This window comes from Polyodon spathula, chromosome 14, assembly GCF_017654505.1.
Source record: "Polyodon spathula isolate WHYD16114869_AA chromosome 14, ASM1765450v1, whole genome shotgun sequence".
Lineage (NCBI taxonomy): Eukaryota > Metazoa > Chordata > Actinopteri > Acipenseriformes > Polyodontidae > Polyodon > Polyodon spathula.
This window is the reverse complement of record NC_054547.1, coordinates 19,485,226-19,629,404: the sequence shown is the minus strand read 5'-3', so window position 1 is coordinate 19,629,404 and position 144,179 is coordinate 19,485,226. Positions and strand designations below refer to the sequence as shown.

At 38.7% G+C, this 144,179-nt stretch overlaps 1 protein-coding gene and 1 pseudogene across 3 annotated transcripts; one reads left to right on the top strand and one right to left on the bottom strand.

Moving 5' to 3' along the window:
• The first annotated feature begins 2,319 nt into the window (after positions 1 to 2,319).
• Positions 2,320 to 47,325, top strand: LOC121326916 (rho GTPase-activating protein SYDE2-like). 3 transcript variants are annotated; one of them, XM_041270567.1, is made up of 7 exons: positions 2,320 to 2,612; positions 11,564 to 12,277; positions 23,434 to 24,545; positions 30,850 to 30,976; positions 39,642 to 39,823; positions 41,674 to 41,905; positions 45,061 to 47,325. In XM_041270567.1, exons 1-7 carry the CDS (start codon positions 2,495 to 2,497, stop codon positions 45,585 to 45,587), a joined length of 3,012 nt encoding a protein of 1,003 aa, XP_041126501.1. In that variant the 5' UTR covers positions 2,320 to 2,494; the 3' UTR covers positions 45,588 to 47,325. The 3 variants fall into 3 exon arrangements, with proteins under 3 accessions (XP_041126501.1, XP_041126499.1, XP_041126500.1); XM_041270565.1 differs by having other exon boundaries at positions 2,320 to 4,646; XM_041270566.1 differs by lacking the exon at positions 45,061 to 47,325 and adding an exon at positions 44,293 to 45,049 and having other exon boundaries at positions 2,320 to 4,646.
• Positions 47,326 to 69,435: 22,110 nt separating this feature from the next.
• On the bottom strand, positions 69,436 to 125,578 carry LOC121327146 (annotated as a pseudogene).
• Positions 125,579 to 144,179: the final 18,601 nt, after the last annotated feature.

Below are 144,179 nucleotides of genomic sequence, written 5' to 3'. Positions count from 1 at the left end.
CAGCTCAGTTAAGGGGATAATTAGAATCAGGTGTTTAAATAATTAGGTAGATCTTCAGGGGTGAGTTTGGGAGGCCCCACCCTATATAAAGATCAGAAACTTTGTGAGTTTGGTCTTCACCATACAGGTGTGTGGAAACACGTCATACCATGATCAAAAGTATCTGTAAGGACCTCAAAAAAACATCATCAGTCTAGAAAGGGTTACAAAACCATTTCTAAGGATTTGGGGCTCCACCAATCCACTGTCAGACAGATGGAGGAAGTTCAAAACCAGTCACTCTACCCAGTAGCGGTCGTCCTACCAAGATCTCTCCAACAACAAACCGGAAAATCATCAAGGAAGTTACAAAGAACCCCAGAGTAACATCCAAGGATCTGCAGGCCACTCTCACCACTCACACTCGGCTAATGTGAGTGTTCATGACTCAACTATCGGAAAAAGACTGAACAAGAATGGTGTTCATGGAAGGATAGCTAGGAGGAAACCACTGCTCTCTAAAAAGAACATTGCTGCCCATCTAAAGTTCAGCAAAGAGCACACAGATGATCCACAAGACTTCTAGACAGACGAGTCAATGTTTTCTGGAGAGACGAGTCAAAGGTAGAACTTTTTAGCCTCAAAGAGAAACGTTATGTTTGGCGAAAACCAAACACTGTGTTCGAACAGAAGAGTGTGATGTTTGGGGCTGCTTTGCTGCCTCAGGACCTAGACGGCTTGCCATCATTGACACAACCTTGAATTCTGCATTGTATCAGAAGATTCTAGAGGAGAATGTCAGGCCATCCGTCCCTGAGCTGAAGCTGAACCGAAAATGGGTCATGCAGCAAAACAGTGATCCTAAACATACAAGCAGATCTACAAAAGAATCACTGCAGAAGAAATTCCATGTTTTAGAATGGCATAGTCAAAGTCCGGAACTAAACCCCATCGAAATGTTGTGGCAGGACCTGAAGAGAGCTGTGCATGCAAGGAAGCCCTCAAATGTCACCGAGTTGAAGCAGTTCTATAAAGGAATGGGCCAAAATTCCTCAAAACCGATGTGAGACTGACCCAACAGTTACAGGAAACGCTTAGTTGAAGTCATTGCTGCTCATGGGGGTGACTCCAGTTACTGAATCTAAAGGTTCACATACTTTTTTACACATGGATATTGAATCATTGAATCATGTGTGGATAAATACATGTTGAAAAGGTATCGTGTTTTTATGTCATTTGTTTAATCCGGTTATCTGTATCTATTATTATCAAGATCTAATAACATTTTAGGTTTGAAATATGTGAAATATATAAAAATCCTAAGGGGTTCACAAACTTTTTCTCGGCACTATATATATATATATATATATATATATATATATATATATATATATATATATATATATATATATATAAAAGAATCACATTTACAATTGTGCATGCTGTATACAGGAAGAGACACTTGTCCAACTGGGATATAAAACAAACAAAAAAAAAACTTTGCACAGAATACGGGGACATACATTTAAATGATTTCTCCCCAATTCTTGGTTAAATAATGAAACGTCTTCCGTGTTTTACGTTATTCTACGTTACTGGGACTTTTCACAATCATTTGATTGACTGAGCAATTTAATTCTTACCTACTGTACTGTAGTAGTAGTTTTGAAGTGTGTCTTGATTTAACAAGCCATAACCTGCTAAACCCTACAAGTGCTAGCATGTGGCGATTTAAGTTATTGGATTGTATCTCACCACAAGAGTCCACACACATTAACCACTGGAAATAAATATAAAGTTTGCCTTAACATGGCAGAATTTCCTAAACGCATTATGACTGCCGTGCAGGCTTAAGTCAAACATAATTCACCTTTCACGTCCTCTGAATCATTGCTTAAGAAATCAAATAGTAAACTACAGAATAAACGCACAAAATCGCGATCATGCAGATACCTCAGTAACAGCATGTATCATTTAAATGCAGCAGTACAATCCGTGGAATCTGGCACCGACAAGGATGTATAATGACATAATGTGCAGTGCAGATGCTTCAATGAACGCTATGGAACAAACTGAACCCCCTCAGAATCCAATGGAATTATGTTACGCATTGCTTCTCACTCTACTGCTGCTGCAGTAACAACTAAACTGTGTATCCTAAAAATAACACAGCACCCACTTAGCGATATGTAAATATACACCCGCCACACCGGAAAGAAGTGTTTGGTAAGCAAAGCGAGCTTGCGCAATACTGCTATTCCCTTTGACCCTCACTGCAAATACTCGAAGTATTTGATGGGCTGCAGGGAGAGAGAGAGAGAGAGAGAGAGAGAGAGAGTGCAAGTGAGCAAGAGAGAGGGAGAGAGACGCTGAAAGAAAGCTGCAGAGACACGGCTGGAGAATGGAGAGGTGCTTGGAGCGTCAGGGAGCTTTGGTCTGGAGACAAGTCACCCAAACAGCTTTTAACTCGCCAGAGAGCACCCACTAAAACTGGAGAAACACAGGGCGAAAAGGAATGGCCGATCCTCTGCGGAGGACATTACTAGCAAAACTTCGTGGGAAGAAATCAAAGAAAGGGACGACAGCTGGGGGTTTCAGCGTTGCTGCTGCTGCAAATGGTGGTAATCGTGAAGGTAAAGAAAAAGTTTTGCAGCTGCAGCAGGGAGACGAGCAAGACGAGCAGGCTGGGGTGTTCAGCAGTGCTGGAGGTGTGAATGTGGTGCAAAACACGATGTGGGTTAAAGATAGTTACTTAAATGGGGATTTTGATGTTAAGAGGGAAGTCAATTTGCTATGTGAAAGCGTGGTTGTTGGGACTGCATCTTCACATTGCGAGACCCTGGACCCGATAAACAGGCAGGGGGTTGTACAGAGCAGCGACGAGTTTCACTTCAGAGTTAATGAACAGCTCTTTGGGGTCTCCTTAAGAGATGCCATTGCAAAAGGTAGCAAAGCAGGCAGATTGAGAAGTTTTAATGAGAAAGATTCCAGTTTCATGAGACTAGCGATACCAGGGTCATTGGGCGGACCAGATGGACATAAGCAAATTCCCCGACAGTATTCCGGAGACTCGATCGGATTTGGGATTTGTGAAAATCACGGTTTACCAGGAAGGGCTTCTTCAGATGCGGTGACAACTGCTAGTACGAGTTTGACAGGTGGCCAATATCATGTTTCTGAGATTAAAAATATGGGTAAATTAAAAGATTTTGTGACCCTTGGGGACGAGACGGATTTTTTCCAGCAATCTGATTACGATTTTGGATTAATAGGGAATTTTATTAAGAGAACAGAGCCAAACTTCCCTGCTGTTTTTAATAGAAACCACGAAACAGATGTGCAAGTGAATGAGAAACAAATGTACACCTTTGCTGCTCCAGCAGAGTGCTTGCGACGTGCCACCGGCACACTGGGAGAGAGCTCGTTGATCAAACACGCAGAACGTTATGTCAGTGGCTTGACATGTTCCAGAGAATACGGTTCCGTTAATTTGCAAGATCCAGCATTTTTCCCAACTGATTTGGAGAATTTAGTCCCCAGCCTTGCTTGCCAGAATTACACACGTTTAGAACCGAGGGAGGGAATCCAACGCCACAATTCAATAGACAGTGAAGATGATGATTATTATGATAACGAAACCCTATCGTGCTATGAGCCTGAACTTCAAATACATAATAATAATAATACCTCGAAGGGTACCCCCATTTCCAGTTTAGTCACTTGTGAAACTGGAGGCGGTTTCGGAAAAGGTGCAAATGACAGTGCAGAGGAGACAGACAGGCTCAGGACTCAACTAAAGGAAGCATATTATTTGCTTATAAACGCAATGCACGACATCAGCATCGACAGTCAGCCAGGTATCAGTGGGTTTTGTGATAACATGAGCACGCCGAGTTGTCATTCACAAGATAGTGTTTGCACACACTTTTCTGTCAGGGCTTTAGATAGTGATGCATGGTCTTCTGGAGACAATCCTCCACATGTATCCGATTCTTTGCTTGTGAATCACACAGAAATCTGCAATGGCTCTGCTAAACGGAAAGTAGTCAGCAAAAGCGTTGAAAACATACAGGTTGTTGCAAGAAGGCCACCCTTACTGCAGAGGTCAGTTAGTGCTGGAGATGTCAAATACACCACAGAGCATGCTTTAGGTAGTACACATGATTTAAAAAACCATTCCTTCCAGGTTTCCAATGATACACGATATGGTGAAACTGAAATGCACTACTTGGTTACACAAAGCAGCCACTCTAAGCGCCTGCCCTCTCATGATGGCATAAGTAGCGACGATTTGTTGCAATACCGGGACAACTTGCTGCTGAATGAGAGCAGTGGTTCTGTGACTAGTTCCACAGACTCAAGCGATGCCGTTGAAGTCATGGACAGCAAAATAGCCGATTGTAACGAAGGTCAGGTGAATTCTGCAAAGCCGGTCGTGGTGACGGTCAACAAGATGCAGCAGTGGATACACAAAGGCCGCTTGCTGTCCTCAGAAATGAAACAGCGCATCACGGGCTCTTCTCTCCGGGGCAGAGGGTCTTCGAGGTCGCTCCGAGGTCAGGCTGTCAAGAAAGAAAAAGTTTCAAAGAAGACGTCACAGGACCCTCGCTCATCTGGAGGGCAAGGAAGCAAGTCTGAGTCTAATAGCCAGACAATCCTGCAGACAGGTAGGCACGTTGCTGTGGCAACTGGATCCATTCTTCATTGGGCCGCCTTCTCACTGAACTATTTTCAGCAAAGCATCCTGCTGGCGACTGACTCCTTCTGGACCCGAAGCAAAGAGATGGAATAACTCGCCTCTTTGCTTTTCTCGTGGTCGCTAACACTGGTGGATGGTCTTGCTGTTATTAACTAGTGGGGAGGTTATTTAAGTGAACTTGGTGTAGAAGTAACAAGGTGACGGGAGCCTGTTTTAACAGTATTTGCAGGTGTTAGATACTAACGTCCTTTTCTGTTCATGTTTGCAGTTATATCAGTTCTACGTAAATTAATTGAATATACTATATACCAATGAATTATTTGCATGTCTGTATTTCCCACATGTAGTGGTAAGTATGTGGCTGAAGTATGAAACCACTAGGTTGTCTTGCTTAGATTATGTACGAGTTTCAAAGGTGTTGATTTATTTAATGGTATTTCTGCATAGGTGCAGCCACGCTGTTTACCTGGTTCACAAAACCGGGCAAATGTAAAACTGCTCTGTATTCTTTCGAACACATAAAACGTTCTGTTTGAGCCATTGCCCTAGCCCTAACCCTAAATTTAATTAAGATTAGGGATTGGGTTTATAAATCTTAAACTCAGTATTCGAATGCTCTGAGCTGGCTCGTCTTTCTGCACCTATGCCTGCATTTGATGAGTTTATGAAGACTCGGTAACCAGTGTAAATAGTTACAAAGTAGCAGCCTTTATAACAAAGTGTTTAAACACTATGAAGCAGGGAGCACACATTCCAAGAATGCCGAACCGATCATTTGAGCCAGCTAAGGGTAATCTCAAGCCTTTCGTGCAGGGACACCTTCTGTTCAGAAGTTGTTATAAAGGAAGTAAATAAATAAATACATTCAAAAAAATAATAAAATAAAACATTTTAATACTAATAATGTTTTTTTTTTTTTCCTTAGGAAATTTGATTAGTTTTTATTTTTTTTATTTTTTTAAAGATTATTATGATAAGGTTTTTGTTTTTTAAAAATATGTTAAGAAATCGACCTAGCAATGAGATTATACAGGTTAAGATGTTTAAGAGCAACACGTGGTATTTTCAGTTTCAGCAGATTCCCAGCCAGCTTTGGAATGGTTATGTGATAATTTGCTGTAGGGGTTTTTGTTGTAAAGGTTGTTTACCTTTCTTGAACAGGACCAGAGTACCCCAGTTTTAAAACCAGACTTTCCCCTTTAGGCCTGAGTTTAGCTTCTTTAAAGACTACACATTATAACTGGACCCTTTTCTTTACATATTATTTTTCAGTAATTTAAAATAGATCTTTTTTATTTTGTTATACAGTGCAAACTTACAAGTATACAACTCAAATCTAATAAGTAAATAATAAAAACACTACATTTATATTTTGATAAGCATTCTAAAATGTATTTGACCAAACAGAAAGCTTCCTGTAGATCAGTATTAAATGTGCGTGTTGATTTTGAGTGGTGTTGATGGTGATACATGTATAGTACTTTGTATGTTAAATCCTTCAGAACAACCTGTCAGAAAGTGTGCATTTGCTCCAGTGCAAAGTTTAAATGTAAAATATTAATACATATGAAGGTGTATGTATGTACATTTTGTGTTGTAAAATTTCTAGGTTTGCTTAGTAATTCTGCTAAGATTTCTCTTAATCTGTGCAATTCATTCTTTGGGAACACATTTGAATAATTTTGCTTGTGTTTCCCTAGACCCTCTAGGTTAGGAGAGGTGTGGAAATGTTTCAGATCCATTGTAACAATATTGGAGCAACTGAAATTGCTCATATTAGTGTCGGCTGACTCACAGTTTGTCATCATGTAATAATTCAAATGACAATTTTGGTTCCAGACAACCATTGTTTATTTTTTTTTTTCTGAGAGGTTCATTCAAGGCTGTTTATTAGTCCAGAGTGAACAGCTGCTGCCATCGCTGTCAGATTTGTGGCTGGGTATTGTTTTATTTGCATGTTGATCAGTGCAGCTATAACTCTGCTAGCTATAACTCTACTACTCTGCAGGTAGGCTCCCTAGTGCACTCTGCTGACCACCACTCTCAGAATAACTGTTTACTCTAGGGGCATTTGAACTCCACAGACATCAAGGGGCTAAGGGAGGATGAAACTTAAACAAAACAAGAACTAATAACTAGTATGTAATGAAGTGCCTTCCAGGGAAATGTTTTAAAATAGCACCTACTGCTTAACTTGTGTGTGCCATGGTACTACGCTCTTTATAATGAATGCAGGGTGGTGCTAATTTATATACTGAGCTAACTGCCAGATTCACATTACAGCTTGGAGCTTTTTCTAGTTAGTGTATAGTTAAATCATTCAGCTAACTCTTTGCCATATTCTTGATGTTGGTTTTCTGAACACCTGTTTTATAATCTAGTGTAGAGTCACTGTTTAGATTTCATAGTAAACACAGTATTGTCTTTCACCTGCTAATGGCAGATTACATCATGTTGCAGTTCTGTGTATGTTTTATTGAGTTGGATTTTCCTGAGCAAATGTCTGGGGGGTTGTTCTGCGGTAAACTGTTTCAATTGGGAAACAAAACAAAAAAAAAAAATTGGCTAAAGTTAATTTTTTGTGTACTGCACAGATGCCTGTAGGCTTTCTATGTAGTGTTGAAACAAATTGCCCTATACTGTACCAAATAGTGGAAAGACTTGCTAGATTAAAGCTAGAGACAATATTTCCATATTTCTGGAGTAGCTTCCATTTGCCCATAAAATGCAGCATTATTTATTTTAAAACACATACAAAATTGCACTGTTTAAGTTCATCCATCTCTTTTTCTACCATGCATTATGAATAATAACAATTCAGTCTCCTGTGACAGTGATAAATGCTTTGTGGTTTATGAAGCTCAATTGAATTACAGTCTGTGTGAATTATTTATTACTGTATATAATTGTTAATGAACACTAATAATTAGTTCCTGTTTTTTTGTTGTTTTAGAAAACTATTACTATAAAGTATGATGCTTTATTATTTAGTTTTTTTTTTTTTATAGAAACTTAAGTACTTTTCAAGTTTACAAGATTAATTTCTTTGAATGAATGAAGCAGGATTTTGAGTATTTTTTAAAAAAAATTTTGTGATTTACATATCTGATTTTCTTTTATGTTTGCAAGTTGCACATAGATGAGACTATAGCTGAAGTCTGACTGTTGGATTGTTTATTTTATTTACTTTGAGGGTTGAAGAGCCAGAAACCTGACATGAAGAGTGAGTGACAGATATCATACGTGGTGTTTTCTTGTAACTGTTGGTTTTGCTGTTAAATGGGATGAAAATGCTGCAGTGATGAGCTGTCAAATTAACTTCGTCATCAGGGTTGCATTGAGAGGAATTGATAGCTTTAGGTTCAGATTCCAGACATAAGAAAGGTCTCTTCAGTTTTTGGAACAGGGTCATTTGAGAGCCAAGCTTTTTGTGTGTTGTACCTGGGGGTCAATAAAACTTGCTGGAGATTTTGGTTTAAATTAAATTTACAGAAGTCAGCAGTGGGCCTGCATCCTGGAGGGCTTTAAACACTTTCATTTAAATACTTTTTGTAATATGAATTTTGTTCATAGCAGGTGACAGAATACAAAAAAAAGATTCATGCATGACAGACAATTTCAATTGGTTTTCTTTTAATTCTAAAGAACAATGGGGTATGGCATAAAAAAAGCATATATGCTTTTGTTCTTTGAAATGGTTGCAATAGTTGACTTGGGAGGCAAAATATTTTTTGTTTTAATTGAGTTTGGAATTCTACAGCTTTGTAGAGAAATCGTATTATTCAGTGGAAAGGCAAGCGGTTTGCTTAAGGTTAAGTATAATAATGCAAACACTGTTACTCTGTTGGAATTAACTTGGCTTTGAGTGTGAATACAGAATTAAATAATAAGCAACTGTTCTCCCCATGAACATTAACTTTGTTTCAAAGCTGACACTATTTACTGTTAACAGCATAGGTGCCACAAGTGATTTTTTTTGTTGATTTCTAGGGTACAGGAAATTCACAATTGATGCCGTGTCTTGTATAGTGAATTTGACTGGGTGATGAGTCAAGTCAAGTGACATATCTGCTAGTGTTTACTGAATTCAGCCTCTTGCTATGCAACAGTTAGTTTTTTTTTTTTTTTTTTTTTTTTTTTTTTTTAAGTAAACCTACAAGACCTAAGGAAGTCATAAAGCAGCCCCTTGTTGGGTTTTGTTTAAAACTATCTAAATACTTACGACGTTTTAAAAAAAAAAAAAAAAAAAAAAAAAAAAAAAAATAATAATATAATAATAATAATAATAATAATAATAATAATAATAATGAAATGCATTGTAGTAATATACAGTGCTGCTACATGTTTATTGTGATTAGTTTTTTGAAAGAACCAGCATGCTTAGCATGTAGCACATTACTTCTTTTAGTCGGTTATAAAACATTTGAAAGCTGCTAAACTTTTAAATAAATCCTTGTGGTTTCAGAGTTCAGATTTTATTTTGTTACTTACTCCTGACAACACTACCCAACTTCCTAGCCCTGCTTCAGACAGATGTATCACTTCACACCCTTGAGCTCAAGATGCTGCTGCTGCTGTATATCTTAGGGCTGCATATAATTTATTATGGTGTCACACTGATAAGGTTACATGCAGGATAGATTGCAGTTTTCTCGTGTTCAGATGACAAGCTGTTTACCAGGTTCAGACATGTGCTGGTGAATTTGTGACACTGAACATTGGCTAGATTACTATATGTAGCCTTATGTTTCCCAAGTCTATTTCTGTAAGCTGTTTAGACATCATATATGAATAATAGACTAAGCTGGTGTTTGAAAGCCGCTTGGGGTAACCAGGATGGCTTTGAAATGTTTTCTTTCAATAAATTAAAAACATTCCTCTCTGACACAAGCATAACATAATTAAAACTATAGTTCTGAATATGAGAAGATACAAGGGTGATCCAGACGGTCAAGCTAAAAGCTACAGTCAACAGCAATGTATGTATCCCAATATGTGGTCTTAAATCACTTTTCAAAAGACACCTCGTGACGTTTCCTCTTACCTTTTGAAAGAGTATGTTATTCGTTGCAACCTGTGTCTACTTATTGGATCATTCAAGTTTGTGTTTAAACTATCTGGGTACAATAATAAAGTCATTTACTGTGTGCTTAATTAATGGGGTAGATACTGTGAGTAAAACAAAAAAAATCATATCATTTCTGGAAAGGAAACGTGGCACGTTGTATCATAAAATGTCATCAAAAACAACTGCACGTGCTCTCCGGAACATTTTTGATTACAGGGGTGCTGGTACTGTACTACATCTTATCGGTGCATCACATTGTGAAAATGGAGAACTAGCCAGTAAATATGTGGTGCAGTCCTGGAATGCAGAGCGTGTGTCAGCATGCCGCAGTGTGTATTATGAAAGACCCTTTTAAAGACATGTGCTTCCCAGTGGAAGATACTGCGGTGTTGTGATGCGCTGTGCAATGCTCCCATGAGTCAATGTAGAAATGTATTTATTTCAATGCTGCTAGAGCAGAGTCACAATGGGGTTCATAAATGATCTTAGTCTTCAATCTTTGTTCTTTCAGAATGTCCCATAATGGTAAAATAAACTGGGCATAGAAAATATATTGAGCATAGTTAGTGGGCACAATATCAGCAGATCAGATTATAACTACGTTACAGTTACAGTCATTCTGTAATTTTTGGTAGTGACAGAATTTTATAATTGCATTAGTAATTGATTTATTTGTAAAGTGTACATTGGTGACCGAATTGAAAATGTTCCAAAAAAAACAAATTCTGTGACTGTCCTGAATTTAAATTACTAAAGGAACAAATGTCTTTTTTTTTTGTTTTAAATGTAGTCGTTGCCAATGTTTTTCCTTTACCCTGATTTTTTTCCTAATTTGGAATGCTCAATTATTATTGTTAAAAATGTTCCACTGTAATGAGAAACAGCTGGGTATTCTACTCAGAAACGCATGTCAGCATACTAAGACAGCATAGACGTCTTGGTTGTTCCAGCTTTCATGCCAACGTACTTCCATTTGTTTGGATCCCTTAATTTATTATGCTTTGTGCACTTGAGCAGAGTTCTACTGTACACAAATGTTCTGTTTTAGAAAGCTACAGACAGACATGAGTAAGTTGCATTTTTGTGTATGTTCTAATTGAATGTTACCTGGTGGTGTCTTGTCCTTTTAATTGTTGGATGGTAGTACCTGACTAAAGTGTGGCTAGTGGTGTGGAAATTCCCTAAGTAATCAAAACAGAATATATTGCTTTAGACTGTTTATTCAGACATTGTAGTGGAAAAACCACCCCAGTATGTTTTCAGACATCTGTCTTAGACATTAGTATTTTTGGTACAGAATGCCTTCAGAGTGGCTTGACTGAAATCCAGTCAGAAGATACTGCAGCTGTGTGATCACATGCTTGGGATAGCCTGTCATTGCTTTTCTATAAAAAGTGTCATTCTGACTTTAAGAATACATGTCTTGCTTCAATTTGTCACTTTTGTTGTTTTAATTTAAATTGGTTTTATAGTGTTTTTGTACAGTGTAACAGTCTTTTAATGTGTGGTCTATAATGTTATTATTTATTTTTAATATAATTTAGATATCTGTATTTATTTATTTGCCACTTACTGCATTTAGAGAGTCTTTTCTGCATCCGTAGGGATTTATACATGTTTTATGCTTTATTTAAATAATTATGAAAAAAAAGATATACTGGGTATTACATGCTACAAGAATAAAAAATAAAAAATTATCTTTTTTAAATAAGTAAAAGAGAATTAGACAGTGCATACTGTCCTGTAGCTTTTGACACTCTGCTACCATTTGAAGTGAAACTCTTTTGTTGAGACTCACCCCTGTTTCTCCTTTCCAGACCTAACTGGGAACGTACGCAGCTCGAGCGTGTGCCGCCGGGATCGAAGAGTGATCAGGTATAACGAGGTCAACGAGCCCAAGGCCCCTGTCAACAGCATCACTGTGTCAAAGAAGCGCAACTGGCTGGAGCAGAGCTCCCACAAACCCCAGTCTCACGAGGAGTGCGCCGCTGCCACGGAGGACGATTGTGGTCACATGGCCAATCCATCTAGCCCTGAAAACCCACATCAGAGTGGGACCAATACCACACTGTTAGCAGGACAGGGGGTTCAGACTGTGCACATAACTGTGAGCCCCACTCTCACCTGTGCACGCATGGTAGACCCAGCTGAGGAAAACGATGCTGACGATGAAGGAGACATTTGGTACAACCCCATCCCAGAGGATGAGGAGCCTGAGTTGGCCCAGGGGCTTTGCCCTGCTGCAAGGGGTAAGAACCCGCAAGCTGTCCATTCCCCGGTCCCAGTCAGTAGCCAGAGGAAACTGAGCAATGGGGACTTGGTTAAGTGGCTGGAGTCCACCACGGCTGGTAGCTCCCCAAATTCCTCTCAGATTCTGGAGGACTGTCAGGCTGTTCCAACCAGCGAGATGAATCTTGCAAATTCCGTACATTCCACTGAGCGTTTGCAGCTGCACAGGCAGTTATTTGCATGCAAACCAGGGAGAGGGGCGGCTATAGAAGAAAATCCAGCTCCCAAGCCCAGCACTGCAGGTAAGTACGTTGCTATATCAAAAGAGCAATAATAAATAAATATATTGTAATATTTAATCATTATAACCTTGTTAGATGGTAAAAGAAGCCTCAAAAAAGACATTCACACTTAAAAAATAAATAAATAAAATAACACTTTTGATGTTGCCAAGTACTAAACAATCATTTTGACAGATGTACAGATCAACCTATAATTAGGACTTCTGATAGCCCAACACAGTGGTATGCAGAAGTCTGTGAAGTGTTGTGTAACTTTACTAGGAAATCTATTGAATTTACGGGGGTGGGTGGGTGGCTGGCTGGTTCTTGTTTGTTGTGGACAGTGGAACAACAATGCAGGGAGGATATACAGCAGCAGCAGCAGGATCATCTGCATTGCATTTACATATCTTGTTCTAGGAAACAGCTACACCTGTATGTAGTTTCTCTTCATGCAGTGGTACTGTAGTGATGTAATATCACAGAAGCAGAAACCTTTAATCCTTGAAAAAACTTAGTGGGACTAGTCTTTATTGGTTGTATTTCTTTCCTTAATTTTAGTATAATTTAGACAGGCAGTAGTACTGTTTTCGTATATAGTAACAAGGACATGGCATAGCCCATAGTCTTTTAAAATTTTTTCATCACAGTGAAACAGTAAACTACGTGAGAGACAAATGCTGCTTAACTATGTTTAAAAAGGTGCATGTCTGCATTACATTAGTGTTGGCAGTATCTAGGCAATGTATGCTGCTGACTTTGCTTTTAAAACACGGCATTAAAGATAGTGTATTATGGTGCAATGACTCTGTCTTTCCAATGTTGCCATAGTTACCTGTTGGTTTGGTGAGTAGTTTAGTGGTAAGGGCACCACACAAGCTGGGCAGATGCAAGTAGACTGAAAGCCCATCTCTGGCACTCTCTGGCTGTCCATTCGTTCTTTTGGGCTGTGAATGGGAGATATGGTGACTGTCGTGTGTGAACTAACAAATGCTGTCAGCTTTGCTAAGCAGCCTGCAGTTCATGGGTGCTTGAAGACTTAAAGATGGATCATTAATTGTGTTGATGTTCTCCATGCTGCACACGATGCTATCTGTTTTTATTTAGTCAGGATTGCTGGGCATGCAAAACTGGATTTTGTGCATTGAGCATTTAAACGCTAAAACCAGTTCAGACATTACATTAACTAAGGACATCAACATTTATCAGAAGTATATAGCTTCAGTCTGTGTTATTTATTGTAACCCTATCCCTTTGTTCAAAAGGCTAATCTATTAGAATCCAAGATACAAATCAACCTTTGTTCAACAGTTCAAATCAACTTCTGCTGTTTGTATTGATGTGTGGCAGAGCAAAGCTCTGCCCTTTAAATTGGCAGGGATGGGGTTAACTTCCCCTGCCTGCCTGGGTTTATTATGTTCAGGTGGCTGGGGTTGATTAGGTTGATTAACGATCAATCAGCGCCCAGCCACCTGATATAAAAGGAGGCCTCTCTTCTCATTTGGGGAGAGGGAGCTGAGGAAGCAGGTTGGTTTTTTTGTTTGGGTTGTTTAAGAAAGTTTGAATCCAGTGAAGGCATCGCCCAGCCTGGAAATTGTTATTTTTGTAAGTTTTGCTTTTTGTCTTTCTTTGTGTTGAAATTGCTTTGTTTTGGCCCTTGTGCCCTTTCATTTTTGTGTTCATTTATAATAAAATAGTTATTTTTTTTTGAACTGCAGTCTGTCTCTGGGCCTCTTTCCACTCGCCAGCCTGCCACATGATGTTTAACAATTCTTTAAACATGATACAATATAAAATATTTGCATTGTTTTAAATGTGAATCTGAGGGAATTCATCCATAAGAATTACTGAGCGTTGCTCAGGTGAATTCAGTTACTCTGTTGGAAAAATATCCCAACAATTTCACGCGCAAAGGCAAACATAAACCTAGTATGGCCTGGTGTGGCCTGGAAACTATTTTCATGCTTTAGACCAGGGTTGTGGTCAGTTTCTGTTTTTCAATTCCTAATTCCTTTTAAAAATTGATTCCCAATTCCCAGTCCCTTTTAATCAGATGGAAGCAGTGATTACAACAATTATTATATCTCTAAAATAGCAATTCCAATTCCTATTCCTTTGATGGAATTGGAATTGGGAATTGATTTTAAAAAGGAATTGAAAATCTCACTACATGCTTTAAAAAAAAAAAATCTCAAACAGTAATGCATAGTATTAACTTATTGTTTACATTTTCCCTTTGTTTTGGTTGTATGAGTTGAGCGTGTATAATTTGAAACCACTGGTGGTTGCTAGTGTTTCTTCAATAAATGCAAGGTAATTGTTGTGTATTCTGTGTTTTACAATCTAATGTGTCAAAACCTGCCTCTTCTGCTTCATCAGAGTGAGTGGCCTGCTTGGGAGATACAGCAGACCCTGCTGTTAAGTAATTAGACATCTGTCACAGTGATGAAACTAGATTGACTCACTCCAGTTTATATAAACTAGTTAAAATATCGACAATTTCTCTGGCTCTAATTTGAAGTGACATCCCATCGAAATGAGACTGCAGCATTTACAGAAGAGTTGCTGGTTTCCATTTCATTTGATTCGAGGATAAGGGGAGGCTCCCTCTTTCTGTTCCTACTGAGCTAAGCTAATGAACCTCTACTAAGTCCTTTAGTAGGCCATGTGCTCTAACTCCATCATCTTTACTGCTCCCTACCGCACTGATGCCCGGTAAAGTCACCTTTTGTTTAATAACACGGCTTGTTATAAAGGCTGTCATGTTTTAGATATTTTTTGTAAATATCTACTCTAAGTAAAATGCATGTGCACTGATTGGCCAAACAGTTAGAGAATGGCCTTAATGGTGGGTAGGATTATGTTGCTCCTGCCAATGGTTGCCCACTTTGTCCCCAGAAAAATTCTGGAAATTGCGCTTTTGTTAAACAACACAAAATATTTATAGATACAGTACCAGTCAAAAGTTTGAGTACACTTGCTGGAAACTAGATTTTTTCATAATTGACAATGTTTTATGTCGTATACGTTTCTGTAAATACTTGAAAATGAAAACACATGTTACAATATACAAAACAAAACATAGGAGTATCAAAGCAATGTTCAAGAAAATTGAAAATTGTCTCTAAATCTTGGATTCCTCAAAATAGCCACCCTTTGCCTTAATAACAGCCTCACAAACACGAGGCATTCGATTAACAAGTTTCAGCAGGAAATCACCCGACATGTCTTCCCAGCTCTTCTGCAGCAATTCCCTGAGATGTAGGGCACTTGTGAGTGGCTTTGCTTTGACTCTTCTGTCCAGTTTGTCCCATACAAGTTCTATTAGATTGTGTTGTCCTTCACTTTCCTTCTTGGCCAGATAGTTCTTGCACAACTTTGAGGTGTGTTACGGGTCATTATCTTGCTGAAGAATGAAGGACTGCCCAACTAGCCGTAATCCTGATGGAATGGCATGCCTTTGAAATATGCTATGATAGCCATGCTGGTTGAGCTTGCCATGGACTTGGTAAAGATCACCAACTCTGTCACCAGCAAAGCAACCCCAGACCATGACACTGCCTCCTCCATGCTTGACAGTGGGAACCACACATGCAGAAGTCATGCGCTCACCTTCTCTGTTTCTTACAAATACAAATACCAACAATAATTTAACCCAAATATTTCAAATTTTGACTCATCAGTCCATAAGACCGACTTCCACTCCTCAAACGTCCAGTGTCTGTGATTTTTGGCCCAGGCAAGTCTCTTCCTCTTATTCTGCACTCTTAACAATGGTTTCTTTCCAGCAGTTCTTCCAGTTAGGCCAGCTTCACGCAATCTCCTCTGAATAGTTGATGGTGAAACATCTGTACTTCTAGTAGCATTTAGCTGAGCTTGTATTTCAGGGGCAGTTAATCACTGGTTTCGCACACTTGTGAATTGATTGAACTTGTTCTGTGATTCTGAGGTCACCCTTGGCCTCCCTGACCTTCTGTCCTCATGAGTGCCAGTTTCTTGAAATCGTTTGATGGTCTTGTCCACTGCAGTTACAGACACTTGCAAAGTTCTTGCGATTTGTCTTAAAGATTGACCTTCATTTCTTAAAGTAATTACAGACTTTTTTCTTTGCTTAACTGAGCGTATTTTGTCATTTTCTGCTGCCTTACATTCAGGAATGACAAACTTGTGCCTATGCTACCTATATTTATAGTAATCATGGACCCTCATCTGTTAACAATAATTGGTGACAAAAGATTATTTAGGTAACATGCTAGCTAACTCGGAGAACATCTAACAAAGACACTTTTATACTTAGGCCAGTGTTCTAACACCGTGTTATACACATTTCAGGCTTTTTAATGACTTGGGCTTCAGACTGAAATCCCCTTGCTTTGGGTGACCATTTCATTGAAATTGACAAGATTTACATTTTCATTTAAAAATTAAATTTTTGAATGCAATTCACTTATGATTATCAGCTTATATATTTCATTAGATCATATCATGAAATATTAAGTGTTTATAGACAAGTTTATACAGTTAAAAGCATAGATAATCATGAAAAAACTGGTTTCAAGCAGGTGTACTCAAACTTTTGACTGGTACTGTATATGTCTTTAACTGTTGTGGTGAGAGGTAGACCTTGTAAAACCCATAGACAATATACAGATATAGCCAACAGTTTTGCATCACCAAGAATTTTAGGATTGAGATATAATTGAAGATGTTTTATTAACGATTTAGCGATTTGTCTTTTTTGTGATTAGACATTACCTTGTTTTTTAGTTGAGGGTGGGTCCTTAATCAAAGGAAGTTTGCGACCCTTTGTACTTGGCAAAGATTCTCTAGTTTTATTCAGATTTTAAGAAAGTACTGTATTTTGATTTTAACAATGTACAGTACTTTGATGAGAGAAAACCTTTCATTCAAAGCTAACATACATTGGCCAACTACCCAAGTAGAAAGCGGATAATAGCAAAACATCTTTAAAATAAACAACAACAAATATTTTATATATATACACAGTTCTGTGCAAAAGTTTTAGGCAGGTGTGAAAAAATGCTGTAAAGTAAGAATGCTTTCAAAAATAGACATGTTAATAGATTATATTTATCAATTAACTAAATGCAGAGTGAACAGAAGAAAAATCTAAATCAAATCCATATTTGGTGTGACCACCCTTTGCCTTCAAAACAGCATCAATTCTTCTAGGTACACTTGCACAAAGTCAGGGATTTTTTAGGCTTATAATCAGGTGTATGATTAAACAATTATACCAAACAGGTGCTAATGATCATCAATTCAATATGTAGGTTGAAACACAATCATTAACTGAAATAGAAACAGCTGTGTAGGAGGAATAAAACTGGGTGAGGAACAGCCAAACTCAGCTAACAAGGTGAGGTTGCTGAAGACAGTTTACTGTCAAAAGTCATACACCATGGCAAGACTGAGCACAGCAACAAGACACAAGGTAGTTATACTGCATCAGCAAGGTCTCTCCCAGGCAGAAATTTCAAGGCAGATAGGGGTTTCCGATGTGCTTTCCAAGCTCTTATGAAGAAGCACAAAGAAATGGGCAATGTTGAGCACTGTAGATGCAGTGGTTGGCCAAGGAAACTTACTGCAGCAGACGAAAGACGCATCATACTTACTTCCCTTCGCAATCGGAAGATGTCCAGCAATGTCATCAGCTCAGAATTGGCATAAAACAGTGGGACCTTGGTACACCCATCTACTGTCCGGAGAATTCTGGTCAGAAGTGGCCTTCATGGAAGACTTGCGGCCAAAAAGCCATACCTCCCACGTGGAAACAAGGCCAAGTGACTCAACTATGCACGAAAACACAGGAACTGGGGTGCAGAAAAATGGCAGCAGGTGCTCTGGACTGATGAGTCAAAATTTGAAATTTTGGCTGTAGCAGAAGGCAGTTTGTTCGCCGAAGGGCTGGAGAGCGGTACACGAATGAGTGTCTGCAGGCAACAGTGAAGCATGGTGGAGGTTCCTTGCAAGTTTGGGGCTGCATTTCTGCAAATGGAGTTGGGGATTTGGTCAGAATTAATGGTCTCCTCAATGTTGAGAAGTACAGGCAGATACTTATCCATCATGCAATACCATCAGGAAGGCATCTGATTGCCCCCAAATTTATCCTGCAGCATGACAAAGACCCCAAACATACAGCGAAAGTCATTAAGAACTATCTTCAGCGTAAAGAAGAACAAGGAGTCCTGGAAGTGATGGTATGGCCCCCACAGAGCCCTGATCTCAACATCATCGAGTCTGTCTGGGATTACATGAAGAGAGAGAAGCAACTGAGGCTGCCTAAATCCACAGAAGAACTGTGGTTAGTTCTCCAAGATGTTTGGGCCAACCTACCTGCCGAGTTCCTTCAAAAACTGTGTGCAAGTGTACCTAGAAGAACTGATGCTGTTTTGAAGGCAAAGGGTGGTCACACCAAATATTGATTTGATGTAGATTTTTCTTCTGTTCACTCACTTTTCATTTTGTTAATTGATAAATATAATCTATTAACAACAATTGAATCAGAAAATCCTTTTAAAACAAACACTGTTTTGTTGATGCAGTGTAAGCACACGATTTTACGTTTAATTTACAGCAGTGTCATGTGATAAGCAGTTTTGAAATTGACAACAAAGGAATCAGTAAGGCCACAGGAATCTAGTACAAATGGCTGGGTTCACTAAATGGGCTCTTGCTGAACAAAACAGACTAAGAAACATGCATTGCACCGCTGTGTTAGTTGAGAAGCGAATGTAGCCAGTGCAATGCATGATTTATAATCACTACATAGTTAAACACAAAACACAGCTCTACCATGCAAGGGGCACACATGTGGAAACAAATTTTGTATTATTTATGCTGGTCAGGTAACCTACACTTTAAAAGTGCACACCTAGTACAGCTGGCAATTGGAGAAGACTGAATTATGAATGATGGATGACACAGCTGATCCATTTTCATGGCTTTTAGGCTAAACCAAAAAGTCACAGTAGACGATAACCTGATTTGGACTGAGTGCTGGAATGAAGTAACATGCAAGGCTACTTTGGCAATTCTACAAAGTTCTGGCACTGGCCTGCTACTGGCAAACCAACATCTTTTTCATACATTAATCTGTAACATTTTGTCCTTGATAGAGCACAAATGCTCTTGGATGTGTATGGCTTGCATTCAGAGATTCCTTACGGTTTTTACGTTTTTTTTTTTTTTTTTATCTGAACAAAGACATGCTGCATTTTGCTAGATTGAGCTGCATCTCTTGAACATTTCTTAGACGTACTCTCAAAAGCCCCATTCACACTGGTACTCCTGGCTAATCGGGTCACAATCCTGCATAGTGTGAAACCACATACCTGAGTCGGACCCGGGTTTAGCGAGACAAAATGCTTGACGGCCATTCGTGAGCCGCTGCAATAACAAACAGCCACGCCTGTGTTAATGTTTCACTTCCGCAAGGAATGTTTCAGTTTATTCTAATTTGGCTATATTTTTGTTGATTGAGACACTGCATGAGTCAGATTGCAGCAGGGATGTAGAAACATTTGCTGTAATTAAAAATGTGGTCTACTGTTCAATCCAGAGAAGCTTAGCTGGAAACGTCTGTAACAAGCTGCTTCCAGGGCATTGATACACGCATTGTGTACTTGTGTCTGTCATCCAGGTCAACCCTGCTTTATCAACAGCAGTGTGAAATCATGTACTTGACCCGTATGACACCAGGTCCTGCCCGGGTAGGTTCTGACCCAGGTAGATAATGCCAGTGTGAAAGGGGCTTAAGAAGGGAGTATTTTTATAATTCTGTGTTATGGGTTAAGGCTATGTAACCTTTTCAAGGAAATGCCTGCCTCTCATGTGTCCACATAAAGCCACTGAAAACAAGATTCTAATATTTTTGAATCTAGAAAAATCAGTGCATTTAAATACAGATTTATTTATTAGTATTTAAGTTTGCAGGCCCAACTCTTAAAAGCAAATGGGATGCTTCTCTGCAGAAATTCGAGGGGTTTAGGGCTGCGTGACAGCAATGAAGAGGCATCAGCAGCTGTCTGTGGGCTGCCTTAATAGGAGCAATCAGCTGTAAATGCCAGCTGGTGAAATATCAGAAGTGTCATGGTTGCTGCCTGGGGGAAGTCAGAGGCTCCACAGTGGGTGAGGGGGAGGGGGTTCAGGATTGACGCTGCTTAACTTGAAGGTGTTTGCCAGCAGTTTTAGACAAGGGAATGTTTCCCCTTGGATTACTGAGAAGTCATTCAGGAGTGCTTGTTTTAAATGTATTCTAAGTAAGGAGGATATTATTGATAACATTTAATTATCAATAACGTTTGGTCACAGCAGAGCTATACCTTGCAAAGATAAAGATCCTACACAAATTAAAAAATTGTCTCAAATAAACCGTAGAACACTCAGCATATACAAGTGTGTTATACAGACTTATAGCATAAATTTAGGAGTAAAAATAATATGCTCAGAATAAAACATATAGTTTAACAGAACTAACTTGCACTTTATATTTGGAGTCTGAGCTCCCCCCTCACCTGCTTCAGCACAGCTGGACTGAGTCACTGGAAGATAAGGCAGATAGGCCCGCTTTGTCCTGCCATGGAGACTTCAGCCATCATTCAGGGTATTGTGCACAATATTCATTAGGTGTTTTCCTCTTGCACCCCATTTTCAGATCAAACTAGTAACTGTCACCATATACCTGTAGCAACAGCTTACCTACACAGTAACCCGCTATTTGCAAAGTAGGTACTTTGAATGTAGCTGGCAAATGAAAGTGCTCAGTCGGTGCAGGTCTTGACGATTGACAGTCATTTAAACGAATGAGAGCATTCTAGCGCTGCTTCAGTCAACGAGATCTGTCAGAACAGGGTGCAATGACTGACGGTGAAACTAAAGTGCTAACGGACCACTGAGATGACTGACAGCGACCCCAAGCCATTCAAAGTGGAATGGAGACAGGCAGTAAGTATAAAAACTACACAAACTAGAGATGATTATTTTTGGTAAGAAAATAAAAAATAACGAGTGGTTTTACCAATGTTTATTCTATATAATTTTATTTCAGTCAAACTTTTGACTGATTAAAATTCGACATTTAACGAACTTTAGAAAGTAGAAAGCCTAAATATATACCATGTAAAATCCTTTCCTGTGAAAAGGGATTTTGTTTGTGGATCCATCCTCATAGCTTCCTCTAAGCCTATTTATTTGTGGCATTGGGGGACTGTCACAAGGATGGCCTTGAGCAGAAACACAGAGTGAATATGGGGTGAAGCTGAGTCGCAATGGCTGACGGTGACACAAACAGACTTTTAACAAACACAGACAATAGGGCATAAGGGCCAAAACAAATAGACAAGCAAACAAACACGGGACGAACCAAAACAAGTATCGTGCTGAACTGTTCCAGCATGAATAGCAATTGTTTTCTGTTTTTTTTCTTTCTCTCCTATCTCTCTTTCACATCCTTTTACCCTGAATACCCAGCTCTGTGTGTGCGTGAAAATTATTAGTGCGTTACTAATTAATCATTCACTTGAATCCCAGCACATGATTGTGCAATCCTGTGCTCACATACTATTGCATACTTTTTCTGCATGTGAAGTGATTGTGCCATCCCTGTGCTGAAATACAACTATATATTTTAAATCACCTGTGCTACATAGCCCTGTTAAATCCTGTGCACCAACATTAACACACCACACGCAGGTTAAAACACAAAATACGCACTAGGGCGGGGCACTCCACCGCAGGGACACACACAATTAATGAAAAGGGTGTAAACATGGCTCTGGTTATTATGGAGTGATGCAGGACAGCCCACTAACAGGACTGTGTAGTGATTTGCAGTACAAGGGGTCTTTGTCCGCTTTTATCAGATGCCGCATTTTTAACAAGTTTCATGCCAGAAAAGCACAGCAGGCATTCTGAAAATAGTGCTTCCCCTGTTATGAAACTGTGCCACTGCTTTTCTGCAAATAGTAAATAGAAGTGCTCTATGTTTTAAAAGGGCTCTGTAAGAGTGACATAAACTAAAACTGTATGCTTGCAATAAAGAATCACTTGTTTTTGTTTCTTTTCATTTGCTGCGGTAACAATATAATCGGCAGTATGCTTTCCTTAAACCAGATTTGTATTCTGCATTGAAAATTATACTACATTTTTAGTTATATGAGAGAAACTGCAACAAGAAACTGTTGAGTTTAATTTGTCACACCTGAACTTATATTAGGCAGACTACAAAGAGAAAAAGCTTGCTGCAAAACTGAGCTCCAACTGCTTTACTGTAAGCATTCGTTTTTTATTCTCAATAAACCTAGTTTGAATCTTGTCTCTGTAAAAAGTAACATGGGTATTATTTGTGTTGTAGCACCCCTATAGGATGGCAGCTGCTGTTTTTGTTTACTTAACCATAAGACAAGTGCTTGCCAGTGACACTGATACTGGCACCAAATGCATGAATACTAACCCCCTGCCCCTACAAATATCAAAACAGTTATTGGATTCATACAAAACCACAACAGAAGCCACATCAGACGCTGAACATTTCCTCTACCTGTGCACTTAACCACACACGTGTTATCATTGGTGCCTTTAATTAAAAGGAATGGTGTTTCCCTTTCAGTTCCAGCACAGGAAAGACAAGTCTAACTGTAGTGGTATAAGACTGTGGTATAAAGGTTACTTTCCTGAGTTACAGAGAAATTTCCATTCATGTTGATCAAATGTTTGCTAACTTGGTTGAATTAGGAAGTATGTCACGAGAGAGCAATATCCTGCTACAGTAGCTGGGTGATTTTCAGTACCCTGCATTCTTGTTTACCCTCGTGCCTCAGAAAATGCACTCTTTTTTTTGTTGTTCATTGGCTGTTAAGCTTTTTCTCTGAACCTAGTCCTTCTTTAAGGGTAAGTGTATGAACCCAAATCTGTTAAGTAGCAGCAGGGGCCAAATGTACAGTAATAGTTGGTGTTAGTTTACCAGTAGATTAGGTACTTTCTGCTTGACTGCACAGTGGGAGTGGTTTACGCAATTGTTGTTCCCAGCCACATGTCCCCTTTCTTTTAGCTTTTTAAATCTTTGGTTTTTACAGTTGAATAAATATCTCTCCATCCCTAGTGGAAGTCTTCTATTTTATGCTTGTGCCTAAAAACAATTGTTTGTGTTTCTCCAGTTACCGGCCCTACAGACTGTACCTACACGTCAGACCCAGGGTTTTCACCCCCTTCCAGCCCGAACTTCTTGATGAAGGGAGGCTCCATCAACTGGTCCTTTCCAGAGAAGATTAAATCTCCCAGAACTGTTAGGAAACTATCAATGAAAATGAAGAAATTGCCAGAGCTCAGCAGGAAGCTGAGTGTGAAAGGGACCTCCAATAGCAGCCACCCTGAGCCCCGACCAGCCTCTCTCAAAAGCAACGGGAGCAGCAGCGGGACAGATGCCACTCAGGGTCCATCACTGTTTCAACGGAGCAGCACGGCAGCCAGCAGGAATGTCATCTCTCGCTACCACCTGGATAGTAGTGTATCTACCCAGCACAGCTACAACAAAAAGAATGACACAGGAGGCTCCAAGTCGGCCAGTAAGGGGGGCTACCTGAGTGATGGTGACTCCCCGGAACTGGTGACCAAATCGTGCAAGCACAAATCCGAAAGCAAATCTAGTAAAAGCAAAGAGCCCCCTACTAACAGTCACAAAGTCCATGTCACAGAAATTGACATTGATGCCTTCCGGCACTATAGCTTTGCCAACAAGCCTAAATGCTTGCAGTATATATCTGGACTCGTGAGCGTGCACTTCTACGGAGCAGAGGACCTGAAGTCCCCAAGAATCGACTCCAAAGAAGTTTACTGTGCCATTCAGGTGGACTCGGTCAACAAAGCCCGGACTGCTTTGTTGACTTGCAAGACTACTTTTTTGGACATGGACCACACATTTAACATTGAACTAGAGAATGCCCAGCACTTGAAGCTGGTGGTCTTTAGCTGGGAGTCTACGCCAAGGAGGAACAGGGTCTGCTGCCATGGGACAGTAGTGCTTCCCACGCTCTTCAGGGTCACCAAGACCCACCAGCTGGCTGTGAAACTGGAGCCCAGGGGCAAGATCTACGTGAGGCTGAACCTGATGGAGCAGTGGCAGAACTCCCTGGACAGCTTCGGCAGGGAGCGGGAGCCCGCGGTGTTTGGTGTGGAGGCCTGGAAGCTGGTGGAGAAGGAGAATGCCGGGATCATGGTGCCCCTGCTGATTAAAAAGTGCATCACGGAGATCGAGAATCGAGGCTGTCAGGTAAGCTTTTTCCAGCAGCTGTGCTCAAGGAGAAAACTGGGTTTTATTCTTAGCTATCCCAGAGAAAAAACGAGATCTTGGGTGTCTCCTGTTTGTTTGTGAAGCCTTCTCACCATACCTTTTTAATGTAATGCTCAAGATTAATTCAGATGTGAAGTTGCATCATTACTTGTCATAATACAGGACATGGGCCTTGAATTGATTATATATATATATATATATATATATATATATATATATATATATATATATATATATATATATATATTAGATAGATGCTCGTACGCAGTTGTCACTTTAAATTTGAAGGTCCAGACCTTCCACTACCGGATTTGACTCGAAGATATGACTTTCAGGTGTCTGTCAATGCTAAGATGCCAAAACGTCAAGCTCTATATTTAAAATAATTCCACATTCACAGTGTTAATGGAATGCTGTTTCAACTAACAAATGTAATCTAACAGCTACCAATCCAAACAGAATGCAAACATTTGAACTTATTCCTGCTGTATTTTTTAGCTTGCTGCCCTGGCCAGGCTATACTGTATGCCGGGACCCCCTATGCCTCAGGTACATTGTTGCCTTTATGAAGTGCCCCTCTTACTGTACTTTATCCTTCTGTGCGCTGTTTGCTAAGACTTAGTTCGCCAGTCATCTCAAAGATTGACAGAACAGCTTTCCTGACAGTTTTCTTGGTCAGACTGATTTTTAGTAGCCTTTAAAATGCTTGCTTCCCTATAGTATTGTTAAACAAGTTGTACTTTAATATGATTTACACACAGCAGTGTCCAGTGTCCATAATCTGATTTATGATGATTTAAAAAATCTGTTTTTAGTCTGGCACATACATTCATGTACAGTAAGACACTGAATGGCACAGCATGTCATAAAAAACTGGATATCAAGCAAAAGAGGTGGCACTTGAATGGAACCGTGTCTCATTGTTCCAGTCCCAGTTGGTTTCTTCACCTCACTGTCTACAGTAGCTGTTTACCCTGCCTGCCTTCCCCTTGTTAATGCCTTTTAGCAATGTGACCTTGGGTAGAACGTGGACAATCCAGTCTGCAACTGTGACACCGAGGTGTAGTGTGAGCTACAGTACACTATCCACTTATCTAGGTGTTCTCTGACTCTTTTCTGTGACATTTCTCTTTTAGTACTTAGACTCTCTATGAAATAACCAGCAGTTCTTGTACAGGTGAAAGTCACGTTATCTAGTGGAAATTACACACCTAAAAAATGACTTTGGAAGCTAACTTTCTTTTTTTAAAGATCTCCTCTTTCCTGCCTTATGTATTGTTCCTACCAGGTAGAAGACTAGTATTACGAAAAATAAATGTAGTTCTAAAATGTAGTCTGGAAACTCTGTACACATTTATGATGGATATTTTTGTTAAAAGACAAAAAATAAGTGCTAGGCAGAGTATGTATCCATACCAACTATAAAACTTTATTTTTCATTCAAGAACCACATGCTGATCTACAATGAGCTATGTTGTGGTATTGACTGTGTGTCATGGTACAAACGGTGCATACAGTACTTCTATTCCGTTACGATACATCATGAATAGAACGCATGCTGTTTGTTAAACTCCTGCTAATGAGAAAGTCTGTGTTGCTGGAGTCACTTTGCCACCAGCATGAGACTCCAGCCCTCACTTATCCTAATTAGAATCAGGATGCTGGTAATTAAACTTTCTGGCCGGTTTGCATGTGCTGTCCTTAACTCTGTTGCCATGGGCTGTATTTAGTCTGTAAAGTACATTTATCAACCACAAGCTGAGGGCCAAACCTTTAATCCTGCCTGCTGTCTGTGTTAATTAGAAATATATGGAACCTGAAATTGAAAACAAATTTGAGTGCTGCAGACACAGGATATTATTAAACCAGTATGAGGTCTGTCTTGCAGTACAAAGCTTGCAGGTCCCAGATTCCTTACTCTTGTGTCAAACATTAATCCCCACAACTGCCTTAGGCAATTATGTTGGTTCATGTCTGAAAACCAGGATTTGACAGATATGTAATATAGTGTGTCCTGCGTATCCATCAGTCTTTTATTTCAAGGTTGTAACTATAATGTCCCTTCATTAAGTGCATGTTCCTGGATTTTATCCAAATATCTCTTGGCTTTCTGATTTCCAGTTTGCTCAGCATGTACATGTTTTAGGTACATCTCTCGCATTGTTAATGCTTCACAATTTTGTATTGCCATTTATAAATTACAATTGTTTTAAATGCATTGGAATATACAGTAGTAAAATACAGGTGTTTGCTTGTTAAACCTTCAACTTGCGTGACTGCTTTATGGGGGCAGTTTGTCAGCAGTCCATCATTTCCATGTTAATATTGAAAAACCCTCCGGTCAGTGATTTAGACTATCAAGGTAGTGTGCGGACAGGATTTCCTGTTTTTCACTGGAGCATTGCACATCGATATCTGTTTTTTCCAATACGAAACACCCGGCTGAAACACATCCTCCAGCCCATAGGACTTCTGACAGCTATACAGCTTCAGCAACTAGGATTTCTGTCAGCACAGGAAATCTTTCTTTTAAGTAAACGCTGGAATCGCCAATTGCTTCCTGTGGATGGTACACATTGCCATAAAACAGATGGATTGTGCAGCTGTGGATCACGTAACAGAAGAGAGATAGCTGTTAGTGAGACTGTCTATGCCTTGGCTGGCTGCTTTACTTGTCAGGGTTGTGCATAGTTCAGCAGATTTTTGACAGGTCCCATTGCATCACTTGCAGCTGAGTGTTAGATGGGTGTTATCAGTGTGAACTCAGTGATAATGCCTAGCTGAAAGTAAACAGTGCATTAAAAGTGCAGTTAGCTCAGGTCTCAGGTGCAGTTGAACTGGCCCATTTAGAAATATTTATTGGAACTCAAGGTCTGGTTAAGGTCTGCTGAAATACACACACATGGGCCCATGAATCATAGTTCCGGATCTTCAAGATAGAGATCTGTTTTAAGATCCTAAGAAAATGTGTGTTATACAGTGGTTCTCAAAAGTATTCACCCCCTTGGACTTTTCCAGATTTTATTGTGTTACAACATGGAATCAAAATGGATTTAATTAAGCGTTTTTGCCACTGATCAACACAAAAAAGTCCATAATGTCAAAGTGAAAAATAAAATCTACAAATTTTTCTAAATTAATTACAAATACAAAACAGAAAATAATTGATTGCATAAGTATTCACCCCCTTGAGTCAATATTTGGTAGAGGCACCTTTGGCAGCAATTACAGCCATGAGTCTATTTGGATAAGTCTCTACCAGCTTTGCACATCTGGACACTGCAGTTTTTGCCCATTGTTTGCAAAATTGCTCAAGCTCCGTCAAGTTGGATGGGGACCTTTGGTGAACAACAATTTTCAACTCTTTCCACATATTCTCAATTGGATTGAGGTCTGGGCTTTGACTGGGCCACTCCAGGACATTGACCTTTTTGTTTTTAAGCCACTCAAGTGTGGCTTTGGCTGTATGTTTGGGGTCATTGTCCTGCTGGAAGATAAATCTTCTCCCAAGTCCCAGGTCTCTTGCAGACTTCAGCAGGTTTTCCTCCAGGATTTCGCTGCATCCATTTTGCCCTCTATCTTCATGAGCTTTCCAGGCCCTGATGCAGATAATCATACCCATAGCATGATGCTGCCATCACCATGCTTCATGATAGGGATGGTTTTCTCAGGGTGATGTGCGGTGTTAGGCTTGCGTCAAACATAGCGCTTAGCGTTGAGGCCAAAAAGCTCTTATTATGGTCTCATCATACTATAGAATCGTCTTCCACTTGATCTCAGAGTCTCCCACATGCCTTCTGGCAAACTCTAGCCTAGATTTGAAGTGAGTTTTTTTCAACAATGGCTTTCTTTTTGCCACTCTCCCATAAAGGCCAGTTTTGTGAAGGACCCGGGCTATTGTTGCCGTATGCAGTGTCTCCCAGCTCAGCAATGGAAGACTGTAACTCCTTTAGAGTTGCCATAGGCCTCTTGATGGCCTCCCTGACTAGTGCCCTTCTTGCCTGGATACTCAGTTTTTGAGGATGGCCTGTTCTAGACAGAATCACACTTTTGCCATATTCTCTCCATTTCTTAATAATGGACTTTGCTGTGCTCCGGGGCATATTCAATGCCTTGGAAATGTTCTTACATCCTACCCCTGATTGGTGCTTTTGAAGAACCTTATTCCAGATTTGCTTTGAATGTTCCATTGTCTTCATGATGTAGTTTTTGTTAGGAAATCTATTAACCAACTGAGGGACCTCCCAGAGACAGGTGTATTTAACCTGAAATCATGTGAAACACCTTAATTGCACACAGGTGGACTCCATTCAACTAATTATGTGATTTCTAAAGACAATTGGTTGCACCAGAGCTTATTTAGGTGTGTCATAGCAAAAGGGGTGAATACTTATGCAATCAATTATTTTCTATTTTATATTTGTAATTAATTTAGGACAATTTGTAGATTTTATTTTTCACCTTGACATTATGGAATTTTTTTGTGTTGATCAGTGGCAAAACCTCCTAATTAAATCCATTTTGATTCCATGTTGTAACACAATAAAATGTGAAAAAGACCAAGGGGGGTGAATACTTTTGAGAACCACTGTATGTATTGTAAATACATGTGGCGTTCCCATCTGAAGTAGGATTTGTGTAAAAATTTAGGACTATCTTCCCTGAACATAAATCTAAATCATATACTGTTTAATAAAAGAGTATGAGTCACAGAAAATGAAACATAAAACATAAAATATACAGTATTTTGCAAAGGCAAAGCCCCCAGGGAATAAAACAGTTGTAGTCATACAAAGTTCCAGGAGCAGTTACATTGTAGGTCAGTGTATTGAATGTTTTTTTCAAAGTTATGATTCAGAATAGGGTCCATAGTTTCACAAAGAATGTCTGCTGGTTCCCTTACAATGTGACCCTAACAGTGGGTACCCTAGACTGTAGTAGTTCTTTTTAACTTGTAATCCAGGAAACATTCACTCTTTCATAATAGGTGAATTCATTTCCAATATGGTTTACTTCATTAAGCGAAGCATACCTTCCATTTAGTACATTTGCACTTCCTTTGCCCTTTGTTTTCCTTAAATGGCCAAGCTATTTCAAGTCTACTGTGATCCTATCGCAGTCCAGAAAACATTGCTTCCATGCGGTCTGCCATTTGATGGATTCTATAAACTCGTGCTCTATAAAGGTGTTACTGGCCACAGCCGTATGGTGTACAGTGTAGAAGAAGGCCTCTTGTCCTCAAGTGCACCTTTGAAAACAAGACATTGAACAGATATCATCCCAAGATAAACAAAGGCCCTTCTTGATTGCAGAGTTTCCTGTTGGTGTAATAAGTGATGTGCGCTTTGAGAACTTGGCGTGACTAGTGTAGGGCAATACAGTAAACAAATCAGCATTGTTTTATTTTAATGTTCTGGTAAATCGTATGCCCCCTTCAAGTCAGGGTTTTTTTCAAGGGGAACAGGCATGCACAGAGAAAGGTATTTCTGAAAAATAAACCGGCCTTGCTTTCACAATCTTTTCCAGAATTTGCTCAAAGTATTCTGCCAAATAATGTATTTTTTATTGTGAGTAAAAAAGTAAGTGCAAGCAGCCCAGGAATTAGAAAACAGAATCTCATCAACCCTCTAGGATGCCCTGGAGCCCAAGTGGCCTCCTCAGTCTTGGGCCAGATAAAACTACACTGGGCCTTTTTGCTACACTTAATTTTGCTTAAATGTTTAACTGTTGCCAAAATATGCATACCAAATATTTCAGTAAAGTATAATGTGAACAGCGTAAGGCTAATATTATTTTTAATATATGTCATTGACAAGAGTTTCATGGCATTGGGCCAGGGGAGTAATACAAATTAGAAGCGCAATGTACAGTATATCAACATCACAGTAGGCCTAGTGTTGTTTTCTGTGTAAAGTAACTGTGCAAAGTGTTGTTTGTATTGTGACCATATTTTTACATGCAATACTGTACCTGAGAAATTATTGTCTTTACATCTAATGGTTTACATTATTTAATTGTATACAGTATATAACCAAACTCATTCATGCCTTTGTATTAGAAAGCATATTCAGTGTATATAATAGAGCCAAGCCTGCCAGAAATGCTATAGGTCCCCCAGGCTGGGATACTGTAGCACTGATAAGTTAGGTAGAAAGCTGAGAATAAGTAGGTCAATCACTGGAGCTTTTTCATGAAGGTGAAGGGGCCGATTGCTTTCACTAGTTGTGAAGCACAGATGTGAAATGACTTGCATCTCTGTGTCTCTCTTGGGCTTTGTTGGCAGGTTGTTGGATTGTATCGCCTCTGTGGTTCAACAGCAGTGAAGAAAGAGCTCCGTGAGGCCTTCGAGAGGGACAGTAAGGCCGTGGAGCTCTCTGAAAACCAGTATCCCGACATCAATGTCATCACAGGTATGGCAAGGCTTCCTTTGGACTCCCGGGCTTTTTGTCAAACCTTTCCACAAAGACAATTGGGTGTAAACCAGACCCAAAATCAGTTACAATTATTGGTAGCATTGAAAGTTGACACACTAAGTATTATTGCTTGTTGATGATAGTCTACTAAGTCGCTTAGACCAAAGCCTTCATCAGTGTACTTATCAGATGACTGATGAAGGCTCTAGCCCAAAACATTTGTCTGCTTGTTTTACCGAATGTCTTTTGAGTGTTTTCAACACATACTTTATCAGTGTGTTAGCTCTAAATAAATAAATAAATAAATAAATAAATAATGTAATTTAGAAATTTTTTAAGAAAAAATGCCCTTTTCATTGTTTCAGCTAATCAAGAAACTGAAAAAGCTTTAATAATTTAACAAGGAATCAAGCAAAATTATGTTGCTGCAAAATCACCTGTCGTCTGTCAATGTCTGATATTCCTACATTTCCATAACTGTATTGCGTGGCAGCCTTTTGTACAAGCAGTTGTTCTGTAAGGTCCTCTCTGTGTGAGTTGACTCACTTTGCTATTTGTGTTTAATCCTCTTCGTCCCAAGTACCGAGAGCTAGTGGAACTCATTGTTTGTATCGGCTATAAATAAGTGTACCATTGTATCGTGGTAGCCTAACCCAACCTTTGTAATTTATAAATGATTGCAACGGACTGGCAAACCAACACATAGTTAAAGCTATAAATAAGTGTACCATTGTATCGTGGTAGCCTAACCCAACCTTTGTAATTTATGAATGATTGCAACGAACTGGCAAACCAACACATAGTTAAAGCTATTCTCAAATATAAAAGTAGTTCAAAAAGTAGTAGTTCAAAATAACCACAGGGACTGTCCTTCTAGCACACTATTCTGACTTTTTACAAGTGCAAGTGATTGCACAGGTCAGGTGCTCAGCTGTTCATTTTCTACCCCTGCTTTGCTGTTTGACTGCAAATGTATCACACTTTTAAATCATGTAAGGCATTCCAGTTGGGTTCTAAAATTAGAAACCAAGAGCATCCAGAGGAACACAAGACTGTTGAATAGTTGTGATTTCCCAGACAGATAGGAAGACCTGTATTTAACATGATGAATCCTGACCTGAAAAAAACGAAGACTGGCAACGATGGGCCATGTTGCCGGCCCGCTTGTTGGTTTTGGGAAGAGGCCCACTGTGATGATCTTGTGTCATGTCTGCTTTAATCTGAATGAATTCACATGTCAGAGTAAAGCATACATTTAACAATTGAGTGGGCTGGAAAAATGTGCAAGCTTGCTATTTAATATTTGTAGGGCAAGTTGCTTGTAGCAAGGGAGGGGGCGGTGACAGGGATGCAGCAGTACTCTGGCAGGCAGAATAGAACAGCTAAAAGCAGGGAAAATAACTATAGCATGTTGCATGGCTAATTTAATAGTGGAAGGAGCCAAAGGGATTAGCATGGGTCAAAGTTCAGTCCACAGCTTCCAAAGCATGTGCAGTTGTAGGAGTTTTATTTTGCGCCTTAGAAAATGTGAAGTAAAGTAATGTGATTTATTTTATAAACATGGCTGTTCCAGTGGTGTTATTCTACAAGTCAAAACAAAGCAAGTTTTACTCTGAAAGATCTGTTGTATCTATTGAAGACCTTCAGTTTAATTGGAGCAGGGAGATGTTCAACTAAGGAGGTTAACCATAACCTGAGCTGGCCTGTGTTAATCAGCTCATGACCTGTTTGTGATGGGCCTAGGTTCTTTTAATTGGCTTTTTTTCCCTTGTATGCATTCCATCAGAAGTCAGTGTAAAGGTCACAGTTTGGATTGGCTGTTTTGTTGGCACTACATTTTGGAAGTCCATGCTTAGCTGTTGAATTTGAAGGTGAACATTTTAGAATGCAACAATGTGCTACTGGTAATAGAGGAGTAAGGATAATGTCATTGATTGTAAAGTGGTTGTAATCACATCTGCAGTTTTTACAATTTCTTCAGCTTGCACTTATTTAAACTATTTGTATTTAGAATTAGGATGACATTTACATTGGAGTGTCTTTAAGGCCCATGTGACTACTGTAGGTCTAAATTGGAATATTTCATATTTTGTTAATATTGTGTCCATCGAGGATAAAGCTTGGTTGTCAATTTCTGCATAGTAGACTAATTAAATGTACAGTATCTTGATATACAGTGCTGAGAAAGTTTGTGAACGCCTTAAGATTTTCACATAATAATAATAGATAAAGATAACCTGATTAAACAAATGACACAAAACATGATCTTTTTTCAACATTTATTTAGCCACAAATAGTTCAACATTCAATATCCATGTGTGAAAAAGTATGTGAACCTTTGGATTCAGTAACTGGTGGCACCCCCTTGAGCAGCAATGACTTCAACTAAGCATGTCCTTTAATTGTTGATCAGTCTCTCACATCGGTTTTGAGGAATTTTGGCCCATTCCTCCTTATAGACCTGCTTCAACTTGGTGACATTTGAGGGCTTCCTTGCATGGACAGCTCGCTTCAGGTCCTGCCACAACATTTCGATGGGTTTAGGTCCGGACTTTGACTAGGCCATTCTAAAACGCAGAATTTCTTCTGCAGCTATTCTTTTGTAGATCTGCATGTATGTTTAGGATCATTGTCTTGCTGCAATGCCCTACTTTCGTTTCAGCTTCAGCTAGAATGTTGTAATACAATGCAGAATTCATGGTTGTGTCAATGATGGCAAGCCGTCCAGGTCCTGAGGCAGCAAAGCAGCCTCAAACCATCACACTCCCACCGCCATGCTTGACGGTTGGGATGAGGTTCTTCTGTTCGAACGCAGTGTTTGGTTTTCGCCAAATATAATATTTCTCATTGAGATCAAAAGTTCTACCTTTGACTCGTCTGTACAGAGAATATTGTTGCAGAAGTTTTGTGGATCATCTATGTGCTCTTTAACGAACTCTCTTCAGACAGGCAGCAATGTTCTTTTTAGAGAGCAGTGGTTTCCTCCTGGCTATCCTTCCATGAACACCATTCTTGTTTAGTCTTTTTCCGATAGTTGAGTTACGAACACTCACATTAGCCAAGGTGAGAGTGGCCTACAGATCCTTGGATATTACTCTGGGGTTCTTTGTGACTTCCTTGATGATTTTCTGGTTTGTTCTTGGAGAGATTTTGGTAGGACGACCGCTCTTGGGTAGAGTGACTGTGGTCTTGAACTTTCTCCATTTGTAGACAGTGGATTTGTGATGCCCCAAATCCTTAGAACTGGTTTTGTAACCCTTTCTAGACTGATAAGCATCAATAACTGTTTTTCTGAGGTCCTCAGAGATTTCTTTTGTTGGTGGTATGACGTGTTTCCACACACCTGTATGGTGAAGACCAAACTCACAAAGTCTCTGATTTTTATATAGGGTGGGGCCTCCCAAACTCACTCCTGAAGATCTACTTAATTATTTAAACACCTGATTCTAATTATCCCCTTAATTGAGCTGATAAAACTAGGGGTTCACTTACTTATTCACATACCCTGAATCTTAATTACTCATTGTTTGTCTAATTCATACATTATTTTGTTTCAAAAGACATGGAATTGGTTAATATAAACCCTATTGGATATTTAAGAAAAGATTCAAGAAGGCTACCATGGTAAAATTATGGAATTTCCATAATTATCACTGGGGTTAACAAACTTTTCCTTGGCACTGTTGCACTGGACTTTGTTTGTGGTAATGAAACTAAAAAAAATGAATGCATGCATTGTAAAATATGTATACCAGGCAACAGTGTAGTTTTTTAGTGAACATGTTTGAATTTAAATACCAAATGACTATTAGGCAACAGGTTAATTTAAACATGCATTGACAGCCATAATCAGGGTATAAATAACAGCTTGGAAGCGGTGGTAAGACTTGCTTTAAAGACTGAAGTGTGCAAAATAGGATCTCAGCAATCCACTGGCCCCGGGGTACAGCATCCTTGCATGGTAGACTTTTAAAGTTTGTAACATGTCCCACTTTGTTGCAGAGCAAACACTGATGGTATTTCACTCATGCTTTGGGGGAATAGCAGAACATTCAGTAGGCACTTGGGGGTTTTAGGAGATGTGTTTGTGTTTCTGACAGTGTCATAGCTTTGTACTTGTGCGTCTGCTAACCAGGGATCCTGCCTCCCCAGATTCCTGCCTCAGTTGTTTAACTAAGCTGTTCCATTTTTAGAAGCAGCAAGGGGAAGACTGGGGTCTGGCTTCAAGTGAGTGGTGCCAAAGCCAAGGATAGATGAAATTAGTGTAATAGAAAAATCTTATACAATCAGTGTAACATGCTTTTTAGGAAAGCAGACAGATAAAGCACAGGAAAAGGAAAAAAAAAAAAGATTTAGCTTTTTTTTTCATAAGAGGTCTTATTCAGGAAATATCAGTGGAAAGAAAGCCTCAAGAAGATAGTTTTGTTTGCTCTAGGTTGTCTTGAGTTAAGCCATCTCCATAAACATTTTTTGAACTATTTTTCCAGACGTCAAATAGATTTAAGAAGAGGAAAATACTAGCACTAGTGAGCTAAAAAAAAATGTGGTACAAGTACAGTATATTCCACAGTTTTGTTTTTTGCCCATTTAAAATTCTTACAATAATAAAATTAAGTATAAAAGGGAACTAATGAACAAACATGATTACTTAGTTTTAGTTTATTGTTTCACTTCATTGTATTTAAAACGGTGTTCTCTCAGAGGATTACACTGCGTTGGAGCTGAGGCTCTGCTTTATGATCAGGATTGAATTAATTTGTAGACGAAGAGTTTATCAGGTTTAAAGCAGGGCAAACACAAGGCTAAATCATTCCTGGTTAATGATTAACTTTTTCATAAAGCCAGTTTTATATGTGGGTGTTCTAGTGTTATCAATCTGGCAGAGGGTGATTGTTTATATTAGAAATGGCTGCAGAGTGTGGGTTTATGAACTATGGAATACTATTTAAAAAAAAAAAAAAATTACAAACATGTGAAACAAGAAAGTGTTTCATTATTGTTGAAAATAAATAATGTTTTTTTTCTTTTTTTTTTTTTTTTTTTTTACATGTAAATCATTATCTTTGCAAGCCAGTCGATGATATCAGCCACTGAATTTACTGAAGTCTGTGTCCCCCATCTCAGTAAATTATACATTTCAGAACTTGAAATTTGTAGAATTTATAGTCCAGAAGGCTATTTGCCAAAACAAAGCTAACTATCTAGATTGAACTACCTGGATTACCCACCCTCTGTTTAAAAAAAATAAAAAAAATAAGGTAGAACATTATTGCAAATGTAGACTGTATCACATTCACTGGAGATCTAGAAATATATCCTTCTAGCTTCTAGCATGTAACACTAACTGGATTGATTGATTCTTCCAAACCTGATTGCGTTTAGCATGTAGACTCTGCACATTCAGCTTTAGGATTCAAAAGAGTCAGTTACAAAAGTACTGTTTTGAGTGTGCATGTAAAGATAGTAGTGACCATAGAGTCTCGGTAGCTAGACGATGTATCAGTAACAGGAATAAGAGATATCTTGCTTCACACAGGGAGTCCTGAATGCTAGGTGGCTTGCTGCAGGCTCCCATTCGGTGCTCTGTTTGGTTCATATTCTTTATTAAACAGTAGAATATCATTTGTACTTTGTGACATGTTTGAACAGCTGCATACTCTTGAGCAGTCACGCCTGTTATTGTTCCTTGACAGGAAACAAAACTGTATGGGAGACTTTAATAAACAAAGCAATATGAGAACTAGTAAACAAAAACATATTCTTGCACCTGTAACATAACATTTATTTTTTATCAAGAACAAGCAAACAGTGCTGTAGTGTGCCTGCTTAAAGACAGATATTAACACACCAAACCATATAGATTCATACAAATGTGGTGACCCCTAACTACTGAATGGACATTTTGGAAAACATTTGACCCAAACCCAAAACGAGTTACTGGAAAAGCAAAATAAACTTTGTGTGTGCTGTTGTTTAAATCCCAGGCGAGTCCTTCCAGTGGAGGACAGTGTGTATGGAGAAGTGTTTGTTTATAGATTCACTAGCCAGTTTAATTATGACTATTTTTAAAGGTTGTTTGTTCTTCTTTTAACTAACACATGTGACACATCTCTATTTTCTGCTGATAGAGCTCCTGTCGCCACTTCGCTGTTTCATTTCTAATTGAACAACTTATGCTCTTTATATTATTTTTTGATAATTTTTTATATAAAAATTGTTTACTTACCGTTTCTGGATAGCTACTTCACGCAAGTGACCCATTGCTCCCCTATATCCACACCGGAGGGAAAGTGTATAAAGAGATCACTGGGCCCCGATGAGAGGTTAACGCACTTTCTGTGGATTGGTTCAGGCAGCAATTGACGTGGCTTTGCAGCCTGTGATTTGAAACAAACCAAAGCAGCTACTATCCTCAACGCTCTCAAACAGGAGGTGATTGATATTGCTTCCTCTTTGAAACAGCTAACTGCAGGCAATATCACCAGAGCTGATCATCAACAACAGAAAGACAAAAATCAATCAGTGCAGTGCTCATATTAATGCTATGCAAGAACAGACCTTGAGGACAGAAATCATTGCCGTAATGTCAGACTGGTGGGGCTTCCTGAAGGGGCTGAAGGCGATGATCCCATTCATTTTCTTCAGCAGAAAATTGCGCATTGGTATCTGACCCTGAAACCCTCTGATGACCACCCTTTCCTGCAGTTACATAGAGCGCATCGAGTATATGCAGGAGGCCCTCGGGATTCCAATAAACATTTCAATGCCTTCATTATACTGATCAACAACGACTCCTCCAGGTTGCTTGAAAATCTGCTCCAGTCATTGTATAGGGGCAGAAACTCTCTTTTTATGTGGATTACTCTGCTGTGACCGCTGCAAACAGTTCCTTTGGTGAAGTGATGTTGTTTATTTTTAAAATAAACATTACAAGGCAATTGTGTAAGTTTCCTGTAATATTTTGCGGTTTGTGAAGTCCAAAGAAATCCAGAATATATTAATCTCAGATCACGCCTCTGTGTCATGCACTTTCAATTTTTCATTCTTTTGCAAGGATCTACGACTCCGCTAATACGATGGCAGCATGGGATGCTGCTGCTGATAGAGGCTCAGTTGTTTGAGTAAGATCAAGTGCATATTATGGCATTTCCCCTTAGAATAACTTTCATTCAATTAATTAATGTATAGTCTTTCTTTGATATTTTAGTGTTAACAGTTGGTTGTATCTTGTTGTAATATTCTTGTTTTTGTCTTGATATTATCTTGTACATCTGTATTGCTGTGATATTTTTTTGATCTGTATTCTGTCTCCCCCATTTCTCTCTTCCCAAGGGTTGGGGAAAAGAAGGGAAATTAATGAAAAATAATTGTTAACAAAAAAAAAAGTTCCTTAATTAGTGTAAGGATTATGAAGAGATACCTGTATTTACAGCTCCCTCTTAGTTGGGCAGCTGGAAGCAAGAGGCCATGAATGTATTTAGACAACAGAAACATGTCAGTCACAATATTCAGGAGATGTTTTCAAAGTGATCCTCTCTTTTTTTTGATGGCTTGTTAATTGAGCATTATTAGGATCCTCCTATGATCCCTTTGTTTTACATGACTTCATTAGTGCTGAATAGCCACAGGCTTGCTAAATCCAAACTGCAGATCTGATTCATTAGGCATTTGAAAACTGAGATCTGTTTGTACACAAAAGGATTTTCTTTTTTTGACTGAAATACCATGGCTGCTTTTTAGAAAAATGAAAGAGAAAGAAATCGTGTGCATTTTTGCTGGGATCAGGGGAGGTGGTGTAGGTGTCAGGTGTTTCCCTCATTGTCTGTGTTGGGGAGTCTAAGCTGCAGGTGTAAAGGACAGTGTTTCCAGACACAGCCTTCAGTTTCAGCTGCAGGCACTTCACCTCCAGTATTAATCACATATCAGACCAGACACTCTAACTCTGGAATAAGGGGATTGATTTTTTTATTCTTTTTCCTAGGTCATGAAATATGAGCGCATTCAAGATTTATATAGTTTTAAAAAAGTAGCTCACCAAATTTAAGCCTTTTGACAGCTGTGAAAATGAAAACCAAAATGCAGACCATTGAGTACAGTGCTGTAAGTTTCAACTGTCTGGTTAAATGATACAATAACCCCCTCCCAAAATTTAATGTATATAGTATTGCCACTCTGCAGGTCTTCATTTAAACACTCCTCTGACTGTTTTTAAATGAAGCTGTACATGTGGGGCGTGTCCTAGAATTAATAAACAAACTAAACAGAGCACTACTTCTTTCATGTTGTTGGGTATAACGTTGCCTTCAAGCAAGTAAGAGGTTGTTTTTCAAGGAAGAAAAAATAATTTCTAAATAATAAACTAAATAGTAACCCCAGATTCCAGAAATAAATCAGTTGAACTATCAACAAACTGAAAAAATATAGTTATGGAGGTGTTTTTAGTTTTTTACCTTTGTACAGTAGGAGGAAACATGCCACTTACAGTGCTGTTCAGATTTTCTATGGAGTGTTTAAAGAGAGGGGTTTATTATAACCCCCCTAGAATCTAAAGAGGCCTAGGATCAACGGAGAGTCACAATTCTGTTATTAAGACTTTTGTTTGTGTTATATCTGAAAAAAGCATCAATTCTCTGAAATGCCATTGTCTGTTGTTTTTTTTAAGGTGTTCTCAAGGACTATTTAAGAGAACTGCCATTTCCTCTGATAACAAAACAGTTGTACGAAGCTGTGCTGGATGCCATGGTTAAGAGACCTCTCAGGATTGGCCCCAGTGGCTGTGAAAATGAATCGTGCGACTCGGAATACACAGTCAGTCTCTTGGAGCATTTGCCCGAAGTGGAGAAGGTAAACACTTGCATGACATTTTGGATTGGGAGGGAGAGAGTTCTTTGTGACAGCTGAACAAAAGTCAGGCATAAAAATGTTTGCCCTCTCTTGAGAGAGAAGTGACCTTCCTCTCTGCTCAGAATCCAGGCCTGGTAAACACCAGGCTTTTGGCTGGGAAATGGTCAATAACTAGATGCACCTGTTCTCTATTTTCTTTTGTTTTTTTTGTAAGGTCTGCATTTGAAAAGTCTCTTTCTGCTGGAATGTTAATGAGCAAACCTAGTTGCTATCCTGAGACTGTAGCTACATTTTAAAAACAATAATATGTTGACTTTTCCATGGCATTTAGCATACTTTTAAAACAAAATTCATAAAATATTTTAAACAAAATTTATTTTTGTACATATTTACCATAATAATAATTATAATATTATTATTATTATATTAATGAATTGTTTTTTTTTTTTTTTTTTTTTTTTTTTTTTTTTTTACATGTATTTTATTAATATCACATGTGTCTGTGTTTGACTCACTATAGTGCACAATAAGATTACCAGCCAGAGAGCCTAAAGGCCCAACAGTTAGGTTTCCATGGTTATAAATTCACATGCATTGGCATGGAGCTTCTGCAAATCCTGAAAAAGTTAACGTTTTACCTTGAGTGACCAATTAATATCCTTCCACCATGTTCTTTCCACTTCAGGGCATTTGTTTACTGCTTCCAATTTAGTGTTTTAGATTCTATTATAAAAAGTAAAGTAATCTGAATAATATATTTAAAGAATCACGTTTCAAGCTATGTTGTGTTGCAGTTCTTTAATGTTGATTAGCTGTTAGCTGTAGGGACGATAACATTATCATGCAAATGAGTAGGGGTAATCCTTTCAAATTGACTGGCGGCGTCCCAAGTTTGAGCAGCTAATTACTTCACTAATCCAGGTATTCCTCTCCTATTAAAAGCCGAGACATACGGGTCATCCTCATAACAGGAAAGTTCTGGACTGTCAGATATGGTTCAGGAACTGGAATGAATGATGGCAGCACTCGCTGGCATGATATTGTGCGGTGTCCACGCTCGCACACAGAAAAGTCCATTTAATTTCCATCATAATGGATTGAAGAGTTTATGAGCTGTCTGCCACAGACCTGGTCCGCCTGGTTAGCAGTGCAATTTTCATACTGCAAGCACTTGGCCTTATCATTGTTTTTTGGTTCTGTGACATTCCTTGGATGCTTGTGATTAGCACAGTTGACTTTGATTGAGGAGACACAGCTGCTGACAGATATAAACATGCATTCATTACAGCTTTCAGAGGTGCCAAAAGCAACATTCACTAGCTAATGGGTAGTATGTTGATGGGAAATACCAGGTATGCATTTATAGCTGAATGTGATTTGCTGTCTGATGAACTTCTCCAGAGATACTGTACAACACCTCTCCTCTATTCTCCTTTTTCTCTGATCCCAACCAGATATGTATGTCACCTCAAACAGTGACTATAAAAACAGTGAACTAAATTATTACAGTAAAACCTTGTTAAAGCACAAGGCTCCACTATAAGGCTATATTTTCAGTTTTCCACTTTAATTAGTGTTTGACTTTATATTACTGTAGTAACTGATAGCTGCCTCCTTTTAAAAAAGAGCAAAAACACTCTGTGGATTCGAATGAACATGAGGTCTGCTTGGCTATATAGGACCTTATTTATAAATCTTAAAAACAAATCTGTAAATTAACTCTTTTGAAAACATTTGTGGAAGGTTTCATGAATTAAAGTTTATGAATGGGGCACACAGCACTGTATGTGGTTTGCACCAGTAAACCGTTGGCTCGAGGTTTTTTTTTTTTTTTCTTAAATAAATCTCAGGTTACTTTGAGGATGCTGCTGGATCACCTGAAGCGAGTGGCATCCTACCATGAAGTAAACAAGATGACCTGCCAGAACCTGGCTGTGTGTTTTGGGCCTGTTTTGCTCAGCCAGCGACAGGAGACGTCTCACTATAGCAACCGAGTGTTCATTGACTCAGAGGAGCTGGCCAGCGCGCTTGACTTCAAGAAACACATTGAGGTGCTGCATTACCTTCTCCAGCTCTGGCCAGGTAAAGACAACATCAAATATCGACAAAACAAAAAGAAGCTTGGTTGTAAAAAATAGACAAACATTTTAACTTTTAACCTGAAGTCTTTGTTAGTGATGAAAAAAATACATGTTCTAGGTCAATACTGTCAGGAATCTTTATTTTGCGTGGGTTTATTTTTAAGTGAGGCAATGACAGATCATTCAGTTTCACCGCGGACCTGACATTGGAACCATATACAAGGCTAATTGCTTTTTTCAGCTTGATTAGTTCATTAAACTTAGCATTTTCTTTGGCAAAGGAACTGAATCATTGTATATTTCACTGGAATTTAGCATCTATGTGTGGGATGTATGCAAACCTTACTTTTTTTCTTCTTTTTTTTTTTTTACATTTTTAGTGAAAAGCAGTTCCCCTTGGGTCCCAGTAATGACTGTAGTCCTTCAGTTGTAATAGCTTGCAGACCATAAAAAAGCAGTTTCTGTGGGAAAACAGGACACGTAATTCCTGTAAATCCAAATGGGCTTGTAGAAAGAAGCCTTTTGAAAAAAGGTTCTGTTATTTTGCCTCGTAACCCCAAATAAAAATACTGCCTTGTGAATGACGATCATTTATTTCACTGAAATGAATGCTGTTTGTAGACATGCTTCATGGGTGAGGGATTGTGTGTTCTGGTGTGCATTTCGGTTATTATAACTCTCAATTCGTATTTATTTAGCCTTCTGGAAGGTTGCTGTGGGTTAGAAAGACTGAATCACACATTTCAAAACACGAACTTGACAAAGGCATGTGCTTGAGATAGAAGCCTCCTAATGATTATTATTTAGAAAGCGTTCTGACATGAAGCCTGGCACTTTTACATGCAGACACTCCTAAATTACTATTCCTGCAGTTGTCCATGTGTTAATTGCTCCCAGAAATATCCATTGATCTCAAACATCAAAGACAGTCCAAAAACATAAAAATTATAATCTGCAGGTTTCTCTTTGTAAAAACACCATTTGTCCCTGTCTGTATTCTCCAGCTGCTCCTAGTAGCCAGGTTTGAAAGGGATTTAGAGGGATTTTTAAGCTTCCCCCGTGACGGGAGCTTCAATGAGTTTGCAGATCTGCTGCTGCTGCTTCTTGCTAATGTCTAACGGAGCTCTGTGACCGCTCTGTTTTATTGGGGGGGTGAAAATGTCATCATGCAAGGGGTGGTCAACGTGATCTCATTAGACATGCACTGTAGTTCAGGGGCTATGCAGGTGGAGAAAGGGGCAAAGCCAGCTTAGGTCTGTATTCATGTGTAAACAGGGTGCTGTAGATGATAATCTTCTGATCAACCATAAGAAAGCTCAGGTCCAAGTTGTAAGTGTAAACACACTCATTGTTTTAATGGCCGTATCACTGATACAGACCACACACTTTAACACTGTGTGTTTATGTCTGGTAGAGAACTATATAATTGGCTATATTTTTTTTTTCTTGCATGTGGAATGTAGAGGCTATTAATTATTTAAATATGAAGTATGCTTTAAATTTCCCATGTGGATCTGTTTTTAATCTTCCCCACAGACCCACAAACTATCTGTTGAAGGTTAGACTGTAAAAAAAAAAAAAAAGAATAATAATAATCTTTTCATCATGAAAACAAATATTTTGTAAGTTAAGGAAGGAACCTGTTAGCAGCTACCCTTGTGTAACCTGTAAAAAAGAGTAATGATTAACATTGTATATTAAGGGAACAATTGTCCATTACAGTAATGATTAACTTTTGGTATTTATTACAGTGTTTTTATGTTAAAGACAAAATTCTCTCTTGTTGAGAGCAGAACCTTGGAAGGAATAAGGACAACAACAGCTTCAGATCTGAAAAACACGAACTCTAATAAACAGCCATGGCTTTTAGTGCGCTGTCCTTGACTGTTATTGAAGTGATATATTTAGCCGGTTGCTGGCAGTCTTCAAGACAGATGCACATATTGTTTTAATGGAGGAGTGTAAAGCTTGTAGCTTGTTATCATTAACCCTCTGGTCTAGGCATAGCAGCAACTGGAAGGGCTTTGTTTGTCAATAGGAGATGCCATGAATATCCTGTTCTTAATCGAACACGACAAGTGTGTGTGTGTGTGTGTGTGTGTGTGTGTGTCTTTTTACTTCAGTTGAGGTGAACTCATTGTTATTTTGGTAGTTAGATATTACAGATACATATTAATAATAACCTTTGTAAACTTTTTCACTAATGTATTTGTACGCACCCAAAAGACAAATTACAAACATATACAGTCCCTGGAAAGTAATTTACAACAGATAATTCAGTAGTGAATTTTAATATTAAAGGTATTGCTGGTATGTGGACAGAAATTTGCGAAACCAATGTGTGTAATTGAATGTCATTCAGTAAACCCTTTGTACCGTTCACTATAGGATGCAGGTAACAATGGAGGAAAACATTAGTGGATGAAACACATAGTGTAAGGAGAAGTGCAGGTAACTGGGTACCAGATCTGTGTGAGTCTTCAAACTGAAGTGAGCTTGTAGAGACAACCCAATAATACATTGCATTGTTTTAAATAATGGCAATGAAATCAAACTGCACTGAGCTGAATGTTTAAGTGGGGCGGCTGTGCTTGTTCGTTTGTTTTTCATAGGAATGGAGTCATTGCCCTAAAAATGCTGCAGTGCTGAGCATGTTTTCTTTTAGGTATTTAACCAAGGTTTAAACTGTACCTGATAAGCAGATTGAAAGTCATGGCGGCCTGCATACACTGTAGTGCATGTAAAATGTGGTTAAATGTACCTCACAGATACAAACATAATAATAAGCACCCAATCATAAATTCTATGTTGAACACTCACGAAACTAAAGTAGACCAAACATTTCACTAATGATTAAACACATGAACCCATTAGACAAAACATTTGTTTACTTAAACATTTGAGCTACATTTACATTAACAGATGGTGATTCTACTTGTTTAAACCTATGGTTGTAGTGAATTTCTCAGTTTTGTTTGAACATTAAAATCTTCACATGGAGGGTATTTGCTGAATGTGTTTGAAATTGCTGGCATGCTTTTTGATGCACGGATGGGTTTATTCTTTGAATCTCAGATTAACATTTAGCAACACCTTGTTGTTCAGTTTTCTAAACTGAGAACTTTGCAAACATGTGCCATTATCCTTCTCTTTCAGTGGTAGATTCAAGTAGCAAAGACTGGCCTGTGAGCCACACATCTGCTGAGCAGCCTGCTAACGCACTCTGTCTGCGGAGGAGGCAGCGGCCACGGCCTTGTATGCTGGACTTGAGCAGCGTTGAGATGGCCGGAGTATTGAGGCCCAGGCAGGGGAGGCTGGACAGTTCCAGTAACCGCTACGCCAGGGACTGGAGCACAATGGGAGAAAGTTACTTCCAGCCCCCGAAGGAAAACACTGCTGCTGATGAGGCAGATTACGATGACGTCCCTTCGGAAGATCCTGAAAGCGAGGAGGAAGTTGAGGAGGAAGGGGGATCCAAGATAGAAGGACTTTCTGACCACATAGTGACACCTCTGAAACCAGTATCCAAAGAACACACTTACCAGGCCTACATGAAAATCCAGGAGATCAACCCCGCTCTTAACCACCCTGTGAACCTCAAAGACCTGCAGGAAAGCATTGACACTCTGATCAGTAACTTAGAGAGGGAACTCAACAAAAACAAACTGAACGTTGGCTATTGAAAAAAAAAAATAGCAGCCTGGCAGGCCTTTTGTGAACAGTTTGTGTGCTTTAAATATATATATATATATAGTGTTTCCTGTTGACGTTGCACTTCTGGGTACTAGAAGTTTGTTTTTGTTCAACTGGGGTTGTCTGACCAATTTGTAGGTATTCCATCACATTTTCTCTTTTTTCTTCTTATTAGAAGAATTCATTGACCCTTAGGGGTGTAAAGGTGCCTTAATTGTGTCAAGGTGGTACTGTGGAGAGTGTGCAGAGCTTTGTATTAAGGTACATTTTAAAATGTAAACCAATGCACTTATGAAGCAGATGTTTGTAGGATGAACCTTAAAAGACGTATTAGCCATCTTCCCTCTTCAAATGTTCTGCGGGGACAGGACTCCCATCATCTTGTGATCTAATGTTCTTTTCCTCATTGAGAATCTTTGAAATGCTGCTTGGACAGTGTGGTATTTTTTTAAAATTGTTTTTTTTTTTGTAGTGGGGCAGCAAAAGAATGAGGTAGAATTGTTTCTGCCAGGTTCACACTTTGGGGAGGGGGGTTGTATATTCATTTAAAATCCAATACCTTTAAAATGCATTAGCATGGCTGCTATTAAATATTCTTCTACAGCTTATGATTGGTACAAAAAGAAGAAATTCCACCAGTATCACGTCTCTGTAACTGTATTTAAATTCAAAGATCCAAATGTTATATTTTTCTACACCAGTATATTTTTCGTAAAAGGCCAAAAACTAAAACTGCCTTGGAAATTCTGTAAAGTTTCTTCAGCATTTTTATTTTTATTTTTAAATAAAGGCTGTGAGGAAGATGCATTATCCTACCATGACTGAATGAACCCATATGCATTTCAGAAAGTACAGTTTAACTATCCAGAGTCCAGTATTAGCAGTATTTAACAAGAAAAAATGGGTAGGTGGGGGTTGTTTTTCCAACGTTTGGTCAATACTTTTAGCAACCTGTTTTAACTTTTTATTATATTGTATGTTTAATATTTCTTTTAATGTTTATTATTTCTGTACAACTAGTATTTAATGGATTGCTTTTGGTAATCTCTGTTATTGTTGTTTTTTTGTAAGTTATCTTACATGTCTTGCTTGCGATTATTAAGCAGAAGTGTTTGCTAGTAAAACATAAACGTTTATTTCAATGGTTTTATTCACTGCAAACTGTTATTTTTCTTTATGAATATCAGGCACGCCTCTGTTTAGTTAAGCTATTTTTGTGTCAAATTGAAATGTACATGATCAATAGTAAATTTTTTTTTTTTTTCATCACCTCAATTTTCAGACACAGTGTATTGTAAGTACTACATTATACTGGATATTGCTTTCTTTCTGGCAACAGTAGTTCTCTCAATCCATCTGGTTTGTGCATGATATAGTACGTTTGTCTTGGTTGATCTGGTATAAACATGACGTTTTATGTTTTAACAAGAAAAATTGCTAGTGTTGTGCTTTCAAGTATGTAATATAATCTTATATAGGATTTTTATCTCAATTACCAGAGCTTTTCCTTATCATGTGGTCTGATCTGCGCTACAGTATATGGTGCAAGAGTACATACTGTATGGCTTCCATAAATACAGAAGACCTGCAGTACACACAAAATCTCTGTGCAGCTTTTGTTTCTGTTTGTGTTTACCATGTATAATGTGAGCAGGTTCAGTTGTGTTAGTATTGATATGCATGTGCATTCCTCACAGCTGCTTAAACACCTTTTTAATGGAGGTAAATAGGCTGATTAATAGGCTAATTATCCGACTATATAATAAATATATATATATATAATATTATATATATATATACTGTGTATATATATATATAGTACTGTGCAAAAGTTTTAGGCAGGTGTGAAAAAATGCTGTAAAGTAAGAATGCTTTCAAAAATAGACATGTTAATAGATTATATTGATCAATTAACTAAATGCAAAGTGAGTGAACAGAAGAAAAATCTACATCAAATCCATATTTGGTGTGACCACCCTTTGCCTTCAAAACAGCATCAATTCTTCTAGGTACACTTGCACACAGTTTTTGAAGGAACTCAGCAGGTAGGTTGGCCCAAACATCTTGGAGAACTAACTACAGTTCTTTTGTGGATTTAAGCAGCCTCAGTTGCTTCTCTCTCTTCATGTAATCCCAGACAGACTCGATGACGTTGAGATCAGGGCTCTGTGGAGGCCATACCATCACTTCCAGGAGAGACTGCCTGGGAGAGACCTTGCTGATGCAGTATAACTACCTCATGTCTTGTTGCTGTGCTCAGTCTTGCCATGGTGTATGACTTTTGACAGTAAACTGTCTTCAGCAACCTCACCTTGTTAGCTGAGTTTGACTGTTCCTCACCCAGTTTTATTTACACAGCTGTTTCTGTTTCAGTTAATGATTGTGTTTCAACCTACATATTGAATTGATGATCATTAGCACCTGTTTGGTATAATTGTTTAATCATACACCTGATTATATGCCTAAAAAATCCCTGACTTTGTGCAAGTGTACCTAGAAGAATTGATGCTGTTTTGGAGGCAAAGGGTGGTCACACCAAATATGGATTTGATTTAGATTTTTCTTCTGTTCACTTACTTTGCATTTAGTTAATTGATAAATATAATCTATTGACATGTCTATTTTTGAAAGTATTCTTACTTTATAGCATTTTTTCACACCTGTCTGAAACTTTTGCACAGAACTGTGTATATACACACACACCAAGATTAGCTTTATTTCTTGTGTTTCGTAATATTGTTTTTGCAGTATCTTATGTAAAACGCAGAATGTCACTAAATTGTCGCTAAACATTAAAATATTACTTCATAATGATCTGAATAAATCTGTATATATTTTACAAGGGTATTGTGCTGTTTAAATACATTTTTTGTGGTGTGGTAGATTTAAAAACATTCACACTCATCGAAGAAGAAAAAAAAAAAGGTCCTTTCAGTGTACATTCATGGTACTTTTTATATCCTGGTACTTACTGAGTGTACTGTCTGAAAATCTATTTGAAAATATGAGGTATTTGGATGTTTCTCCTATGAAATTTTACTGGAATTATATGGATCTGAAGCCTTCATATATATTGCCGAAGATGAATTGACAATGTTACTGTTTGGCATGCTGAAGTACTTTGAAACTCATTTTGAATAGTGATTGTTCTGAACTCTACACTACCTGGTCTTCGTGTCTGGGATCCTGTAATTCTGTTTGAAACTATAAGCCTGTCACTTTTACTGATGGAGGGTGTGTGTGTGTGTTCCCCTCCCCCAGGCTGTAAAGGTTTTTCTTTCATGCACGTTGAGGATTAATCAGCTCCTCGAATCATTATTTCTCCCCTTTCCAAAAGACACAGTGGATCATATTTTCTTCTTATGTTGGAAAGCCAAATATTCTCATCGGTGCACTTGCAGTGTGTGCCAACCTTGAGAAATAATTATCTGGTGACTTATCTTTTGTTCCTTTTATGTATTTTGATATCTAAAGCCCTGAAACAGGTGGCTGTTTCTTTCACGTGGTCAAAAAACCCTGCAAGATGTTGATGGATACAGCTGTTGGTGCAGGTGAATGCTACTCCTCACAGCAACAAATATGCTTTCCAGGCAGTCATAAAAGACACCTCAAACAGGTCCGCTTCTTCTTGAGCTGTGAAAACAAATAGTTTTTCGGTTGAAGTTAAACTCAAAAATAGTAATGCAATTGTAAATGTGCTAACATCATCACTAGTAACCAGCGAGAGAGCACTCCAAATCACACAACAGGTGTCACAGCCTAGTGCTCACCCGCAGCTAACCTAGGCTAATTTTCATGCCCGCGATGTAAATTGATCTCATGCACTATGTGTATATCTATGGCTGTTTTCATTTTTTTTACAGTATGGATACTTTTTATTTATTTAATTATTCTAGGGTATTGTAACTCCTTAGTGTTGAAAGACCTACTGAAAGTTGTATCTTAAATCTTTGGCAGTATTTGTGGACATTTACTGCAGAAATGTTTTGAAAACTGATTATAAGAATGGATGCAATGTACAACAGTTTTACCCAAAGCTTAGGAGTGTTCTATTGTTCTACATAGCCTACACCCAATTGTTTTTTGTTTTGTTTTTTTTAAATTAAGCTTTATCACTCAACACTCGGGCATTAGGGATATTTAAAAAATAAATAAATAAATAAACTCCCTACACATAACTTTTACCTGGAAAGTTGAACAAAAGTTCATATTCAATTTTGCACAGTGAAAAATATTCTACAAATTTTAAACACAACAAATGGGTTTTGTTCATTTAATTTTTGGTTAACAAAGTAATATAATGCATTTACTTGTAAAACAAGTGATGTCATTTTATTTTGTTTGTACCTCGTGTGGCATAACTTAGAACGTGTTGATTAATTATCATATAAACCACTCACAATAACACATCACAATGTACAGGATCAGCTACATTAGCAATGTATGTATTTATATTATTGCTCAGTGGTGATAATGACTTCAGAGATAACACCTGCTAATAGCAAAAATGAGGTTGCTCTGAGTTGTCAGCGCTTATTAACCCCAAAATGTTTTCCTTGGCTCCACTGCCCAAGGTTAAAGGTTTTTGACTACCTTACTGAAGATAATATTAGGTAGAGGTAAAGGGGTCCGTGAAAGCAGCAGACAGCCCTGCAGCCAGGCTGCTGGTGGCACAGTAACTGTGACACTTAAGCACACTGTTTCAACAACAGATAACTCAAGATATTCTAGTGAAAGATTGATACAATTGACAGACCAATCCTTCTTCACTGTGACCACCACTCAACATTGCCTTTCTCCTGATGTGTGCTACACAATATGTGGGTTAATTGCCGTTGTGATGCTGCTGTTGTTTTTAGGTGGTTGTGTAGGTAAGAGCCTTTTAAATTGCTTAATGAATTACTGTACATTGAGAGCAGTGGGAACAGTCAAACCCACAGCTTTCTGAAAATAAAAGAGCAACTCTCTAATGCCTATAACAGAAGTATGCTGCTTGCTTGTCTCGTCAATCTAATATAAGGGGAAATGAAGATACCTACATTTACATGTTCAATTAACTTAAACAAGTTTATGTTTTCAGAAAGTTGGTTTGCATTTTACTTCAAGAACTAAGAAACTCTTTCAGCCACCTGCAAACCTGTTGGTATCCCTTTGAAGTGGCTTGGGTCTACCCCCTAAGGTCATTAGTATAATATTACTTAAAAAACAAAGATGAGAATTTTTATGAAGAATAATATCTGGTACAATATTATTGAAATACATGGAAAATATGACATACAGCACATGTCCAAACACAAAGTTTACTCTATAGAAGAGACACAATAGCCATTACAACCTAATTGAGAAAACATTATTTGACAATACAAGCAAGCGTTCTATTTCTGTTTGGCTGAAGAAGTATAAGTTGATGTGCTTGTGATGTGAGCGAGACTCCCCTTAAACTTTATTGTTTTAGTGTTTCAGAAATATTTACTTCAAATAACTGTGTTGTAGCACCGAATCTTTTTGCACAAAAAACACCTGTGCAAGCTTAAATGATTTGAAGAATGAAGCTTCTCCTGAATGTTTTATCTCTCAGCTGTATTTGAATAGGTTTACGCTAGCGTGCTGTTGGTTGGTTGGAAACATCAAGCTGACGTTTGAGTTTCAAGAGTTTGGCAGCTTTGGAAGGTAATATTCCTTTTTTTTTTTATTTGGCTCCTTTTGGCAAAACATCTGCGAGTTGAAATGTGAATTGTAGCCAACAATGACAGACATCCTCTGTGCGACATTATCCAGGAGAATTGGTGGGAATGCAGGGCTCAGATAATTATCTTAACCCTCAACCACTGCCAAAAACTGAATATAGTAAATTCTACTTAATACAAATTTTAAGGGACCAGCAAAAAAAAAAAAAAAAAAAAAAAAAAAAAAGGTCTTATTGGTGATTCGTATTATCAGGAATCTAGCACCAAATGGATACTGACAGTTTATACTGAAGTAACGGGAACACTGAAATCAAATTTTAATAAAGGATCAGTACATTCAAAAGTACAGTACTGTGCACTTTTATTGAAAATAAGGCTGTAAGTTAACTTTTAAAAAGTATACAATACAAATGAACTACACTTGAAACCTGCATGTCCCATTCTGATCACAGGCATTTTTAAACCCCAAAAGCAACTCGTTCTCAACATCAGGTATTAAGCAGATTGGAAATGCTGATGACTTGCAACCACAGCTATAGCTGTTCATAAGCTTAAGGTGACCAGATATCCCGTTTTGGACGGGACAGTCCCACTTTTGGAACACTGGTCCCAGTGTCCCCAGAACCTTTCCTGGGATGCTCATTTTGTCCCGTTTTTTATTTATTTATTTTTCCCCAGAGCATCGTCATGCTGGTAACAGAATATTGTACTTTCACGCAGGCTGCTGTGTTTCTACCATATCTAACTTATTACAGTACAAGTTGTACTACAACACATGATGTGAGTACAGAAGGTTGAACGATAGTATACAGGTACCACTGTATTGTGTTGGAATTATTCTCTTCATCCATTTGCTTTGTGTGTAGCTAGAGGACAATTGCGGAAATCAACGTTGTTGTGTCATATTACCTTGCCATGTTTACCACATAGTACTCTGAAGTTTGTTATGATTTGAACACCTCTTTGCATCAAAAAACAAACAAACAAAAACCCTACAACAATAGGAAGTGTTGTAACATGACAAAAGTATTTGGAAACATACTGTATTGTAGTGTGCACGGGGGAAAGCAACAGCAGGGCTGGTAGATGACATAATCACACATGAAGACATAAGCCCTATATACACTCTGCGCCCACCCTCCGTCTGTGTGTGGATTGCCTCACCCTGTGTGATGCGCCTGCCTGCATTAACCGAGATCGCTACAATATTTTCTATTGAAATAAGTCTATATTCACTTTCAGTTCACCACAGGTACCCTCTAAGAAACGTATGTTCGTGAATAATGCAAAATTATTAATGAACTATTCACTATTTGTGAAATTAATATTGTAAAAATATTTGACAAGTTTCAGAAGGTTTTTTTTTTTTTTTGATTTCTTAAGTTTATGTTGTTTTAGCAATAATGAAATAGAATAGTTTCAGGTCTATGGTACCAATTTAATTTCTTTGAAACAAATATTTACATTGATAGTTGAGTACTGTATATGACACGAATACAAAACAAAAAGTTTAAAACAATTACAAAAAAATAATCAAGTCCTCGTTTCATTTTACATGTAGCCTTTATTGCATAGTTCGGGGAGTGCTGTAGAAGACACTCGCCCGCAGGATGACTCAGCCTGCTCTGTCATCCGAGCTGCTTCCAATCCCATCTGTCAATCTCTCTCTCTACTCTATTTAAGCTGTGCACTGCTTCTTGCTCTTATCTTTTGTTTTGCATTTGCCCTCCTTCTCCGTTTCTTCTTCCTTCACCGCATTGTCTGCACAGAGCTCCCTCTGGGGGGAAAGTGAGTCTCACTCCTCTAGCCGGGCCTGGTACGCGCCCAGGTTCCTCATTGGTCAGAGGGGACCCCCGGCCACACCTGTTCTTTCGCAGCTTGTGAGCTTTAGCCTCAGCGAGGCTCTAATCTATATGCCTTTCTCTTATCCCTACCCTCTTTACCTTTTTCTCCAGGTCCCGCGGCCCTCACTTCAGGGCTCACGCCTGATGGAGGTTGGTTCTATGGATGGGACCTGTCTTGATCTTTTTCTTTTCCAGATCAGGGTACCTTTCTGTCCCCCCCGGGGTAGCCGGGTCTCCCTACCACCAGGCAAGCTGCTGGGACGGGTCCTTCACCGAGGGGGGGTGGGGATTTCCTCTATCTATGTCGTCCCCTATTATCCACAACTGCTCAAGCAGCTAGCAGACCTCCAAGCCGTAGGGGACCTGTCCTGTCTGTTCGACTTTCTCACTAACACTCTGTTGCCCAAGTCCCACAAGCACTCCATTCGCTTCTGCCTTTACAGGTGCCCCGTGAACTTTCTTTAAAAAATATTTACATTTACATAGGCTAATGCTTATGCTTATATTAAGGAAGATTAAATAGTATTCCTTTTGTAAGTAAAGAATGACAACATCTCATTTGATCAGAAAAGGAATACAATTGAATCTTATTACACCTGGATCCATGTCTCAGCCTATACTGTTGACTCAAAAAAATAAACTTCAGCCATGATCAGCGAATAAATTAACCTTGTAAAAACCATCATTGATTGATACCGAAAAATGGAATAGACAGGAAATTTCATTATGCAATTAATACATTTTTAATGGGTTCCTTTCGGTTTTAAGAGACACCAGACAGCATATAGCATGTTAAGGGGGTCATTTGAAAACACAACTGTTCAGAGCAACTTACAAAGGGTTTGCCCAAGTGGTTTATTATTTACTATACTTAACTACTTCAGAAGGAAATTCTTGTTTCTGCAATCAGGGCAGCTTCTAAACAAAACAGAAAATCTGATTCATGGGCTTCATTTATTGCACACCGTCAAAAGAGGATATTTAACACATTTAATAGTAATGGTTTAATAGTAGAAAGCGGCTGAAAAAAATCCTAGTAAAAAATATACAGAACAAATACTATGCCATTTTAAACATTAAGAAATTAAATATTTTGAAAAAAAAAAAAAATAGAGTCTATGAAGTAACCATTTAATAAATATAAATATCAAGATATGTAATGTTTTCATACAGGAAGGGCCTGGTTTGCAGATTGGACACTGGATAGCATAGAGATATAGATACAGCAAGAAGGAAAGTATTTACAGTATAATTGTAAATCTCAAAAAACTACTCACTTCTAAATCTTTTGTAGTCATTTTTGTATTACTTTAGTATAAATACATGTTAATTTGGATTCATATGTTGTTTTTTCTGACTTTATGTGAACGAAAAGACACACATTTGCCCGTTTTCCCATTGGAAATAGTGATATTTTGAAATATCACTGTCCTGGTCACAATAGTAAAGTTTGTGGGGAATAATAGCCATTCTCTATACTTTTGAAGCATAAGCAATTAGGAAATAACACTTACTACCCACGAACAAAAATTGTGTTACATAGTGATATCAACATGAGTCTCTGTATTCACTTTTAATATGCTATTAGATCAAACATTGCCAAAGTGAAAATAAAAACCACAGATCTTCCCCACAGTTTGGACATTGAAAGTTATTCACAATATTTCCATACTGTCCCAGTTAAGGACTTAAAAATCTGGTCACCTTACATAAGCCTGTATTATTGCATCCTGTTTTTTTTCTAATGGTTGACAGTGTTTGAGGGAATGTTGATATTTGTAGCATCTTGCTTTCTCTTGTATATCTTTCTTTTTTATATAGCACCTTTCATAGTGGACCACCATCACAAGGTGCTTTACAGGGGTAGGCTGTGAACTGTGCATTATGTGCAGAGTCACTTGCAATAGGACATTGATTTAACATCTCATCTGCAGGATGGAGCACAAGGAGGTTAAGTGACTTGCTCAAGGTCACACAGTGAGTCAGTCAGTGGCAGGGAGTGATGGAGTGGTGCATTGTCCACCACTTTCAACACCTCCATTTGCATTTGCAAGCACAGTGCACATTTTTGCATAAGCACTATGGCAACTCGAAATGCATCATAGGAACTGTAGTCGCCAAACAGTAAAATACAGCACAGATGCTAATGTGAAAGTTAATACATTTTCCAATATCATTTACACAGGTGTTTGAACTAGGGAGTTTAGTTTTATTCACATTTTTCTTCCATGGGAGGGCTCCAAAATAATTTGCACTAACAGGAAATCTGTGTTAAGTGAATTCATATTGTAACGACCTGAGCTCTCAACAGGATGAATGACACTGGAGACAAGGTTAGCAGGGCTAAATGACTGTAATTTATTTGTTTTGAACAGAACTCAATGCCGTCATGAGTCCCTGTTTGGGCCAGGATCATGCCACCAAAATAACAAACTCCCGTCGCTAACTAAACTGTAGTTCCCCCGTTCCTTACATGCTCCCATAACACAGACTCTGAGCCCCTCACTCTCCAATCAGTCACATCAGGTTGGGTAACTGCACTTTCTCACTCTGTTGCTCTGTCAGTCAATCCTGCTATCTGTCTCTCACACTATCTCGCCCATTCTCTCCCTCTGTTTAGTGTGTCACAGGTATTTATACCACTGCTGCACCTTCATTCTTGTCCGGTCTGGCCAATCGCAGCTCTCCCTTGCATGTGCACACACGCACGCACATGCCTTCTCCTTTATATCGTAAGAAACATAGTATTGTTTTAATTCATCATTCAGAGTGGTACAAGACTCACAACCTGTTTTGTTAACAGTTACCTGTTTTGTTGTTTGTTATATTAATGCGTCTTTGAGAGTGACTAACCAATCCACCTCCTGATGTAGTTTCGAGTCTATTAATTACTAGCAGAGTAATTTTACCCTGCATTAGTGTATGTACACAAACTAAGTCACAGTAAAAATGTTGTTTCTTTAGTGCTGAGCATGCTGTTGATTACACCTGCTAGAACTAGGAGATTAAGGGCCATCTTTGCTTAGGTTTGCGTCACGATTTCAGAAATTAGCGATACTGTTACTGTTTCAGAACTAGAAAATAGCAACTCATAAGTTAAGGGGGTCCCTTAAATTAAAGTTCTGAGTTATTAAATTAGTTAAGTCTTTATACATTTTGAAAAAAGGAAATGCAATCAGATTGAATGATTGGTTACACCTTATACAACTCCCAATTTCTTTGGTCTGTTCTAGACTCTGCACAGGATATAAAGGTACATTACAGCAAGGCCAGCTTTTTCTTTTAAGTAAAAATAGCTGCATTTAGATTCTATTAGGACATTTTGATTCATCACATCACCCTCTGTTTTCCAAATGACTAGGCAGCAGCAATAAATGCCTTTCAGCTGAGCTGAACATGTGCAGTGTGTATGGGGGTTCTACACAACACACCCTTCAAGTGATTTACACGTTTGCCCAAAGCCTATTGAGCTTTTCCAGGCTCCCCTCACCCACTGAGCAGAAAGAAACCGCACAATGCCCATGTAATAGATGAATTAGACAAGCTGATTTACTCTCCCTTCTGCCCAGCACCTGCTTTCATTGTTTCCAAGATAGGGGCAACCTCTAGGATGTTACTATACAAGAAAGCTGCTTTTGAAGAAATGGTACCCATTCCCCTCAGCCAAACACAAGAGCTTTAAATAAAGCAATCAGCTGAAATATGCTGCTGAAATGCCTTGACTTGAGAAGTGAAGAGGGCCCATTTTCTATGACTGACTCAGGTGATTTCTGGATGGCTCACATTTCAACAAAACAAGATACATGAAAATATTATTCTTATTATGTGATAAGGTATAGTCAAAACGATTTCATTTTAAATATTCATGTGTTTAACAGGCACAATTATGTTTTAAGTTTGGGGGCAAAGGCACATTTTCAAAAAAAGAATACAAATTGTTATTGCTTTTAGGAAATGCATGGTTGCCTTTGCCCTCATTGCTTAAAATGCTCATTCCCATACAGCGTGCTAATCTGTTTTCATTTTAGTCTGTGTAAGAGTTGAAATTGTATTTAGTTCCATATTTTTGTGATTTTATCTTTTCTTTTTGTGCTGCACTGCATAACCTTGATAATTAATTGTTTAGTTACATTTGGTGAAGTTAATTTGAGAAAATAAGACAGGAAAAAAAAAAATATCACACACAATGCAATATTTGCACATCAGTGCTGTATTTACCAGGTGTTATTTACCTATATTACATGAAAAGTGTAATTAAACCATCCCATTTATGTATAAAGATATACAGCAGCTAAGTTTTAAGCACCTTGGAAGAAAACGATGCATGGGAATATGGGCTATATCATTATTTTATTTTATTTATCGAGAGCAGTGTATAAGCTGGGAGAAAACACTGAGCTTTAAAAAAAGTTTTCTGTACTCAATCCCATGTGCCTCTTTTGTTTCACATTCTGCTAGTGCCTTGACCATATGGACATCTGTTTCAACAAAATCTATGACCCTCAAACAGGCTTGAGAGTCATGGAAAGAGTGAAGTCACCCATATCGTGTTTAATCTGCCCGGCTCTGATCCATTTCATTTCCACTTGACAGACTCTGCTAAGTTATATGGCATCTGACCTAGGCAGGGAAACCTGGCAACAGGCAGGAACTCTGCATAATGTATCAGCTCAAACTGAGAGAGGACGAACAGATCTGCATTAATGTTACCATCATGTTGCACATTAATGCAGGCCACCATTTCTAGAGTTTTAAATCATTCATGTGTTTGTTAGGAGAGGTGAGGTTGTGAGATTCCTCTAGTTTGTTACTGTCCTTGGTGATTGCTTCTGATTTAAGCAGACACTTAATATATTTTGCAAATGAGAGGTGAGAGAGGACAACCCTCCATCATATGACAAGGTGTCCAGTGTGCTAATGCTAATCTGTACCTCTGTAGATACCCAGGGGCAAGAACCAGCTGCCTCACTTTAATTGTACAAGTTGCACAAAGAGTTAATTATCTTTGTAATTATTTGTGTCTTTACTGTGCTTGTGAAAAGCCATTGTAATAACACTATTGTTATCATGATATTTTGAGGATAAATAAATATCCGTGGTTCTTCATTTTGTTATTATATTGTTTCAATAGTTTTTTTCATGTGTTCCTTATTTACATTTGTAATGCTTCATGCAACTGTTACTGTACATTTTAAATGAAGCAGAAGAACAAGTGTCCTTAAAATAATGCAATAGTATTGGGCTGTTTTTATTATGGGTTAATTGTAGATGGCATTGTTAGTATGTACATATTAAAAAGGAAAGGCCATACATATTTTGGTACGTAAAACAAAAGTAAAGAAATGGCTTCCTAAAATATATATTTCTTATAAACAAGAGTTTGATATAAAACAATAAAAGTGTTCTTGCTTATTTTTATGCATTAATAAAAATGTGTTCCTTCGTATTTTCAGACTAGGGAAATCAAATAGAACTGTAGACCTTGGGAGCTGCTGTGAATGAAGAGCGCTAGCTGTATACTGTTGACAAGGCAACAGGCTGACTTTGAAGTATAGATTCTTTTACAAGCAGGATCAGAGAGTATTTGTAAAGACAATGGATTTTCTAGCCAGTATGTAGGAACATAAGAGCCATCAATGGAACTTGTGTGCAGTAAAGTCTAAGGCATTTGAGTGGGAGATTGTCTGCTTCAAAAACACCTCTTTTGGATACTGTCAGTGGAGTATAAGCTTAGTCAGTTGGATCTTTGGCAGGGACAAGGTTAAGGATTTTCGTCATTACATTGAATCAGTCAGTACACTCCAGAAAGAAAAACAACAAACATAGCAGGCAGCGAATGTGACGAGAGAAAAGTACAGCCTTGGGACGCTGACGAAGTGCAGGCTCTAGTTTCTCTGTGAGCAGATTGAAATGTTCAGGAAGATCAGGAGTTGTGCGTCAGAAATGAAAAAGTTTATGTTAGAATTTCTGCTGATTTAAAGCAAATGGACATAAACCGCGGGTATGGTACACTTAACTCAAAAAAGACACAATTCTACCAAACTTTTCATCCTTGACTTTTATTATATTAATATAAAGGGAAAAAAAAAGCGAAAAATAAAACAATTCCAAACTTATTTACAAAAACAGTCAAACAAAATACTGTACGGCTGTACCAAACATGCAACTACGGCTCTCGTTGCGCTCTAGCAGCTTCTTTTTTTTTAAGCACCCAAACAAAAAGACAACAATTATCCTTAAACGGGATATCTTTGGCAAATCATGTTTTTAAAACCTGTTTTCCCCCTTCAACAGAACTAATTCACCTTTATTAGGTCGATATAATCAGTACAATTTGTGGATTATAAAGTCATTCCTAAATATATTTACAAAATATAGCAATACAAGATACAGCTGTACCATTGGTCTGTTAATTTTTGAACACTATTTGTTTGCACATCTTTTGGCAAACTGAATTAATTAATAACAACTGTCTTTCGTTGCATGTGACGTCATAGCACAGCTCGGCTCAGCTGCAGTGAAAAAACAACCCAAGCTCCCCTTAACCGCACCATGAGGGCTTGGTACATCCCTGTCTCGGCTCGGTTGTACAGTGGAAAAGAGGCATTAATCTAAAATACTCTGTGCTGGACAGAGTCTCTCTCATTAGACTTAATATTTAATTATGTAACACAGTTGATTGCACAACAAGCTGTAAACTGCAGCTAGTTTACAAATAGACTTTCAGTGGTGACAATAATCAACGTTCCCAGGATTTCTCTTATTTTCTCTCTATAATTAAAGGTAAAGTAGTAGTTCAGAGGTTCTACATTAACGGTGAGGCAATACCAACAGTGTCTGAGAAGCCTGTGAAAAGGCTTGGGAGATGGCATGATGGGGACCCAAAGGACACAGTTTGTGTGGAAGAAGTGAGACAACAAGCAGTGGAAGGGTTGAAGAGGATAGCCAGCAGCGCTTTACCGGCAAACTAAAACTCGGGTGCTTTCAGTTTGGTCTACTGCCAAGACTGCTGTGGCCACTGACTGTGTATGAGGTTTCCTTGACAACAGTAGAGAAGCTGGAAGCGTTAATCAGGAAAAGGTTAGGAGTTCCATGCTGACTCACCAGTCTCAGCTCTAACCGAGGAGTTTAAATGCGCCAACGTTCAATTGAAAATTACATTGGTCACATAACAGTTGCATAAGGGAGGCAGCACCTGTGTTAAAAACTGGAAGTGGGCAGCAAAGGAAGCTGTGGAAGATGCAAAGGCAAGTACTGCATGGAAGAGGAGGCCTTGGTCGCAGTTCAGCTCCTCCTACATGGCACAAAGCAACCCCAGCTCAACAGAGGAAGCTGGTAGTCAACAAGGTGCAAAAGCAGGAGAGGATGAGGTGTATAAAGGTGGTTTCCCAGCCAACGAAGGGAGAATGGATAAGATGGGAGAGTGAGGAACAACACAACATCGGCTGGCGAGATCAACGGACAATGGAACAGAGGAAGAACAGTTTCCTTATCAGGTCAATATATTATGTTCTCCAATCACCACAGAACCTTAATCTATGGGTAGGAGAGGATCTGTGGTGTCCTTTGTTTTCATAGCCAGCTACATTGACACATTGACAGAATGTAAGGTGGGTCTTAATCAAGGATAGTTTACTACAATTCTAATTTAGTGGAATATGCACATAACTGGAAGACTGTATTGTGAAAAAAAGTCATTCTTTTTTTTTGTATCTCATATCTGAAGTACTGTGATTAATACAGAAGAACAGGCTTGGCATGACAGCGGTGTTGTCAGACACCAGGCAGTGGATTATCCTCGGTTGGCTTTATCAAACCAATATCAGTCAGAATGTGTTTCTCCAGTTGCAGGTATTCCTGTCATACCTCTTCCAGCTGCTCTGCTGTCTTTTCATGAACAATCTCTTGCAAGACACAAGCTTCTAGTCTGAATGAACCCCAGTGTACAAACTAAATCTGATCATTTTGTACTGTGGTTACAAAGACTGCTCTTATACTGCAAATTCAAGATTTTACATTGTTTCTAAAGGCAGCTAGAGTACTACAATAACATCTTCCAGGTTTAGTCAAAAACTGAAACATGCCATTTGTCATAGCGCAGTCTCACAAAAAGAAAAGATTAAAGAATAAAAATAAAAAAAGAACACAGTAATACATACATCTCTCAAAATGCCACTTCCTAATAAATATTTTTTGGTTTCCTGCTGTTCAACTTAAATGAATAGATGTTCCTTCCTAACTGTACCTAGAATTTACCATGGAGAAGAAATACTTTCTAAAGCTGAGAATTTCTATGGTCTGGCATTGCCTGATTTGAGACTATTGCAACTCAATTGTAATTTCATACTACCTATTCTTGCTATCCTTATATGAGCAATGTGATCAAACTGAACTTTTCAGTTTTTGGTAACAACTACTACAATTATATTACTACAACATTAGATTTTAGCTGTATAGTAAAAATACCAAGTACAGCAGTATTAAAAACAGCATATTTAGTATATTAAAATACATATGTCTTTTCAAAATATGTATGCATATGGGATATTTCCACTTTATAGTATTGGGTTGCTTTGCAATCATATTTAAATAAAGTTACTAAAGCACAATTATCACAGCTGTTTGAATAGAAAATTAAATCTGTGCTGGCTGACAGAGGTTCTGCTATCTTCTGAATACCAGACTAGATCTGTGGGTCTGACAGGTAGAAATGACTTTAATCTTTAAATTAAAATGCAATATAAACCCATCAAAGCATCACTTCCAAAAAGTCTCCTCCGCATCCACATCTCTTGTTCTCAGTAATTGGTAGCACTTAGTTTATGAAGTACAAAAAAAAAAAAAAAAAAAAAAATTTATTAATTTACAGCTTGTTGAACAATGGTGAACCCTATTCTGGGGGATTATTTAAATATGAGAAAAACACAGGGCTCTTAACAATGAATGTGTGCGCTCTTAATAAGAGCGATAACCAATGCACAGGAACTTTTCAGTCTTTTATGCCTGTGCATTTCTCATTGACACATTTGTCAAAGATTTGAACTAGTTTATTTTAATACATATTGTGATAGGGTCTTGCTCGTGTCATGTGTGTGGGTAGCCGCTGATTAAGCACAGAGAGACACAATGGACGTGGAGCTGAAAAGCCGGCACAGGCGCGCAGGATTTATTAATAAACAAACAGAAAGAAAGTAAACAAAGGTGGTGATGTAACGTTACCAGCGATGGTTACACAGAGGACTACAGCAAGCTGTACAAAAATGCAAAATTAAACGCAGTACAAAAACTACAAATAAAAGGTGCCATAAAAACGTCTAGCGTTACTCTCCTAAATAAGAGGTTCCACTGAAATTCAATTCTCTCTATACTGTGGGCTGCTGCCTGAAACTAAGCTCAGTTCCTACCCCGAGCTGGTATACACACGAGCTCCGGCAGCTACAGCTTTGTCTTGCGTGAATGCTGGAATCCTGACCCTGGAGTACTCAACGGGATTCCAGCCCTCTGTTGCGCCGAGTCTTATTCCCTTGCAAGCACCCCCGATCCATCTTCCGCAGATGTGTTTAAACTGAAAGACACACAGTTAAGACCCGCCTACCTGCTTATTGAGGACCAGCACAGCCAATCACTTGCTGCCCTTCCCCTCAACCAAGCCTAGCAGGCAGCATGTCTTAATCGAGCGCACGTCTGTAAACAATAATTCAAGCAAACAAACAAGTCAACTCCAAAACGTTACACAATAAACCCACTTCCACATATAAATCACACCAACACTAATGTACCATTGTGCAGTGCAATCGCCCTGCCACACACACCCACACCCACACACATACACACACACACACAAACATATATTAGCTCAAAGAACCAGCTGCCCAACATTTCAATATGTATTTCAATTATGTATTCTCAAGGGAGCCTGTGAATCAAAACATTGGAGGTATTTATAGGTGTTTGAGGGCATGACAACTACTTGTTATTGTTTATATTCAAATCCATTATTTATTCTTACATGATGTAATGGTGTTAAGAACATAAGAAAGTTTACAAACGAGAGGAGGCCATTCGGCCCATCTTGCTCATTTGGTTGTTAGTAGCTTATTGATCCCAAAATCTCATCAAGCAGCTTCTTGAAGGATACCAGGGTGTCAGCTTCAACAACATTACTGGGGAGTTGATTCCAGACCCTCACAATTCTCTGTAAAAAAGTGTCTCCTATTTTCTGTTCTGAATGCCCCTTTTTCTAAACTCCATTTGTGACCCCTGGTCCTTGCTTCTTTTTTCAGGCTGAAAAAGTCCCTTGGGTCGACACTGTCATTACCTTTTAGAATTTTGAATGCTTGAATTAGGTCGCCACATAGTCTTCTTTGTTCAAGACTGAACAGATTCAATTCTTTTAGCCTGTCTGCATATGACATGCCTTTTAAGCCCGGAATAATTCTGGTCGCTCTTCTTTGCACTCTTTCTAGAGCAGCAATATCTTTTTTATAGCGAGGTGACCAGAACTGCACACAATATTCAAGATGAGGTCTTACTAGTTCATTGTACACTTTTAACATTACTTCCCTTGATTTAAATTCAACACTTTTCACAATGTATCCGAGCATCTTGTTAGCCTTTTTTATAGCTTCCCCACATTGTCTAGATGAAGACATTTCTGAGTCAACAAAAACTCCTAGGTCTTTTTCATAGATTCCTTCTCCAATTTCAATATCTCCCATATGATATTTATAATGTACATTTTTATTTCCTGCGTGCAGTACCTTACACTTTTCTCTATTAAATGTCATTTGCCATGTGTCTGCCCAGTTCTGAATCTTGTCTAGATCATTTTGAATGACCTTTGCTGCTGCAACAGTGTTTGCCACTCCTCCTACTTTTGTGTCGTCTGCAAATTTAACAAGTTTGCTTACTATACCAGAATCTAAATCATTAATGTAGATTAGGAATAGCAGAGGACCTAATACTGATCCCTGTGGTACACCGCTGGTTACCACACTCCATTCTGAGGTTTTTCCTCTAATCAGTACTTTCTGTTTTCTACATGTTAACCACTCCCTAATCCATGTACATGTGTTTCCTTGAATCCCAACTGCGTTCAATTTGAGAATTAATCTTTTGTGCGGAACTTTGTCAAAAGCTTTCTGGAAATCTAAATAAACCATGTCATATGCTTTGCAATTATCCAATTATCCATACATTCTATATGTGACATCATTTTTACTTATATCTTTAAATCTATATTAATTCTAATTAACATTATTTTATATAAACTTATATTTATATTATCATGCAATGCTGGCTCTGAGGATCAGCCTTGATTTGACCTCCCCAGCGCATCAGCATGCACAACTTTTGAATTAATTTTGTTTATTTACTTATTAAAGTTGATATATTTATTGGAATTAATTAGTTAATTCTTTTCTGTTGAGTCCAGCTGGCATAATTGTGTTCAGTCTATTTATCCATTTACTTTCTTTTATTCTTCTATATGTCGCATTGTCTAATTTTAGCTGTTCTAATACTACAAATTTTACATCATTTATGTCATGTCCTTGACTGGTGAAGTGCTGTACTATTGGTTCATTCATTTTTTTTTTTTATTTCTAATTAATGAAAGGTGGTTCTGAATTATTTTATATAAAGTTGTTCCAGTCTCTCCAACATATTTTATTTCATCACATTTTTCACAGGCTATTCCATAAACAACATTGGTATTTTTACAGTAGATATTAGTATTTAGTGGATATGTGGTTTTCTCATGTTTAATTATATTTTTACTTTTGTCCATGTATTTACAAACTTTACATGTAAGTATTTGTAGAACCTATTTTGTCAATTATTCTTTTATGTTTACTGTGAACTAAAATACCACCTTAGCTTCTCTTTTGAATGCTACAACTGGAGCCTTAAGAAATACTTTTTTCAATTTTTCTGAATTATGTAGAATCCGCAAGTGTTTCCAAACTATTAGAAATATTGGGCAAAAGTTTAGAGTAAGTCATTACTAATGGGACTCTTTTGACCTTTTTATCTCTATTTTTATAATCTAGAAGATCATCTCTTGAGTTTATCCACTTTTTTTTTTTTTAATACATGTCTTTGTTTTACATAGTCACTTTCTTTAGAGCATATTCTTCATATTCTTATTCCTAGACCCTTTGGGATTGCCCTTTTAGTGTGTATTGGATGTGCAGAGGACATGTGTAAATACTGGTGCATGTCAGTAGGCTTACAGAAGAGGTCAGTCTCTTCAAGTTTTACTACGCGATCTAAAAATTCTATTTCTTTATATATATTCTCTATATATATATATATTGCCCTCAGAACAGCCTCAGTTCGTTGGGGCATGGACTCTACAAGGTGTCGAAAGCGTTCCACAGGGATGCTGGCCCATGTTTACTCCAGTGCTTCCCACAGTTGTGGCAAGTTGGCTGGTAGTGGATCTGTACTCCAAATAGCTTGTTCCATCTCATCCCACAGATACTCAATTGAATTGAGATCTGGTGACTTGGCAGGCCACTGCAGTAAGCTGAATTCACTGTCATGTTCGTCGAACCATTCCTTGACAATCCGAGCCTTGTAACATGGGGCATTATCCTGCTGAAAAAATCCATTAGTAGATGGATACACTGCTGCCATGAAGGGATGCACCTGATTGGCAATGCTGTTCAGATATCCTGTGGCATTCAAACGTTGCTCCACTTTTATCAAGGGGCCCAATGTGTGCTATGAAAACACACCCCACACCATCACACCACCACCACCAGCCTGCAATGTTGACACACGGCATGATGGATGCATGTACTCATGTGGTTTTCTCCATACCATAGTCCTCCCTTCAGCGTGAAACAGCACGAACCGGGATTCATCAGACCAGGCAATGTTTCCAGTCCTCCAGTGTCCAGTATTTTCATTCCTTAGCCCACTGCAACCGCAGTTTCTTGTGTTTTGCTGAAAGAAGTGGAACTCTGTTAGGTCGTCGGCAGCCATACCCCATTCGTGTCAAGGTACGACGAGTTGTGCATTCTTTTATTAGTCTTTCAACACCAATGTTGTACTGGACTGTCAGTTGACTAACTGTAGCCCGTCTGTTGCTCTGCACAATTCGTGTCAGCCTCCTTTGGCCTCTTTCATCAATGAGCCGTTTTCAACCACTGGCCTGCCGTTGGCTGGATGTCCTTTGGGTGGTGGACCATCCTTGATAAACACGGGAAACTGTTGAGTGTGAAAAACCCAGCAGCGTTGTAGTTCTTGACACACTCAAACCGGCATGCCTGGCACCTACTACCATACCCCATTCAAAGGCACTTAAATCTTTTGTCTTGCCCATTTACCCTCTGAATGGCACACATACACAATCCATGTCTCAATTGTGTCAAGGCTTAAAAATCCTTCTTTACCCTGTCTCCCCTTCATCTACACTGATTGAAGTGGATTTAACAGGTTACATCAATAAGGGATCATAGCTTTCACCTGGATTCATGTCGTCAGTCTATTTCATGGAAAGAGCAGCTGTTCCTAATGTTTTGTACACTCAGTATATATATATATGTGTATATATATATATATATATATATATATATATATATATATATGTGTGTGTGTGTGTGTGTGTGTATATATATCTTACAATTGAGCATTTAAGTATATGTATAGATGAATCCAGCAACATTAGAGTAAAGTAAATAGAAGCATTATCTTTGGCCCTGTCCACACTATGTCTTTAAGCCAGCTGAAAAGTGCTAAATACGATTAGAGTGTACACTATGCAACGTTTAATACCATACTCGAGAACCAGACTTGAGACCACCTCAGGGTAGTCTCAAGTCCAGTTCTAATTAGATCGCATCAGGTAGTGCAGTGTGTCAGATGCATGGACGCTGTAATACCGAACTACATTTTATGTGTATCCTCCAAAATCCCGATATGCTTTCTGATATGTTTTGGCGTGTGGGCATGTGGCAATGTTGCTTCACCCCTGGGTGTATTTCTGTGTTGTATGTTGCATATAGTGTGTTAATGTTGGTGTATAGTCATTGGTACATGGGATGTAATATGGGTTACGAGTAAAATGTTTATTTGTATTTAGGCACGAGGATTGCACAGCACTTCACATGCTGGTAAAATGTAATAATATGTGAGCACGGGGAATTGCACTTATTAATTCACGTGCAGTTGTACTGAGACTCCAATTGAATGATTGATTAGCAATCGAGTCTCGGTACAGCTGCATAAAAGCAGCATGATTTCACTCACTCAGGCTTGTGTGTTTGGTGAGTAGAGAACAGGTGTGGAGAGGAGAGAATTTAAAACGAGAAAACTAAACAAAGTAAATATATAACTGTTGTTTTGACTCACTGTGTTTGTCTGTTAGTCCACTGTTTAAGTCTGTTTTGTTTGTCTGTTTATTTTGGCATCAAGTTCCGAGTCCTGTTTTTTGTACAACTGTTTCACTCTTTAATAATAATAAACCGCGCAGCAGGGCATTCATTCATCATTTCATCTCACAGTACTGTGTGTTTCTTCTGGTCTGACGTCCCCACTACAGCAGTCTTTGTCACAGGACATTACAAACGTAGTACTCAGAACAGGTGCCTGAAGGAGTTGAGAATCAATACTGCTGTAATGTATATTCTAAGGCTTGCTGTGAAATTGTGGATCATGGAGTGATGTGATCAGATGGCAAAATCAAAGAACATTGATATCTGGAGCGATGAAATTGGTCAAGGAGAACTTCAGTGTTCAAAATGAAAACACACATTATGATAAAAAAAAAAAAATTGTGTTTTTAAGAAACAAAGCCATGCTAAAAAGCGCTATGTCTTCTGTGGGCATAGACTCCGTATTTGCTGGGTTGTAAACGTGAATCCAGTGCATGATGGGATATTGTCATATTAAGTCCCACAGTGCACTGTGCTGCTAGTAACTGTAACCAGACTATTTTAATAGTGTTTGTATGCATTAAGCCCGACTAAACATGAAACAGTACTTTAGTGTGGACGCTTTGAGCTGGATTAACAAAATGTTTCTGAATACGGTTCTCGAGATCGGTAATGTAGTCTGGACAAGGCCTTTAAAGTAAGTTAAGAGAATTAGGATCAATTACAACAAACAGATTTAGAAAAAAACTGCTATCTTTTAAGATGTAAAATGAGCACTTTTGTCAAATGTACTTTTTATGTTGTGATGCATCAATAATTAGAAAATATTAAAAGTGAAGAAATTTGGATTATTTCTACAATGTATACCTTTGTTTTTTTACTGTTCATGGTATATTATGTTCCAAAATTGGGTAGTTATTTAAAAATTCTTAATAAACAAATCTGTGAGTGTTACAAACAGACATTTGTGCACCCCTATAGGAAAGACTGAGTCATTTCTTACACTTAATTCATATCAGCCGAACATTTTAATTTCCAAGTTCAATTGGACAGCTGTATTCAGCCTTTGTCTATTTTAGTGTATTCAATGTCGTATTCTCTGGTGTCTAAAATGGTGCAGTGTGGAGATCAAAAAACAGGCCTGTAGGTTATACAGGTCACCTTTTCTTTCAGGCAGGTGGTGACTGTAAAACTTCTTTGGAAAACTGTGTAAATCTATGCAATCTAATACCTTTGAGTCTCATTTTTCATACATATGTTCATTATCTGCAGAGTAAAAGTAAGTTCTGCACACAATAGGCAGGGGTTTGTCTAAATGCAGTTAGACATGCCAGGCTTTATTTTCGTACATATTTGTTTGGGCTTTTCACAGGACAGACCTACCTTTCTTTCTCTTTGCTCTGTTGGAGGCACAGACCCAGTTGTGGCTGCAACAATTACAAATCATAGCCTACAGGGGTAGTTACAGGGCAGTTCTAAGCTAACTAACAATAGGTTCTGTTCAAAGCTGAATGTAAATCTTAAAAAATTCCACTTTAAGGTACAGTACTATTTACAGCACATGACTCACCAGTTTTTGTTTAAAAAACAACTTTGACCAAGTAAAATACTTAATTCAGCATTTAATGAATAATGTGTAGTCTGATAAATGATTAGGTTCTGAAACAATTGGAACTTATTTTAAAAAAAAAAGAATTAAAAGACACAGTTAATATCGAAATGTCTCCCAAATTAACTGAAGCCATCAGTGCATCGCATGTCAGTACAGTACATTTCATTATTCTGTGCAGTATCTGTGGAACCTCTTAATTCCTATCACGATCCTATTGCAGTAATATTGTTTATGTTGAAGTGTATGAGCTCAGATAAACTGAATGACTGACATTTTGTAAGGCAGTGTTGCTTAGGGTACTTGAAATAATGTTTCTAAATACCAGGACCTTGGTTACTCACTTCGTTACTTGAAGGGTGATGGAGCATCCATGTAATCTCTAAAATATGCAGCGTGCCAAAATCATCAGACACAGCCAGAAGGTGTTACTTGTCTAAACAGAAAATATTGTAATGGACAACAATAAAACCATAGCTGATCAGTCTACAATCATACATTTTGTCTAAATGGTCTGGTGGCTTCATTATAGTAAAACCTTTATGAACATATCTTTTCGGAAGATATTATTTACTGGATGCCTGAGATGTACTACTTTCCAGTATAAAGTGAGAAATTTCAGGGTAGTCCAAGTTCAAAAGCTTCAATTTCAGGGCGAGTCCCTTGACCTCTGTGTGCCTCATTTGCATCCAGCTGTAGAACTGTATAGAAGCAGCCCCACCCCCGTGAAATGCACTGTTCTACTTAATAAAATAACTAAGATTGATTGAGACAACACACAAGTGGCAAATTAATAAGGGATTTATAAAAGCATGCTACTCTCAGAAGGTGTTAGCATTGTCATTCAAAACCCCTAACATCTGTGAATAAAACCACTACTCTGTTAAACCAACTACCCAGTTTTACAGGAGGAAGAAGCTATGAATCTGATCAGGGAAAATCTGATTATGGTACTTCAAAATGAAACTTTATGCAGTAACAAATTCTGATACTCTGACTGAAGTACATACAGTAGTTTCACTCGACTACCATTTGATAAATTAGTCCAATAGTGATAGTTCATCTAACAATTTTATTTCTGATGTTCATACTTTTAGATTCCTGTACATAAAATATCAAGGATTATAAATTAGAGATACTTTGAAAAGCCAGATTTAGAAAGCTTTGAGTTATGTCTTGAAATATTTTTTTCATTCAATTTATGAAACTTGCAAATACTTTGTAAATCTGACCCAAAAATCAAGTATATATTTGGTTAAAAACAGAAGACATTAATAAAAGCTTCTTGTCAAAATGTTTTGTTCACTTTTTTATTATAATTGTGTAGCCTGTGATTTTGTCTAATACAATTATATATATATATATATATATATATAATATATATATATATATATATATATATAATATAAAACCTAAGAGGATTCAACCCAGTTCCCAAATTCCAGATGGTAGTAGGGTAGTGAAGTAAATCCTTATCAAACAGCTGATTGAACTGCAATACGACCGCAATGTAAAAAAACGTTAAATTTGTACCTACATGACACGTTACAGGGCTTGATGCTAGTTATCTGTCCAGTGGAGATGTTGTATGTTTGTGAAGGCTCATGAGTTTTCTCCAGCAGGTCCCAGATATTAATGTTCCCATCCTCCTTCCTGATGAAGAAGACTCCGGGTCTGGACAGGGACCAATGCCCCACCGTACATTTCTTCTGGGAATACTTGACTGACGGATGGAACTTTTCTGAAGACCAATGCCATGCTGTATATCAACCAGTTCTGCAGTATAGAACAAAAATAAGAACTATGAAGCATTGCACATTATAGTTTTCAAAGGGGAAATGGACATGCAGCAAGTTTTTAGCCTGTGGTAGTGCACAAAAATGATAGGGGAAAATACTCACTTGATGCTTGTCTTTATCTCATGTCTGTCAACTTATATTTCAAGATGCCCACAAATGAGGCATTGTGTCAAGTTGTGCTGCTCATATGCAAACATCTCAATGTTTTTAAACACTAAATCATAAACCTATTATCAATTTTCATAATCCCTTTGGAGGTAATTGACCATTTTTTATGGAAAAGTCTAGCAGAGGCAAATCACTTGGTTGCTTATCAAAATATCAAGTTGTGAATAAATGTCATTGTGGCAAGTCATTTCATGCCGAAAATTGTTGTGGTTTACATGCATTGGGTTATGCCTAAAGTGTTGAAAAAAACATAGAAGTCATTTTCACAGAATGAACAAAAAACTAGAGATTAAGCGTGGGGGAATGTAGGAATGTTCACAGCTTTTGTGGTTATGATTAAGAAACATCCACTATAAGTGTGTTTGAAAACGTGTTATAAAGTACATACAATAGAGCATTTAAATGCATGAAGGGAAATCTTTGCTGTTGAACTTCTGTTGACTGAGGTTCATCTCCTATTTTTTTTTTTCACTTTTTTGTTAAGGTAAGGTTCAGGGCATGTCAAAATTACACACATATGTATAAAGTAAAAGGGAACAGTGGTTTAGTTACAAACCTTTCCCAGTAATTTGACCTGAACCTCAATAACATGCAAGACAGGAATCATGCGAATACAGAAGAGATGTTTAAACAACACAGGTTTTTAAAACACAGAGCAAGCCTTTATCAGCTTCCCGTTGCACTGTGTTTGAATCAGAACAGTGGAAGTTAGTCAAAACTGGGTACTTTTTAAAATATATTTATACAGTACTTACACAACTGCTGACATTGTATTGTGCTCCTTTCACCCTGTTTACATTATGTGTGGGGAAGGTCACCCTGTCACACTAGTTTAACATGCAGCACAGACCGCCTAATATGAGAAACACTCCCCCACCAGACTCCCTGAGATGCTACTACCAGTGTCACAGATGTAGGTTAAAGGGTAAGTGAACCGATCCCGAATGGCATGTGCATTACCTACTAGTACAAATGTACTTTAACATGGTTGATCTCAGAAATCCAGGTTTTGTGAATCTCATGCATATAATACATCTTTTTAGAGATGTATTAAAATATTACAATTACGACAATGTAAATAATAAAGCATAATCTTTTACAAGACAGTTCCACCAATAAATAAAATCAGTGAGCACCTTAATTTTGTCTGCTCCCAAACAAAAAAAAAACAACTTGATATCATTGTTTCAAACTTGTATCCTGCACTGGTATTTACACAACCATTTAAAAATGTTATCAAGTTGGAAATTAAATGGTTGAAATTAAAATTAAATAAAATAATAGAGACATTATCACAAAGTTGTTATTTTTTTTTAATAGGTCCTGTGCGTCATTAGAAAATGTTTTGTTTGGCAATAATCATACAATCAACCTGGCAGGTTTTATCTGCAGTTTAGATGGCAAAACAGCAATCAGTTCTGATATGGGTGAGAACTGTAAGTATCAACAAGAACTTACCACCATGCCTTCTTTCCAGATGGCAAAAGCCCTGCCTTCTACTGTCAGTCTTTGAAAAAAGGGGATCTTTTCACTGTGGTGACTAAACCATCATGGATTATGAAGCAACGAGAAGGTTTAGAACCTAAAATTAAGGCTATTTCAAGTTATTTGAACAGGCACCCTAATCAATGGAACCCAAACGTTCATTAGATGTTTATGTGGCATGGTAAAGGAAACAATATTTAGTTAAACACCTGAGGTGGCTGATTTAGATTACTAGGGAAATTAGATGTATTGTCTAAAATATTACTTGAATGCAGAATGCATCTTGCAAATTACTGTTCAAACCCCAGTGTACATGTATTGTTCATCATAAATCTGAGAACTTTCAAAGATCTTTCTCTGATAGACTTTCCTGGTAGTTCTGAGGTTTGATTTACAATGATATAACTCCCCATCCTTACTTCTTTACAACACTGCCAAACAAGGACTAGTGTTAGCTCTTGTGTTTTTAAGAACTTACTTCAATTGCAATTATTGTATTTTAAACTAAAGGGTGTTTGTCTGCACTGTTGCATGTGCTGTTCATTTAGCCTTTTTTTCTAGCTGTGACACTAGATTTCAAATCAGTGCTGTTTTGTGGGTAACCTCAAGACTTTCCACTCAAAGAAAACCACAAATGTTTACACAAACCAGATACAAGTTGAATGAACGGTTATTGTTTCCAAATCAAAACGTTATCTGTTTGTGAAGTATTTCCAGCAAATCATTAGGTATATATATACACACACAACCATTTCTAAGATGAGGCTGAAGGGTTTATTTTCAAAGGCAAAGTTACAGTCTTTTAAAGACATGTTCAGATATTGTATGTGCCTGCAGTTTCAAAGAGCATCCACAATGGGTCAGAGAAGTGGTTTAATTAATTATGTGTGTGCAAAAAATTCATCTGATCTGAAGACTATATTTCTGCATGACAAGATGTGACATGTTTATCAATACAGTGAAATCTACATGGTGTTTTCTTACAGGGCAAAAATATTGAAATAAGATTTATATATTTCAATATATATATATATATATATATATATATATATATATATATATATATATATATATATATACATACATACATACATACACACACACACACACACACACACACAGTGCCTTGCAAAAGTATTCAGACCCCTGACCAATTCTCTCATATTACTGAATTACAAATGGTACATTGAAATTTCGTTCTGTTCGATATTTTTTTTTAAAACACTGAAACTCAAAATCAATTATTGTAAGGTGACATTGGTTTTATGTTGGGAAATATTTTTAAGAAAAATAAAAAACTGAAATATCTTGCTTGCATAAGTATTCAACCCCCACACATTAATATTTGGTAGAGCCACCTTTCGCTGCAATAACAGCTTTAAGTCTTTTGGGGTAAGTATGTACCAGCTTTGCCTCACAGTGTCGGAGTGATTTTGGCCCATTCTTCTTGGCAGATTTGCTGCAGGTTGTTCAGGTTGGTTGGGCGACGCTTGTGGACCGCAATTTTCAAATAGTGCCACAGATTCTCAATGAGATTGAGATCAGGACTTCGACTGGGCAACTGTAGGACATTCACCTTTTTGTTCTTGATCCACTCCAATGTTGCTTTGGCCTTGTGCTTGGGATCATTGTCAAGTCTCCTTCTTGTTTGAGCGCTGAGTTTTAAGGGACGGCCTTTTCTTGGGAGTGCCTGGGTGGTGTGATGCAGCTTCCACTTCCTGATTATTTCCCTGCTCACTGGGATATCCAAACACTTGGATATTATTTTGTACCCTTTCCCTAATCTATGCATTTGTATTACTTTATCTCTAACTTCTGTAGACTGCTCTTTGGTCTTCATTTTCCTTCAGATTCACAGCCTTACCACTGATCCTTCAACAGTGGGTTTTTTATCCAGAAAATGTGACAGCAACTTTAATGGTTCACAGGTGGAGGCCAATGGTAAGGTAATTGTGTCCTCGTTAGGGCAATTTCTTTCATTGGTGCAAACTGGGAGCTTCCACAGCACAGGGGTTGAATACTTATGCAAGGAAGATATTTCAGTTTTTTATTTTTCTTAAAAATATTTCCCAACATAAAACCAATGTCACCTTACAATAATTGATTTTGAGTTTCAGTGTTTTAAAAAAAAAAATAGCGAACAGAACGAAATTTCAATGTACCATTTGTAACTCAGTAATATGAGAGAATTGGTCAGGGGTCTGAATACTTTTGCAAGGCACTGTATATATATTGTGAGCAGGGAGAGGGTTAATTTCATCCCTGCTGAAAAAAAAAAAAAAAACATGTGCAAATGCACATTGGTTTAATTTAATTATATTGGTGTTAATTGTTTTATTATTAATTATCCCCATGCACCTGGTGATTATTGTAAATTTAAAGAAAGCAGCCAGTTTGCTTAGGGCTTCTGCTGTGAGAAGGAGCCTGATTGAAGGTGTGTTCTGTCGTAAAATAAATGAAAGGTACTGTGTGAAAGCCTTTTTTTGTTAGGGTTTGTGTAACATATAAACAGCTTAGCTGTCCTTTTTTGTACTTTAGGTTCCTGTGTTATGTGTTAATCAGTGCTCAGAAAAGAGATAGGTGTTTGCTTTGTTTATTTCATTTTTGTAAATGTTAAAACTAGTGCATCAAAGCTGATAAACTTCCATTTCTGTGTCCTGTAGTCAGTAAAGTTGTATATATATATATATATATATATATATATATTAGTGCCTATAGAAAGTCTACACCACCTTTCAAAATATTCACTTTTTGTTGCCTTATAGCCTGGAATTAAAATGCATTAATTTTTTTTTTTTTTTTTTTTTTTTTTTTTTTTTTTTTTACCTACACATCCTACTCCAACTTCCAAGTGAAAAAAATATTCTAGAAATTTGTAGAAAACTAATTAAAAATAAAAACTGAAATAGGTTGGTTGGATAAGTGTCTACCCATTTGTAACAGCAATCCTAAATTAGTTCAGGTGTAACAAATTGCCTTCAAAATCACACACCAAGTTAAGTGGTCTCCACCTGTGTTAAATTGTAGTGATTCACATAATTTGAGGATAAATTCAGAAGTTCTGTAGGTTCCCTCTGCTAGGTAGTGCTTTTCAAAGCAAAGACTCAACCATGAGCACCAAGGCTCTTTCAAAAGAACTCCAGGACAAAGTTGTTGAAAGGCAAAGATCAGGGGATGGGTATAAAAAATATCAAAGATGATTATTAAGCAGTGGAAGGTGTATGGCACCACCAAGACCCTGCCTAGATCAGGCCGTCCCTCCAAACTGGATGACTGAGCAAGAAGGAGGCTACCAAGAGGCCAATGGCAACTTTGCAAGAGCTACAGGCTTTTATGGCCAAGACTGGTCAAAGTGTGCATGTGACAACAATATCCCAAGCACTCCACAAATCTGGCCAGTATGGTAGGGTAGCAGAAGGAAGCCAATACTCAAGAAAGCCCGCCTTAAATCCTGTTTGAAGTATGCAGAAAAATACTCAGGGATTTCTGTAACCATGTTGCAAAAGGTTTTGTGGACTGACGAAACTAAAATGGAACTTTTTGGCCTAAATGCAAAGCGTTATGTTTGGCGCAAACCCAACACAGTGTATCACCCAAAGAACACCATCCCTGCTGTGAAGTATGGTGGTGGCAGCATCATGTTATGGGGATGTTTCTCATCGGCAGGGACTGGGGCACTTGTCAGGATAGATGGGAAAATGAAGGAAAGTGATCAGAGAGGCTACCAAGAGGCCAATGGCAACTTTGCAAGAGCTACAGACTTTTATGGCCAAGACTGGTCAAAGTGTGCATGTGACAACAATATCCCAACCACTCCACAAATCTAGCCTGTATGGTAGGGTGGCAAGAAGGAAGGAATTACTCAAGAAAGCCCACCTTGAATCTCATTTGAAGTATACAAAGGAGATCAGGAGTATCTGTAGCCATGTGGCAAAATGTTTTGTGGTCTGATAAAACTAAAAACCATTATGTTTGGAGCAAACGCAACACAGTGCATCACCCAAAGAACACCACCCCTACTGTGAAGCATCATGCTATGGTTCTCATCGGCAGAGCCTGGGTCACTTGTCAGGCTAGAAGGAGAAATGAATGGAGCAAAGTACAGAGAAGACCTTGAGGAAAACCTGCTGCCCTCTGCAAGAAAGCTGAAACTGGGCTGGAAGTTCACATTTCAGCATGACAACAACCAAAAGCACACAACCATACACTAGAGTGGCTAAGGAACAAAAAGGTAAATGTCCTTGAGTGGCCCAGTCAGAGCCCCGACCTAAATCCAATCGAAAATTTGTGGCATGACTTGAAGATTGCTGTCCATCAACGCTCCCCAAGGAACTTGACAGAGCTTGAACAGTTTTATAAAGAAGAATGGTCAAATATTGTCAAATCTAGGTGTGCAAAGTTGGTGGAATTGCTGCGAAAGGTGTTTCCACTAAGTATTAACTCAGGGGAGTGGAGATTTATCCAATTATAATCTTTCAGTTTTGTATTTTTAATCTATAACTTTTTTCCCCCTTTAACAGTGTGGAGTATGGTGTGTAGATAAATGAAAAAAAAATCCTCATTTAAATGCATGACAATACTGACACAACAAAATGTGAAAAAAGTTCAAGGGGGCGTAGGTTCTTTTACTGTCCGTTTATCAAGGAAGTATTTTAGTGCTTGTAAACCATCACTGTTGATAACTGTGTAGGGCTTTTGACATCCATTGAGAAGAGAGTTATATTTTCACTGTTACCATTTAAAGAAAAATGATTTATTATTTGCAAAAAATTGTTAGTCTTTAACGTATGAAGGTAGAGATTCCAGCTCTGAAGACATCATCAAGAAACTTTGAAATTATTTCAGTGGGCAGAAACATGCTGATACAATAGGAAGGGCTGGGTTGTTAGGCTTATGAATTTTAAGAATTAAATAAAAACGGATACAGTCAGAGTTTTCAACAATAAGATTAGATGCAGAGTTTGGTAATAAGTTATTCTGGATGGCAGAATGGATAGTAGATTTGATTGTAGTTTGTAACAGTTGGGTAAGAGTTGACTTTCGTGTAAAAGTTAGCGTCAGAAAGTTGTTTAGATGCTTCTTCTATATAAAGATAATTTTTCCAAACTACTACAGCTCCTCCTTTGTCAACGTGTTTTATTATGATGGCATTACGTTTTTGTGTATTCTATAAGGCATGATATTCATCTGTTAAGTTTGAACGATTAGTGTGTTGTTGAAAATGAATTTAACTTATTTCTCGTTCACATTTATCAATAAAAAATCTAAGGCTGTAACAAGCTGTATATTGGTGAAACAAGACGGCGCTTAGCTGATCGCTTTGTAGAACATCTGTAGAAGTATAGGAATTAACACCTCTTTTCCTGTCGCCAGACATTTTAACAGAGATGACCACATTATAGAGGACATCACAATTTGTGGGATAGTTCATTGTTATGGAACTAATTCTGTCAGGAAACAAAAAGAATGTGGACTTATTTTCAAACTGGGCACTTTGGAACCATTTGGAATGAATATTCTATTCTGAGATCATTAACATCATCAACATTCTGAAATTTTGTTTAAGACTACTATATATAATGTTTAGGCTGTTTAGGTGCAAAACGCAATATACGCTATTCTCACCAAAACTGAGCTAAAAGCAGGCTGGATCATTCATCTCACAGTGACTACGTTTTGATGTTCAATGTCCTTTGTCCTCAAAACACTATATACACCACGTTAAATACAACTCAAATGATCGTTTCTTTCCATAACTCGCTATACGCCAGGCTTCTTATTTAGCAAAATCCCACATATCCACTGAGCCAGTCGTCGTGCAGTATTACAGTCGTGTTACGCTATTATGGCAACTCTCAGGAGGAGTGTAGTAGCATATTTAATCTTGTAAATTGTGATTTAAAACATAACACAATATTCTTAAAAACTGAGTTCTTATTTATAAACAGTAACATGTTTAAAGCTTGGGACTCCCTGTCTGTAGCTTGGTGTTGTTTACATTATCGTCAGCATATTTTAAGTAATTGAAACATGAAATTAATTTTTTTAAACACACTTTTCTTATACCAATACAGTATTGGTGAGCGATAATCAATTATTTTGAAAACCAGGCTTTAATCACTGGTGCACAGGCGGCGATTCCGTGAGTATTATTATTTTTTTTTTTTTTAGCAAAGTAAAACCTTAGTCTATTTTTAGGGACCCCAACTGTTGTTGATTCCAACTTAGGCACTTCACATAAGGACTAGCAAGTTTCAAAAGGCACAATATTGTTAGTTTCTAACCTGGTATTATTGTATTTTGATTAATTTTAAGCATTTTGTTTGATGAACCCTCGTTAGTGTGCCTCTGTAATACTGAAAATACATTACATACTTTTCTTTCTAGAGTTTGTTCATGTAGGTATCAAAGATGATAGTTAGTATACCATGTAAAAGCTGAAAACTTGAAATTTATATACAAAAAAAAAAAAAAAAAAATTGCCTAAAAGTAATTTTGCGTATATTGTTTGTGAATGTTTGCTAATACCGTGTCACTTTGATTAATCAATTTGCTTAATTGAGTGTAAGGTGGATAGGTCTTGTTTTGCAAGAAAACGGCCCTTGGATATATGAACAATTTTTAGAGTTTCAATAAATTTAGATTTTGTTAGATTTTAAATTCTTATTTCTTTAGTTTTTCCATTTGAAAAACATGTTGAATCAATTTATTTATTCAGAAAAGCACAATAAATAATTATAATTTACCAAAAACAGGAAAAAAAATGATTGATCTGGTTTTAATAAAGAGCCACGTCAATCACATTGAATATAAAAGAAAAATAAAAGCTTTTAAAAAAAAAAAAAAAAAAAAATGCAATTCTCAACATAAATGTGCCTAATTGTGGTTTGAAACTGGAAAAAATGGTTAAAACTGGAAAATAGTGTAAAGTGACTGCATCTGTATTTGTCACTTTTTTTTTTTGTAACTCTTTTGTCCAAAATCCATGGCCGAACATATATTTAAGAAAAATAAAACCATACTCAGTGTTGTAATGGTGCGGGCCGGAAACGTCCGCTCAAGGAACTACACCGCTCCGCTCCTCAGCTACATATACAATGGGCTCGCTCCGCTCCGCTCACACTCCGGGTGCTCATACGCGTACAGCGTGAGACCTCAGTCAGAACGGTGGCGCGAACAGGGGGGCGTGGCCGCTGGACAGTGTTCTGTGTGTGTGTGTGTGTGTGCTGTGATTGGTTGTTTATGTTCTGTTAATGTTCGTTGTTAGGCACTCAGGACCTGCATGGCGGTGCTAATACCCTTCATCCTAGCCTGCAAAAGGATGCTCACAGAATTGTTCCCGTAAAGCACACTGTTGGTCTGTGATTTTTCATGTGGACAGCAGGTGAGAGTGGAAATAACTGTGGGGGGGGGGGGGGGGGGCTCTTGTAGGCTGAGAGACAATAACAATGTATCTGTTCAATCTATTTGTTCAACTAGTTTACCCACTTTTTTATTTACCACTACACCACTGGTTTTGCTTGTTTACAATAACAAATAGTAGATTAAACAGCAAAAATGAGCTGATTTACTTTTCATTTATTGATGCCAACAGCTTTGCTCACCTTAAAAAAAATCCCTGTTCTCAGTTCTTGCACAACAAGTTTCTTGCAATCCTTCATTTTATCACATCCCCAAATAGCTCTCTGGGGAAAGTTACACATTACTTTTGACACAGAAAGTACCAGGGTCGTGCATCTCTAACTACTGTGGATATTTGTCACTTCTTAGGAAATGCCTTCAATAGAGGTGAGCAGCAAGATGTTGCAGAGTTTCTCACCAAATTGTGTGAAATTTGTCCTGAAGTATCTCGCATGGTTTCAGTCACAATAAGTCATGACATTCTCTGTACTAGATGTAACTACTGCTGATCAAACTGACATGTGCTGCATGTTTACCCTATTAATGTATCTACTGGTACAGATTCCATTTGTTTGGAAGAACTCATTTAAAGAAATGACAAATGGGCAATGACTCTTGGTAGCAAATGTAGGCAATGCAAAACTTCTCCAACCATAAAACTGAACGTATTCAGTCAGCAGGAAGAATGATTGCACTCCAACTTATGCTTTGGGAATCCAAACCAGACGGGACCATTACAAATTGACACAATGCCAAGTTTACTGCTGTGCAGAAGTGCAAAATTACTGTGGACAACAGTATTAGTTTCCATTATCATACACCAAGGACAAGGTGTTACTTCAGGACACTATGTGTCTCTTCTTGCTGTGGGTAGAAAATGGCTGCATGCAAATGATGTAATCATTGAAGTCAAACCATGGCCAAGAAATGCAATGGACATGGATATTGCCTTTTATGAAGCGATATATTGCTTTACAAATGCCTTACATTGGCCTAAGTTCATAACACCTCAATAACAAGGAGAATAATGTTTTTTTACTACCCTTTAGCACTGACATGCATATGCACCTTTTTAACCATTCATAACATTGTAGTTTTGTAGCTACGTAAATATCAATATCAGCAACTACCAAAATAGACATAATGTTTTCCCCACTCATGGATGTACATTTGCAACTAAAAGAATACAATGTTTACACTTTCAATACTGTCCAAATGTTCCTTACCATTATTTTACTTTAAAATCTTTTCCCATTTCTCTTATATAACTCTACTTATTACTCTCTTGTCTGTCTATTTACCATACACATTCTCGAATATCTTTCCCTCACTTTATTCATTATTTGATGAAGTAAAAAAAGAAGTGATATCTATAACAAAAACGTAATGTCAATGTAAAAAAACAAGTTAGAAAAATGCAACAGCCCTTTAAGGTGGTGTTATCAAACATAAAAGCCCAAGTTAGGAGAAGCAATTGGGACAACCTTGTCAAACATCAAGCAAATAGGCACAATTGGAAAAGTGCTGGGGCCCAACATTCACAGAACTGTTGCTTCTAACTTGGCTTCTTTTTTTGATCACTCCACTTTACATTGAAATGCTCTTTGTACAACTTCAAGGGGACTGTGACCATTCCCTTATCAGCTCAAAAGTCACAACTGTTATAGTCACATCTGTTATAGATATAATAGAAGTCAGGCTTATTGGTCTGTAGTTGTCTGGTTCGGTTTTGTTTCCCTTTTTGTAGATCGGTATTACGTTTGCAATTCTCAAGTCTGTTGATACAACCCCTGTGTCAAGAGACTGTTGCATGATCTTGGTTAGTGGTTTGTAAATTTCGTTAATTTCTTTGAGTACTATTGGGAGGATCTCATCCGGCCCAGGGGATTTGTTTATTTTAAGAGCTCCTAGTCCCTTCTGCTTTGGTTATGCTAAAATTATTTAAAACTGGATAGGAACATGTTGACATGTAGGGCATGTTGTCCATATCCTCCTTTGTAAAAACTTGTGAAAAGTAATCATTTAATATATTTACTTTTTTTTTCTTTGTCTAGGATTTTGCGATTTGTTCATTTCTAACTTCCTTTTTTACTTGTGTTTGCAGTTCCAAGTACTCTTTCTGTGTATTTTGTTTTTGGTCCCTTTTAAACACTCTGTAAAGCGCCTTTTTTTCCTGATTTTTTTTTTTTGGTTGTTTTTTTTTGTTTTTTGTTTTAATTGATCTATTAAACCATTTTGACAATTTTGTTTTAGATTCTGATTTGTCTACTTTTGGGATGTAATTGTTTTGTGCCTCTAGTACTACATTTTTAAACAACAGCAATCATTTTTCTGTGGATGTTTTCTCTATTTTACTCCAATCTACTTCTGTTAGTCTCTGTTTCATACCTTCATAGTCTGCCTTTCTAAAATTGTAAACCTTAGCTTTAGTCATTACTTTTTGGGTTTTAAAAATCACTTCAAATAAGACCATGTTGTGGTTCGAGTTTGCCAATGGTTCTCTGACCTTTGTTTTAGTTATTCTGTCTTTGTTTTGAAACTGTCCATAAAAAGTATTGAACAGAATTATTCACATCTTCAAAATGTAAAAATGTTACGAAACTAAGTCAATTACAGGGCCAGCCTTAAGCTGTGTGGGGCCCTAGGCAGTGATTATTAAGTGCTGGGTCTAAAACACCTACATATACAAACATTAATATATGGTAAATAATATTCATGATATTAAAATGTTAATAAATACTTTTTCAGTTAGTTTGTTAGACTTTATCATTTCATATACAGTAATTCACAACTTTAATTCACTCAGAATTCCAGCCTACTTGAAATATATAAAATATTTCTTTTCTAAAATGACCATGCTCCAATAGGCCTGCTGAAAAATACTGAAATGTCTGACTATAAGTGGGTTCTGACAGGTCGGCGGCAAGAATAACCAGGCAGAAACAAACAAGTAAATAACAAAAAAACCCTCTTTGACACATGACACTGTGTACAATGCCTGTGCCAAATCCTTTTTTTCATTTTACATTCTAAATTACGTAAGAACATAAATTACAAAGACATTTTTCTTGCTTTAGCGGCAGCAACGTCCTTTATCAAATCTGAATATTCAAAATTATTTGGCAACTTTGCTGTCATTTGACAGCATAGCCAAATTTGACAATCTTTAAGCACAAATATGTCTTGGTCAATTTCAGCCTAGAAAAGCTGCGCTTGCCAGAAGCAACCATCACTGGAATGTTCCGTTTGCTAATCTTTTTTCATGCATGTATTACAGCGTTTTCATACTACAGCATCAGGGGTGCAAATCATTTAGACAATTGGTGCCAAACTGTTTTAAAAGTTTAGCACCAGAGAACCTACTGTATATTATATACATCTAATCAAAGCGTCACCATTTTTTTTCAACAAAATGTGCTTATGAACTAGCAAAGCTTAACTTTCGCGGTAAATGAAGAGGCTTGCGTACACTAACCATTCTTTTACAATGTATTGTTACCTGTTAAGTCTACTATTGCCCACATACCTTTTTGATTTGTTGAACAAAGATATAATTGATAACTGTGTAAAAGTGTGCTGTGACATGTTTGCTGAGTATGGGTGGGTTATATGACAAGCCAAATTATCATTTAGGAGATATCTCGAAATGCATTTCAAGATATCTGTGGCAGTGTGCCCAGCCCCTGTGTATTTTGTGTTATATGTTGCATGTGGTGTGTTAATGTTGTTGTATAGGTATTGGTGCACAGGATATAAATGGGTCTGTAGGGCACGAGTGATTTAAAATATGTAGTTGTATTTAGGCACAGGGATTGCACAAACACTTCACGTGCATTTAAAGTATAGTATATGAGCACGGGGTTGCATAGATTAGTTCACATGCTGGGATTCAAGTGAATAATTAATTAGTAATTGAATGCCGGCACAACAGTACATATAGATGCATGTTTCACTTACTTATAATAAGTACTTACTTATAATAAGTAACTTTTTATCCACTACACGTCTGTCTTAAACTATTTAAGTATGTTTGAATAGTTTTACAGAGCTCTAAAGTCATGACATATCGCAAAAGACCTGTCATATTAATTGTCACATAATTATTTCTCAAAATATTATATAAATCTCACAAAAAATCATTCTTTGGATTGTACAGTTCAACTAGATTGCATTCGGCACAATAAAAAAGAATATTTTCTTGGTAGATTTCATTGTATAAATGTTTTTGTGAGGACAAGCGGCACTCTTAGACGTTGAGTGAAGTGCTTGGTGCAGCCATTTCCAGTGAGACACTGATTTTGGTACCCCATGGAATTCGATGTGCCTGGTGATTTCACACCTGCGCAGATGTGTTTTTTCAAAAGACGGCCGAATGGGAATGTCAAATATATCTGTGTGTACGCGCCACACTGTTAGTTACTGTGATGTACTCAGGCTTATTGTTTTACTTAGTTTGAGGCACGAAAGCGTCACATTATATTTATTTTTAGCAATTCTATATATTGTTTTTGACGTATGAAATTCTGTATTTGAAATGTAAACTAATGAGTTATCACTGCACATAAAGACTTTGATAATATTTAATAAGCAATTAATATAAGTCAGACCAAGTAAAACAACACAAATACTGGGCAGCATGTCTTTTTTAAATTTATTTTACTCTTCTGTTTGGTTAAAGCTCTCTTTATCCCTCAGTGTAGACTGCAAATAAATCTTTGGCTGCGTTCGCGTTACTCCTAGAAAGTCTGCATTGAAGTCAGGAGTCATACGTTTTTTGTACAGACTGTCCTGTGAGGTTTGTGTTTAATTGTATTAAACACTGGGGTCCCCCAATATTCTACATTGGTGGGGGTACAGTATTCCATAGCTATCGAGAAGCCATAGAATTCTGTATCCCTTCACAATGTAATCAAAACATGAGTTTAATGGGATGTAATCCCTGTACAGTGTTTCTGCAGTTTGCTTAGGCAACAACATATTGTAATGACAGTTGTTAGCATTAATACAATCTACAATAAAAGCTGTCTACACCAGAACATAATGTTACAAATCGAAGTTTTATTTGAACAGTCTCTTATTTTTACCGCCAATGGCAAAGGAAAAGAAAAAAAAAAAAAATAATAATAATATTTCAGTAACTTATCTGCGCTATAAATAAACAAAAATAGAAACAACTTTAATAAACTAAATACAAACAACAAAAAGTCATGTAAAACTAGTTTGAAGTTGACAGAAGAATAATAATAATAACAAGTAGAAGAATATAGCTGCAAGCAGCAATACTGGGGCCAAGTATGGAAATATAGATATAGCATATGCCAGTCTGTGAAGATCCACGAGTGTGCAACCTAAAATTATAATGAAATTGATTTCCATGCTTCATAATTACTTTACTATTGATGCTTAATTTTAATTGCAATTCATTACATTTTCTTTTACAGATTGTTTGTGATGGTTCCATTTGGATTGCATTAATCCACAGCATCAGCCAAAAGATGTAGACCATTCCTTTTTTTATTGCTGCAAGTGTATACTGGTAGTGTAATTAGGGTAATAAGCCACAAGGTTGTACACTCATTTCCATACTTGGCCCCAGTATTGCTGCTTGCAGCTATATTCTTCTTGTTATTATTATTCTTCTTCTGTCAACTTCAAACTAGTTTTACATGACTTTTTGTTGTTTATATTTAGTTTATTAATGTTGTTTCTATTTTTGTTTATTTCTAGCCAGATAAGTTACTGAAATATTATTGTTTTTTTTTTCTTTTTTTTACAGTCACAGGGCTAGTATCATCTGATTCTAAGCTAGACAGTTTAAATACATGGATTTGTAATACAGAAATGAAGTTAAAACATGTGGAAGACATGACTGCAATGCAGAGATTTAGTTTAAATTGGATTACATTTATAACATTTAAAAGAATGCTTCACATTAATTATATAATAAGAAACTCCACAAAAATATTGCATAATGGGAGTAATTATAACTTTGAAAGACAAATAAATGCCATTTAAAACATGCTGCAACACATTACGTTTCTGTATATTATAAACAAAACCAGTCAATGCAACAAAAAACAACACGTCAATGCATTTTTTGCAGTACAGAGATGGCCACCGGGCAGGAACTGTAGTCAAATTTGGTGGATAAAAAAATATAAATTTCACATATGTTTAAATTAAGTAAAAACTATTGATAATAACCTATTTGGGGTTTTCTTTGTTGAAAAAAATATTTAATAATTTGCACCAAGCGTTTTGCGCGCACGTAACGAACACATTAAATCTCGCGGCATATTAAATCTCACTGTAGTCCGGTTGAGTGCAGGGATCTCTAAGCAATTAAATAAATAGTTCTGGAAAAACCATCTTCAGATGTGTATTGAGGATGCAAAGGAGGCTGCTAATGGGATGACTAGTTAGTTTTCCGGAATCACTGTCTTTTTCCAGTTTAAAGTCTGAGTACACCTGGTCACCATCCCAAATGAATACAAGATGTTTTCAAGTCAGGGGTTTCATAACAATACACAAATAAAAATAGAACAAAACACGAGAAAATATGAATACAAATCCGTTTGTGGAAAATCAGTACTTTTATAGTGTATTACTGAACTTGATGATGAAAAGCTACATTAACTTCTGTTCCAACAAAGAATGTGGTGCTGATGTCCCCTTGTGTCTTGAGGTTTTTTACAGAGGATACCCTCAGCATCCCATAATCAAATCCTCCATCTGACTTTTCCAGTTTTGCAGCACAAGATTTACCTGCAAAGACCAGAGACTGTGAAACAGGATTGTAACAGGCATCTGGCAGATCCTCTGCCGTCAATTATGTTTTGTAGCAGGAGGTCGGATACGGCCGGTCTGGCACCCCCACTCCCTGCACCACTTCAGTTAGGGTTTGGCGCAGGAGGTCCAAAGTGGCTAACTGCTGCAGGTCCATTCTGTCTCTCTTTTACATTTATTTATTTATTTTTTATTGCACTGCTTTGTGTGGGCAGTGCCAGTGAATCCCACAGCTAACTTCACATGTGGAAGGGTGGTGGGTAATTCACTTGACACACGGGAGACAGAAAGGTGTATTTGGAAACACCGCACAGGTGTCCGGTTTTATTTTACTTTTACAATGATTGTTTTTAGCCCACAGAGGGCGCTGCTGTCCGTGGCCTGAATACTGCCAACAGTAAACAGGACCATGGTTTTACCAATTCAGGTACTGAGTTGAGTGCACATGCAAGTGCTCAAAAATAATAATGAGAGCAAAAGGCCAAAGAAAAAGGGAAAATAAAACACAGTAATAAAACTACAAAATAAAGGTGCTGCACTGGGCTGTGTTACCCCGACTGTCGCTAACCGCACGGCCCTGGTCTCCGACCTACACTGCTGTGTTCCCTCCACCTATACACACTAATCGGGATCTGCCCAAGTTTTTCCCCGCTGCCAAAAATAATATTTCCTTTCTGTTTTTCTTCAATCAATTATTTAATTATTTCGCTCACTTTTCTCCGGCCGTGTTCTGTCCAGGCAGCAGAGCTTCCGCCAGCTGGCTGGCTCATTTTGTCTCCGAGGGGGCAGACCCGAGGGAACCCCAGAGCATCATTTTATTAGTACAGCAACCCCACAAAGCCCGCCCCTCAGCCACTCAGAGAGGGGGAAATCCCAGTCACCCTCTTTCCCTCCTCTCCGTGTCAATGCCGTGACTGACAGGCAGATATTGCAAGGCTGCTGCCCTCTTCCCGCAGCACTACGAATGCGCTCAGAGAGTCAGCTCAGGTCTCCCCTGTTACATAACCTCCCCCTCAGAATGGCAGCACTGGTCCATTCGAAAATCCTACACCCCCATGCCTTCCTGGCATAGGGCTGCAGGGCCAGGTACCACCGCGTGATCCTGGCGTTGTTATCCTTCATCCGGTGAAGCCATGCTAAGGGGGCATGTAATCAGGGTGAAGTGTCACCCCAGGAGGTAGTACCGGAGTGACTCGACTGCCCATTTTACTGCGAGACACTCCTTCTCGATGGTACTGTAGTTTTTCTCGCGGGGAAGGAGCTTCTTGCTGATATACAGGACCGGGTGCTCACTTCCCCGCACCTCCTGAGACAACACTGCCCCGAGACCTGTCTCTGACGCATCCGTCTGCAGGGTGAACCTCTTACTGAAATCAGGACTGCATAGCACTGGCTTATTACACAGCCTCCGCTTCAAGGCGAGAAAGGCCCTCTGGCACGACTCCGTTCACTGAACCGTATTTGGGGCAGCCTTCCGGGTGAGGTCTGTCAAGGGAGCAGTGAGCGTGGTGAAGCTCGGGATGAACTTCTGATAATAGCCTGATAGTCACAAGAAAGAGCACACCTGGGTTTTGGTCGTAGGGACCGGCCAGTCAGCCAAGGCTTTCACCTTAGCAACCAGCGACTCCCTACTCGATACTCCAAATGCTCTGACTCACTCTTCCCAGTGGCTCATTTCTTTGGGTTAGCAGTGAGCCCAGCCTCCCGCAAGGATTGCAGTGCTGCTGCTATCTTACACAGATGACTCGGACAATCTTGACTGTGGATAACCACGTCATCTATGTAAGCAGCGGCGTACTGCTGATGGGGCCGCAAAATGTGATCCATCATCCGCTGGAAAGTGGCTGGTGCTCCGTGCAACCCAAAGTGCATGGTCCTAAATTGGTACAACCCGAAGGGAGTTGGAAACGCTGTTCTCTCTCTGGATTCTTGGGTTAGGGGTATCTGCCAATACTCCTTTGTTAAATCCAGTGTCGTCATAAAATGAGCCCTGCCCAGACGCTCCAGCAACTCATCTACCCGGGGCATGGGATAAGCATTAACTCGCCTGAAGTCAATGCAAAATCGAGTTGACCCGTCTGGCTTATCCACTAAAACAATCGGACTGTTCCAGTCACTTTGAAACTCCTCTATTACACCCAGCCTGAGCATCTCATTAATTTCCATCTTTATTACTTGCCTTTTCGCTCAGGTATACGGTATGGCCTTTGTCAAACTGGCGCCCCTGGCTCAACTTCAGTGTGATGGTGCGCTACTCAAATCTGCCCCGGGACGGGAGAAAACACATTAGGAAATTCCGCCACCAGCGCCCGAGCCTAGTGTAAGATTGTCTGCAATCTGCACTGACCCCTTTTCCGCCAACACAGAAAGATCAGGTCTCAGTTCTGTGGCGTCATCTGCTTGTGCCACTAACAAAGCCTCCTTTTGCAACCAGTGCTTCAAAAGATTTACATGGTAAATGTGCTTTTCTCTCCGTTGCTCCGGCTGGCAGATCTCATAGTCCACCGTCCCAATCCGGTGTGTAACTTCAAAAGGTCCTTTCCACTTCGCCAGAAGTTTAGACTCAAAGCTGGGTAACAATAGAAGCACCTTATCCCCCGGCTGAAATGTGCGTAACTGGGCTCCCCTGTTATACTGGGTCTCCTGTCTGCGTTGAGCCTGCTGTAAATGATCATGCGTCCATTTCCCCACAGACTCGAGACGTTTGCGCAGGTCCAACACATACCGGACGGTATTGGTCGAATTGCCCTGCTGTTCCTCCCACAAGAAAAAAAAAATTCTCTGTCAGATGTCTCTGGGCATTTTTATGGCTCTTTCTGCAAAAAAGTGGCGAGCTCTGGTATACGGTATGTGTTATGATTTAAATATATTATGTGGTTTAAATACATCATTTGATTTCCCATTCGATTCAGATTCCAGAAATGACTGCTTCATACAAATATTTTTTTTAAAGATGTGATCTTCTTGTAAATTCATTAACTGCACCATAAGACATGGCATCAAGTAAAATAAACTCTTTTGAGTTCATCTTATAAATGTGTAATCAGTTTTGTCGAGAGCACCACATACCACTTTTTTTATTTGTTTAAAAAACAACAACAACAAACAAACACATATCTGAAACTAAATTATTCCCAAAGCATAGAAACCCTATGATAAATCTCTTTTAATTACTCTATTTGGCCACTTAAAAGAGTAAGTAGCAGGGTTCCAAAAATGTCAGGCTGTTAACAAAGCAAAGAGAATTTTAAACAGTTGTAGCAATACGTGGGGATGTACAGCGCTACAATTTTCAGAACCCCAGCACTTAAACTTTAAGGTTAAATCTTTGTTTGAATATAGTTTATTCATTAAGCCACAATAATTACCAAAATTTAAATACTACGTAGATTTGCAAAATGGTATACATAAAGATGTAAAGTTTTCCTAGGAGTATTTATTAAACCAATCTCTGCTGTTCAACCTTGACAGTAGTATCATTAATACAGCCAAAGAGATAATAAGAGTAACTTGATCAGTGAAAGCTGCAGACTCTATAAATAGGAACACTTGTGTACAGACAGTTTTATATTAACTACAGTGATGCACTGTTGGATCTCCAACCATGTGACTTTATTAAAAAATCAGCTGCGGTCAGAGCCTGGGATAAAGAGCATTGCGTTCCTTTTTTGTTACTAAGCAACAGATTAATGATTTATAATTATATTACATTTTTTTTTAAATCTAGTTAGAGTATCTACTACCAACACCATTACATAAATACAGTAGCCTGGGATAGGAAGTCATACAGTATGTTTGCTTGTGCTAAAACCTAATAATCTATATGTTGATTACTTTTGCTTGCCCTTTAAAATGCTGCAAAATGAGCACTGGAAGAAAAGGTTTGTGAATATGGTATAAAGTTAGATTGCTACCACATATCTGACTAGATTCTCAAAGCTTTTTATTTAAAATCATCATTAAACATTTGTTTGTTTCTGTCACAGAGACGGCCGGAGTGGGTGGCGTCAGACCAGAAGCAGGAAATAAACAGATAGGTGGAGTTTGTTTGAGCTGAGCGAATGCTTTCGCTCAGCATTTAATAAACAAACAGAACAGGCAGAAAATAAACGGTTGGAATAAACAAACAAAAACACAGGGACACGGCACTCTACGCCAAAACAAATAGACATAAACAAAACGAACTACACACACAAAACACGGTGAGTTTTTAAATAAACAAGTGTTATGCTGGTCCCACCAGCACGCAATAGCAATTGTTATGAAATTCTTTATCCTCTCTCTCCCGTTCTCCACTCACCGAACACCCAACTGCGAGTGTGAAAACGTGCATCTATATATACTGTTGTGCTGGGATTCAATTACTAATTAATTATTCACTTGAATCCTAGCACGTGAATTAATAAAGTGCAATTCCCTGTGCTCACATATTACTACATTTTACTTGCATGTGAAGTGCTGTGCAATCCTCGTGCCTAAATACACATATACATTTTAAACACTCGTGTTACACAGACCCGTTTATATCCCGTGTACCAATGTCTATACACCAACATGTAAACACACCACACACAACACATAACAGATAATATACACAGGGACTGGCACTTTGTCACAGTTTCAGACAGTTAAAGCAAAACCAATTGCACTGCATTTCTTTAAACAGTAAATTGCAACACAAGGAAGAGGCTGACATATGTAAACCACAGACACTTACATGTTTCTAATTCTTATTATTTGCTTAACCACATGCATGAAACTGAAGGAGCCAGCTAGTTCTACACTGTTGATCAGTGTGCTAAGTGACCCCGGAAAAGCCACGGACAGGTGTTGGCAGCTTGGGAGCTGACAGCTTCCACAGTCCTATCTATTCAACATAAGAACATTTGAAACGAGAGGAGGCATTCGGCCCATCTTGCTCGTTTGGTTGTTAGTAGCTTAATGATACCAAAATCTCATAAGCAGCTTCTTGAAGGATCCCAGGGTGTCAGCTTCAACAACATTACTGGGGAGTTGTGACCCTCACAATTCTCTGTGTAAAAAAGTGTCTCCTATTTTCTGTTCTGAAGGTCCTTGTTTCTTTTTTCAGGCTGAAAAAGTCCCTTGCGTCGACACTGTCAATACCTTTTAGAATTTTGAATGCTTGAATTAGGTCGCCACGTAGTCTTCTTTGTTCAAGACTGAACAGATTCAATTCTTTTAGCCTGTCTGCATATGACATGCCTTTTAAGCCCGGAATAATTCTGGTCGCTCTTCTTTGCACTCTTTCTAGAGCAGCAATATCTTTTTTATAGCGAGGTGACCAGAACTGGTTCAAGATGAGGTCTTACATTGTACAGTTTTAACATTACTTCCCTTGATTTAAATTCAACACTTTTCACAATGTATCCGAGCATCTTGTTAGCCTTTTTTATAGCTTCCCCACATTGTCTAGATGAAGACATTTCTGAGTCAACAAAAACTCCTAGGTCTTTTTCATAGATTCCTTCTCCAATTTCAATATCTCCCATATGATATTTATAATGTACATTTTTATTTCCTGCGTGCAGTACCTTACACTTTTCTCTATTAAATGTCATTTGCCATGTGTCTGCCCAGTTCTGAATCTTGTCTAGATCATTTTGAATGACCTTTGCTGCTGCAACAGTGTTTGCCACTCCTCCTACTTTTGTGTCGTCTGCAAATTTAACAAGTTTGCTTACTATACCAGAATCTAAATCATTAATGTAGATTAGGAATAGCAGAGGACCTAATACTGATCCCTGTGGTACACCGCTGGTTACCACACTCCATTCTGAGGTTTTTCCTCTAATCAGTACTTTCTGTTTTCTACATGTTAACCACTCCCTAATCCATGTACATGTGTTTCCTTGAATCCCAACTGCGTTCAGTTTGAGAATTAATCTTTTGTGCGGGACTTTGTCAAAAGCTTTCTGGAAATCTAAATAAACCATGTCATATGCTTTGCAATTATCCATTATCGATGTTGCATCCTCAAAAAAATCAAGCAAGTTAGTTAGACACGATCTCCCTTTCCTAAAACCATGTTGACTGTCTCCCAGGACCCTGTTACCATATAGGTAATTTTCCATTTTGGATCTTATTATAGTTTCCATAAGTTTGCATATAATAGAAGTCAGGCTTACTGGTCTGTAGTTACCTGGTTCAGTTTTGTTTCCCTTTTTGTGGATCGGTATTACGTTTGCAATTTTCCAGTCTGTCGGTACCACCCCTGTGTCAAGAGACTGCTGCATGATCTTGGTTAGCGGTTTGTAAATTACTTCTTTCATTTCTTTGAGTACTACTGGGAGGATCTCATCCGGCCCAGGGGATTTGTTTATTTTAAGAGCTCCTAGTCCCTTTAACACTTCTGCCTCAGTTATGCTAAAGTTATTTAAAACTGGATAGGAACTGGATGACATGTGGGGCATGTTGTCAGTATCTTCCTTTGTAAAAACTTGTGAAAAGTAATCATTTAACATATTTGCTATTTTTTTTTCTTCCTCTACGATTTTGCCATTTGTATCTCTTAAACATTTAATCTCCTCTTTGAATGTTCTCTTGCTGTTGTAATATTGGAAAAACATTTTGGAATTGGTTTTAGCTCCCTTAGCAATGTTCATTTCTATTTCTCTCTTGGCCTTTCTAACTTCCTTTTTGACTTGCATTTGCAGTTCTGTGTACTCTTTCTGTGTACTTTCTTTTTGGTCCTTTTTTAATGCTCTGTAAAGTGCCTTTTTTCGCTGAATATTTTTTTTAATTGATCTATTAAACCATTTTGGCAATTTAGTTTTACATTTAGATTTGTCTACTTTAGGGATATAATTGTTTTGCGCCTCTAGTACTACATTTTTGAAGAACAACCATCCTTCTTCTGTGGGTGTTTTCTCTATTTTACTCCAATCTACTTCTGTTAGTCTCTGTTTCATACCTTCATAGTTTGCTTTTCTAAAATTGTAAACCTTAGCTTTAGTCTTTACTTTTGAGGATTTAAAAAACACTTCAAATGAGACCATGTTGTGGTCTGAGTTTGCCAGTGGTTCTCTGACCTCTGTTTTAGTTATTCTATCTTCGTTATTTGAAAAGACTAAATCAAGGCATGCCTCCCCTCTAGTCGGTGCCTTCACAAATTGTGTTAGGAAGCAGTCATTTGTCATTTCCACCATTTCTATTTCATCCTTCGCGCTACCCACCGGGTTTTCCCATTTTATTTGGGGGAAGTTGAAATCCCCCATTAGTATGGCTTCTCCTTTGCTACACACATTTCTAATGTCATTGTATAACAGATTATTGTGCTCACCGTCTGAATCTGGCGGTCTATAGCATGCTCCTATTATTATGCCTTTTGAATTTTTGTCTGTTATTCTGACCCATATTGATTCGGTTTTATTTTCTTTGTCCAGGTTTAACACCTGGGCTTCAAGACTGTTTCTTATGTATAGCGCTACCCCTCCTCCTCTTCTGTCCTGCCTGTCTTTCCTATACAGTGTATACCCACAAATATTATATTCGTCCCCATCACTCTCAGATAACCAAGTTTCTGTAACACCTATCACATCATAGTTACCTGTTAGTGCAGTAGCTTCAAGTTCTAGAATTTTGTTTCTGATACTTCTAGCATTTAGATAAATACATTTAATGGTTGTCTTACCTGAGTTGTTGTTCTTGTTTTGATGCGGTCTCCCTTCTGTTTTTTTGTTGATTTCTCCCCCCTTCCTTTCTAGTTTAAATGCTTCCGAACCTGCTCGAGGATCTTTTCTCCAAGTAGACTAGTTCCCTTGTTATTTAAATGCAGTCCATCCCGTCTATACAGATAGTCCTCGTTGTAGAAAGTGGTCCAATGATCAAGATAGGTGAAGCCTTCCCGTGTGCACCACGTCTTCAACCATTGGTTTTGATTTATTATTTCCAGCTGTCCATATGGTCCTTTGCAAGGTGCGGGTAGTATACCAGAAAATACCACAGTTTTGGTTTTCTCTTTTAATTTCCTTCCTAGCTCTCTGAATTTGTTTTGCAGGGATTTTGGTCTGTCTCTTCCAATGTTGTTTGTACCGATGTGGACGACTACTACCGGGTCGTCTCCTGTTCGTTCTAGGAGCCTGTCCACGTTCTCAGTGATGTGCTTGACCGAGGCTCCCGGAAGGCAGCACACTGTTGTAGTAAGGGGGTCCAAACTGCGAACTGAACTTGCTGTGTTTCTCAATATGGAGTCCCCAACAATCATGACCTCCCTTCTTTTTACTGTCTTGTCACCACTGTCAATAGGGTCCTGGATGTTGTTCCTTTCATTCTCTTGTTGTTGGTTCTGCTCATCACAATTCTGAAGTGACTCAAATCTGTTGGTTGTTTTGATTTCTGGTGGTTGTGTTTGACGAAGTTTCTTTTTTTCCCCTGCTTCTGCCTACCTGAACCCAGCTGTTCTGACCTTCTATCTCCCTGGTGGCTTTCAGTCTGTTAGGGGTGATGCAGACTTCCATGAATTGTGGGTGTGCCAGTTCCTCAAGATCCTGTTGCTGTCTCACTTCTTCCAGCTCCATTTCTAGCATGCTTACTAGTTTATGCAAATCCTGGATCGCGCGGCACTTTACGCACACTTGGTTTAGCTCCGCTGGGTTTTCTCGGATTTCCCACATCAAGCAGGTGTCACAGATTACTGGCTTGAAGACCATGTTGAGGTTTTTTTTTTTTTTTTTTTTAAGTTTAGTTTCTTCTGCAGCCGTCAACCTGCTTTCCAACTGCTTCGAAACTGCTCTGTACTTTTCCACGCCTGTACTTCTCCCACTCGCTGTCGCTTCCACTCGCTGTCGCTGGGAAGACTGCCTCGTTTAACTGCGTTGTTCTGCTGTGCTGTCGGCTCCTCCCCTCGCCCGTGTCTCAAAACGGCGCTGAATTTGAATCAGCTGCTCCGAGTTTCAGCTTGTTTGTTATCACAAAAACACACGCGGCTGCTGCTGTGTTTCCCCAATGTCCTCTGTTTTCTGATTAAAGCAATTCAAGATGCAATTTCTCCTTTCTGCTTCGAAACTGCTCTGTACTTTTCCACGCCTGTACTTCTCCCACTCGCTGTCGCTTATTCAATGGTTTGAGGTGCACTGGGAGGTCAGGGGAATTACGATGATAAGACTAGACTGTGAACCGTGTTCAGTGTTGCTACTTGTGTGGTTATGTTTGTCTTATATTGTCCATGGTTTAAGAAACGCTATACTTTCACAGTTACTTTCTGGTAATGTCACGTAGCTGTTCATCTTGAATTTCTTTCAAGCTAGCTTTTACAGCTCTGTACTCTCCACTTGTTTCAATCCTAGGGAGACCCACCTGGTTACAGAATTAACAAGTTGTTTACATAGTATATTGGTCACAGTGTGAACTTTTCATTTTTTTGTTCAAGATTAAGGCATTCCTCCTGTTTCTTTCGGTCCATCATTGCTTGGGTAGCAATGTTTGGTGGCCGGATATCCCAGATAAAGACTAAGCTAAAAAAAAAAAAAAAACGTATAATCTACACAAACTACTCCACATTGATAAAGTTTAAAAATGCATATAGAATATAAATAAGTAAGATTTACAGAGGAAAACAGATTAATCTCAATTGCATAAGTATTCAACCCCTTTGCTATTGCAGCCCTAAATCAGCTCAGGTGTAAATGATTTGTTTGAAAGGTCACAAAATTAGTGAAATGATTTCAGCCTGTGTGTCAAAGTGGTTTAACTTGCAGATATTTTGCTGACATCCAACAAAGCAATCATGAAGACCAAGGAGCTTTCAAAACAAGTCAGGGATGAAGTGGAAGAGAGCCACAGAGCAGGAGAAGGGTACAAGAAAACTTCAAAAGCCACTAATTATCCCTCTCAAAAGACAACCACTGTGAAGCATGCATGCTTCTCTTCATGGGAAGCTTGTCAGGATAGAGGGGAGAATGGATGCTAAGTACAGACGAATCCTTGAGGAAAACCATGTTTGAGTCAGCAAGGACTCTGAAACTTGGGAGGAAATTATTTCAGCAGGACAATGACCCAAAGCAAACAAAGCCATGTGGTTGAACAAGAAGAGAATTAATGTTCTTGAGTGGCCCAGTCAAAGTCCTGACTTGAATCCAATCAAAAATTTATGAACTACTTGCAGTCCATCGACGATCCCCAACAAACTCATCAGAACTGGAGCAATTTTCCCAAGAAGAATGGGCAAAAATTTCATCTTCCTACTACGCAAAGCTAGTAGAGACATATCCAAAAAGACTCATAGCAGTAATTGCTGCAAAAGGTGCTTCTACCAAGTACTGACTTAAGGGGCTGAATACTTATGCAACCAGTAAATTTCTTTTTGTACATTTTCTTTGCAAGTTTTGCTGACATTTAACCTCATCCTGATATAACAGTGTTCAGTTTAATCACTAAAACGTTGAATAAAAGAAGTTTGTTTGAAAAACTGTGCATACATTATTTGCAATTCAACAAAATGTGACATTATTGGTATGGGGTGAATACTTCTGCAAACTACTGTATACACACACACACACACACTTGAAAAGATGTGCAGAGGATGGGAATCGTGTGTGTGTGTGTGTGTGTGTGTATATATATATATATATATATATATATATATATATATATATATATATATAATGCTAAAAGAAACCGCACTACATGTAATGTTTTTAATAGTATATATCATATATACGCATAGATTGCATAACCGAAACCACTCCTAATAAAAAGAAACCATTTAATGTTTTTAATAAAATATTTTAAACATAGCTATCAAACAAAATAACCGAAAATGTGAACAAAAATACAGATCAAAGAATCATGATACGTTTTCAGTATGAAATGTGACACAGTGTCAAAATTAAAACATTACATATTGCGCATTAACACAGTCCTGGCAGCGTTGATGCATAGACCTGATCAGCCTCTGGATAGACTGCTGTGGGATGTCTGCCACTTTTCCTGTGCAGCTGCAGCCAACTGGCGATTCGGTCTCACAAATGTTCTGTTGGACTCAGGTCAGGAGAAAAAGCTGGCCACAGCAAGACCTCGGCATTGTTTCTTGAAGTCGTACAATTGTAATCCTAACACTGTGTGGTCTTGCATTGTCCTGCTAGAAAACCTATACTCCTGAATGCCTTTAGGAATGGAAAAAAACTGTTGCCTCAAGGACTTCTTCAATGCATCGCTGAGCAGTAAGGTTGCCCTCAATCTGCACCAAAGGTGTTCTTGTGTTAAAGGATATTCATCCCCACATCATCACATGTCCACCACCCCATTGGTTGGCTTGAACAATGCAACAGTCAGCATAATGCTCACCACGACATGGTGGGCCGGTGTGGTGACCCTCTGCCTTCCAGGAAGTGGCCTGTCCCTCACAGAGCCAGTTTTCTGGTTTCTCTGGACTAGTTGCTGATTATTGAACCAGAACATCTCATTCTCCGGGCAACTTCTTTCACAGACAGGCCACCTTCAATCATGCCGATAGCAACCAAATGGGACTTAGTCGTATCTTTTGCTGTTCTTGCGTAAAATATAATCATATCTTTTCGAATGGCTATTTATACAGATTCGTAATCAACTCATTTTGGCAATTTTAACTCAACTCGAATGCCAAACACGGAACACCTGGCATTTTTATGAAATCACATGACCCAAGGAACAATACTACTCAAACAATCAACCAACCTATCTTCTCACTATTTAAAATGTAAATAACATTATGTATGTGCCCAGTGAGCTATTGATGAAAACTTAGACTCTTGCATTTTCATTGTGCATCAGTATACAGTTGTGGCAATTTGGCTGGTAATTGTGAACAGGTGTAGAGGTGATGCAGTGCAGAAGAAATCACAAACAATTGTAATCTGGTAGGAAACGGGGGTTTTAATAATCCGGGTCTGGTGACCAAAAAGAAAACTGCTCTGGCAATACACAACAATGTGTAATGCACAGAGCCAAACAAATGGGTTTACAGTCCCAAACAATAAACGTTAGCTACCCCACAATACTAAAACACGGTCACCAGTCCTGCCGGGCAAGTCAGAAAAAACATCAAAATGATTTTTCTGCTAGGAATCTTTGGACAGGGGCCTAAATCATCCTCTATATTGCCTGGGGCTCTTAACAAGACCTCCCTTGCCTGCCTGGGCTTTACTAAATTTACTTGATAATTTTCACGTTCATTTCGGCGATCGGGCTGTCTAATTTCATAATTCACTTTTCCTATAGCCCGAATCACTTCATATGGCCCCTGCCATTTAGATAACAATTTTGATTTTGATGAGGGAAGTATCAGCATTACCTTGTCTCCTGGTCGAAAGGTTCGAATTAGTGCATTTTTGTTGTAATGCTGCTGTTGTCGGTGCTGAGCTGATCTGAGGTTGTCCTGGGCCAAACGACCGACCAAATTTAGATGATCTCTTAGTAGGAGCACATGCTTCACTACATTTTTGGACGAGCCTTTGTGCTCCTCCCACCCCTCTCTCAACAGATCGAGGATGCCTCAAGGCCTTCGGCTGTACAGGAGCTCAAAAGGGGAAAACCCTGTCGAACTCTGCGGCACCTCTCTCACTGCAATGAGGAGGTAGGGAAGAAGCGATGCCCAATGTTTTTGCTCTTGTGTTACAAGCCATCTCAGCATAGACTTCAAGGTCTGATTAAAGAGTTCCACCAAACCGCCTGTCTGTGGATAATAAACAGAGGCCCTGATGGGACGTATTTTTTATATTTTATACACCTGCTGTAGGGTGTTGGACAGAAAATTGGTTCCATAATTAGTCAATCTCTCTGGGGAACCTTACTCTGGCCATAATCTGTACTAATTCGTTGGCTATTGCAGCGCCGCTAGTGGATCTCAATGGAACTGCCTCTGGGTATCGTGTTGCGTAATCTACCACTACTAATATATGCGTATACCCAGAGTTAGAAGGTAGCAAAGGGCTCACTATGTCCATTGCAATGCTTTCAAAGGGGGTGGAAATAATCGGCAGTGGAACCAAAGGGGCGGGGCGCACTTTACCCGCCGCTACTCGCTGGCAGTCTGGGCATGTGGTTACATAACTCAACACATCAGTATGAAGACCTAACCAAAAGAATCAGGCTAATATTCGCTCCCTCGTCTTCTCAGCTCCGAGGTGCCCCGCAAAAGGGATATCATGCACCAACCTCATGACCTCGGTCCGACAAGACGGGGAGCCAATAATTGTGTTACAGGCTGTCCTGTGGCCACAGCTAGATTTACTCTATGCAGTAATCACCCCTTGATACTGAAATGGGGATATACTAGCGCCCCAGAGCCATCAACATCCTTACCTTTAATAGACTGGACCTGCCCCCAAGTGTGCAATAGTGACAGGTCATTGTGTTGGCCCCACACTATGTCCGCGTTTGAGTACCACATGTCCTGTGCAGGGGAAAACATTTCAGGGTGAAAAGGGAACACATCACCAATTCGTTCCATTTTCTTTCTTCCTGCCATGTTTACATGTGTGGCTGAGACTGCCATTATTTGCATGAATTCTTTGAATTTTGGCCAGTCTCGGTCTCAGAATAACTGGGTGTGGCAACCTTTCTGCCACCCCCACTATGAAGTGACGTTTTATCGGTCCTACCGATAAGTATACTTTTAGGATGGGGTATGCCGCCATGTCTCCATGGATACAGGAGATGTCCACCTGACCTTGTGGCCGCCATGACACACTGCCCAGGAGAGCTGTCCGAATTAAGGTTTGCTCACAACCCGTGTCCACTAATGCGCAGGTTTTCACATTACCTAAAACCACATTGATCATACACGGCCTCTCCCGACAATTTTCTCCATGCTTACCTATTTCAGGTGCTCAATTAAACTCGGCCACGTCACTCTCCATGGCAGCGGGGCATGACTTGGTCATATATCCTGGTTGGTGGCCCCTAAAACAAATCGGGGGGACAGAGGGAACAGGGGTTAAGAATCTGTCCCGCTGCTGGTATGGCAACGGGGCAGGGGCAGCATCTCTACCCGAGCTGGAGGCCAACCTTGGTCTCCATTGGGGGAGGGAAGGGGGCCCATTGGGGTTGGCATTCTCGGAGGTCTGGATCCTGGGATGGATGGTGGGGGTGGTGTTGGAGGAGAGAGAGGTAGGGGTCGGCTGCTCCGAAGGGCAGGGGCCGACAGTATCTCAATCTGGGCAGAAGCTAGGGAGTCCTCGAACTTTTCCGACAGCTGCACGGTCTCCTCCAGGGTATCTGGGTTGTGGCGCCATATCCTCGCCTGGGTATCGGCACCGAACACATGGCAGAACTGCTCCACCATTATTGCCTCCCCCATCTGTGCCACGGTCTTATTTTCCGGGGTCAGCCAGTGCACCATGTGGTCATAAAACCACTCTGCAACCACCCTGGAGTGTGTTTCCAGGAATGTTTAGTACTCCCTAAAGCGTGCCCGATGGGTTTCTGCTGTTATGTTGAGGCAGGAAAGGATGGCCTGTTTAACCAGGTCGTAGATGACAGTGTTGAGGTCACTCATAGCCTGTCTGAGATTCCCCAATCAGGCAGGGTCCCTGCTGGCTCGCCCAGAACTCCCTTGGCCAAGCCATAGTGGTAGCCAGCCGTTCGAATGCCACCAAGTACGCCTCCGGGTTGTCCTCCTCCAACATCTTCATCACCTGAACCTTCAGTGCCAAAATAACGGGTGTTGTAGTAGGAGTTGGCTCTGTGGACATTGCCAGCCCTACCCGCTCAATGAGCGCAGTATAGTGCTCCTGCCTCCTTCTCTCCTCTCCGTCCCATCTGTGTTCCAGAGCCTCCAGCAGCTCCGCCAATGTGTTGCGATCCATCCCGTGTTCTGACACCAAGTGTGGCAATTTGGCCGGTGATTGTGAACAGGTGTAGAGGTGATGCAGTGCAGAAGAAATCACAAACAACTGTAATCCGGTAGAAAACGGGTTTTAATTATAATCCTGGTCTTGTGACCAAAAAGAAAACCGCTCCTGCAATACACAACAATGTGTAATGCGCAGAGCAAAACAAATGGGTTTACAGTCCCAAACAATAAACGTTATCCACTCGACAATACTAAAACATGGTCCGGGGTGTGTGTATTAGTGCTCGTGGTGGGTGATAGCAGGCTATTTGGTGTCAGTTCGTGCAGTGCAGTTCTAGCTTGTGCTGGCCCAAAAGCGACAGCTCCGGAACGTGTTTAGCCGTCTGGTGATACAATAAACAAGACAATTACTAACAACACGTACAACAAACAAACACTCACGAATATTCTTCTACTGCAGCTCTCAGTCCTTCCAGGTTTTTGTTACAACCCAAGAGAAGGAAAAGATTAGCATTTCTCTGGTCCCTTTTATGCTACCCGCATGATCCGTTGGTAAACGATTCCAGCTGCGTCTATTGCTTGCAGCTGCTACCTCGTTTACCTTCCGAGTCAATATGTTCCTCCAACAGAGTCTCGCTTCCATCCAGGCTGACTGACTTCCCAACCTCGGAAACGAACTGTCAGGCCAGCCCATCCACATACTTTTCCTTTCGCTATTTAGCACCCTCACAGGTCGAGAGGGAGATTTACAACCAGAACTCATTGTATTTCTGTCACAACAGTATATAGTAATAGTATTATTTTAGTTCACTTCGAAGACCAAAGGAAAAATAAATGATGTAAGATTTGCTGATGCTTTCAATCCTTGTTTACATCACAAAAAAAGGTGAGAATGAGAAGACTTTCAAGAGGAGGGTACAATACCAGTCAGGAGCACATGTAATAATCTGGACACAATTCAATTTTTGTTTTCCAAGGGGATTCCTGGTCTGGAAATCTAACAGAAGAAGAGAAAAGTATCTCAATAATCATTTAGTCCCATTTTTTATCTGAATATAAAACAGTTTGTTACAGTACTGAAAGTAAAATATTTGGTGATAGTTTCCAAGGCAGTGTCATTTCACTGCTCATCTAAAAACAATCAAGTCTCTGAAGTTTTAAAGTCTAAACAGTAAACCAAAATAAAAATCCTAAACGACACAGTATTTTACTAAGCATTTAAGTGAAAATCTCCTGTACTATTTTTTTTTTCAAAAAAAAAGTATAATACAAAAAGTCTGCTTTTTTATTGAATGTTTGAGCTAGATGTTAGATCTAAAGCCATATTGGTTTCTAAAGGATTTCACCCATTTCTGAATTACTTTATTTTATTAACAACTAAGTATAAAATAACTATAAGAGTTGGGGGGTGTTTTAGTGATAGGATGATAACCTAGCCAAACTTCCCTATAAATGATTTGTCACAAACACTGAGCAATTAAAGAGAGTTAGAATTTAATCATAATCTTGGTATACTTAAATACAAATCCATTTATTTTATTTTCTTTCTTTATGTTGAATTTGGCATAGCAGTAAGACATTCCAGGAATATTTTGATTATTTCTGCAAAAAAACCAAACAAACAAAAAAAAAAACTGTTTGGGACAAATTGAATGTGAGCAACCACTTGTTAAAAAACCCTTATCCAAATGTACATTGATTTTTTGTTTTTAATCTCTATGGGTAATTATTCAAGATAAAACACACATTAACCACTGGCCTGTAAAATAATCCCTTTATTTGTTACCCGTCAGCAGCCAACATATTTTAACATTGCATGGCACCTGGCATAGAAATGTTCTGCACGTGAACTTAATAGCCTGTGTTCCTTTGACCTCTTATGTTGGGGGTCCATAATGAATCTGAACTTAGGACCCTATCTCCCTAATAACCAGATGTCTTCATATACAGTGCCTATAAAAAGTCTACACCTTCCCTTTCAAAATGTTCACCTTTTGTTGCCTTGTAGCCTGAAATTAAAATATATTAAAAATAGCTTTTTTTTCATTTATCAACACATCCTACCCCATAACTTCCAAGTGAAAAAAATATTCTAGAAATTTGTAGAAAATTAAAAATAAAAACTGAACTAGGGTTGGATAAGTGTCCACCCCCCTTGTAATAGCAATCCTAAATTAACTCAGGTGTAACCAGTTGCCTTCAAAATCACACACCAATTTAAGTGGCCTCCACCTCTGTTAAATTGTAGTGATTCACATGATTTCAGGATAAATTCAGCAGTTCCTGTAGGTTCCCTCTGCTGGGTAGTGCATTTCAAAGCAAAGACTCAACCATGAGCACCAAGGCGCATTCAAAAGAACTCCGGGACAAAGCTGTTGAAAGGCACAGATCAGGGGATGGTTATAAAAAAATATCAAAGGCCTTGAATATCCCTAGGAGCATGGTCAAGATGATTATTAAGAAGTGGAAGGTGCATGGCACCACCAAGACCCTGCTTAGGTCAGGCCGTCCCTCCAAATTGGATGACCGAGCAAGAAGGAGACTGATCAGAGGCTACCAAGGCCAATTTGCAAGAGCTACAGGCTTTTATGGCCAAAGTGTGCATGTGACAGCAATATTCCAAGCACTCCACAAATCTGGCCTGTATGGTCTAAGGGGTACATGAGAAGAAAAAGGAGAGGCATTGAAATCCTTACTTACCTCATAGTAGTCTGGCAGTCATTGTACATCACTAATTGGTGCTTTGTGCCCATGCTCTATGGAGGAGACAGCACAGTAGAGCACAATAGGAGTTTTCTTCATATTTTTATCCTCAAACCCTGACTGCAAATTCACACACAAGAGAATTCCAGTAAGAATACCTGTTCATTTAAAATTAGAGAGTCATGGTTGGCTGACTAATTTCCATCTCATTTACACTAATTTACTCTAAATCACATATATGTTTTAAAAAAACGCGTCAAAATGGCACAGCTATTTATTTTCACTTAAATATCTAACAATACATGTACTTGCATTTATAACATAGGGCTAAATTCTCAAAGCTATTTACTCCAAATTGTCATTAGCACATTTTTTTTTTCAGGAAGGAGAAACACACCCAAACCAGATATAAACAAACAAGCCTTTTTTTTTTTTTTACTTGTAAGTAATCTTAAATGGTTTCTTATACCTTTTAATGTAGTGTGGTTTTTTCCTTTCAAATTAAAATTGTGATACTGATGACTGAAGTAAATAGATTTGAGAATCTAGCCCTTAATGTTTTTTTGTATATGGTAATTAAAATTGTTTTACTTCTACTATTTCAAAGATATCCAGTTTCTAACGAGTGAAAATGTCTTTTGCATTACAACAGGCTGCAGACTTAGCAGTAGGCTTGTGATAAATAGATGTACTTCAAGTTTACAACAGCTTTTCTAATTGTAATATTTTGTCAGCATTTTTATTTTGAATATGTTTTGTTCTTGCTAGTAATACAAGGTCACCTTTCAAAAGCATGCAATTTAATGTGCATTTGGATTATGTCAAAGAGACAATCTGCCTTGTAGATTAGTAAAAAGATCCTGGATTTAATATTAGTGTTAAACCATTTGTACTTTTGAATATATATGTAAAAGTGCAAGAAGTAAACGGTTATCCTCAGCAGTTCTGTTCAATAAACACCAACATATCAACATCAATCAATGGAATTCAAAATGTAACATGAAATCTATTAAAACTGCAATTTTCATAATATAATTTGTTTTGATTACTTTTATCTGTTTCTGTATGACTGATTAAATTAAATAAATATATCAAGGGTTCACTTCTGATATAATTAAAATATGTAAATATTAAATATTAGATAAATATGGTAAGTTGAAACCTGCATCTCCAAACATAGCATTACTGTATATTAGGAACCATTTGGGCAATATACAATGCCCATTTATATCACTATTTAGGTATACGGTAAACATATGTAAAGATTGGTAATTTCATGTCTAACATTTCAATACCATTAATTTATGTTTCTGATTTAGAGCAAAATCTCCACAATCTAATCTCATTAATGTCTCACTACCACAGTTTTACGTCTCTCAGGGTTTTGTATTACTTACTAGTTAACACTTCCTTCCTGCCCAGACTTCAAAGAACTTTGCATGAATAATGGGAACAAAATAGTAGCATTGGATACTCCTAATGATGGTACAGAGATACTATTGAAAGTCTAGAGGATAATTTTAGGAAGGGAATAGGTATAAGCAGACTGGGTGGGCCCTGGTAGTTGACATCCAAAGCCATGGCAACACGCACCACATAAACAGTGTGGTAAGGATGACCTACATCACATACTGTACTGAAGAGAAAATATATATATATATATATATATATATATATATATATATATATATATATATATATATATATATATATATATATATATATATATATATATATGTGTGTGTGTGTAAAAGTCGGAATATTGGGGCAAATCTCAAGCAAAAAACGGTAAATGTCAATAATAAGCATACTTAACACTTTTACTATTGTGTACAGGTTCAGATATTACGGTAAATCTCAATGTCTAAAAAGCAATATACTTCATAATTACAGACATTTACTACCTTACTTAGTAAATTTTGACAGTTACAGGTAAAACGTAATTTACTAGATTCTGACTTTTACCATAATATATACCAAAGCACTTTTAATTTGTTGTAGGACTATGTGCCACTCATGACCATGAAAGTGATGTTTCAGCAGTGAATTTAAGGAGTGATAATGTTTTAATAGACAAGGACCCAATGTTATATAAAACTAACAACTATCCAAAAGTGTATATTAGTCAATTTAGCATATCAATATATATATATATATATATATATATATATATATATATATATATATATTTTTTTTTTTTTTTTCAAAACCTCAAGATGGTTAATTGTTAATGGTATTTATATCCAATGCTGTTTAGATCAACTGAATAGACCACCGTAGATCTAAACACTTGTTGCTTCCTAATACCTTATCATCACTTCCTTTGCTGCAGGTAAGAAGGTAAGATTTTAGTGTTGGAGGAATACCTTTGGGTTATGTGTGGATTATTGGTTGGCCTATTGACACATATTATGATTTCGAGTGAAATACACATAATATTGCGTATCTGTAGCTTTCTGCACTTGTTGCTTAATAAGTTTCAGAAAAGTGGACTGAAGATTTCATAACGATCAACACTTTAACAACAAAAATAATTTATTAAAAAAGAAAATAATATATATATATATATATATATATATATATATATATATATATATATATATATATATATATATATATTGTCACTTTATCTTGTTTGAATTTTAATAATGTAAAACGAGTAGTAAAATAAATTAGTAAAATGAGTGTGAAATAAACGAATACAAAACATTATTAAAATTCAAACAAGAGAAAAGTGACTTACCACGGTTAGTTTACAAAAGTGCTTCCGCCCAGAGTTTCGCAGCACTGATTGACATGTTGTTCCTCCAATCAGTGACGTGGTACACTTTTGCCTATCTTCCCTCCCTTTCCGGTTTAGAGTTAATGCCGTTTTGTTTTCTCATTTGTTGTTGTGTTTTGCACTTCAGGGCCGTTTTCTTATTTGCTATTTTGTTTTCTCTGTTGTTGTGTTTTGCATTTCAGGGCCACTGTACTAATGAGCCGCTTTACAATGAATAAATCACTACGCAACACTACATTCAAAATTCCATGACAAACTGCCATTTTATTTGTTATTAGTTACAAAACCACAGCCAGAAATGAGTGGCATTTCACCTATCTCCATTAACATATTTGGGGATGTAACGCAACATAACCAGTACAACACCAACTTTCTGAGGGAAGACTGTGGAAGCAGTTCATCTAAAATAAATAAATATGTGCACCAGCAAGAGTAGACACATAACAGTAGATGAACAGCTAAATGAAATATAAAAAAATAAAGATTGAAAAAAACACAAGCAAATAAAAAAAAATACAGCATGGACTGGTTAATGTACTTAAAGAAAAAAAAAAATATGGACATCCCTTTTAAGGAAATAAATCCAAAAAAATCTCAAAAACATAAGGGAATTTTATGCCAGTGCAGGAAGTTTAAATGAGGACTAGTATTCAGTCTCCAGTTTTATAACGCTGAGCTGGACTAAATACATATTCTAACAGTAGAATTTTTAACACATCTGCTGACAGCGAGTTTAAAACGAGCAACAATGTATTCCAGTCAGTCAGGAAATCTCTTAGAAAAGCAGGTAACGACAAGACCAGACCCCCCCCCCGAATTACCAGCCTGGATTTTAATCATCTGCAAGAAAGTGAGGTACTGTCCCCTGACACTGCGGTCGGATTGGTGCGTAAAGTCTGTTCGATCGTCAACTTAATCTGGCACGACTTGGACGTGAGGGTGTCTGACAAATAACAAAAACATATTTTGAGATCCAAAAGGCTGAAAACCTATTAGAATATACGTGACCCGCATATAACGAGTTTACAAACTCACCTCAAGATCTGGCTTCAGTCTCCATCGCAGCTGCTCTGCTTACTGCCTTAGTATCATTTGAAACTTCGCCCATCATCACAACTTGTATCCAGTCCTCCAGTTTCTAGTGAGATGGCACTTTCGATGCACAAATTCACAATAAACTAATGTGTGCAATTTATTTTTAATAGACAAACAATGAATTAAATTAAATTAAATTTGGGGCTATATTAAACTACGGATATATACATGCCTCGGTCCTCATCACCACCCCAGGCGTGGTACATATCAAGGGAACTACATGGCCCATCGTGGATTATACCTTACATATAGTGGTTTGCAGAAGTATTCACCTCCTACCAATAATGTCATATTTTGTTGAATTACAAATAATTCATGAACACTTTTTCAAACAAACATTTTTATTCAAAGCTGTAGTGGTTAAACTGAACACTGTTATATGAGGAGGAGATTAAGTGTCAGCAAAACTTGCAAAGAAAATGTACACAATAAAATTTACTTTGCATAAGTATTCAGCCCCTTAAGTCAGTATTTTGATAGGTCTCTACTAGCTTTGCACAGTGGAAATGTTTACCCATTCTTCACGGGAAAATTGCTCCAGGTCTGATAATGGCTTCTTTCTTGCCACCCGTTCATACAGGCCAGCTTTGTGTAGGGACCGGTTTATTGTTGATGTGTGACACTGATTTCCATCTCAGACATAGAATTTTGCAGATCTCTCAAGGTCATTTCTGGTTTCAGAGTGACATTCTGAACCAGTTTCTTGCTTGGCCGGCTGCTCAGTTTGGGAGGGTGACCTGATCTGGGTAGTGTCTTGCTGGCATGATGCATCTTCCACTTCTTAATGATGGACTTCACTATGCTGAGAGGGATAATCAGCGCCTTTGAAATGTCCTTGTGCCCTTCTCTTGCTCTGTACCTCTGTTCCACTTTATCCCTGACTTATTTCGAAAGCTCCTTGGTCTTCATGGTTGCTTTGTTGGATCACTATGTGAGTTGCAGCTTGAAAGTCTTTATATACCTGAGGGAAATTATCTACAAGTTAAACAACTTTGAGTACACACAGGATGAAACCATTTCCCTAATTTTGTGACCTTTCAAACAAATCATTTGCACCAGAGCTGATTTAGGGCTGCAGTAGCAAAGAGGTTGAATACTTATGCAACTGAGATTAATCTGGTTTCCTCTGTAAATCTTACTTATTTATATTCTATATGCATTTTTTAACTTTATCAATGTGGAGTAGTTTGTGTAGATTCTACATGTAAAGTCTAATTTGAAAGCGTTGTTGAGTTTGCTCAGGTGCCAACAAAATGTGAAAACTTTGCAGGGGGGTGAATACTTCTGCAAACCACTTTATATAACAGTGCCTATAGAATGTCAATGTTTACACCCCCTTTCAAAATTTTCACCTTTTGTTGCCTTATGGCCTGGAATTAAAATGCATTAAAATAGCTTTTTTTCATTTATCTACATATCTTACCCCACAACTTCCAAGTGAAAAAAATATTCTAGAAATTTGTAGAAAATGTATTAAAATTAAAAACTGAAATAGCTTGGTTGGATAAGTGTCCACCCCTCCCTTGTAATAGCAATCTTAAATTAGCTCAAGTGTAACCAATCACCTTCCAAATCACACACCAAGTTAAGTGGCCTCCACCTGTGTTACATTGTAGTGATTCACATGATTTCAGGATAAATTAAGAACATAAGAACATAAGAAAGTTTACAAACGAGAGGAGGCCATTCGGCCCATCTTGCTCGTTTGGTTGTTAATAGCTTATTGATCCCAAAATCTCATCAAGCAGCAGGAAGGATCCCAGGGTGTCAGCTTCAACAACATTACTGGGGAGTTGATTCCAGACCCTCACAATTCTCCGTGTAAAAAAGTGTCTCCTATTTTCTGTTCTGAATGCCCCTTTTTCTAAACTCCATTTGTGACCCCTGGTCCTTGTTTCTTTTTTCATGCTGAAAAAGTCCCTCGGGTCGACACTGTCAATACGTTTTAGAATTTTGAATGCTTGAATTAGGTCGCCACGTAGTCTTCTTTGTTCAAGACTGAACAGATTCAATTCTTTTAGCCTGTCTGCATATGACATGCCTTTTAAGCCCGGAATAATTCTGGTCGCTCTTCTTTGCACTCTTTCTAGAGCAGCAATATCTTTTTTATAGCGAGGTGACCAGAACTGCACACAATATTCAAGATGAGGTCTTACTAGTGCATTGTAAAGTTTTAACATTACTTCCCTTGATTTAAATTCAACACTTTTCACAATGTATCCGAGCATCTTGTTAGCCTTTTTTATAGCTTCCCCACATTGCCTAGATGAAGACATTTCTGAGTCAACAAAAACTCCTAGGTCTTTTTCATAGATTCCTTCTCCAATTTCAATATCTCCCATATGATATTTATAATGTACATTTTTATTTCCTGCGTGCAGTACCTTACACTTTTCTCTATTAAATGTCATTTGCCATGTGTCTGCCCAGTTCTGAATCTTGTCTAGATCATTTTGAATGACCTTTGCTGCTGCAACAGTGTTTGCCACTCCTCCTACTTTTGTGTCGTCTGCAAATTTAACAAGTTTGCTTACTATACCAGAATCTAAATCATTAATGTAGATTAGGAATAGCAGAGGACCTAATACTGATCCCTGTGGTACACCGCTGGTTACCACACTCCATTCTGAGGTTTTTCCTCTAATCAGTACTTTCTGTTTTCTACATGTTAACCACTCCCTAATCCATGTACATGTGTTTCCTTGAATCCCAACTGCGTTCAGTTTGAGAATTAATCTTTTGTGCGGGACTTTGTCAAAAGCTTTCTGGAAATCTAAATAAACCATGTCATATGCTTTGCAATTATCCATTATGGATGTTGCATCCTCAAAAAAATCAAGCAAGTTAGTTAGGCACGATCTCCCTTTCCTAAAACCATGTTGACTGTCTCCCAGTACCCTGTTACCATATAGGTAATTTTCCATTTTGGATCTTATTATAGTTTCCATAAGTTTGCATATAATAGAAGTCAGGCTTACTGGTCTGTAGTTACCTGGTTCAGTTTTGTTTCCCTTTTTGTGGATCGGTATTACGTTTGCAATTTTCCAGTCTGTCGGTACCACCCCTGTGTCAAGAGACTGCTGCATGATCTTGGTTAGCGGTTTGTAAATTACTTCTTTCATTTCTTTGAGTACTACTGGGAGGATCTCATCCGGCCCAGGGGATTTGTTTATTTTAAGAGCTCCTAGTCCCTTTAACACTTCTGCCTCAGTTATGCTAAAGTTATTTAAAACTGGATAGGAACTGGATGACATGTGGGGCATGTTGTCAGTATCTTCCTTTGTAAAAACTTGTGAAAAGTAATCATTTAATATATTTGCTATTTTTTTTTCTTCATCTACGATTTTGCCATTTGTATCTCTTAAACATTTAATCTCCTCTTTGAATGTTCTCTTGCTGTTGTAATATTGGAAAAACATTTTGGAATTGGTTTTAGCTCCCTTAGCAATGTTTATTTCTATTTCTCTCTTGGCCTTTCTAACTTCCTTTTTGACTTGCGTTTGCAGTTCTGTGTACTCTTTCTGCATACTTTCTTTTTGGTCCTTTTTTAATGCTCTGTAGAGTGCCTTTTTTCGCTGAATATTTTTTTTAATTGATCTGTGAGGCGAGAGTGTATTAAATGGAATGTCCAGACAGTAATTTATGTGTACAGAAATAAAATAATTTATTTTTATTCTCTATACACAACAAAATGATTAAATAACAAAAGAAAACAAAATGGTGTGAGGGAAGGAGTGCAGGGGTGAAATCCAAAACAAACCGTGATGACTCGTCTTTAATTGTCTTCGTGGTGAACCATACATAAACAAAAAAAAGACAAAAGAAATGTTAGTGTTTTTTGTTTTAAAAATCCCGCTGCACCAAACCAGTCTCTCCCTCCACCCGTTACTCCTCCTACTTTACTTTCGGACCAACCCCGAACACAGTAGTACGTTCCCTTTAGTATGTAATGTCCCGCCTCTGTAGTCAGTGGAACACCAATCCCCAACTGACAAGTGTCCTTATCCTTCACTTGACTCCAGTGGCTGGAATTTACATACTCGTACTTCCGCCCCTCACCAAGGTGCCGCCCCTCAAAAGATGACTTTTGCCATGGTCACGAGATCTTGGTAAGGGAAGTCCCGAGTTGGTTTGATGCCATCTACTGTCGGGAGGCTGAATCACAGACCGAAAACCCTTTGACTCATCACAATGATCTATTAAACCATTTTGGCAATTTAGTTTTACATTTAGATTTGTCTACTTTAGGGATATAATTGTTTTGCGCCTCTAGTACTACATTTTTGAAGAACAACCATCCTTCTTCTGTGGGTGTTTTCTCTATTTTACTCCAATCTACTTCTGTTAGTCTCTGTTTCATACCTTCATAGTTTGCTTTTCTAAAATTGTAAACCTTAGCTTTAGTCATTACTTTTGGGGATTTAAAAAACACTTCAAATGAGACCATGTTGTGGTCTGAGTTTGCCAGTGGTTCTCTGACCTCTGTTTTAGTTATTCTATCTTCGTTATTTGAAAAGACTAAATCAAGGCATGCCTCCCCTCTAGTGGGTGCCTTCACAAATTGTGTTAGGAAGCAGTCATTTGTCATTTCCACCATTTCTATTTCATCCTTCGTGCTACCCACCGGGTTTTCCCATTTTATATGGGGGAAGTTGAAATCCCCCATTAGTATGGCTTCTCCTTTGCTACACACATTTCTAATGTCATTGTATAACAGATTATTGTGCTCACCGTCTGAATCTGGCGGTCTATAGCATGCTCCTATTATTATGCCTTTTGAATTTTTGTCTGTTATTCTGACCCATATTGATTCGGTTTTATTTTCTTTGTCCAGGTTTAACACCTGGGCTTCAAGACTGTTTCTTATGTATAGCGCTACCCCTCCTCCTCTTCTGTCCTGCCTGTCTTTCCTATACAGTGTATACCCACAAATATTATATTCGTCCCCATCACTCTCAGATAACCAAGTTTCTGTAACACCTATCACATCATAGTTACCTGTTAGTGCAGTAGCTTCAAGTTCTAGAATTTTGTTTCTGATACTTCTAGCATTTAGATAAATACATTTAATGGTTGTCTTACCTGAGTTGTTGTTCTTGTTTTGATGTGGTCTCCCTTCTGTTTTTTTGTTGATTTCTCCCCCCTTCCTTTCTAGTTTAAATGCTTCCGAACCTGCTCGAGGATCTTTTCTCCAAGTAGACTAGTTCCCTTGTTATTTAAATGCAGTCCATCCCGTCTATACAGATAGTCCTCGTTGTAGAATGTGGTCCAATGATCAAGATAGGTGAAGCCTTCCCGTGTGCACCACGTCTTCAGCCATTCGTTTTGATTAATTATTTCCAGCTGTCCATATGGTCCTTTGCAAGGTGCGGGTAGTATACCAGAAAATACCACAGTTTTGGTTTTCTCTTTTAATTTCCTTCCTAGCTCTCTGAATTTGTTTTGCAGGGATTTTGGTCTGTCTCTTCCAATGTTGTTTGTACCGATGTGGACGACTACTACCGGGTCGTCTCCTGTTCGTTCTAGGAGCCTGTCCACGTTTTCAGTGATGTGCTTGACCGAGGCTCCAGGAAGGCAGCACACTGTTGTAGTAAGGGGGTCCAAACTGCGAATTGAACTTGCTGTGTTTCTCAATATGGAGTCTCCAACAATCATGACCTCCCTTCTTTTTGCTGTCTGGTCACCACTGTCAATAGGGTCCTGGATGTTGTTCCTTTCATTCTCTTGTTGTTGGTTCTGCTCATCAAAATTCTGAAGTGACTCAAATCTGTTGGTTGTTTTGATTTCTGGTGGTTGTGTTTGACGAAGTTTCTTTTTTTCCCTGCTTCTGCCTACCTGAACCCAGCTGTTCTTACCTTCTATCTCCCTGGTGGCTTTCAGTCTGTTAGGGGTGATGCAGACTTCCATGAATTGTGGGTGTGCCAGTTCCTCAAGATCCTGTTGCTGTCTCACTTCTTCCAGCTCCATTTCTAGCATACTTACTAGTTTATGCAAATCCTGGATCGCGCGGCACTTTACGCACACTTGGTTTAGCTCCGCTGGGTTTTCTCGGATTTCCCACATCAAGCAGGTGTCACAGATTACTGGCTTGAAGACCATGTTGAGGTTTTTTTTTTGAAGTTTAGTTTCTTCTGCAGCCGTCAACCTGCTTTCAAACTGCTTCGAAACTGCTCTGTACTTTTCCACGCCTGTAATTCTCCCACTCGCTGTCGCTTCCACTCGCTGTCGCTGGGAAGACTGCCTCGTTTAATTCAGCAGTTCCTGTAGGTTTCCTCTGCTGGGTAATGCATTTGAAAGCAAAGACTCAACCATGAGCACCAAGGTGCTTTCAAAAGAACTCGGGGGGTTTGAAAGGCACAGATCAAAGGATGGGTATAAAAAAAATATCAAAGGCCTTGAATATTACTGTTAAACAAGACGATTATTAAGAAGTGGAAGGTGTATGGCACCACCAGACGTCCTACAAACTGGGTTGAATGACTTCAAAACTGACTTTGGTCATGACTGGCTCCAACTTAATAAGGCTCCAAAAGATCCATGGCATGGTGACTCTTGGTACCGTTTGTCAAACATCCTTTGATGGTCAAGGACTGCGTCAAAGTGTGCATGTTTGACAAAACCGTTCGGTCAAAGTGTGCATGTGACAACAATATCCCAAGGACCCCACAAATCTGGCCTGTATGGTAGTCCCTCCCACCTCCTGATGAAGACAGATGTCTTCACGGTAACATTTTCTTTCGAAATCGTCGGTCAGCTGGGGACATGACCTCAAAGGGTAATGGTTGTCATTCTTTTTCAGGGAACCTGGGTTATGGTAATAACCTAACGTTAAAAATGCACAAATGTCTGACTACCTTCCATGTAGCAGCATTGCAGTTCTCATTTAAGGAGGCGCCATGAAAGAGAGCCCACAAAGTCACTTGGCCCCTGGTAGAATGGGTCGTAATGTCTCCCGGCAAGGGGGAGTTTGTCTTTTCATACGCCAAGCGTTGTCTTTTCATACTTTTGCACAAGCTATAGCATCTGTACCACAGGGATCAGTATTAGGTCCTCTGCTATTTCTAATCTACATTAATGATTTAGATTCTGGTATAGTAAGTAAACTTGTTAAATTTGCAAACGACACAAAAATAGGAGGAGTGGCAAACACTGTTGCAGCAGCAAAGGTCATTCAAAATGATCTAGACAAGATTCAGAACTGGGCAGACACATGGCAAATGACATTTAATAGAGAAAAGTGTAAGGTACTGCACGCAGGAAATAAAAATGTACATTATAAATATCATATGGGAGATATTGAAATTGGAGAAGGAATCTATGAAAAAGACCTAGGAGTTTTTGTTGACTCAGAAATGTCTTCATCTAGACAATGTGGGGAAGCTATAAAAAAGGCTAACAAGATGCTCGGATACATTGTGAAAAGTGTTGAATTTAAATCAAGGGAAGTAATGTTAAAATTGTACAATGCACTAGTAAGACCTCATCTTGAATATTGTGTTCAGTTCTGGTCACCTCGCTATAAAAAAGATATTGCTGCTCTAGAAAGAGTGCAAAGAAGAGCGACCAGAATTATTCCGGGCTTAAAAGGCATGTCATATGCAGACAGGCTAAAAGAATTGAATCTGTTCAGTCTTGAACAAAGAAGACTACGTGGCGACCTAATTCAAGCATTCAAAATTCTAAAAGGTATTGACAGTGTCGACCCAAGGGACTTTTTCAGCCTGAAAAAAGAAACAAGGACCAGGGGTCACAAATGGAGTTTAGAAAAAGGGGCATTCAGAACAGAAAATAGGAGACACTTTTTTACACAGAGAATTGTGAGGGTCTGGAATCAACTCCCCAGTAATGTTGTTGAAGCTGACACCCTGGGATCCTTCAAGAAGCTGCTTGATGAGATTTTGGGATCAATAAGCTACTAACAACCAAACGTGGGCCGAATGCCCGTTGGGCCGTTCTACCGGGCTTACCGGGTATAAAAGACGATATTCAAGAATACAGATTCTCATCTGCCACCCAGTTCGCTAGACGTTGCTTCGATAGGGCCTGACCTCTAGAGCGGGACCAATAGCAGACAAACAGCTGGTTGGACTGTCTCCAGGACGCCGTCCTATCCAGATACCAGCGCAGAGCCCGAACTGGGCATAGCGTGTGCTGTCTATGGTCCCCCTCTGACTCATGCCAGGGAGAAAGTTTCCAAAACCACTGGTTGGTTAATACGGAATAATGAGACCACCTTTGCTCTTAATGTTACCCACGAGTCATTTCCAATGAAAGCCATACATATTTTATCGATGGACAGCACATGAAGCTCACTTACTCATCTGGCAGACATAGTGGCTATTAAAACCGACACCTTCAAGGAAACAGGGTGCAGTTCTGTTGACGTCATGGGCTCAAATGGGGGACCTGTAAGGACGCACAGTACCAGTTCCAGATCCCACTTGGGGGCCATACTTTTCATGGGAGGACGAAGCCTCTGAGCCCCTTTAAGAAATTGCACTGCCAGGAAATGTGCCCCAGGGGACACTGAGTCAATTTTGTCATGGCACACTGATATTGCTGCCAGGTATACCTTCAAAGTGGACGCGGATTTTTCCACATCAAACAGGTGTTGTAAGGTTAGTATCGTCTCAATAGGGCAAATCACTGGATCGTGACCTTCAGCAATGTACCAGTCTTGGAAAACTTTCCATTTATATGAATACTGGGCTCTAGTGCTCGGCGCCCTAGCAGACTGTAGTGTCTCTACCACTGCATTTGGCAAACCTCGTCTGGATAGACGGCTCCATTCAATGGCTAGACCCAGAGTTGGAGCTGGGCTGGGTTTGGGTGCCATAATAACCACTCTGCTTGGCTCAGGAGTCCTTGCGTAGCGGGAGCTGCCATGGTTGACCCAACAACATGTTGGAGAGGAGAGCAAACCAGGGGCGCTTCGGCTATCTGGGTGCAACCAGCAAAACGTGGGCTCTCTCCACCCTGATCCTCTCTAGTGTCAGGGGTAATAACGGTAGCGGGGGGGAACGCATACAAGAGCCCCTATGGCCAGGTGTGAGCTAGCAGGTCTACTCCCAGGAGGCCCCCCGTCTCTCTCCATAGAGAACCACAGGGGGCAATGAGTGGACACGACTGTGGCGAAGAGGTCGACTTGTGCAGTACGAAACCTCTCCCAAATCTGTTTCACCACCTGAGGGTGCAGTCTCCATTCCGAGCTATCTGGAGCGCTTCTGGACTGGAGGTCTGCTGCCTTGTTGTCCACACCGGAGAGGTGAACTACCCTGATGGAATGCAAGTTTCTGTGCGTCCAGGGCAGGACTCTGTGCTCTGCGTAATGAAGGCCCGGTGAGCGCAGGCTGCCTTGGTGGTTTATATAGGCTACCACTGTAGTATTGTCCGTCCAGTCCAGCACATGTTTGTGCGCTAACTACTGGCGAAAATGAGATAACACCAGAGCTATTGCCTGCAGCTCTTGGGCATTTATGTGCGCTTGCTGCCAATGTCTTTTCCACTGACCTCTTATTCCCCTCCCACTCCAGACCGCTCCCCAGTAGGCTTCTGTGAAGGGAGCCAAGGGGAGATCCGAGGAGCAGATTGCCGGGACGGAGCCACCACTCCAGTGTCTTCGAGCATTGCCTGGACACTCACACCAGCCGGTGTCGATTGCGGATTGGGTGCACCTTGAGTGTATCTACCCAGGGTTGAAGCGGGCACATTTTCACCAGCCCTAAGGGAAGGATTCTCGAGGCAGCTGCTAATAGCCCCAACAACCTTTGGAATATTCTGACCTGTAGAAGAGCATCCTCTCTGAATTGGGAGAGTGTGACTTCCAATGACTGAATCCTGTCTTCTGACAGTGAGGCAAGCATGCTCATAGAGTTCAGTTTGATCCCCAGGAACACTGTAGACTGAGACGGTAGGAAGCTTCTCTTCTGTTGATGTATGGAGAGCCTTAACTTTGTCACATGATCTATGACCTGTTTGGTGTGAGCATTGGCGTGTGCTTTGGAAACTAGCCAATCATCCAGATAGTTCAGGATCCAAGTACCCCGCAGCCTTAGTGGAGCTAGTGCTGCATCCATGCACTTTGAAAAAGTGCGGGGCGCCAGAGAGAGGCCAAACGGCAGCATGCAAAATTCATACGTGTTGCCTTGAAAGGCGAAGCGCAGCTGCTATCTGTGCTGTCAACATGTTGAACTTCCTTTGTTTAAGGAACAAGTTGAGGACCCCGAGGTCCAGAATAGGTCTGAAACCGCCGTCCCTCTTGGGCACCAGGAAGTACCTGGAGTAGAAGCTGCTGAGAGCATCGCTTGCGTTTACCAAGTGCACAGCATTCTTCTGTTGAAGATTGGCAATCTCCTGTTGAAAGAGTATCGCGCTCGTTGGTTGGACTATGGTAAGGAGCACATCCTTGAAGGAGTCCTGGGTGCAGCCTTGCCATGGGTATTGTCCAGTGGTCAGTCCGGTTATGAGGGAGAGGTGGCAGCTGGGGCCCCTCAGGGGCGGTCTCCCTTGGGCTTGGGAGGGGTCATGTTTTTCTTTGTCCCCGGCCTCGGTCTCCAGCAGGAGTACTGGTTCCCCCTGGCCGGCGGTGGTCCCTTACCACTGGCTCTTCCTCTGCCTGCTTGCTTGTTTTGGGGTGGAGTGCAGTGTTAAGGTCCAGTTGCCCCTGTAGGCTGTGAAGGCCACCTTGAGCGCTGGTGGTAGGCAGGGAGGCGAGATAACTTTGAGGTGACCTCCGTGGCCTTGTGGGACAAGGCTCACATCAATGGTCAGTCCAAATGTCTGCCTGGGGTAATAGGGGCATCTAATAACACCACCTTTTTGGTCTCCACGACCTTGGCCTGCATCAGCCATAGGTGTCTGCGAGCGGCTACCAGCCTGATTCCTGACCTAACTCTCCCATTAGGTCAGTTATCGCCCTTGTTACGGCCTGTAGCTCCCCTTGTCCACCTTCATTGCCCGCTCCTGCAGCCTCTCAGCCAGCTGCGACTGGTACAGGACCAGTATGGCCATTGCATTGGCTGCTCTGACTAATAGCGCCACTGAGGCATATGCCTTTTTCAGCATCATGTCAGTAGTTCTACAGGGCTTGGATGGGCAAGTGGGGGTTTTTGTCCTTCTGGTAAAGGTGAAGCCTTGCACAAATACCGTGACCATATCTCCCTCCTGTTCTGCCGGCCAGGGAATGTCCGTGGCAGTAGCCTTTGTGAAATAAGCGGAAGGGGCGGTATAGAGCCCCCTGCTGTGGCCTACCCAATTGAAGTGACGGGGTCAGACGTGTCCGAACTTGATGCTGTGAGAGACAGCTCGTCTGGGCTTGAGGCTCACGGTGGGACCGGGGATGGGGAGCGCGAATGGGGAAGCTAAGGCTGCCCGATGGTAGGAGACTTGAGGAGGGTCTCCAGTATGGTCTGCTGGGACCTCACCGTCTCAGTCAGCTCCTGAAAGCACCGTTCAGCCGAGCTTGGGCACCTTTGCGGCTACTGGGATGTAGAGCGGCTCCTCCTTGGAGTTCGCCTGCCTCCTGGGGAACATTCCCGAAGCGGTAACCATCTTGCCTCCATGGACTGATCCCTACGCCTCTGCACCGGTGGTGGAGAGGGTGAAGGTGATCCAGGGGTATGATTGAGATCCCTGGTCACAGTCGTAGGTGGTTCTCTGGGGAGAGAGACTCTGCTGGGGAGAGGGCTGGCCTCCTGTGCTTAGTTCGTTTGGAGAACTTACGGCAGGGAGAGCAGTCCAACTCGTCCGCCAGTGCCCTGGTCGAGTGGTCTGGCACATGACGAACATTCGTCCTGCCTGAGGAGCTTTGCCGCACACTGATCACACTGGTGGAAACCAGCGCAGAACCTAGTGGAGCACACTGACATGGCGTAGGACGTCGGTCCAGAGCAACGTGTCGGGGCCTAGTAATATTACGGTGGCGGTGCCGAGTAGTTAGTGCCAAGTCTATCGGCGTCGAGGTCGGTGTTCTGATCAGTGCCGAGTTTAATCGGCCTCGGAAGCAGCGCCGAAGATGTTTTTTTTCACTGATGCCAAGCAATCGGTGTTGGTGTTGGCATCGAGGTGCTGTCCAAGTGCCGAGTTCATTCGGTGTTGGTGCCGAAGAGAGCGTGGTCGATACCATGCTGATGTAGTCGAGTCAATTGCCGTCGGCATCGATGGTAAACGCAGCCACGCTAGGAAAGCCCAAAACTTAGGAGGGGCATGTAGGCCCGAGCTGCAAGTAGCTGAGACTGAGTAAATCAATGTAGGGGACGATGCCACAAGCCCGCGAAGTCACCCTCCAGCACAACAATAGCTCACACAACGGTAATTTGGACTTCACAAGGTAGTGAAAACAGAATTACTGCTGCTTACCAATCTCAAAAGAGGGGTCGAAACCAGTTCTAATCAGTAATACTGATATGAGATTCAGGGAAGAGCAATCTGAAAAAACACTTGAGAGTGAATCAATTTGTAGGCTCAAAGAACCAAACAAATCAGCCAATTTTCATAACGAAGACGCATGAGGCAATCTGTGAACTGTCTCAGTGAAGTGAGTGAAAAAATGGCGATAGGTTACTCTGAGGTTGACCATCTTCAGCAGGAGGTGGGAGGGAGTTCCGCCTCACAGCAGGGCCCTAATAGGGCAGCTATTTTATATATGCTCAGTGATTGATGGTCAGAGAGCTCTTCCTATTCGGTAATGGTTGTCATTCCATTGAAAGGGAACTGCGTCTTTTCCAATGAGAAACTGTATTGATCAATGTGTAAAGAAGATTGTGATTAGACTATGCGTCCTAAAAACAATGGTAAACACCAAAAGGGCCATAATGTTAAAACCCAACAAGTAGTGAACAGGGGGCGTAATGAGTCACGCAACAGCCAATCAAGGCATTTTTTTTTTTTTTACTTTGTAGGTAGATAGGGTCATGAACAGTATAATTTTAAAACTATTCAGGAAATTATTATATTAATCTATATTATATATATATATATATATATATCTCTTAAATATATATATATATATATATATATATATATATATATATATATATATAATATTAATATAAAATCAATCAATCAACAGCATTTTATTTAGGGTGAATTACTGATAACCTTCATCTGAACTAGAGTTTGGGACTAGGAAGAAAAACGACTGAATAATGGAAGCATCTCTAAGCATTGGTAACATACACGTAATCTAAAAGGTTACTGGCAAAAGGCAGCAAATATACAAAAACAAAAGATATACATAATACTTCTTTAAAATAGTAGCAACATTGTGTTTTAAAGCAGTATAATAGGTACATCTAAGTTTAAATAGTATATTGAGGGGAAATCAGCATCTGTCCATTAATGCAGCCGCCAACAATGATGTTCGGATCACTAGAACAAAACTCAGAGCAGCAGATATCATTGAGACATTCCATCAGCAACTGCAGAGTGGAATACAAGTGGTTAGCATGTAACAAAACAAAACACATACTGTGCTTATAATGGGATTGATGTGCTGGGCATACAGTATGTGTCGGTAATGAATAACATTTTAGCAATCTATTATTTGTAAAATGAAATGTACATGTTATTGCCAATTCACAATGTGGCCCATGTTTTAACATGACCTAGTGTTCAGTGGGCCAGTAATACATTTAATGTCTAGTTGCAAGGTCGACTATTCTCCAGTTCTACCTCAGATTATGTTAGCTGCTACCTCATGCAATACCATAGATAGTTGGGTGCCAGTTAATGCAGCTGACTGCCTTGTCTTTGCCGTAACACAGGTCTGTGAAGGACTGGTACTCTTTCAGATGAGTGTCTGTCTTTCCACCGAAAGTGCTCTCGTCCTCCCCCAGAGCTTTCCAATCATCAAAGAATGCATCAATTTTTTCATTCTGCTGGACAGCTATTTCAAATCTGTTTGGGAAACAGAAAGGCATAAGTAATGCAGAACGTGTTTCACAGGGCATAAAGTTGGTTATTTATTGGTTATGGGAAGAATGAAGTTTTAAATATTGCAGTGTGGTTTTATGCAAATATATGGCTTTTAATCAAATTTATTGGCGAGATCTATCACGTTTCCTTTTTTATATATGTTTTTAGGTTTATGTATACTTTCTTATTTAGAGAAAAGGGGGACTTAGAAAGTTAAAAAAAATCTTTGGTTTGCAACATGTACTGTATAGCACAGTGTAAAGTCAGCCCAAGACTGAGCAAATATCAAGCGGCTTTATGTAAGTCGCTTTGATATTCCAGAATATTGTAAATTGTTGTATCATTGTGGTTGGCTCATGTTGCATTTTTCTATCAATCGTTCATGAATTCAATTCAGAATTCTGTGTCCACATCTCTGAATTGACCATCCATGAAATGTAGCAGCCTAGCTGCAGGGAGATGTACTATGACTTCATATTAAACCTGTTAATATTAACTGGCAAAGACCAGCCATATTGTTAATAACCTTTCTGTTTAGTTGATTTTGACTTAGAAGCTACCAATAGAAGCTTGGAACAACATGTAATCCAAAGTGATACTTTTCCTTAATAGTATCCCTGATGAAAATCATAATCAGATTGATTACAGAATATAATTTGCTTAAAAGAATTCAAATGTTACCTTAAAGCTACAGAGTTAAAGAAATCTTTAAGGCTTTGAGAATTCATGAAGTCCTTTTTTTTCTTCATGTGTGAACTGCCTGGACGCATTCTGCTGGTATTTTCTGCAAGATGATAGAGGCATACAGAATGGCAATTAAACCTTGTCCAGTACTGGCTTGTCACAGTGGATGGTTGAAACAGTATCATCTTTTTAGAAAAGCAAAAATCAAACAAACAAAACCAAAAAAAACTGGATGCTTGAACAAGTCCTGCATAGGAAAATATAAGGGGTTATTACAGTCAAGTGGATGGGTTCTTTAATAATGACAATGTACACAAGGACTTTGTTCCATGACTCTTTCAGATAACTTTGGCGGTAACATTTCTTTAAAAAAGAAGAATCTGCTCACGCTCTGTTGGTTGCTGATCTTTAGGGAAATATTTCTTATGTATTACATCCAGACAACCTCAGAAACCATGGCAATTTGGTCTTAAATGGCAGTGCCTTTTTGAACACATGTTGTTTTCCTACATACCATTTTGTCTGTGTGCTGGTCTCCTGCAGCTGTGGAATCGCCTGTACCCCAGGGTCCGTCTCCATTTTTGTAACACTGAAGCTTTTGTGTGGGTAGGAGGTACATTCTATGTAGCCATCCCTCACCACTGAACTACCCTACATTAAAAGACACCTATGTTACCTATGTTTATATGGTTCACTGCATTCAAAATGAGCAGTATGGAAGCTTTCAATTCAGTATGAAATTCAGAAGCAACTCAGTTAACAGTTTCAATTGTGATATTTCAGTCACCTTGCATCGGGAGTCTTTCGATGTCGAGATCACTGTCCAGAGACTCCCATAATTTGGGTTCTGGTGTTTTGTATAAAATGGTTCCAAATAGCCCTTTTTCTCAACTCCCTCTTCCTCTGATGGTGCCGGGGGTTGTGTTATATCAATCACACAGGCAGTTTAACAAGGCTGTAAGACAAGTTAGAACAATACAACAGGTAAACGCTTATTTACTTCAGACCACACCCACCTCTTATTTAGATCAATCATTATTGCGGATACACAAAAAAAGAGATGTTTAATACTGGCCAAACATCTGATGCTTCTTTGAATGGTATTGGAATGTACACAACACCACCAGGTGGACACATGTTGTAAATTGCACAAAGGATTTAAACAGGAAAATCATTAATGCAAAAATTAGAACTTAAATTTGAAAAAAAAGCAATTTCAGAACTTGACAGATATGTTCAAGGTGCGGTGGGCATCATATGCAGTTTTCATGAGATAAAACAAATAGTGTTTAGCCCTTAGGATCTTACAAAGAAGCTTGTTGTGCAGTGAATATTGCAATGTATGCAACATTTTTTGTTCCCACCTAAAAATGCATTACAGTAACTGAATCCTCTTATAAAAGTCAGTGCCTTGCATAATAATGTACTATTAGCCTAGCAAAATAATGTACTATAAAAGGAAATTCTACATACAAGCTTTTATTAATTAAAAAATGCTCTGCATGTGTTTATTGTTATATAGATAAATGTTTAACATCTTTCATGAGCAGGCTGCCAAGATAAGGTCTAGACTGTTAAAGTTTTGAACAAGGGGAATATAAACAACAAATTGCCTTAATGGTACAATCCTTTCCTTTGTGTCTTCTGTTCCTACAAGGTTAGGGTTAGGGTTAAAGTTAGGGTTAGGGTTATTTAAAGTATCTATCAAACACCAATAACAGCTCCTCCCCTGGGTAGTTTTGGAAAACACAAGGTACAGACAGCAGTGAGTATATTAAATACATCAAATGAGAAATAGAGTGCTGTAGTCTGTGCAACAAAAATGTATCTGCACATGAACGCGTGTAGAAAAAAGGCGCGTTAGTGAAATCGAAAACATTTCATTTTAATTAAAAATGAACTCCCTTAACACAACAATATGCTCAAATAGAAACACATATAACATTTTCAGATCCCTCATACTGTATTTGCAATTTCATATTTACCGTCAATTCCCTATACAGCAATTATTCAATTATTGAAGAGTAAAAAATGGTGTTTTGTAGTTTATCAATGTGGTTACATATTTGAAAACATGATAAAAGCCCCACCACAGAATTGCGTGTTGTATGTGTTTCAGAGAGAAATCGAATATGCCTGATTAGCTTGCAAAATCAAAGGTGGGACTAAACACTTGAGGACAAAAGTAAAAGCAACAAAAGAGGACTATCTTGTACCACCCCTATCATTTGACACTGCAGAATGTCAAAGTATGTTATCGCTAGAATGATTCTAAGGCAAGGCTTTAACAGTGGCTTCTGTTTGAAAAGAAACAAAGAAAATCTCAGCTACCCTGGGCATTTGCATTAGATGATAAAAGCTAAATCACTCGCTGTCTAGTTTGGATCACTGTTGCAAGCAGATGAAAGCAAATAAAACAGGAGGGGGGTTAATTTTATCCAATCATAAAACAAGAGAAAAAGAAAAGAAAAAGTTGACTAAAAAGTTGTCAGAGAAGAGCCCTTTCATTTTGTGTTTCATGTGGTTTAATGAAAGATTATACCCATCATAACCATTTGTTTGACTGGATAGAAATCAGAGACAGCAGCCCTCTTCTTCATATCATTCAGGATCTCTTCCTTTTTCATGATTTTGTGCAGGTTGTCCTGTGTGGGATCCTCATCTACCTGGCACTGAAACGTTTCTTGGGTCTTGGAGGTAAGAGGCACCGGGAAGATATCTTCAGTGAAACAATGTAGACAGTCTGACCAGCACGTCGTCCTCTTATCCCTGTGACATAAACTGTATTGCAGTTGAAATGAAAGGGCTGAAATCCTTGTGATACTTGAGGTGGCTGTATGTAAACCAGACGGTTATGATTATTATCATTGGACATTAGGAAACACATTTAACAGCAGAAACTGTGTAAAAGTCAACAGTTCCCTTAATCATTTATCTAGTAAATTAAGGGTATGAATAGAGATTTTTAAAAAGGTCAAGTTGGTGCTAGGATAGATATTGTTCACCATAAACACATCGTTATGGTTTTCTTAAGAGGTCCACATTCTTTTTTAAAGGTATGCACTAGCACATGCGCTAGCAATGTAATAAATCGACCCACTTTTTTCTGGTTTTGATTCTTTGCTTGTATTGTACAGGATACTTCAATTTGGAGTATATAGATGCATTTTAAAGAAAACACTGGAGATGAAAAGCTGGTAATGTACATATCTAATGACCTCTGACACACTTCAGTGGTCTAGCTACAAGCATGTGACATACAGCAAAGTACTACGGTGCAGCAGTTTATCTGTAGTGTTGTATTGGAAACATTCCAAATTAAAATAAAAATAAGTCACTTCCCAAAAAGTCTGTTTTGACAAATCAAGAACAAGACTTATTTTTAAAAGTAACAAAAGGCTTTTTTTTTTGGTGAGAAAATAACTCTGTGCTGACTTGTTTTAAAATCAGACATTTGCTTTGATCCACAAACCACACCACCATTTATAATTATAGTTCACATTCCACTGGTGGCCTCTTCAAAGCATCGCAACAAGGTCATTAATCGGTTGTGCAAAGTGACAATTAATACTTTTATGACTGACTGAAAGTGGCTCTAACATATGTGTTGTGTGTATATGGGAGAGGGTGGTTCTTCCTCCTGAACTGGTTAGAAACTTAAAATGACATTCAATTCTGAGAAAAAAAAGAGGCTGTGATACAATTCACATATAGATTCACTTGTTACAAGCTTTATTGCACAATATTTAGTCCAAATTGAACTGGAAAAGATGCAAGTTAAAAGGAAATATCTCCAGCAAGTCATTCTTTCAAAAATGCTTAACAGCACTAGTGGGAAAAGTCATCTCTAGAAGTATACTTAAAATGTTTTTCACAGTAACATTATCCAAGCCAGTGAATGACTAGTACCTTGAAATATTTGTTTGAAAGAATAACAAATCCGCAGACAGACTGCACTAGCTGGGAGAAAAGATTTAAGAAAAAGAAATATGAATAGCAGAAGCCATACGTTTTTAATATTTTACAGAAACAGTTTACATCGGTTTTCTTTCCAGACACCTCATATTATCCCCCGGATTCATTTTATCACTTGCACGTAATTCATGCTGCTATCAAGCACTGTCAGAGTGTTCATTTTCAAAAACACTGTGTGACAAGCAGACCCGGAAGAAACACTCAGTACTGCCAGGAGAAATGTGACTTGTGCTGTTGCGCAGTTTAATCACTAAACAGAAAATAAAAGTCTGAACAAACAAAAAACACTTTGTAAAATAAAATGGCACAGTAGCTAAAATGAACAGACAGACAGACAAACGGTGGATGAACAAACAATTATCGTGCTTGTTGAAAACCAGTAAGTAGCAATTGTTAAGTTTTAAATAATTCTCTCTCTCTCTCACCCATTCTCCACTCACGAACGCACAACCCCGAGTGAGTGAAAACATACTGTTTTTATTCAGATGTACCTTGACTCGATTGCTAAACAATCATTCAATTGGAGTCTCTGTACAACTGCATGTGTATTAATGTAGTGCAATTTCCCATGCTCATATACTATTACATTTTACCTGCACGTGAATTGCTGTGCAATCCTTGTGCTTAAATATAAATAGACGTAATATAAATAAACAAATATAAATAATCATTTGTGCGCATAACCCATATTATATCCCGTGTACCAACTACAATACACTAACATTAACACACTACACGCAACATACTGTAACGGTTTCCAAAATTTTATGGAATACTGTCAGAAAAATAAATAGATTCTGGACCCAGCTCAATTAACCAACAAGCAAGTGTATTGTACAGAAACATTAACGACAAAGATACAACATTTACAAGTGACCAGAAATAGCCCCAAACCAACACCCCACAAATATATACATAGTCCTGAACAAAATAGTCAAGTTGCTGCAGTTCCTAAATTTGGAAAAAAAAAAAAAAAAAAATCCAAAATCTAGAAAAAAAGATTGGTTAGATCTCACCAGGTCTGGGGAAGCTGTTAGTGTAGAAAATCCTTGGGGTTACTGCCCTATCAGAACAAAACCAGGAAAACTCCAACAAAAAACAACAAAAAGTATTTGTAATCCAAGAGAAAGAAGGAAGAGGATGTCAGCAAACTACTCTTTAAAACATGGTTCAGCACTTTTAATACTTTTCTTTTCCTAAAAGGACTTTAAAACACAGAACAAAAAACCACCCTCCCCCGATGACCACCTGACCTTAATAAAGGAAATTTATTATAATTTCGAATAATTTGGCCACCAGTAGATAGACCTGGAGGTGGAACGGAACGGTACTAGAGCCCAATGGCTCCTCTTAAAGGGATATTACCCTTTATTTATTTATTTATTTGTTGATTTTCCAATTTAAAGCTTTTAATTTAATGTAACGATGTTACAATACAACACAGAAATACACGCAGGGGTGGGGCAATATTGGCACATATACCCCCCCCCCCCCCCCCCCCTTGTGCGCAGCACACATGGCCTCAGTGCCCCCTTAAAATCCCAAAAGTCAGGGTGGAAGTCTTGGGCTTGGAAGGGAAGCTTCACTGGGTCAATGGCTGAAAATGCTGTCAGCTCCCCTGCCGGTAGTGGCACAGCTGACAGCATGGTGGTCCACTCCTGCAGCGGAAAGGCTATTGAGGAAGGTGGTCTCCTGACTTATCCCCCTTCACAGCCGACCGCTCCCTCCTGTGGGACACCAGTCACAAGAACTCCAGCAGCAAAAGTGCTGCTGGAGAAGATGGTCACCTGACCTCCTCCCCCCTCTTCACAACCAGCGGCTCCCTAGCTGACAGCAGAAAGTCTGTCAGCTTACTGACTGGCAGCAGTGCCATTAATGGCTTCCGGATTGACTCCTCCAGCCCCTGCCTATTCCCAGAGCAGGCAGCAACCCCTGGCAAAGCAGTTCCAGCAACCCCAGGTGAAGCAGTTCCGGCAACCCCAGGTGAAGCGGAGCAGAAGGCAATCCCAGGCAATGCAGAGCGAAGCAGGCATCCCCGGGCATCCTTGTCCTTCCTCTAATGGTAATGGGGGAAGCATGTAGGCAGTCTCCCTCTTGTGGTTGAGGTGGGAGTGGTAAGCAGTCCTCCCATGTTGGTGGAGGCGGAACCAGCAGGTATTCACTGACACATCATTAACAAACAAAAAAACTTTGTAAAATAAAACGACACAGTAGCCAAAACGAACAGAGAAACAGACAAACGGTGGATGAACAGACAAGTATCGTGCTGGCTCAAAGCCAGCAAGTAGCAATTGTTAAGCTTTAAGCAATTCTCCTCTCTCTCTCTCACCTGTTCTCCACTCATGAACACACAACCCTGAGTGAGTGAAAACATACTGCTTTTATGCAGCTGTACTGAGACTCGATTGCTAATCAATCATTCAGTGGGGGTCTCTGTATAACTGCACATTAATTAATCAAATGCAATTTCCCGTGCTCACATATTATTACATTTTACCTGCACTTGAAGTGCTGTGCAATCCTCATGCCTAAATACAAATATACATTTTAAACACTTGTGCATATAACCCATATTGCCACACACTGTAAATACCATAATTCTTATTGGATAGTAACATTATGCACTACTAACTACTAGCCCTTCACCTCTAGAATGCTGGATTTCAATCTGGCGTATTATATGATTTTGATGGTTTGTTAACCAATGAGCAAATGGTTCAGTAAAAGTACATTCTATTATCCTAATTCACAAAGCAAGGCAGTAGGACAGGTGAGTACATCAATAAAAAAAATGCTAATAAGAAAACAAGAAGATGACCCACATGCTTTGAGGCACATTTTCAAATGAAAAAGTTGCTTAAAAGTGACACTAATAATGAAGGTTCTACAATACTTTTCCTGGGGTTTCCTGAGGGCTGCAATAATATACGTCATCTAAAAGCCCAGGATTCTCCACACTGAAACCAACAACATCTTATTTAGCATGTACATTGTAATATACTCCTCAGATCTGTAAAGGCTTACCTTCAGGCTTAATCTTTTGAGTGTCTATGGCTATGACAGCTTTGTGAAGAACCTGAAATCAAACTTTGAGTAATGGCTGTTTGCCTCAGAAGCCACTATGCAACTTGATATAGGCATGTCATTTACTATGTTTACTTTTTTAAATGTACAGTGCTGAGAAAAAGTTTGTGAACCCCTTAGGATTTTTACATATTTCACATATTTCAAACCTAAAATGTTATTAGATCTTAATCTAAGTCCTAATAACAGAGAAAGATAACCTGATTAAACAAATGACACAAAAACATGATACTTTTTCAACATTTATTTATCCACAAATGATACAACATTCAATATCCATGTGTGAAAAAGTATGTGAACCTTTAGATTCAGTAACTGGTGGCACCCCCTTGAGCAGCAAAGACTTCAACTAAGCATTTACCCCTTTCCTCTCCCCCTTTCCCTTTCCCCTTTTTTTCCCCCTTTCCTCCCTTCCCTCTTTTTCCCCCTCCTTTTTTTTTTTTCAATGACTTCAACTAAGCATTTCCGCTAACTGTCGATCAGTCTCTCACATCAGTTTTGAGGAATTTCGGCCCATTCGTCCTTACAGAACTGCTTCAACATGACATGGACAGCTTGCTTCAGGTCCTGCCACAACATTTCGATGGAGTTTAGTTCCAGACTTTGACTAGGCCATTCAAAAATGCACATCAATTATTTCATTATTAAAGTGGAGAAATATAATGTTCTTTATGATGCCAGTGTCCATGGTCATAAAGACAATAAAAAGCCAGTGAAGCACTGAGGACACTGCTGCAGGGAGCCTGTGAAGTGCTGAGGACACTGTGCAGGGAGCCAGTGAAGAGCTGAGGACACTGTTGCAGGGAGCAAGTGAAGCGCTGAGGACACTGCTGCAGGGAGCCAGTGAAGCGCTGAGGACACTGCTGCAGGGAGCCTGTGAAGCGCTGAGGCATATATAGTCTTCGAGGCACTGAGGGTCTTGAAGCACTGAAGTACCGAGGCTATGGGGCACCGGGGCACTGTGGGCACTGATGCGCAGAGCTTCCAAGTGTCAAAGGCATTGAAGTGCCGAGCTGTTAGGTCCTCAAGACACCTAGGGTGTCGAGTCACCGAGGTACCGAGGCTCTAGAGCAGCGTGGCACCGAGGTACCGAGGATACCGATGCACAGGGCTCAAAAAGCCTTTGAGGCATCGAAGAGAGGATATAATATATATATATATATATATATATATATATATATATATATATATATATATATATATATATATATATATATGATTTCAACAGCCTGCATCACCTGGCAATTGTAGTCTGCTTTCACTAACCTTGCAATCAAGGTCTGTGAACAGCAGGTATTGTTTGGGCTTGTGTGAAGTAGACAAATGGGGGTTGGATTTGATATGAATCTTAGTAAGATGGTACAATTTAATCCTTTTAAGAAGTGCATGCATTATTTATACAGTTGTGAATTATGCATGCTGTGTTATTTTAAGAAAACAAAATACTCTTAAAACCTTCTTTGTCATTTATAAAATCTATGCAAATATTAAACACTACTTCTATATACAGTACGGGTGGAGGAAAGCTAAAATAGGGGTTTATAACAGGGAGCAGCCCTGTACAGTATTTATTTTTAGAACAGGTCTCTCCCCTCTGCCCCTGTGTTATTTTGTGTTTGTATTATGATTTATTTATTTGTTTATTGTATATATATATATATATATATATAAATGTTCGCGAACGCCATGTTTTTGTTATTGTACTTATGACGGCGAGAACCATGTTTTTGTTTTTAAAAACCTTGTGGTAATGTGTGGCTGTCGGCTAGTGTGTTGTTAAACTAGCCAGCGGTCACACATAATTAATAAACTCGTGCAGATTGTGGCCGAGGGGCAATAGAATAATCACCAGCTAGTTAAACCCTTCAGACCCGGTATATAAACCTGCGACACTCTCAGTTCGGGATGGGAGTTCAGAGGAGAGCAAGAGGAGAGAGATTAATTTAAAAGTAAAGGCTAAGGAACAGTGAAGGCACCTGCCCAGCCTGACCTTAGTTACAGTTGTTTTGTGTTCGAGATTTGTTTTTGTTTAACCTTTTATTTTACTTTATGAGCAGTGTTTTGTTTTTGTTAAAATATTTTATTTATTTTTTGTCTTTAATATAAACGGAGCAAGCCGTGTCTTTTTGCCTGCTATACTTGCCTATGTGTTTGCTGTTCCTGCTTCTGGCCTGACGTCACCGCAACACCACCCTGTCACAGGGTTATTTTAGCTTAACAGTATGATGCCACCTCCCAGCATCATTTAATTCTATATGTCATCTGAAGGTATTGTGAAAAGTGTTGAATTTAAATCACGGGAAGTAATGTTAAAACTGTACAATGCACTAGTAAGACCTCATCTTGAATATTGTGTTTAGTTCTGGTCACCTCGCTACAAAAAGGATATTGCTGCTCTAGAAAGAGTACAAAGAAGAGCGACCAGAATTATTCTGGGTTTAAAAGGCATGTCATATGCAGACAGGCTAACAGAATTTAATCTATTCAGTCTTGAACAAAGAAGACTACACGGCAACCTGATTTAATTGACAATGTCGACCCAAGGGACTTTTTCAGCCTGAAAAAAAAGAAACAAGGACCAGGGGTCACAAATCGAGATTACACAAAGGGGCACTCAGAACAGAAAATAGGAGGCACTTTTTTATACACGGAATTGTGAGGGGCTGGAACCAGCTCCCCAGTAATGTTGTTGAAGTTGACACCTTTCAAGAAGCTGTTTGATGAGATTCTAGGATCAATAATCTACTAAGTTTCGTGGCACTTTCCAGAGTTACATCCTTAAGCAGTGTCCACCTTATCAACTTTTTGACCTCAAACTGCAGTTGCAGAGTACAATAGGCTCAGAGGGATTTATTGCCCTAAGTTGATAAACTTGAAGGAGACCAACATACACAAGGGACACAAGGTAAAAAATCAAGTGCATTTCATTCACCTAGTCATCACTAATTTTCAGGAACAGCAAAAGCCTCAATCTTCTAAGAGAACACTTGCAGTTACATATCCATTCAGAGGCTTGAGCAACCCAAATTTCACCTCATGCTATGCAAATGCCACATTGCAGTTCCTTCTTCACTTGCAGCCTCTGAAGGATCCATTAAAACACAGTCAACAAGAAGGAGCTTTGGTTACCACTATGATCACTTGCCATCCACTGCATCTCTAACTACTGGGGATATTTGTCAAGGAGAACCCTTCAGTAGAGGTGAGCAGCAAGATGTTGCAGTTTCTTACCAAATTGTTTGAAATTTCTCCTGAAGTATCTCGCATGGTTTCATTCACATTAAGTTAACTTATTCAGTCAACAGGAAGAATGATTGCAGTGCAAACCAGACAGTATCGTTACAAAGCGACACAATTCCAAGTTTACTGCTGTGCAGAAGAGCAAAATTACTGTGGACAACAGGAATGACCAGTTATCTTCCATTATCATACACCAAGGACAGAGTGTTACTTCAGGACACTATGTATCTTTTCTTGCTGTGGGTACTAATGGAAAATAGGGGCATGCAAATGATACACTCATTCAAGTCAAACCATGGCCAACAAATGCAAAGAACATGAACATGGCCTTTTATCAAGAGAGTGAATGCTTTACAAATGCCTTACATTGGCCTAACTTCATAACACCTGTATAACAAGGAGAATAATGGGTTTTTTCAGCATTAACATGTCTTAGTATACTACCCTTTAGCATAGCAGAAACAGGAAAATAAACAGACAGAGGTGGAGTTTGGTGGAGCTGAGCTGAGCTGAGCGAGGACAGAAGAGGAGGAGGGGTAGCGCTATACATAAGAAACAGTCTTGAAGCCCAGGTGTTAAACCTGGACAAAGAAAATAAAACCGAATCAATATGGGTCAGAATAACGGACAAAAATTCAAAGGGCATAATAATAGGAGCATGCTATAGACCACCAGATTCAGATGGTGAGCACAATAATCTGTTATACAATGACATTAGAAATGCGTGTAGCAAAGGAGAAGCCATAATAATGGGGGATTTCAACTTCCCCCACATAAAATGGGAAAACCGGGTGGGTAGCACGAAGGATGAAATTGAAATGGTGGAAATGACAAATGACTGCTTCCTAACACAATTTGTCAAGACACCGACTAGAGGGGAGGCATGCCTTGATTTAGTCTTTTCAAATAATGAAGATAGAATAACTAAAACAGAGGTCAGAGAACCACTGGCAAACTCAGACCACAACATGGTCTCATTTGAAGTGTTTTTTAAATCCCCAAAAGTAATGACTAAAGCTAAGGTTTACAATTTTAGAAAAGCAAACTACGAAGGAAACAGAGACTAACAGAAGTAGATTGGAGTAAAATAGAGAAAACACCCACAGAAGAAGGATGGTTGTTCTTCAAAAATGTAGTACTAGAGGCGCAAAACAATTACATCCCTAAAGTAGACAAATCTAAATGTAAAACTAAATTGCCAAAATGGTTTAATAGATCAATTAAAAAAAATATTCAGCGAACAAAGGCACTTTACAGAGCATTAAAAAAGGACCAAAAAAAAAGTACGCAGAAAGAGTACACAGAACTGCAAACGCAAGTCAAAAAGGAAGTTAGAAAGGCCAAGAGAGAAATAGAAATGAACATTACTAAGGGAGCTAAAACCAATTCCAAAATGTTTTTCCAATATTACAACAGCAAGAGAACATTCAAAGAGGAGATTAAATGTTTAAGAGATACAAATGGCAAAATCGTAGATGAAGAAAAAAAAAATAGCAAATATATTAAATGATTACTTTTCACAAGTTTTTACAAAGGAAGATACTGACAACATGCCCCACATGTCATCCAGTTCCTATCCAGTTTTAAATAACTTTAGCATAACTGAGGCAGAAGTGTTAAAGGGACTAGGAGCTCTTAAAATAAACAAATCCCCTGGGCCTATGAGATCCTCCCAGTAGTACTCAAAGAAATGAAAGAAGTAATTTACAAACCGCTAACCAAGATCATGCGACAGTCTCTTGACACAGGGGTGGTACCGACAGACTGGAAAATTGCAAACGTAATACCGATCCACAAAAAGGGAAACAAAACTGAACCAGGTAACTACAGACCAGTAAGCCTGACTTCTATTATATGCAAACTTATGGAAACTATAATAAGATCCAAAATGGAAAATTACCTATATGGTAACAGGGTCCTGGGAGACAGTCAACATGGTTTTAGGAAAGGGAGATCGTGTCTAACTAACTTGCTTGATTTTTTTGAGGATGCAACATCGATAATGGATAATTGCAAAGCATATGACATGGTTTATTTAGATTTCCAGAAAGCTTTTGACAAAGTCCCGCACAAAAGATTAATTCTCAAACTGAACGCAGTTGGGATTCAAGGAAACACATGTACATGGATTAGGGAGTGGTTAACATGTAGAAAACAGAAAGTACTGATTAGAGGAAAAACCTCAGAATGGAGTGTGGTAACCAGCGGTGTACCACAGGGATCAGTATTAGGTCCTCTGCTATTCCTAATCTACATTAATGATTTAGATTCTGGTATAGTAAGCAAACTTGTTAAATTTGCAGACAACACAAAAGTAGGAGGAGTGGCAAACACTGTTGCAGCAGCAAAGGTCATTCAAAATGATCTAAACAAGATTCAGAACTGGGCAGACACATGGCAAATGACATTTAATAGAGAAAAGTGTAAGGTACTGCACGCAGGAAATAAAAATGTACATTATAAATATCATATGGGAGATACTGAAATTGGAGAAGGAATTTATGAAAAAGACCTAGGAGTTTTTGTTGACTCAGAAATGTCTTCATCTAGACAATGTGGGGAAGCTATAAAAAAGGCTAACAAGATGCTCGGATACATTGTGAAAAGTGTTGAATTTAAATCAAGGGAAGTAATGTTAAAACTGTACAATGGACTAGTAAGACCTCATCTTGAATATTGTGTGCAGTTCTGGTCACCTCGCTATAAAAAAGATATTGCTGCTCTAGAAAGAGTGCAAAGAAGAGCGACCAGAATTATTCCGGGCTTAAAAGGCATGTCATAGTCAGACAGGCTAAAATAATTGAATCTGTTCAGTCTTGAACAAAGAAGACTACGTGGCGACCTAATTCAAGCATTCAAAATTCTAAAAGGTATCGACAGTGTCGACCCAAGGGCTTTTCAGCATGAAAAAAGAAACAAGGACCAGGGGTCACAAATGGAGTTTAGACAAAGGGGCATTCAGAACAAAAAATAGGAGGCACTTTTTTACACAGAGAATTGTGAGGGTCTGGAATCAACTCCCCAGTAATGTTGTTGAAGTTGACACCCTGGGATCCTTCAGGAAGCTGCTTGATGAGATTTTGGGATCAATAAGCTACTAACAACCAAATGAGCCAGATGGGCCGAATGGCCTCCTCTCGTTTTTAAACTTTCTTATGATCTTATGTCGGTTTGGGTGGAGTCTTTTGCCAAAAGGTAGATGGAATAGAACATCCCATCCTGTACCTCAGTAAAAAAAATGCTCTCTCGGGCCATTAAATGGGCTACTCACTCTTTATACTACCTGTTGGTACATTAATTTGATCTTGTCACGGACCACGCCCCACTCACTTGGTTAAGCACAATGAAGGACAGCATACTCAGATAACTCGGTGGTATCTGACATTGCAGCCCTTCATGTACCACATGGTACACCATGCGGGGAAAGACCATCAAAATGTGAATTATTTTTCCTTTGAGGGGGGAGTAATGGGAAAGGTAGATTTAGCTGAGTGTTCCTTCAGCACCACTCTGAGCGGTGGAATATGTGACAGAGATCGAATGATTCTTGGTGTTAGATCTCCCCCCCTGACCTGTGAGGGCGCTGTGTAAAGGGAACAGAGTTCCTTGGACTAGTTGGCCCAACAATTTATTCCTAGGGTTCGGTGGAAGTTGGCCATCTAGAAAGGGGGCGAAGCTAAGGTACAATAAACCATTGACCCAGAAGAATAATGGCGTGGCGTCCACGGATTGGAGGAACGGATGTGCTAGTTAACCAAAGGGTAAAGGTCGACTGTATTAATAGGGGGCGTAGCTATGCAATCTGTTCCTTGCAAATTGGTTATAATCATTCACCGAAAGGACCTGAAAAAGAAAAGCAACCATGAGTGTTTTTTTGTTTGTCAGTGTTGTCTAAAAGTCTATTGTTTGTCTTGTTTGTTAGACTAGACGGCTAACACGATCCGGAGCTGTTGCCCACGGCCATCACAAAACCCGGACAACAAAAATCCTACCTGTTTATCATGTAATATTGTACTTTCACCACCCGCACTGCAGCACTCACCATGACCGTGTTTGTGTGTGGTGTTCTGGACTGTATTATTATCTAACAGACTGCAAAACCCACCATATTCCTAAGCAATACACATTGATGTGTATTGCTTGTTCTCGTTTGTTTTCTGCTTCGTCATCAAACCCCTGGTTTTAAAATAAACAAATCCCATTTCACCTGTACTTTATTGCTGGTCTCTTCATTAGTTGATTACTGCACTGCACCTGCACATACCACTTATCACTTTGCCGCAAGCATCCATAACTATAGAACTGTTATTGTTAATCTTTTCTTTATTGAAAATGGTTCATCATCACTAAATGACTGTAACAGTAACATTGAATGTTAAAACAGCTTGTATCCTGATATATTTTCACACCCTGAAGATTTTATATATATATATATATATATATATATATATATATATATATATATATATATATATATATATATAATATATTTATATATATATTATTAGATTTATTTATTTATTTAGCAGACACCTTTATCCAAGGTGACTTATAGGTGCTACAGGGTGGTAAAGGGTTACAATGTACACTTAATAGTTAAATACAGTGTAGTTGACAGTAATAATACAAATAATACTACTAAAATACAATATGAACTAGGATGCGACAAGCTAGCAAGATTACAGGAAGTTATATTTACAATGACATAATAATGCAGTAGTGCAAGGATAGTGTATTAGCTGAGGATCCAGTAACGTGGTGCATAGGTCAGGCAAGTCCAGTGCATAATAGGAGCAGTAGAGCAAGAGATCTACAAGCGCAGTCTAAACAGGCAGTCATGAGGAGGCGGTGGAAGGTAGTGAGAGATGGAGCAGTCCTGAAGTTCTCTGGTAGCTTGTTCCACCACAGAGGGGCTTGTGACCACAAATGACAAGAGGAAGTATCGCTCACTTGAAGCAGTCTTAACAGAAATGATAGTCAGGCTACATAGAAGGCTTACTGATGCTCTCTAACACTGGACTACAGTCTGGATTGTCCAAGAAACTATGAAACAGGCATGATAACAGAAATTACAGCATCATTGAACTTACTAAATTAAATAAGTAATTGTGACGGGGAGCCCCGCCCCTATGTATATATGGTGCGCTATTTTTATGATTTGTTTGTATTATTATTATTATTATTATTATTATTATTATTATTATTTGTAGTAGTATACTGTATATATAGTGGGTTTTATGCGGACGGACAAAAGCCGTCCGTCATTATTGTTTGCTACTGGGACCCTCATAGTTTAATTAACAATAATCTTAAATTACCCATGGTATCTCATAATATCACAAGATAGAGTATGTGCCACCGTGTTTCAGTTAAAATGTTAAAGTTGTTTTTAATTCTCACTTGTCACGTCGTGTTTTATTCTAGATTGCTTAAAGGAGAACTCAAACGAAATTTTTTTTCTATAAAAAAAAACAATAAAAAACGTTCTTCCTATTCTGATTTGACATAAAAATATAAATATTGGATTTTGTATTACACATTTCTGGGTTACAAACAGCGTTACAGTAGGTCTCTTTCCAACAAAGAACAGATGGTGAAATCTGACTTGACAAGTCACGGAGTGAAATCGGTGGCGAAAGAGATGGTGAATATTATTGAAAATACGTTGGCGACAAGCTGTGATTTCACTAACTGTACTTCTTCAGAAGTTAATGAAAATGATGATTGTGATGGGGAGGGCAGTTTTCTTGATGGCAGTGGGCTCGTTGTTGGGGTGTGTGTGGCATACAGCCATATCAATTTGAGCCGTATAAAACAGAAAGCAATGCCTCTGACGAAAGCGAGTCGAACATAGATGAAGGCGTACGCCTACACAACACAGACTGGTAAATTGTTTTTTTTTTTTTTTTTTTGGGGGGGGGGGGGGGGGGGGGGGGGGGGGGGGGGGGGGGGGGTTTAAATATTACAAACGTGTATAAACTAACTGCACTACCAATTGATCAAAAAACAAACAAACAAAAAAACACTACGGTACCTTGAATACCGGGTGCGCTGCTGTTGCACTGTCTTGAGCAAGGCAGCCTACATCAGCCAGATTGCTATATGTAAAACATGCCCAGCTGTATAAATTGGTACAAATCTAAGTGGCTTTGGATAAAACCCTTCCTATTACGAAGGATTACAAAACAAATTACTATTATTATTTAGTTTCGTGGTTCGTTAAATGCCTTTCTTTTAAATACTCTTTACTTTTCAACGTTTATTTCTGTTCCCTCTACCTCCCTTTAAAACTGTAACTAGCATTGTTAATCTAAGTCCTTTTCTTAATTAAATCAAGGATATCTAGTGATGTCGAAACAATTTTAGTTTTTTTTCTAGCTATATAAAGATAATTTACTCTCGTGGTGAAGGACGCAAGCACCGCACTATGCACTAAACAATCACATATTTTGAGAGAAACACAAACGCTTATTTCGTAAAACACGTTCTGTCTGGAGACAAACCTCTTTTAAAATTTAGCGAATAACACAAATGCAGAAATGGAAGAAAAAATGGTGTAATGAATGATGCGTTTCCATTAAAATAGTACATCTTACACTGCAATCAGGTGATACAAAGCGCTGTACTTCTGCCTGTTTGTTTTCTAACCTTGTGCATACAGTATCCGTATCTAATAATATTGTAGCGACCCGACCAGCATGGCTTGTTTGTCACGTTAGTGTTGTTTGTGCCTCCGTGTTGCCTGTTTGTTGTGGTCTGGGTCACTTCCAATTAGGTAGATTGGATGAGGAGGGAGGGGACTGGGTGCGTATGTGATTGAGTGCTAGATGGGATGATCCGGTTGGCTGATTAGGATTAAGGGGGCGGGGGCAGTTTCCAGAGAGACGGAATGTTTGGGGGTCTCTCGAGGCGTGACAGTTGGAAAAAGGTCAGTTGGTAGAGAGGTGTGAGAGGAGTAAGAGTGTGGTGTGTGTATGTCTGGAGAGTTATTTGAATTTTTATTTTCTTATTCGTTTTGGCTGGTCACGGCCCACAGTGATTTGTGTTTATTTAATAAATATTGAATTTATTTTAAAATACCTCAGCCTCTGATTAATAATTAATAATAACTGTCATAATGATCAATTTAATTAGCTGTCTCTCACACGCTCTACACTGCGAAACCAATGGTAACAGTCAGAAGTACGAAAATATGTTCACTCAATGACTGGTGACAACGAATGGTCACGGAATTACCCGAGTGTGAAAAATGTACTTGTAACCTAAAAATGAACCATTTCTTAATCCTAAATTTGAAAACTACTTATCAATTGGCAAAAGTTAGGTAGAGGTGTTTGGGTTCCCTGTAAAAGACAAGTAAAATACATCCATTTTCCAGGTTCATTGTTTTTAAAGCAGTTCCATTTAAAATAGGCACATAATGTGTACAACACTTTGAGGCACAGGCTTGTGGTATAAACTAGCAATTAACTATTTATGTATAGGTGTAATCTGAAATCGCTGTCCGTTAGATCTTATATGTTCAATTGTATACTTACTGTATACAGTATTTAGAAATACTAAAAGAAACTGAAAAGCAATGACTTCTAGTCTAAACATTTGTCAATGAATTTGAAGTTTTTTTATTTCTAAATTGAGCTCTACTGAACTTTTCATACTTATGGATGTCACAGTATACTGAGGGTGGTGGGGTACACTTGCTTGTATTCGGATGTGTGTTGAACATACAGTATGAGATTTCATTAAATTCAGTAATAATATAAAGAAAGACCCATTGCAAATTTTACAGTTTATTTTTAAAATAGTTTGCACATCTGAAACCATTTATGATTTAAAAATGTTTTCATGAAATATTGCTTTCCTTCACAGATCACTTTTAACAACCGAGACCACAGTAGGATAGTTCAGATCTATTTTGATAATGACGCTTTTATCAGTGAATGCAGCAGCTGGCACATAGCAGGATTCAGTAAGTATTATTTAATACCCTTTTGATTTCAATATGTGGCCCAGAAAACAGTGATGATTGAAAACGTTTCCAAAATGAGTTCTGTGACGGTGTCCTGACAACAAGCATTTGAAGCGCTTTAATAAGGTCTGTAGCTCCTCTGCAGTGGGGGGACAGATGCTAGTGTTAAAGGATACGGTGTGGGTTTTGTAATCTTTTTCTATTTTATATGTTGCTATGCTTTGTATTTCCTTACATTCATTTAAAGGCAAGCATGTGGAAAGTTACTGATAAGGACACATTCTTTATTTGGGTATGATATATAGAAGATATCTATGTCTTGTACTCTTCCTATGTCTTGTAATCTCTGTAGTAATATACATTTTAAGCAGGGTGTGTGTGTGTGTGTGTGTGTGTGTGTGTCAGATTCATGGATTGTGAATATGTTTATTAGAAAGACTAAGAGGATACCAAAGCTGTAATGGAGAAAAGTTGCTTTACAAAAAGAAAGAATTGTTGAAGAATGATGAAACTAGGTCTAAAAAGTCTGGTATATATACTATTTATTAGACCAGAGAAGAAATGAAGAGTGCTCACTCTTTTGTGTCTTAATTGTCTAATTATGCACATGAATGCCTTTTGCGTATTGCATGCTGATTTTGCGTATTGCATGCTGATTTTGCAGATTGCATGCTGATTTTGTGGATTGCATGCCGATTTTGTGGATTGCATGCTGATTTTGTGGATTGCACGCTGATTTTGCAGGTTGCATGCTGATTTTGATGTTTAATAAAGTATTGGTATTAAACTGACTGATTGTTGTATTGCGTGAATCATTCTGGGTTAATCCACACCAGTGAGCCAGTAGCACTTGGTGAGTGTGTAAGAGAGCTGTACAAGCTGGCAGACAGAGGTGATGGATCTATACAAAATGCAGTTTATAGGATTTTTTTGTTATCGTTAAAACTTTATTGATGGGTTTGTCATTCTAACCTGTTTAGCCTCCTTGGTGCTTTGCAATAGACAGATTGCTTCAGCTAAGGCTTCTTCAGGAATAATCCCTAAAAATGTGAAGTGTGACTCAAATCCCTCTATATTGTCAAACCTCACTGTCTTATGTTCAGCAATACTAAAAATAATGAATAGACAAATCTGTATAGCAATAGCTTGTGTACTTTTTTACTATATGCATTGTGCTGTATTTAGTACTGTGCATTTTCAACAAGGTGAGCTAGAATAGAGAGGTCAGCTGGTAACAAGAATTGTAAAACAATGTTGCACAGTACTGTATATGTCTGCTTGTAGTTCTTGGATAAGTTTCTTTTTTCTTGTATCACACAGAGGTTTGACAGATTATTTTGTGAAAACTACAATTGCAGATTATCCCGATCAGATAAAAAGGAGTTTTTAAATAGAGGGTACATTGTGGTTATTATTAGTGATATAATGACAATAGTGGGGTCTATATTAAATATGGAAATACTGTACAGGCAAAGGTAAGATATGTGTTATTTTACTTGTCATTTTCAGTACTTGCCAAATGTATTTTTAGGTACAGGAACTTTGCTTTTTACAAAATCTGTATTATATAATATAGAACTGTGGCTATATAAATTTACAGGGACTGTGAATAATTGCTTGTGCCTCTATGCATGTCCAGCTCTTATTAGCCCTGTGTGGAATGGGACCATTTGGATTAGATTTTAATGTTCATAATGTATATTGCTGTATATTGTACTATTTATATTTTTTTCAATATATCACTAAAATCAAGCTGTCATTTACACTAGAAAAATGATAACATTATCTTAACCTGATTTAAACTGCATGTAATATAAATAATAGTATTACTTGGATGATGACTGTGATCATGTTTGCACATCTTGTAAAATGCTATATGCCAAATCCAGGCAATCCATTTCCGGCTTGTTTTTTGTAGTAGATTATATAAGGATTAGAACCACCATAAGGTCTCATGGCATTCATATTTCTTTTTTCAATTATGTATAAAAATGTTGTTTAACAGGGTGAAAATGCAACTTAACTATAACCTTCCCAAAGCAAAATGGTACCAGAGTGTTTTGATCAGACTTAAAATTTGTATAGTTGTAGTATCAAAACTGGTCTTACTGATAGGCACATAATGAGGTATAAGTTATTGTAACTATACTGGTCTTTGTTTCTTTAATAGGGATGCCTTAGAAGAGGAACATAGCTATCTCCAACAGCCTGATGTGAAATGATATTAGTGTATACATACAAGGTATAAAACCTTACTCTGATGTCTGCGGGGTGGAGAGCCTTCTTATGGGGCCTTTGTATTTCAGGGTCATAAAAACCCAAGATCTATATAAGTATATACAGTATATATATATATATATATATATATATATAATATATATATATATATATATATATATATATATATATACACACACTACCATTCAAAAGTTTGGGGTCACTTAGAAATGTCCTTGTTTTCCATGAAAACATACATGAAATGAGTTTGAATAGGAAATATATCAAAATGAATAGGAAATATAGCCATTGACAAGGTTAGAAATAATGATTTTTAATTGAAATAATAATTGTGTCCTTCAAACTTTGCTTTCGTCAAAGAATCCTCCATTTGCAGCAATTACAGTCTTGCAGACCTTTGGCATTCTAGTTGTCAATTTGTTGAGGTAATCTGAAAAGATTTCACCCCATGCTTCCTGAAGCACCTCCCACAAGTTGGATTGGCTTGATGGGCACTTTTTACGTACCATACGGTCAAGCTGCTCCCATAACAGCTCAGTTTTCATATTTTAAGGAGCAATAAACTGTTCGTAGGGAATCATTTTTTCAAGCCTTGAGGCTTTTTGCCTCAACTTCAGTCAACATATATATAATGTAGTAATTTTTACCATCTATTTATATATAAGTATTTGTTCTGTGTGGCTGTGTTTCCTGTGTAGTCTCACAAGCTATGATGTCTGCAACATGTTTCTAGAACCTCTACCCTGCCTGTTGGGGTTGGAGATATCAGATATCTGCGGTATTTTTAGAAATACAACATAAGAAAGTCTGTATTGAATGTTTTATTGTGGATAAATAATCTGTGTTGTAATAGTATTTCATATTAAAAATCCTTTGTTCACAGGTCCTCATTTTAACAATGAGAGCAGTGTTACCCAAGGTCCTGCATTTTTGTTGGAGTGCAGGGA

What these genes read in the sequence shown, in the direction of transcription:
- LOC121326916 (XM_041270565.1), top strand. Translation starts at nt 2,495, where the DNA reads ATGGCCGATCCTCTGCGGAGGACATTACTAGCAAAACTTCGTGGGAAG. An exon ending in TCCCAAGCCCAGCACTGCAG is followed by an intron (nt 12,278 to 23,433) that starts GTAAGTACGTTG and finishes GTGTTTCTCCAG; the next exon opens with TTACCGGCCCTACAGACTGT. An exon ending in TCGAGAATCGAGGCTGTCAG is followed by an intron (nt 24,546 to 30,849) that starts GTAAGCTTTTTC and finishes CTTTGTTGGCAG; the next exon opens with GTTGTTGGATTGTATCGCCT.